A 114,427-nucleotide genomic window follows, 5' to 3' on the forward strand; every position below is an offset into this window, starting at 1 on the left:
TCTTGGGGTTCAAATTACCTCACCGAAACGTTGCTCATGCTAGTTTACGTTTGAGTAATATTGCTGAGAGTTCTAAGCTAACATTCACGGTGACTTGCAAACCAATAAATGAGCATTAATGAACATTTTTCTAACACAAAACAATACCAAAAACTTATGTCTCTCAAGTGTAGGATCGACAACATGGAAGGTAATTTTGCACACCGTCGCGGCTCAATTATGTTGTTCTCCCTTGGCACAATTTCAAAAATCACAACTAAATTGAACTTGTTGAGCCGCGACGGTGTGCAAAATTACCTTCCATGTTGTCGATCCTACACTTGAGAGAGATAAGTTTTTGGTATTGTTCTGCGCCCCCCAGACCCCCCATTGCAGTATCAGCTTCTTTCTGATCGAAGCATGGGGTTTCCAAGTCGTTTCACAAAGTATGTTTCGGAAAGGGCATTTTTGGGTAAGCAAACTGGTAGTCACTTAACAAGAAATAATTCTGGCACTGCAAATGAAAACTCGAGTCTCGAAGCAATCATAAACTACCTTTTCCGTGACGTGAAATAGGGCGAAAAGAAGATGATACAAAGCAAATCAAGTGCTGGATTTTTTATCAGCTGTTTGTTTGTTTGTTTATTTGTTTTTCATATTTTTACCCTGCATTGCAAGAAAGCGGACTTGAGCACTATGCATCGGTGTACGCCTTCTGACGTACACCTGACCCACGCTGCAGCCGACGGCAATGTCTGTTTCCTGGTTGTCTACTCTACTTATGACTTAAATTTGGTACTACCCATTACTGGCAATCGATCACTGGATAGAGGAAATTATACTTATAGTGAAGTTTATTCCCCAGAGAAACAACAGCAAGTGCGGGGGGGTGGAGTCGAACATGCAGGCTCTCGACTGCGAGCCCAACGCGCTAACCACTCGGCCACTGTTGCCGACTAAGTTGGCAGCTGGTTGGCTTTTTAGGGGTTAGGGTTAGAAAGTAGTCATTTCCTTGACGTGGGTTCGCTTTTCACAACTGCTGTTGCTCTTTTTTCTTCTGTAATTACCGAATAAAGTTCAAAACAAAGATTAACTCTTTGGCTAAGTGCGAGAAAGGTCACAATTAGACGGTAGCCTCTTATAACATGTTTTGATTGGTTGGCGGTGTCATTCTAGTCATTTGCAGTGGCAGAATTTTTTCTTGTTAAAGTGGCTACCAAGCAAACTAAGTTAAAACACAGTGTAAACGCCTGGCTCGTAGTTCAGGGTTGCCAAACCAAAAAATCATATTGAAATGAAATATATATTCATATTGATAAAAAATTCAAAATGTGCTAACAGCGAAAATATATTTTTCAAAATTTGATCAATAAAATATCACAAAACCTTTTCAAAGCCAAATGAGTGGGGGATTTTGCATTGATCACCCCCCCCCACTCCAATTAGTGGGGGGGTGATCACCCCCCCTTGGATAGAGCCCATGGTTTCAATGAATTTCATGCCCCATTGCATCAAAACTGACCACTTGTGCGATGTGTGTGACGTCACCACGCAATCACAATTACAAGTAATGATCATAATTAGGCGTGCTCTTTTTAATGCTATTTTTCCGATTATGGAATGGTCACACTTTTCTCCGATGGGGATACCCCTTCAGGCTATGCTGCTGTTGCACCACAAACGGATCACACTGTCCTGAATAAATGATTGCATACTTTGAACAATGATGCTTTACTCCTTTTAATTTGTTACTGATCATTCATAAATAATAATCGAAAGCATTGAAATCGCTTTTCCTTCCAAGTTACAAATATTTTAATCAAGAAACTAGCTCGCAAAAACGCTGTTACAACCCAGTGTTTGATCTCTGCAAATCATCATTCCTCGTGTGGTTGCATAACGCAACAAATGCGCCTTAGCCTTGTTGCGTCAAACTAAACCTACGATCTGTACTTCATCAGTCATCGGAAGACGACGTATAGACTACGAAACTGAATTTCGTTGATTACAATTCTACCGTCTTGTTGGTGAGGGCCAGCCCACGCGATTTTACCTGATTAATCCATTTCTCTGTCTAAATAATGTCATTGTTCTCTCTAGACAAGTCGGTTGTTTAATGACCTGATAATTACAAGAATATCGCAGCCTTTAAGGTACTTCACAATCTGTTTATTAAAGATAAGAAGAACAAGGCAATCATTATTTCCCCCTTTTTTGCTCTCTTGGCTATGACTCACAATAACAGACTCTTGCCGCACTGAAGATGTAGACAAGTGAAAGCAACAAGCAAGTCTAACCACATGCGATAATTATGAATGATTTTGCCTTGAATTTCCTGTCTGTCAAAAGCAGACGGCACTGGCGCAAACTTGGCAGCATTGCTCCGTCTTATCAACCCAGACAGCAAAATCCGTCATTTTTACATTGATTCTGCGTCTGCAGACGTTGAATTGATGTAAAAATGACGGACTTTTGGTCTGTGAAGCAACGACAATGTTAGATCATGTCAAAAAAAACGAGGTGACATTTTCTAATTGGTACTTCTCTGTCTACTGCTGGAGTGCCACAAAAGTAGCGCCTCAAACGTCCACCAAACGATACAATAGCCAGGATTGTATTAAAAACCGAGATAACGTTCCCAAAAGACATCCTAGCTCTGCAATCGTTCCAGCACACTTTCTGCTTGTGACGTGTGATAAGCGTATGCTTCTACTGTGAAATCCCTAATAGAACCGAAGAACCTATCCCAGGTGACTATTCTGAAAAAGCCTTCAAGAAACAAAAGTTGCTTGTGAAGTTATAGTTGCAAACCTGTCTGGTGGTCGACCTAACGACGCGTGAAATTAACGCTTAAAACTTTTACCAACTCCTCAAAGGAAACCAACGATTCATACGTGCACCGATGGTTTCTTTGATTATTGTCTTTCAAGAAAATCTTGCGGGTAGATCTTGTCAGCTGACAAATCTTAAATAAACCAGGCGAGCAACACTTGCAAGATGAAAACTCCGGTTCAAAGTTAATTTTAAAAACAACATCGCTGTCAAAAGTTAAAGCGTGTCTAAGAAACACTTGCGACGTCATCACGTAATTGATGACGACAAAAATAATTCTTCAATTATTAACGTAATTTAAGCTTCGCAATGGTACATGGTGAGAGGCCTACTCGTGAAAGTTGTCAGCACTTTGGAATGATGTGTATAATCGCCATTATGAGGCCATAAATGTGAATGAGGCCAGAAAGTGTAATCGCAGCAATTTCTAATTTAACATTCTATCACACCTCGATGTCAATTCCATTCTGAAGACCGCAACATTTTATTCAAAGAACAAACTTCGTTAGGACTTCACAACTTTTTTTGTGGTAGCACCCAAGCAAGCTAATTATGGTAGCACTCAAACACACTCAAATGATAGCTGTGTTTGAGATAAAGACACTGAGACTCTGAAATAAACTATTCTTTGCGATGGACCGGACACGACAGAGGAGGCAGCGCTCAGCTCCTCATGCGACAAATTGAAAGTGGGGCCGCAATCTTCATGAGTAATTTTGTTTTATCTGTGGATCAGGTAAACGTTTTAACAATAACTTTGCAATAATAACCATTTTTAAATTCCAGTGTCACGATGAGTTACCAACTTTTTTACGGCATAAATGCAATTTTTATAAAACAGCTTTGCATCGGGAGATAGTTTTACTCAAAGAAATTTTTCTGCATACGCATCTGGCATTTGCAGTTAATAGCAAGTGGACTTGAAGAAGTGATTACTTATTAATAAAGTTGTTTACTTGTACAAGCCTTGCATTGCTCATTGACATCTTTTGTCGACCACCACAAAAGCAATGAGTCTGCCTCATCTGGGCATTTTCACTGGCCAAACCAACGAACTGAACACGTACGTTTTTATTTCGAATCATCGAATACACAAAATTGCTATCTTGCATTCTTCTGGTGGTCATAGGCTACTAGGTTACCTCCTGATGTTAAAGATGATACCTTTTAAAGTATACCTGTTAAAGATAAATTTTATTACCGACGTTTCGTCAGTCAGCACGACTGACTTTGTTTCTCGGCATTCGAGTGTAGCAAGAACACAGCGATAGACACGTGTTTCGCCCATGAGGCTGGGCTCATCAGTACCGCACCACTAGTTCTTGCCACATAGTTCTCAACCGCTGCTTTTGCCAGTCAATTGAAATTTTTTGGGAAAAGTCTTGATGGCTAGTGTGGAGGCGACACCGGTATGCAGTGTTTTTTTTAAGGTGTTTTGGGGGACCAAAACGGTCCCCCAAATTTCTCCAGCGGTTTCCCAAAATTTGGACTTGCAACTATAGTAGAAAAGTAATGGTTGTTTCTCGCTATGTCTTAAGCAAATATGGCTATTTTTTGGTATTTAAATGAAACACTTGCGGTCTCTTAAAACTACTTAGCGATCACCCAAACCAAACCTTAAAAAAACCCTGCCGGTATAGTTAGCGAAACACAATGCTCGCTGTTCTATAGTGAGTAGTCAAGTAGTGCTGACGCCAGAAAGATCGTTCCTTCTCAACCACGACTGACTTTATCAAGGGGGCTGAAACAGGTAAACACATCATCATCAACAGTATCATAGCCGATGCGGCCTTTGATGAACTAGATGCTCAGTTCGTAAATTTTTCCAGTGTTCCCTTTGTCGCGCAGTGTCCCAAAGTGTTCTTGGTTGGCTGATTGATGTATTGAAATTGGATATAAATGTTGTTCTTTGTCTGCCACGAGCACGTTTCCCGAGAAGGCGGCCGCTTAGACAGAGATTTTCGAAATCTTCCTTTCTGATAATGTGACCGAGAAATTTGAGTTGCCTTTGAGTTATGTTGTTCAATAGTTCCTTATCTTGATGTACTTGGTTCAAAACTTCTGCATTTGTGATGTGATCAGTATATGAAATCCTGAGCATTCTTCTGTAAAACCACATTTCTGCTGCTTCAATGTTACGCCTAGTTTCTGTGTTGAAAGTCCATGTTTCACAACCATACTGGAGAACAGACCACACTAACACTTTGAGAAGTCGCACCTTCAGAAGAATAGAAAGCTTGCGATCCAATAGAATAGGTCGTAGTCTATTAAAAGCGTCTTTAGCTAGGCCTATTCTTCTTCGTATCTCTTTCTTACATCGTGCGTCCGCTGTTAAGAGAGAACCAAGATAGTTGAAAGAAGACACTTGTTCAATTGTGTTGCCTCCCTGGTGAAGTACAAAGTGGGGTTCAGGACTTTGTTTGGAGATAGTCATGCATTTTGTTTTTTTGTCATTAATTTCAATTCCATATTTTGCACTGATGTCTGAAGTTTTGTTAATTAGTGTTTGTAAACCATCCGGGGATGTCGCTATGAGCACAGTGTCATCAGCATAGCGAATATTGTTTAATGAGATGCCGTTCACTAAAACTCCCTCATCAATACCTTCTATTTCTCTGAGAATCATTTCACTATACAAGTTAAACAGATCTGGTGACATCACACAGCCTTGTCTGACCCCACGTTGAATTTCAAAATATCTAGACAGACCTTCAGGTAGGCGAACTGCAGCTTGTTGTTGGTAATACACATTCTTAATTATGCGCAGGTCCTTGTGATCAACGTTAATGTTGTTCAGCATCTCAAAAAGCTGTTCGTGACGAACTTTATCGAAGGCTTTTTTAAAATCTACAAATGCTAGATATAGGTCTTGCTGGACTTCGATTGCTCTTTCACCAAGCATTCTCATCGTGAAGATTGCGTTGGTTGTTCCCCTGTCTTTCATGAAGCCAAATTGATTGCCCCCTATTTCTGGAAGCAATTGCCTTCTTAAGCGTTGGAGGATGATCTTTAGCAGCAATTTCACAGTGTGTGAGATCAGACTAATAGTGCGATGTTTGTCGCAATCAAGTGTTCCTGGAACTTTGGGTAGTGCAATGAATACTGATTTCAACATGTCCTCAGGAATCACACCACTTTCATATATTCTGTCTAAGAGCTTCCATATGATGTCTATTCCTTCTTCGTCTAGAGCTTTAAGCATTTCCACACAGATTTCATCTGGCCCAGCTGCTTTTCCTGTTTTCATTTGATGCAGAGCCCACATAACTTCGGCTTTCAAGATCGGTGGACCTGTCACATCTCGAGATGCATCTTCAGTAAGCTTGCTTCTGCTTGCATCCCGAAAGAGGTCCTGTATATATTCCTCCCATCTCTGAGTTACATCTTTTGGGTCATGAAGGATGTCTCCATTTGCAGGTAAACACAACCTGTTCATAAACAAATGGTACAGTTTTACTCTGTTTTTGACCACTCGTTTTGAGAGGATGTTCTCTACTCAAAAAAAAGAAAATTCTAAAACTACAAAATCTTCAATATACTTTTTTTAAGCATTGATACCAAAAGATGGATTGACTGACTGATTCTTGTATTTCTTGACGTCAGTATGGAAGGAATTTAAAGTAGATTTACACATCGCTTAAACGTATTGCGACGTTACTCAACGAGCTACCAACTGAAGCCTTTATCTTCGCTTTGCCGCTTCAATTCCTCTGGTGACGGCTTTCAACCACTGGCGAAACAAATCACTAAATTTCCGATTCTTGCATCGTTTCTACGTTTGACGAAGTTAAAATATTGTGAAAAAGACAACTCTGGCGAAATGGCGATCACTGTTCTCTTATTTGATTGATCAAAAATAGCAAAGCAAAAAACACGTCATGAAACGTTGTCGTAACAATGTGCGATTTTTCAACATACTGCAGGTGCAGATGATGCCTTGAGGGGCCGACATGCGAAGTGACAAGACTGGCTAAATTATCCGTGTCGGGTTTGGTCGAATGATGGTGTAAGTCTGACACAGCAAATACAATTCGTATGCTCAAGAATTTGCAATTGATTAAAGAAATCATTTCTGAAAGCACTCAACTGCAGTTTTATTCAATTTACTTTGTAGACAACGCCTTGTGCTTTTGAGTTGGGAGAAGATCGTGGCTTAACAGAACACATTTTAAAAACCTAACTCGACGTAATTTGACAAAAACGTGGTTAAGTCTTGTTCATCCTTCAAAGCATACGGTTATTCCAATGTATAGATTGAACTTGATAGAAACCAATCCTTTTCATTTGTTCAAACCAGGCGGCCACAATGAGACGAAGTTGGTCCACCATCCATTGCATGGTTGGGGTCAAGGAAGGAAAGACTGACTTTGCAGTGAGCTTGCACAGTTTTTCAAAAGTTTGCTTTAATTTTTTCAAATTTTGACAACCTTTCAAATATAAATTTTATTTCAAATCCACAGTGCACACCAGTATCAGCTATTTTACTGTCAGTACAACACTCTGGAAAGCCAAGGTTCTACTTTCTCAACTGGCTTTGTTGGCATCTTGCCAAACTCCTACATTTAATCAATTCAACTAATTTTCCTTTCATACTGTTAGCTAAGTTTTCATTTTGCCTAGGACGTGTCAATCTCACGGAAATCAATTTATTGTTTCAATTAGATTGCAACATAACAAGCGATGGAGAAGCGCCCTTGTTGCTCGTGGATAGTCTAAATCAGGCATGTGCATTGTGCAACCTTCTTTACTCGCGGGCCAAATATGAAACTTTGAATGATAACGCGCTGCATTAATTTTTTTAGAAGAAAATTTGGTATCTTTTTCTAATTAAAGTAGATTATTGCGTAAAAACAAGCCCCAAAATACGCAGGTCAGCAGAAATTGGTAATTTTTCGCAAAGTCAAAGTGATCTCTAAAAACCAGATCTCACTAACGTCATTTTTACAAGTATGAATTGTTGTAACGTAATCTAGACAAATAAAAGAGGTGTAGGGCTTCGCCGTCACCCGTCAGAGAAAGTTTTCTGTACGCCCTGCCTTGTCGTTACAATGTTTGTTCCCAAAGACCTAAAAACGTTCCCAAAACGGTAGTGACATGCTCTCTACAGTCTACACTACAGCAATACTGTGACGAATTTTCACCGGGAATTTACTAAGCTCAGTTACTCACTATGTCCCCAGTTTTCAAGCGACCATTATTTTCAAAGCATGACAATTGGGAAATGGCGGAATATTGACTACACAACAAAACGTTCTCAGTTTCGATTTCAAAATCAAGCCCAAAAACTAAAAAAAGCTAATTGAAAAAAAACAAGCAATTCTCAAATTTAAAAAAATAGAAGGCTAAAGTTACGAGAAAACCGCAAGGTTGGCAACACCGTTCTACACACTTCTAAGTGCTAAACTTGCATTGTAAAATTGCAAGGCAGCGTTATTATATCACAAAGCTTCAGCGTAACATTACACTGTTCACGAAAATGTACACTTGCTTTGATGCGAAGATAAGGATGCTATTCGCAAAGTTTTTAGGATTCATTCTGTGTCTTCCTCAATCTGGTTCTACCGCCAATGCTGGAAACAATGAGATATAACTTGATATGGCTAGTATACAGTATCACTTTTGGTATTATCCTGGGCATCGCGTGTTGGCCGCCGGTTGCACATGTCTGGTCTAAACAAACATCATTGTGATGTACTTTAGTTTTCATCTAACCGTATACGAACATTGTCTATATCCTTCACTGAACACCTGATTACTTCAGTCAAACTATTGCCTACGCTCACTTGTGAAAAAAGAAACATTAGGTCTCGAATTGTAAAATCAACATTACAGGCCTTTTAAGCAAAAAGTATATACTAGTATAGTAGATGCTGTATAATTTTTTTTTTCTTATCTGTGAGTAGCCTAAGCACAATCGTTGAACAAGAACTGAGAAGCGTCCTTCACTGAAGACCACTGAAGACTAGACGCGTTTGTCGCAGCAAGTTGAAACCTTTTTTGCTGCCTTCACGATTTCTCAGTGGTTATTCTTTTTGCCGGGGTTAGACAAACCTTATAAGGTAAATTTGCAGCATCAAAGCGTAATATTTCTCATTCCCTACAAGTAGCAATTAAATTATTGAAAAAATCGTGTCTTGCAAAAAATGCAGTAGAGGTGCTGTTGAGGCGGAACTGGAATAAAATTAGGAATTTTTGAAACGATTTTTGTTCAAACGAAACGAAATAAAATGAAAGCATCTTGTACGAACCACGGTACAAAATAAAGTATAATATTGAACATTTTTGATTCGAATCAAAGCAACTTCAAGACTAAAACGATTAATACAAAATACAATCAAGCCAACTAATGCTTTGAGCAGAAACAAAACTTTATTTCAAGAATATTCTAAGGATTTTTATTTCGAACACTCCTCAGTCTTTTTAATATTTAGTAGCCGCTACTAAACCCTCAATGGACGTGACTCAACGCCAAGCACTTTAAAGCAGGCGCGGGTCTATACAACGTTTTTAGAGGGGCACCAAAGTTTCAGCAAAATTAAGTCTGTAAGACAAATGGACAACGTAACAGTTGCGATCTGAAAAAACAAACAGTGTAGCAAAAGGTCTGAGAGGCTTGCCCCCCAGAAAACTTGGACAGATTAACTTTGTTTTAGTAGCTTGTTGTGAACTTTTAGGCCCAATCGGCCTATGGTTTTTTAATCAAAATTTACACTTTGCATTTGACCAAATTCACCCTATCTGGACATTCGTAAAAGTTTGTGTAACAAACTGTAGCCTACGAATTGTGCAACATTTTAATTTTTTAAATTTTCTTTCACGACCGCAGAAGGAATTCATTAATTTATTTGTAGAAGGTTTGCATAGTGTTGTACTGTTGTGTAGTCTTTCAATTAAAGTTTGCAAATTTGTCGAGGTGGCCGAACTTTATACCAACACATTTCATCTCATAGCCTAACTCACACCATGGTGGCCATGCTCACACTTAAATAAGTCAATTTAATTGTAGCCTATAACTCGTTGAGTGAATAATGTGTTAACTTCGGAATATTACATTCCTTTTTTGATTTTGAAAGGCACGTAAATAATGTCTATCCCTTAAATTTGTCCACCCCGTTAGCTCAGTAGTTACGTGCCCGGCTCAAGATCACGCGGCTCTGGTTTGGTTCTCGTGGTGAGCGCTTGAGCAACGCATTTCAGGACTGCTCTCCATTCAGTGGCAACAAGCAGATAGAACAATTCTCCAGCAGCAACACTTCAACAATCGGAAACTTCTCGGTAACCGACCCTGCGGCAAAAGCCTTTACAAGTACGCGAAACTACCAGGAATAACCTATCAAGGCTTTGTCAATCCGAGGATGAAGATTCAAAACCAACCAACCATCCACTGCTGAAACCCTGCGTGCCAAATGTGGCCGACGATTATCAAAAGTAAATCAAACGAGCGAGAAAATTTTGCAAAAAGGGAGAAAAATTACAAGTTTTTTCCTTTTTGTTTTTAGGGGGGACCAGTGCTGTATTCGAGGGTATACGGCGGTATACGCAGTATACTCTCTGCTTTTTCGAGCAACTATAGTATGCCCTCTGGTTTTCCAAAAATAAATAATTTTGTATCTCTCGCCCAATTTTGATGTTGATAATTCGTGTTATGGTAGAATAAAGATAAGTATTTGCAAGTTGTGTATTATTGATTATTTTGGCAAGTCTGACAGTATACCCTGTGCTTTTTTTTACGAATACAGCACTTGGGGGGACCACGTTACCAAGTTCACTCCCTCCTCCGAATCCGCCACTGCTTTGAGCTTTTGAGCTTTATAGACTACCAACAGCATGTAAAATCTAACCTCTTGTACAGTGAACAAATGTGAAGAAAATGAACTTTTTCATATATCAGTTTGAAATTCATCCACACTGCTTGGAGGTCATTTTCGGGACAACACAATTTCTAAACGTTAGCTCTCAGTAATCCATCATACTTGGAAACCTCTCATGCAATGCTATGCAGCATTTTCTTTAGCAAATTTTTCCTGCGGTTTTGAAGAACAAAATATTGCTTTTTTATGATCTTGTGCAGTTTGAAAGAAAGGACCACCGAAAGACCCATGATTAGATCACAGTTTAGCGCCAACTTTCAAATTATAAAAGCCGGCTTAGCAAACTACTTTAATTGAAAGTTCGGCTATGTCATTGTTGAGTGTCCGCGTTTCAATTGAGACTTTTCTACTTATCAACTTTATTTGTGGTTAGATATGAGACGTATACATCTCAGGGGATAGAGGTATTGATTCATGAATTCAGCTTTTTACCATTGTCTGAGAAAATTGAATTCTATTATACAGATTACTGATGTTATCCAATAACAAATCAAATCTTCAAATGTTTTATCGTTTACGGGACCATACTCCAATGCCCCTTGCGTACCCTACTTCTTGTAGGTAATAAATTTAATCGCTGACACGAGCTGGGCCTCTAATGCTTGCTTGTGTGTTTTTGTAGGCCTGATTGACCGGGGAAGAGAGAAAACGGTTAACAAATGTCATATACTTGCTGAAAATCTATGTCAAAAACCGCGTTTACAGAAAACAAAATTGGCCAGATAAAGTGATATATTATTGCCATAGGGCAGGGTCATAAAACAAACGAACAGCCGATGTAGCCACACGCTTCAATTTGTGGCGTAACACACGAAACTTTTAAAGAAAGTTTTTTGTATGTTCTTCTTTCTAGCAGTAACAGCTGGCAAGTATAGTAATTTGTGCGCGCTCTTGGAATAGCAATATTGATAATGAAAGGGCTGGATTCAATTAAGTACTGTAATTAAGTAATTTAATTATTATTATTAATTATACTATTACTATATCATATTATTAATTTAATAATTAATTAAATTATTAAAAACCTTTACTTGTTACTTACTTAAGTAATTCGCAATTACTTGAAATTTTAATGTGGGCCTAGAGTAATATAAAAAAGCTGGAAACTAAAAGCAAATACTGTATTTATAGGCTGCCTCTTGCACTTTTCAACAGGGATTTAAAGAGTCTGAATGAACAAAGGATCAGAATTTCTTGTGATTTGGCGAAGGCCTTGACATAATTGAAGCAAGAGCATACCATTTGCCAGAGAGATGTTACAATGATGAAAATAGAAGTTGTTTGAATACGTCTTCAACATATTCATGAAAACGAAAGGGCCCATATCAATGGGATTGTTCGCTAAAGTAACAAAAAGGATCAAAGCAAGGAAAAATGTAAGAATTTGTGGGCTTGCCATGTAAGTAACTTGGAGGCTCCAGATCATGATGATCGGATGGTGGATTCTTCTTTCTTGATTTATCTGAAGAAAAATGATCTGGTCAAGATGACATCATACATTTTCCTAAGGGGAACATTGGAGTTGATAAAAGTGACCATGATATCAACAAAAAACACCCGGAGAAAAAATCCAAAGCAGAAATATTGAATGAAGTTCTATCTGCAGGCTAAAAACTCCTTTTGCGTCCAGTCCAAGAAAATGTCTTGGCTCACATAAAAAAGGAAATCGTTTTTTACGAAGCTCCCGAAGAGTGTCTCAAAGATCTAAACATCCTAATACCTGCCTTGCCTCTCTCTCACCATCTTCAGTTGAGACTGAAAGATGCTTGTGTTGCTGGACTATTTGTCTCTGAACTCGGATCTTCGTTTAGTCACATTAAGGTTGATTCTTTGTGCTTTTCTGAAAAGTCATTTCCAGAGCCAGTGAGAGAGGTACATACAAGTGTAATTTAACTTGGTAGCCTAACTGTAATGACTGGGCCATTTATTTTTATTTATTATGGCTTGTTTGATAGATTGCTTTTGTTAAAACTTCATTAATCATTATTACCAGTAACTAATGATATTGCAATTGCCCATCTTGCCGCTACAATATCGACAAAAAGAATCATGATATGAACATTGTAAATTTGCATATAGGCTTATGCCTACCTCTTTTACAGTTACATTGTTTATGCTCGGGTAAATTGCAGATTTTTTTATTACTTGAATTACTTAAGTAACTTAAATAATATGTTACTCTTTACTTATTAATTAAGTAAAAAATCCTTTACTTGAATCCAGTCCTACTAATGAAAGAGAGAGGTGACCACTTTTGCTTTCATTTGAGCACCAAAACACCTCGTTTATTTTGTAATAAGGATGTGGTTAGTAGGGTTTTTTTAGCTTGGTTTTCCCCTGGCATAAACCTAGAGAGCGACACTCCTGGAAGTGCTTTAGAGCTGTAGTAGAGAACCATAATTGAAACAAAACTATCCTGTTACCTAAATTACCACAATCGCTGCTATGGTGTTCATACATGGGTAGTAAAATTACTGGTACGATTCATACATGAGCAGTAAAGTTACTGGTCCGGAACATTCTGGTTCGTCGGTAAAGCGCTTGTGCGAATGTGCACTTTGCCGTTGTAGCTTACATCTTTTGGCCAACAAATATTCAAAATCGTCAGTTAAGTAAATAAACAGAGCGTGAAACACACGTACTTGAGTCCTTTCCTCAGACTAAGCAAATTTAAATCAAGCTCAAGAAGTTTTTCTCAATAGTTGCCAAACTCAGAATTTAGAGTAGCTATACGGTGGCCTAACTACGCAGACGTCGTAAGCAGAAAATTTTCGTGGGGTTGGAGATGAACCAAACCAAAAAGATATTTGTACCAAACCACTTTTTTTAGTAAAATGTAACTCGAACTGGATTTCTGAGAACGTGTTGGGAAGTCTGGGAGTCGAAGCCCTCAGCAACTAGGATAATCATAGTATAAATCGCTCTCCCATAGTAGAAATATGTTTAAAGAAGCCTTGAAACGTGGCAATGAGGTTATTCTTCCAAAAGCTCAAGGTCCACCATCAACACCCAGAAGATCCGGATTCGGACCGCGGTACGCCAGTTGAGTAGCCCTGAAGTAGACCGTGGACGTCACTATAATATGTAGCATTTATTCTAGACTGCAAACCAACCGCTAGGCCTCATCTTGCACGCCAAACAGGATTGCCATATTGACGGTTACGCTAAACGTAAAAGATTTGAACATTGTTTAATGCGTTTGGCAGGTTACTTTGACCTTGGCATTTTGATATATCTCTGGCATTTTTAAAGTTTTTTTCAGGATTGTAAATAGTTTAAAAAACTCTGTTTTGTCAATGCTCAGTATAAAACCTATTCACAAAACATCAGGTTTGAAAAGGCAACTTTTCCCGAATCTTGATGATGTTTTTCATAACATTTTGAACTCTTTTCTGTTAGTTTCAAAGCATCTTCAAAACAGAATTGTCTTAAGCAAATTAGACCCCACAAACCTGACTAATATCGGAACTTCAGTTGACGATTGTCTCATCACATCGAATTGCAAAAATAACAATGAAGGTATTTTTTCGGATAATTTATAATTTTCTGTGAGTTCATTAAAAAGTGAGAAAAATAACAAAAATATATTCATTTTCTGAAAAAGTCTAACCGCTTTCCTCTTGCACGCCCCCTAGTACAAGAACACCTTTTTTGGAGTTTAGAGTATCTTTAATTGAAATTGAGTTGAAAAAGCGACAAACCGCACCCCCGTTTAATCAACGATTACTTTGACATCTCATGATTAACAAGAGTGAATTGTGCTTCCATATCATAAAGTTGAGATAAAAAAGGACAAGTGGAGAGATGGTTAATGCTCGAACGACCGGTCCCAATTCGAATCATCGCGTTCTCCTAACCAAACTTTGACGTCGACTTTCATTGAGAAAAGATGCTACATTGCTACAGTTTAAAATTCCATTTGATTCAAGTTTTCGTTTTTTATAGTTTGATGATGTTGAAGAATCGTCTTTGAATTGATGCCGCCGTCATTTCCTGGTCTTTGCTTGTGGTCAGACTAAACAATAATTAAAACCCAGTCTTGACCTTTGTGTCATGACTAATATGTCTGACGTTCGACGTATTAAGTCCACTGCCTTATAAACATCCCAATAATAAAATTGTTTAGAATACAATGCTAATAATCTTCTCAGTGGCTAAATAGATTGGTCATTGATTAGAAGAACCATTTCCGTTTCTAGCACTAGTTGTCTGATGATACGAAATAGAGTTCATGAACCAGAAATATTAGCTCCACTTGCTTGTGACTCGAAACTTTTTTCAATGAGCAGCATTGATTTCCTTCTGATTTGATGGGAAACAAATCCCTGAGAATCTTTCCGTTTATATTTTGCAAGTTCAGCCGCTTAGGGGCGTGCTTTGAGAAAGAAGAACACGCAACAAAGATAATTTGTTGAAAGTTGTTTTAATTAAACTTTTCTTTATCAAACCTGATGGTTGACTAAAAAATGCTACTTCTCCTAATGTTTATATATTATAATAATTTTCGTTGTTGTTTGCTGAGTAATTTGGATTCTTTCCCAGGCTCTAAGGTTGAGAGTTTAGAATTGCAATCAACTGCTTTTTTTGTCAAAGGATTGAACGCAATTCGCAAAGCTCGTAAAGTAACAGGGTTATCCCTCGACACTGAGAGCAAAGTGCTCAGCGGTTGTTTGAAAAGATCTTTTGGTATGACCAATGTGGAATCAAATCCACATCGACCGACGCAGCGGCAAGCACTCAATTCACCAGCCCATTGTGCTGGTTGTTGTTGTTACTAATTTCTTTAACTTGTGAAGCCTGCTTACTGAAAGCAGTAGCGAGTGAAGTAAATCAGAGTTGAATTCAGATCAATCGATTACAACTTAAGCTATCAACTTAAAAATCGTCTTAGTTGCACGATTTTCTTGAACAAACTCACATTGTTATTCCACAAACATGGAAAGCAAATAGCTGCAAACTAAGTAGTTTTGTTTCACTGTGTAGATTCTAACGATCTTTTTAAACCTGATGCTGTGAGTTAGTTGTGGGAATATCGAATTACACGAGCTTTCGGAACACAGTTTCCTAGTCATGTGCTATGACGAATGCAACCACCCAGACGACGACGACAAAGCAGACAACCCCCACCTCAGACACCATACAACCCAATACATTTTGAATTTCCTTATATGAGCGACGACGCGGATTGTAAAATAAAAAAAATCTTCCAAGACCTGGACTTACCAGTCCGCCTCTTTCGACGCTCACGAACCCTCCGAAACGCACTTAAAAAACCACAAAATCCGAACCTTGCCGGCTGCAAAACTGCCAACTACGGAACGACGACATGTGTAGGCTACCACCAAGAACTGAGTCTACAAGATCACATGCAAAAATGCAGGAAAAGCTATATAGGCAGCACGATCCGCCCACTCCACTCCAGCATCAAAGAACACCTTAGTTCAGATAAAAGTTCGGTCTTTGATCATCAACAACAATGCCACGCCGACTTTGAATTTAAAATTATTGCCAGAGAAAATGACGCGGTACAATTACGTTTCAAAGAGGCCATATTCATCAGCAAGCAAAATCCAAAAATCAATAACCGTGCCGAAAGGGAAGAACTACGTCACCTAATCTACTAACAACTGATTCAACAAAATTTCACAACAATAGCGCCTAAGTAGTAGTAGTCCAGTTTTAATCCGGTGATGTCCCCGTTACCGAGGTGAACTCAACAGCCGGCAGCCTCAAGCCAAACCAAAGAGCCACATGAAAGAACCACTCACTGAATTCAACACCATTCGTCATAGCACCAGCTCAGTGGCCGAGTGGTTTCGCCTTCGGCTCTGGTAGATCTGAGATCGATTCCAGGTCGGGTCAAACCGAAGACTTTAAAAACGGTACCGATTGTGTTCTATCCTGCATAGCGCAGTGAGAATGAGTCGGGTAATAATGTGATAACATCGTAAACCTGATACAAATTAAAAATGAGCCCTGTCGCTACAAGACCTTAGCTGTTGTAGAGCGACAATAAATAAAACCATAACATTATTATTATTCGTCATAGCACATGACCACGGAACTGTGTTCCGAAAGCTCGTGTAATTCGATATTGCCACAACTAACTCGCAGCATCAGGCTTAAAAAGATCGTTAGAATCTACACAGTGAAGTAAGCAACGATTATGCTGCTAAAAGCGAAACTCAATCAATTGTATAAGTAGTTTTGGTTTGTGAGGTCGTGAGGATGAAATTTTCGCGAAATAAAAAAGTGCCTACCGTTGTTTTAAAGGTAGAAAAGTACTGATATAATAGGTTATGTAAAACAAAGACTGTCTGCATATTTGGATACAGGCGAGAGTTTCGAAGCAATCATTTTACTTCATTTTTCGTTGACTTAAAATTTGTTTGCTTCGTTCTCTGAAGCTCAATAAAAAAGTAAAAACTGAATTGGCATGAGAAAATCAGACGCATGGATAATTGCTTATTTGAATTATTGCACAAAACGAAAAGTAAAAATTATGAGCGTTTTTCATCCGCCTCCCGTTTGTCATCCGCATTACAATATCTTTCATCCGCGCAAGTTCGTACCATCTCATGGGTTGAAAGGCACTGGCGTCTGGCAATATAGATATTTATTTTCGTGAATCCTGGGATTGTAGGAAGAAGATACTTACTTTAAACTCCAGTGCTAAAATCTCACCCTAGTTTCAAGTTCAAAAATAAACCGAATGGATTTGTTGCTTTCTTTGTTTATTTAAGAAAATTGATAAAAGCTCACGGAACGAGATTTGTACAAAAATAGCGAAAACAATATGCTTATGTGACGTCACAACACCCATTGCACGACCAGAACCGAGATGGAAAAATTACAATTTTGCACAAATTTCACGTTAAGGAACGTTGATTTGATGCAAATATCGCAACTGCCAAACGCGGTTTGCTAACTAACTAATCTAATTACCACTGCCATGACTAAATCTAACAAATCAAATTCAAGTGGATGTTGATATCTACGGATTGGTCAAAGTTATTCCAAGGTAAAAAGTGAAGCAAAACAACAGGTAAAAACAATCTATGTACAAGACGGTGACGTAGTACGTGACGTAGCCGACAAGGGTTTTACGTCATCAAGACATTGACACATAGAAGCTAAGCTTTTCAATAACTTACTACTTTTGAGATTAGTTCACCCTCAATATCAAATATAAATAGAAAACATAAAAACAAAATGTTTTTTTTTGTGTTGATTCTAAATGAGCAAACGTGAAAGCAACACAAAAACAAGCATTTTCTCTATAATTTGGGTTAGTGCCGTTTTTCAATCAAAAACTACTGTAAAATAATTGAAATTTGTGCTAAAGCTGCCCCGTGTTGCTGTGCCAAGATTCTCAGGAAACGTATACACAGGTGCTGGATGTAAACCTCCACCTCAGCGTACAAATGATGCCACGTGGCCATGATACCTATATGCGTCAGTTGTGCACAGACATAGCCTACACTAACAAAAGACAGAGAATCTGCGAAAACTTGCACGTTAATATCACAAATTTTTATATGAAACAAACCTTTAAAAAAGTTTAAATTTTCAGTAACCAAAACCGGAAACAGAAGTGAACTGAGAAGCCAGCAACACTTCATTAGACGAGGAGCAATTACCAGTTAAAAACGTCACATAATGCTTAAGAACGAGCAAAAACATTCAAAAACAAATATGACGATCACAGGGAATTACATCACTGCCTCACAACGTGATGCAATTCACTGACGTCATGTACGTTACCATGGAAACTTCAGTTCATAGAAACGTTAAAATGGTTAGTAAGCAATCCTACAGGGGTTAGTACGCGCTGTCACCGTACCGGACGATAAAATCATGAGGGAAACAAGCACCTATGAAAAAAGCACCTATGTAATGAAAAAAATCAAAAATATTTCCGGTACATCGCGATTTTGAACAAAGGCAGTCCATAAAAAATAAAGATTTGAGTCTATTTGTTGAGAATCAGTCACACAATCTTTCCTTTTTACATTGATTTGAAGTCTGTCATCATGTAAAACAACCAATCTTGGTTGATGGAAAGTTATATCTTTTATAGAGAAGTGAAACCGCGCAAACTTATTTCTTTTCCATCGAGCAAACTTACAAAATGTTGCGTCGCATTTTCCGAAACAATGCAGGGCTAAAAATCTTTAGCAGTTAGAAGTGTCGAAGAAAATGAATAACTCCTGGGGTGTTGTAAATTTAGAAATTTTCGAAAAAATATCTCACATTGTTCGTGAAAGTGTGTTTAAAAAAAAGGTTCAACGAAAAAATAATCAAAAAAAAGAGAAACTTATTTCGTGACCGAAATACCAGGATAGTTGGTAGGATGGCCCCTCGCGCGATGCAAGCAAAGACATATCTGAAGAAACCAAGCGACCTTCGTCGTGGTTGGATGCTTTCAGACATGCTCAGGTGGTAGTTATGCTAAATTTCTGCACAAGGCGCGGTGAATATGAATGTTGCCACGTTTGCATGCACCGTCAAGGATGACCGCCCTTGACGACAAAAAGCGAACAAACCTTCAGCAATGTACCGCCGGGGTTACCCACTGTAAATTAAAACAGTGAAACTATGTAGAAACAACTTTGATAGAATTTTAAGGTTTACAAATTAAAAAACGCGTTATTCACACACTTTGTGGGTCCGCAATCATGACAATGACAAAACGTTTCAAAACGCTAAAAGCTACAATTTGGAACTTTAGAAACTAAACCCACCCAAGAACTAAGCAAAGTATTCGTGCAGGGCGGTGGACTATAAGGGAAACAACCAGCATTGTTAAACTACCAACTAGCCGCTACTAAGCGATCGTGAAGGTTTGTTATTGCAAATCAACTTCACAGTGGCAAACTCGTAAAGTCTGGACCCGCGTGCAACCAAATCGACGCATTTGCGACAACAACGTCAACCAAACCGACGTGAATCAGCTCTCGTTGACTTGACGCAAATGAAGCTGATTTGACGCGGGTGACGCAGCCGGGTCAGGTGCAACATGACGAAGAAAACAACGTACGCCTTGGAACAGTAAAAGAACGCTCAAAAAAACAACAAACACAATAAAAATCAAAAAAAAACTCTCGACCCATTCACAAGCTGCGAGGGGCGTCTTCCTTTCAGTTTGTAATCAGCAAAGTGCGACGACCTTGAACATAATAGGAAAACAACCAAGCATGACAAGTAAGACTGGGGAGTGGCAAAGACTTTGATGATATTTACAACTGAAGGCAATGGTCTTCAGCCACTTGGCGCCATCTAACGGATGTGATTAAGGATAGGTGAGGCCGGCGATGAGAGGACCCTGCAGTATGACAAAGACTTTATAAATGGTCGGTTGTCCACTATTTTTAGGGTTATTTACACATTCAAATTACACATATGTAATGTTTTACATTCTCTGGCAAAAAGTTTCTGTCAACCAAACACTGGTTAACCAAAGAATCAAACGTAATAATCCGTCTCTCAACCGGCAGTTATTAGCCTGTGGTTTATCGTTCCTCTTGTGTGTGTTCTAATTGTTTGTCAAATGCCTGTAGTTTACACCTCGTGTGATCTGTTTTCCACCGTATAATTTACTTGTAATCATTCCTGTGTCACTCGTTCAGTTTGTGCTTTTCAGACTGGAGTGTCGTTAGTATGCAGTTACAGTTATAGTGCAAAGTCAAACGTACCTTACAATTTTATTTTATGTATATTACAGATATGTAATTCCTGATGAGGACACATGTACGTGTCGAAAACGTTAGAGTTTATTTTTAATTATGTTATATTTGTGTAATACATCATGTTAAACCCGCTGAAGTTACGTTGTTTTATTTCCCTATATTAATAGTAGAAGATAGCCTATATTAAAAGTCTTGGCATTACATAAAATGTAAATTCATCTCTCAAGTAGCAATAAAAGATAAATAAATAGGGAATTAGGCAAAAAGTATGCAAAATAAAGTGACCCAACAAATGAAAATTAACCTAAAAGCACAAAAAGTGACTTTTGGTAACTTTATAACTTCTTAAATATTGACCCTACACCGTGAAATTTTGGTTCTACATTTCTTTTGTTATTTGGTACAACTAAAAAAAAGTAACTTTAGTGACAAAAAACCGCCCTATTTATCAGTAATAAAATATTAAGAGTCGCATCAAAGACGTTTTATAATTTGTCGGTACAAACTTAAGTGATAATTTTTCTCACTTCTACCACAGACAAAACTGGTTAACCATATGATCAGTAAGCCAAGCCTGCTATGCATTTTGACGTAACATGCCAGTTACCGATGCAGTTTCTGCTCAAAAAATAGTTTTTGACCAGAGTTTTGTTCCAGTGAAACGATACCTATGTTTAATCAAGTGCTATTACATAGCTTCGCCGTTCAATTGGTTCATGTCTATTTGAAGTGAGAACTGACTGTGGCACTTACCGATGCAAAGTGCCCAGGCAATCCACCAGGTATAGCTGCAGCCGCCACCCCTGTTTGAGGGGTACCGTTTTGTCCGACAAATTGTTGCGCAAAAGCGGGCTCAGCGGCGATCAGTTCCCCCGAAGTGGCGGTGCCTGTCAATGCTCTAGCTCCAGGTGACGGGGAGGGGTGGTAGCTGGCGATCCCAGGGACACCTCCGACATGCGCATAGCTGTTTAAGACTGTAAAGATGAAAATGTTAATAAAAATTTTATAGTTTAACATCAAGCAACTAAATTTGAAACCGCAGCAAACGCAAGTTGCGAAAAGACGCATTTGGATTTTATTCACAATAGCATTCGGCTGCTTGCAAATTTGTAGCAGCTGTTAATTTAAATAGCCTAACCCTTTCTATTTACAAGAGTATTGATGACAAAATCAAACTACGACAATTGAAACCGGCTAGATGTTGGCATCCCGCTTCTATTGCTTCGCATTTGCGGACTACCAAGCAAAGCTGTTTCTACAAAGTAAATTTGTAGTTACTGAGCTACTAATCGTTCAGTAAGTGCTTGCAATTTAGAATCTACAAATTCATGCTGCACATGAATTTGACTAACTTTGACAAGTGAATATTTAATGTTCCAAGAAACTGTTTTAACTATTTAATTAAAAATTACAAAAATATAAAACTTAGAAAAACAATCAAAACGGACAAACAATTTGTTTTGACATATCATGTGGCTTGATCTTGGTTGCGGCCAGGTAAACTGGTGTGTAATGTTTCACTACGACCACACAGGCATTGAAGAGAATCACTTGAGTTATAGAACACACCGAATAACGAGGCAGCTTCTTAACTGGTTGTAACGATTAATTATCAATGTGGAAATGCCGAAATGGATTGGCGTTAACTGTTTGCCACACTCTTGAGCCTTGCATATAAAATCAACTTAAGCCAAGGTAGTTTCTGAGCAAATTCGCACCTGACGCCACAAAATCCCTCTTTAGGTCCGTTGATGATACAGTGGCAAGCTGGGGAATCCCCGCCTGACTGACCGACGTCAAAGAGTCTAGCCGGGTGCCCGGGGCAACTCCGGTCGTCATTCCTGCCCGGGCCGCTGCTATCGCGGCAGCAGTGGCAGCATCTTGCGTGAAAGCCAAGGAAGGGGTACCAGGGGCCGGAGAGGGGGCGAGCGCAATGTTGGGGTGATAGAAGGTAGTTGCTCCAGCTGCAGCATTTGCTTGAGGGTCAACGAAGCCTAAACGCGATCGATTGTCAGTTGGAACGTTGCAACAAAGTGCTAACAGAAAGTAATCTACAGATTAAAACATGTCGAAGCTTTCCCACGCTTGCTCAGAAATAGTTCAGGTGCGCGCTCTTGCCGAACACAATAATGAGACCCAACTGGCCAGAAGAGCAATACAAGGCACAGAAATTAAAACTGGAAGAGGTTTGTGATTTATGGCAAAGGTAAAAGCTCAGTGATGATACATTGTTTGATTGATGAACGCTGAAAAACGGGTTTAACCGCACATTAGCTAACAGTTCACTATAAAAAATAATCATTGTAATTCCATACCAGCTACAGAACAAATTTAAGACACAGAAAAACTCCATAAGGTAGCTGTGTCTTGTGATAAGTCGAAAATAATCATGCTTTGTTTTTATGCTCATGAGTTTATCGTTGATCACACCTTAATCCTATATTTCTATTCTGACAGACCAATTTTGTTTCGCATATAGCAAATTTGGAAATTAGGATAAATATGAAACGGAGCACGCGACCTGTCACTCACTGCCTGATGCTTTCGTGCAAGATTGATTTATCAGAGTCTCCTTTTGTAGTTTAAATGTTTACTGAGAAAAAGCAGACAAATGGCAAACGTAAGGTATAAGAGGGTCGACAACATCCGGGTATAGACAGTCATTTCGACTTTTATATGTTAAATTTATGAAATTAAAAGGGGTGGCGACATTTGGTAACGTCTTTGTTGCAAAAGTGAACAACTAAAAATGGTTGAAAACCGTCACAAAAAAACAATATATATAAAAAAGTATTAAAACTACTTCGGATGTTATTAAAACCACTCAAACAAGACACTTTTTGCCTTACGGCATTTGCAAGGCTACCGTTACAACAATATTTTTAAACATCGCATGCCTTTTGTAATAACGGACGCCGTTGTTTAGAATAGGCTAATTATGCAGAATCATGGATAAGGGCAACGATTAAAAACGTAAGCCATTAAATGCAAAGCAAAGATTTGTTCCTCTGCATGTAATGTTGTTATTCTTCCTATTCATTATATTTAATCCTTCTTCATCGGCTTAGTCCAATTATAACAAAGGCATGCAATCGGATACACAATTGCATGCTGAGATATAATTTGATTGGTGGACGTTTGCATTAACTACATGTTATTTAAGTCTAATATGGGACCGGCAAAAGTTGCTATTATACCAGCAATGAATTTAAAAAAGCACTTTTCTAAATAGCAATTCCATGCGATGGTAGGAAATTCACATTTTTCATATGACATGGCATGCCATGCAAAACCGTATTATGCTTAAGCTTACTCTATCCCAACCTAAGCAGTGGGGGTCTGCTACTATTCGGTGAGTCCGATTCGGTGAGTTCCTAACCTCTAACCCTAACTCCTAACCCTTAACCCTAAAACGGCAATGATAATTAGGCTACGGTACCCCATAATTTAAAAAAAAAATTGAAAAAATCCCCCCTTAAGGGATCGGACTCACCGAAACGGGCCATTCCGAAGCAGTGGCCCCATAAAATTGTCAAGATAAAGCAATTCATGGGGATGTTTTATAAACGCTACTTCAAGCAACATATACCAACGGCTACGTTCAAGTTCAACTAATCCGGTTAAACTTAAATCTACGTCATCTGTGACATATCATACAATGGGTCAAGCTTGATACAGCGTCGTAAAAACAGAATTTACGATTTAAGCGAATTTCCGCGCATTCGTCAAGCAAGCAATGCAGCGTACTACAACGGGACGATCCTCGGGCGAATATATTCTGCTTCACGTCAACATACTTATTCACGCACCACGTTCTACGTCTACGGCACGCCATGCGTCATTTTACGTGTTGGTATTTTACCATCTCTGATATTACTACTGTCTAGCTGTACAAAAGTTGTGAAATGATGGAAAGATTCGAACAGTGTTGAGTGTGCGGCAATAAGGGAAATAGCGACTGAACAGAGCAAGCGTGGGAAAACGTAAACAATATGAAAACTTACTGTTCTACACAATAGCTCTAATAAATCTAAAAGTTATTGTACAGATCAAATAAAAGGTTTTAATTAACATTTTAAACAATGAAGCATTTTGGTAGTCATTAAATAACTTAAAACGTTAAACAATGTTTATAGGGAGGCATCAAAACTCAACCAGTGAAAGGAAATTGTTGCCAGCTAAGATTGAACCAACGACCTATCGATCTCCAACCCGGCAGCAACTTTCCAAAAGGTATCATAAATTCCCTACTTTGAAATTTGACCAATCAGAGTCGCGCTGATCAGTTGTAGGGTAGGCACTTTAAGATTTATTACTTTGACCTTTGGTAATTACAGAAGAAAAAAGAGCAATAGCAGTGGTGAGAATCAAACCCACGTCAATGCAATAACTACCATCACCCTAACTATCTGCGCCAAGCCAACCGATGGCAAACCGATGACTTAATTTAGCTACGATTTGCGTTTTTCCTTTATTCTTCCAAAGTTTTAACATAGGGAATTTTTATATGGCACCTTTTGGAAAGTTGCAACCCGGCACCATACCACCAGGCTACCAAGGTCAATAAAAGTAAATCTTCTGATTGAGATTGGTTGCGGATGTAAATGGCACAAACGCCACGACAATAATAGTTCACTCACTCAAAGCGCCTGGATAAGCAGCGTAGGCTGATGGGTACGTGGCGTATGTGGTGGCAGTGTTGGGTCTGGCATATGTCAAACCTGGAATACCTGCAGGAAAAGTTAAATGGTGTTCAATCAAAAATTTTAAAATCCAGCCACCAAATAAAATGTTACTCCTCGCACTGCCAGCGTTAACAGAAGTATACAAAATAGAAAACAAGAAAACCAAATCTCGTCTTTCAAAACGTAATGGAAGACATGAAAACAAGAAAAAAAGTGAAAATAAACACCCCCCAAAAAGTATTATTATCTAGCGATAGTCACCAAATGCATCTGTACTTGGAGAGACATCGATCAGCCCCGGAAGGCCGAAACAGCTGGATGCAGTCGGTATTTTCTTAAAAACGTTCAAATGTCACCATACACGACTTACAACGCCATGACAGAGCATAGCCTTTACGTCATACGCCCACGAAGCCTTTTATTATCCTCGAACCGACTTAGTTACCAAATTTTCTATTTGTAATAACGTCCAAACATATTCACTTTGCCAAGCACCGTGACAAAACAACCAACCTAGCACGTATGCTGACGCAGGATCGACGTAAGGGTACGTTCTGCTCCTGGCTGTGCGTGCCAACGTAGGAAGCATCACTTCTTTTGGTTGGGCCTTTTTGCATTCGACCTAAACAGATGCACCAAGAAATTATAAATACAGTAAAACATCAATTCTGCAACGATCAGTATCTAAGTATGGGGCAAACTTGTACATTAACAGTACACAGTTGAAAATTCAGTACTAAAATCAAACTCACCATTTTGTTGTTGATTTCATGGAAGTGAATCTCACATATCTTCTCCACTGGCTCTTCGCTGTCAAAGGTCACGAATCCAAATCCTGCATGATATGAAGAGCATATAATAATGCAGGTGAAATAAATATGACAAAGCATAAAATAATTGTGTGTCCACTGCAATAAAATCGATTGCTATAAATAGAAAAACAATGAAAGCGTGGACTGCTGAGTGCTGAAGCTACTACTGCTGCCATTTTCAAAATCAGTAAATAAAAAGCGAAAGTATGGCAAACTTTACAAAGCCCCTGTTTTAGGGTAAAGTTATAGATCTCGAATTTAAAACTAGATAAGCTTCGTTTTATGGTGGGATAAAGAGCTGTTAAGTCAAACTCCACCTCGGTTTTGAAGTTTAGGAGGCTGAAACGATATCACAAAGCAAGCTGCTACTCTACTATGACGTAATTAACCTGGCACAAGAGCTGCTAGGCACAAACAAAATAAAAAAGAAAGGACCAAAACGCCAAAAACTAAGAAACATCACAACAAACAACAATTGAAGAAGGCACAATGTAAATATTTCGTTTATTTAATGCAAAAGTGTCACTCTTTTGTGTCTCAAATAAGCAATATTGTGTATATCAAACAGCTTGTCTGTGTCTTCAATGTATTCAATGTTCACATGTCGAAATCTATTACTTAGACTTTTTAAGCCGCACCTCGCGGAATAACCTTTGCATGGCGGCATCTTGTGGATTATAAACTTTTCAAACGACTTAAAAATCCTCGCAGAAAGTGCAACTTTTTCAAAATAGTCGAGGGTGTCAATGAACGCAAACAAATACGATTGTGATGCGCAAACTAACACTAGTATCACGTAAACAAGACTGGATTCTTATCCTCAGAACAGAGCTGAAACAAACCAGACTTTATGAATCCAATTGATAGCCTACCAATAGCAATAGGTTGTGACGCTAAATCAAGGTTTGTGTGCATTGTTTGAGAAGAAAGCGCATTGTTGTATCTAATCTAAAACGTGAATCAGGCATTTCTAAGGTCACCGATCGTAAAAGCGAAATCTTTCCTGGTGATTGCTGAAAGGTGACGCTGTTTATAAGATTGAACCCAAACTAAAACCATGCAAAACATTCAAGTATAGCTGAAGGTTCAAGACCCATTGAAAGAATAACCACTCTCTTCAATAATGGTGTCGTGGAACGATTTTAACCATTCGTGAAAGACTCGCCCTTTCTACACGACAAACATATGGCAAACAGTCTCTACGTTTATTGCAGTTGATTTCAGTGTCAAACGACTGATTACGCAACACGTTTTCATTTTCAACTAAACATTTTCGAAACTCTTCAAACTGCGCTTTCATAACAGATAGAGTGACGAGCAGGAGACGCAACTACACATATAGCTTACAAGACGCTCTACAACTTGGACAAAAAGTTTCGCAAGTTCTCCAGAATCTAGCTGTGAAAAAGTAAGAACGCTGAAGTATGGACATCGAAGACAAGATACATGATAGTGTCACCTGGGCAAAAAGCATAGTTTGCACTTGATTCTAACCAGATCAATTGACTAATGACAACAGTACCACGAAAAAGCTATATTTGACTACCTTCGCTTCAAAATACAGATTGATAAAGAAGAATGAAAACTATAGCTCCGAGATGTTGTCTATGGGGCTTAAGAAACACTGTCCAAATGGACCACATTTTGCAATGCAAATTTTGGTAGATGATGTCCAGCTTGAAAAATGTTCTCTTTGTACATCGTTTCAACTTTGTGAGGCGTTGAAGCGATGTAAAATGACAATTTTTGCCGGCTGTTGGGTGTTCCTCATGAACAAATGGAGAGCTGACAATAAATTTCAAGTGTTTTTACCTCAAATTGTTGTTTGGTAATGTTATATCAACATCATCGGTGAACCTCTCTAGACCAATGCGAGCAGAAAAGATGAATTGAGATGTTGTGATAAGAACTCGCAGCTTTCACCCGATCGAAAGCTGGATCAAATTTGTGCAAAACGGACGTAACAGATCAGTGGAAGAAGTAGAGAACGCTGACATGATGAATGGCAATTACATGAATAAGTCCCCCGCCTTGAGCCAACAGCTACTGGGCAAGTTAGGACGAGAGAGCAAATCCATTAATTCTATGATCTTTTCACTGGATTAAATAGCAAATTGAATTTGTGTGTCACAATGGCGAACATTATAAAGGGATAAACCGCTTTGTTAATCAGTAAATAGTGGATCCTTATTCACGGTCACCCCCTTTTCAAATAGAAAACCATGATCTAATTCTAGCATGCTATATGATATACGCATATTCCCATTTCAAAATCAAGCTTATGCTGCCACAGTTTTTCATTCTTTGCTGTAGGTTGGCACCAAGTTTGTTTACGTTTAAGAAGTTTATTGTAATATTTTTGTTAAGAGTTCTAAGCAAAGGAGAAGTATATGTCCGATTGTCGGGCCGAACTGTGTTGTTTCTTCAAAAATATCAGAGCAATTCAATTTCTGTCGGTTACTGTTCTTAATGAAGACGATGAACTTAACTAGACTCATTAAAGAGGGGTGTACAAAATATTTCCTAGGGGCCTTCTTCATATATTAAGTCCAGCAGTGAGTTAGTATTCAGTTGACTATAATTTTAACACTAAGTTTATATCAACGTCCGGAAAAAATGAGAATCATAAATACATACTGTGCTTGGGTTGTTCGAAAGTGAATCGAGAGGGTATTTCTGAATATTTCGTTTCTTTGTAGTAAGAAAGTCAAATGATGATATTTCATTGCAAATTCGAAATAAAATTTAACGATTTGCCGAACTGATCAGGCTTGTGGGGTGAACAAAACAAAAGACGGAAATGTTTCGTATAGCGACGACAGAAAGTTCGATGTCTTGTTTTCGTATAGTTTGAATTAATTGCTTTGTGGAAAGTTTCGATTCATGTCGTTTCGACCGAGGCAAAAATGTTACAGCCCTAATGTATACGCGTGTATAATAAACTCTACAAAACCTGGTATCAAGTCATAGATTGTCAACAACACAACATTACAACAGCTTAGTGTTGAGGAATTCCATGATGGCCTTCATGATCACTTGACAAAACCCCGGTAGTTTATTGTGACTAAATTCCGCACAGAAAGTAGTACTATTCACGAAATGTCTCCATGCAAATTATTATTCCAACATAGCATATACAATTTAACACATCAAACATGAATTATACAAGCTTGCTGGGCGTATGATTTGATATAACAGGTTTCATGTAACATTTCTTAGTTGCAAGACGTCTCGATGGACGAATATCACTTAGGCAGTACACTTACGGGTAAGTTATAGCCTACATACCCTACAAACCCATTGAATAGATGAAAGTTTATTCACAGGGCGAGGTGTCGAAATTGGATCGTTGATTTATTCAATTCTTCACCAGTTCTAAACAAACACAACCTTTGTGCGTTTCAACGGTTGTGCTTTTAAGCATGACTATTGGACGTTTATCTCACAACGTTAAACGTTAAATCAACATAAAACACGCCAACTTTTCCGCAGATATAACATCATTGGCGGGAAGGGAAGTGTTCAAACAGAAAAGTTCGGTGATGTTTGTTACAAACACAAGTATGGAACAGCTACACACATCTGCACACAAGGACCCTTCAAAGCTTTGCTTTTAATCATTTTAGCAATGCTAACTTACCACGTAGGTTTAATTATTATCCGGATTTTTACCAATAAGTTACGTGTTTCGACGGTTGTGCTAATGCAAAGAAAACTTTTTGTTGGGTTAATTGGAACCGTTGCTTTAAACCCGGATCTGTAGGGTTTGAAGGACATGTGAATGGCAACTCTACCGATGTTGAAGAGGTTTTATCTTCGTGTTTATTAAATCCTAACCCCAAAATAAATACATGTTTCCAAACAGGCTTTGTCAAGAGTTTTTAAATAACAATATATCGGCATAAAGAAATATTATGGACTTCATCTTTGAATGGGAACAATGGTTCTCTGATCGCGTGACTACTGTTCGTGGGGGTAAAGCGGCATTGTTGCTTTTAATCGGTTAGACGCGTTACCCTGACAACGCTAAAATTAATAGCCATACAAATTTGTTGAAGAAAAAGTCACAAAGGCTTTGTGAAGCAACATCGTACTTCGGTGAAGTTATTACAGTAGAAATACCTATATCACAAACTGGCCCGGACCTGGCAGGCCTTAAAAAAACATCCACAGATGAACTCTTTTTGTCAAAGTGTCTGCTACATCCTGGTTCTCACAGAAATCAGGGTTGGGGCTGGGACTGTTCTCTGGTAATCAAAGAAACATTGACGTCACTAGATCCATCAAATGGTTCGCAAAACATAAAATTAAATCTTAAAAAAGCAAAAAATAAAACAATACAATGGGTGAAAGATGTTTTTTCACAAAGCATTGAAACTATGCAATTTCAAAGTTTGCAATGGAATTGTGAAGGCTTCTAAAGCTCTCTCTCGCTGAAAGTTAAATTAATTGCAATTTTAAATTACAGTAACAGGCCATGATTTCAAAACTTCTTAAACATCATTATTTTAATTTTAATTTAAGAGCCATGATGTCCAACAAGAGAGCGGTTAGTGGCAAACAAATTAATCGTTTCGCTACGACACCTAAAAAACTCTAGAAAACCTCATCGACGATACGCCACAAAATGCAGTGCTCCAACTAATCCACAACAATTGACGTGTCTCTACGTGACCATGATGTCACATTAACAGGGTGACGTCATACCAATGAACACATGAAAGCATCTACACGCAACACAGCAGCAACGAAGCTATCTTGAAGTTATCAAAGCAACTCAGGAAGTGAAAAAAATTCTGGTGTTCATAATATGTTGATTTTTCTGTTGTTAAAATGCTGATCTACGCATAAAAACCAAACTTAGCGACTGTGAAGTGCAGTGACTGCACAACAGGCTCTTAATTTCTAACAAGGCACGTCAAACTGTGCGCTAACCAATCAAAATTCAGTACCAGTTCATATCAACCAATCACAGAAAATACTCCGATTAGAATAAATGGCTGACGTCATTCATTGAGTTGGAATCAACCATTTAGAAAAAATTTCTTCAAAAATGTCGTTTATGTGCTTTTAATTGGTGAAGTTCTTTGCTTCTTAGAGAGGTGAACATGAGTTGGTACCGTACTAATGTATAGTCCATTCTGGCTTTCAAAATTGTCTATATATCTACAATACGCTACCGTGCCTCCACTTACATGGGTCATCCAAGCATTAAACTGCTGTAATAAAGTCATGATATTTTGAGAATGGCATATAAAATAATTCAGTGTTGTTCATGTCAGTATAGTAATTTTCTTGTTCAGCATAACTGTTGTCAGTTGATAAAATCTAAATCGATTCTATATCAATTAAATGGTGCAAAACTCAGTGTGGCAACTGGTAAGTACATACTGGCTTAACAAAATATACTGTACAGCTCCCTGGCTTAATTGGAAGCTTATAAAGATATTACTTTTGCAAAAAAAATTACTTTTTAATTATTCCACTGATGATGACAAAGCATGATATTGTTTTTGAGTTGCAAATTATGCTGGTTTGGACCAAAGCAAGTTGACTTATGGCTAAGCAACTGAATTTGTGCATCTTCATGTGACCTTTGTGAGAAGATAACATTTGTTTTTGATATTTGTAACGTATTATAAGGTGAGCAATGTAATTTACGCTTCAATTATTATGATTGAAATATTAAAGGTTAAGCTCTTTTTACCTCGATGTCTGTTGGTTTGTTTATCGAACATGAGCATTGCGTCTTCTACCTGAAAAAGAGAATAAATGGGCTTAATTATGTTTCATATCAAACATGATATGATTCTCCAACTGTATTGCGTGATAGTAAGTTCATTCATGCACTTGAAAAGCATGCTTATGCATAGCTTGAAAAGAAACAACTTTTGAAAGTTATTTCAAGATGTTTGTTATTAAATTTTATGAGGAATTAAGCATTCAAGCCATTAAACACTCTAAAAGCGCATGATCAGAGTGTTCAAAACGAAGTTAATATCCCCCACTCCATTTCGTCGAACACTGTAGATTTAGCAAAATTATGGATTCATCAAGATCGACTAAAAATAGTAAAGTGCCTTAGTTCAGTGCTTGTTTTATCATTGTTCCACTAACAACCAAACTTTATGGAAAATTTTAAGCGAGTGCAAATGCATTTTCTTTGACGTATGCACCATGCAGGCTTACGCCTGGTAGTTGAAGAGTTAGTGGGCGGGAAGGCAAAAAAGCCAATCTTCGTGTCCACCTTCATTAAGGAATGTTTTTCAGTGTCTTGCCAAAGACACAGCCAAATTCTCATGAGCGGGTGCGAACCGGTGCCCTTTCGAAGTCAAACCAGGGCTCCCAAAACTTGACTGTGCAACCGACAAACGCATGTACCTCGGGAAACTTTTACAAGTTTTAGGTATCCTCGACTACAAAAAGTTTAGAAACCACTGTTCCAGCCAGAAGAAAACCACTTTTGTTCAGATGACAGGAAATCAAGACCATTGAAGCTTGATCTGACCGCGTGTCATCACTGATGAAGATGCTTGTATCTCGTCATTTGTAAAGCGTTCTTGCAGTGAAAAAACAAACAAAAACGGTTCCCTTCAATATGTACCTTGTGGCAACGACCCTGTGTGCAACTGTGCATATCGGGCAGCACGTCTATGCTTTGAATATAGGCAGGGACGACAGAACAACATCTGATACTGTACTGGCAACAATTAAAGCTAAGTTTATTTAAAATCTTTAAAAAAACTCAGCTTTAATTGTTGCCAGTAAAAATCTGTATTGTTGCCAGTGAAATCTTAAATCGTTTGACGGTTGCTTTGTGACGTCATGAAGTGATAACTAACACGTGTGCTTGTTCATGCGTGCTAAAACTCACGTGACACCAATGTGATGACAACAGACTTGCCTGCAAGCCATGAATGACTTTTCGCTTGACGCCGCAATCAAAAGTCACAATTTAGTCATAAACCCCGAAGTTTCAACTCGGTGAAAAAAATCAACCGTTACATAAATAGATGTAAAATTACTGAGCCTTTAAAAACAATCTTTTAAGTGGATGTTTGAAACCAGACCAGTAAGCTTCCATGACACATGAAATCCTTATCGCACCAAGACAATAAATAATGTCTGAACTACGTTGAAAATTTGAGAAGTTGCACATGGACCATCAGACAATCCGCACTGAGTTAGGAGGTTTCCTTTATACGACCATGTCTCACAGTTGAGGAAAAGGCTCACATGCAAGAAGAAATTGGCGACCACTGATGGACACAGCTTATTCGTCATAAACATGAAACTACGAGTGAACTCCACCGATATAAAAAGACAGTATTGACGCATCATCGCATACGTCATAATAGCCCCAGGTACAAGAATTTATTGATATATCTTTATATATTCTTCATGATCAGCTTGTTGTGATGCTTTGTTATTTGATACTAATTGAGCTATCGGGATCAGTCACTGTACATTGATACTATGTCGTGCGATGCTGTAATAACACATCAAGAACAAAATGGTTTAGCTGAAATAGTTCAAAAAAACAGAGTTTACTTAAATTTTTTTTTCGAAACTCGTTTCAAGTTAGATTTGAAGAAAATACCATGTGAACTACAAATAGTTGCATGAGATTTGTTTACATTAGTTTCAAATTCAACCACACAGCAAATTGTTATGCTAACCAAAATTAAAAAACTTTTTTTTCTTATTTAGATGGCTTGCAGGTACTTAGTATGTAGGTCGATTTTTGATGTTTTCTAAAATTGTAACCCTTTGGTCAAGCGTTCATGTTTCTTCTGCACATAACGGGAACACTACAACGTACAGCATAACCAGTTAAACAACATCACAACACTGGGAACGTGTGTTCATATCAAGAAACCTTCGTTCTTTTTATTATATTCAAGCTTTACTTTACATTAGCCGACATACTAGCAAAAGTATGAAAAAATCGGTGGTAGTAGTAAATATGCGAGAACAAGACAACACACAAAGCTGATATCAATAATTAAATATCTTTCCTTTGATAAGCATAATCGGTCGACTATGGTCAGTGCAATGAGCCTTTGACCAGCGGCAACGAGTCTGCTATCGCAATTTGATAATCACGCGTTGAAAAAAAAAACGTGGTCAAATCGACTAAAGTCAAAAAAACTAATTATCTCAAATTTCAACAAACAATAAATGGATAAGATCGATATCAAAGTGCGGATCATGAATAGTATGATATGACGTCATACAGGTAGGACAGGCCACGTTTGACTTTATTGGCAATCTGTAGTTTCAAGGAAGTGCAGTGATTGAAGTCAAGAGCATGGCGAAGCATTGAAACGACCAAAGTTGGAAGCCTTTGTGTAAGCATTTGTTATGAAAAACGTGTCACTACTTCAGCCATGTCTCCTCCTCATAGCAAAAATTAATAAAAGCAACACCGGTTTCAACTCCAATGCAGCCATGATCACAAAAGACAGTATTTTACTCCTTTTTGTGATCTTGGCAACATTGAAGCTGCTCTTCTATTGATTGCTGACAAATAACATTCGATTCTCCATTTTCATGCAGCGCAGTTGAAATGTCACTTAACCTCACCTTTCCAAAAGGGCTGAAATAATTCTTGAGATCTTCAACAACTGTATTTGCAGATAACCCGCCCACGAAGATTTTCTTAGTCCGAGTTACCATCTAAAAATACAATGGAGATTTTGTTAATATTAGTTTGTAATTGGCTTTCTGTAGATTTGATGACTGCGCAGGTTTGATAGATGTGTTAAAAATGTTCATAACCAACAATAATGTTAAAACATCAACCAACAACCGTTGGCTGACTTTGGATTTTTTCTACTTAGATTGAAATTGATCTTATATACACATTTAGGTTGGGGAAGGGGCACAGGCTACAATGCTGTTAGCACCGGTTCAATAAACCTTTCCAATAGTATATGGAGAACACTAAAAACAAAACCTTCGCGCACATTTGTTAACGTTGACTTGTAAGCATACACCAAAGACCTCGTCCACTTCAACTGGTCAACTATTAATGTTTGCCTACATGCAAGTGATCGATACTTCTTAATCATGCACCAATGAAGTTTCTAAGATTTTTGACAATATTTTAGTACGGTAGGATACTAAAGTGTCAGCAATGTGCTGTCTTTAAAGCTGATTGGTTAAGTAAAATCACGTGATAAGTACGCATGCGAGTTAATTAACAAAGCTACAAGTTCATCTTGTTGGGAAAGCAACAATTGGCTAACTTGCCGGGTAAGGACTGGGTGACGAAGTAAGCCGGCCCCCGTCTAGTTTCGTAGAGGGGATTGAAAGAAGAAACGGAATATTACATCCCAGTTGAGATACATTAATATTCACCAAAGTAATTATTATATTTTATTTCTATTCTGACAATGCACAATGATGAGACACAACAAGTGTCGTTTGTTTCGCAACAAAAGCACATTTAGCTCAGGAGAAAACGAAATGGGTTTGACAAATTATTAATGCTATAATGGACCAGAATCTGGGAAAGTCCATTTTGATCCAACGTTAGAACGTTTCTGCTTGATGAACCATGACGTAAATTTGAATGAAATGCATAATGCTGAAGATACCTGGCGCAACGACATGTAACAGCATCAACTAGTTTACATTTATTTAACGTTTGTAAAATGGAAAAAAACGAACAGTTGTTCTTTACAAGCAAACCCCCGCTAAATGCAATTCTTTCGTCATGGTGGATGAAAACACTTATTTTGTAACGAAATAACAACGTGCAAACGTTTGGCAAAAATATAATTGTTCTTGTGTCGAATCAACGTTACTACAATCGATACAAAACACGCCCTGTTGTTGTGATACATCTATTTCAGGCATAATGACGTACAAATAACATCAAACAACGGACAAGCCATTTTGTTTTGAATCGTGTTTTCCCAAATGATTGAACTGATTTAACGAATCATGGCTCACTATTACGCCCCTTCGGCTAACGCAGAAAATTAAACAGCACATTTCAAGGGCAGCTCTCCATTTAGTAATAGATAGTAAACACAACCACTTACAGGCAACAAATAGTCGACTGCAAACAGAAACGTTAAGTTATTAACCTCACAAATCAAGCATACGACAGTGATTCAATGCCTCGCACCTACAACAACTGCAGACATCAAGTGCCAAGTTTTAACTTTGCTCGGAAAACTTTCTCGTTTCTTGGATAATCTGCTCTCTACCAATCAAGGTCTTGAATGATAAATTGTTATTTCGGGATAATGAACGACGAAGCAACGGAATCACAAATGAAATACGATGTGACATTCTTCCAAGCTGTCAGTACAAAGCTGTTTTTGTCGTATCCAGGCTTAAGCCCGGTGAAGAATTTAGAGTGAACGGGAACAAAAGGAAGCCAATCTTCTCGTCCACTTTCCAGCATATCTCGTCAAAGCAGTGTTTTGCCAAGACGCAGTCGTGTTTTTTCAATATGTGTCGAAGCGGCAATGCTAGCGCACTGAGCAGAGGAGTCAATCTGCTGCAAACAGTGGCAATTGACAAACACGAGGTCGTAACAAGAGTAGAACCGAAGATGAGGGCCAGTGATGAAAATAGTTCCATCTACCGTTTCATTCTTTCCACGGCCAACTTTTGACTGCCCAAATACATAAGTAGTAAGTAGCACCAAAATTGCCACAACAAACTAGAAGATATCATTCCCAAGCAGAGAAGACATTACCTCGCCGAGCCAAAAGCCTTACAAGATCAAGATATTTAACAAGAAAGCGAGTTTGTTGTTTCTACGTTGAAAGACAATCAACTGATGACATAAAACGACTTTTGTTTACATCAGTAACACGAACAAACAACTTCAATTTTATCAATAGAAAGTCTTCAACAAAACTCTATTGTGACGTCACAATGTTAAAGAAGAAATTTGAGTAGTTTTTGTGTTTAGGCAACACCGCCTTGTCCTGATTAACCGACAGACTGGTGTTGGCGACATTTGACCAACTCGGGGTGGCGAAACATGTAATTTATTGTAATTGCTAAAAGAAGTGGGGTTTTAGAAAGCGGGAAATGTCTCACATTCATTGTGTGTACCATTTGTATGGAGTTCAGTTCAGTGATGGACCAGTGAGCCTGGTTCGAAACAATTTTCGTCAAAATGACTCTTCTCAAACAAACTTAACCAGAAACAAAACCAAAGTCAAGAAACTTTGTTCCGAAAGATTTTGTTTCTAAAAACGTCACTGTTGAACACACTTATGACCTAACAATCAATCAGAAAACCTCGGATAAAACAAGGCAAAAGATAACAGCTGTAAACTTGGGACGCTTATGCCTTTCGTGTTTATAACGAAACAAAACCACTTTCGAAACGAATTTCTTCACTAAGAAAATCGAACCAAGACAAATGTAATTCTCCACCATATTCCACCAAATATTATGACTTCTCAATCGTTGGTACTTTAGGCTGGTGTTATTATAGTTTCCACGTGATGGGGGTACGGCTATGGGGCATAAAATCTATAAAATGTAACGTAAAATCTCTAATACCCCCCCCCGATGGTACATCATACTTCAACCCCTCACTTTTAGTCCCATTTACTAGCTTTGTATTGCGATTTTCCAAATTTGGTATTCTCTGTACGCTGTTTCTGTGTAAAGCAGTATTGGCCACCCAATAAAACGTCTATAGAACCATTTGAATGCAACTTTCAAATGTAAAGATATGCTCGCATGTTCAATAAAAAGCATCAGCCAAGATTCTTAGAAAAAGGTTTTGTCAAAACAGGCATAGAAATGTTTTGATTGTTTAAATGCAAACATACGACTTCGCAAGAGTAGCTGTAAGATGTTGGAAGGGGGCAGCTGAAAACACAAACCGATGTAATGACACATTGAATGCCGCAACCCAGACAGTAAATCAACTGTTTTTTACGTTAATTCAACGTTTACAGACTGTCTGGGCAGTGCCTTGCCCCTGCTTAACCAGGAAAACAATCTTTTTTTATATTGATTCAAGGTCTGTAGATGTTGAATCAACGCCCAAAAGGATTAATTTTTTGTCTGGGTAAGACAAGGAATATTCAAGTTTAGCCAAGACAGAAGTTTCAGAATGTACAAATACAATGTTGTCAAACGTTAAAACAATTTAAATAACGAGTTATCAATAAATACCTTTTCGCTTTGAATCGGTTGGTGTGGTTACAATTAAATCTTGAGTGTTTTTACCTAAACCTTAAAGTTAATCTACTTGTAAAACGCAAAAACTCACACCGGACTACTAAACTACTACGTGATTTCTACGGAAAACAAGGCTGCAAAGAAAAAAATATGTTTATTTTGAGTTTGACAAAGATCTCATTCAGTTTGTTTCATTAAATCGCTGATTCAGTGCTGAAAATATCGCTAATTAGCTGACTCAGCAAAACATCAGTAAAGCAAGAAATAAGAAACAAAGTTATATTTTGGTGTGCTACAAATCTACTTGGCAGATCAATTTAACTGTTTTTAAGTAACAGAAATTAACATACAACTGACCCTTTACTATGAGTTTTCCAACCTAGTAGCTAACTCCTTGTAGCCTGCAAAATATTGTTATCTGATCGGCACACATTCTGAACCCACTTTGGTTGTAATTCAACAACATAGCTGCTGCTGAAATCTGACGAAATGACCCTTAGCAACGATTCTTTCGTGCGGGACTACCCTTTGATAGCAATCACAACAAAAAAAGTTACGACTCAGCATGCCAACAAAAACACACGACGTCAACTTGGCAGCGTTTGACTGATGCTACACTATAGTAGTACCTTGCTTTGAAATGATGAAAAAGAAATCAAGTCGCTTCACTGACGTTTGGTTGCTTTGACTCGAAAGATTTTAGTTTTGAGTTATGGAAATCTCAATTGTTTTACTGTATGAGTGGATCTGGATTACCGTCTCGTTTCACTTTTTCTCTGACATACAAGTTAGAACGCTTAGCGATAAAATATAACTTCGTCTGAGTTCACTATCTGAAAATCTGAGTCCCTTTAACACGTTTTAGACTAGCCAGTAGCCTTATGCACAAAGTTTTTTTCCTTGACTGTAACTGATGTGATCTGGGTTTGTGACTGATTTCGACTAAATACTAACACGTGGCCGCTTCACTGAAAAGCCGTTGTTCTTTTGTTCTGTTCTGAATAGCCCAGTCTTAAACCGTCGCATCCAGGACAAACCCAACAAACTTCAAATAATAGAAATTTTATATTCGCAAGCTTATGGCAACCCAATATCATAAAAGCGCCTACGCTATGCTTCGTTGGCCGCAGTCGTAGGCAAAAGCAATTTTGTGCGACGAAAGTCATCACGCATGTACCTCTCTGTGTATCTAACTACTTGTCTTGTCACAATTTCAGAAATAGCGATTCGCGCGATATTGCTCTCGTTTGCGGTGAACCTTTCATTCAGAACGAGCAAACGTTAAAACAAACCAGCGACAACATTGTGACGTGGCTCATGAAGCCTTGATGGGTGAAACTCCAATTAAAGATCAGGGTTATGGGACGTTGAAACAACATAAAATAAATCATTTTCAGCTCAAACCGACACAACATTGGTAAGCTTTTTGTTAATTAGTTTTTCTAGCATCATTCACACAGTATCGAGTGTTTCACTAAAGTTGAAGAGGACTCAGCAAAATTAGCTAAACTTTGACGTTTCTTTATTTTATTTTTCCCTGCACTGACGACAAATAGCTGCTAGAAGTCGATTTGAAATCTCTGACGAGACTTGGCTATCAAGTTATCACTTAATGACAGGGTGGAAAGCTAACACAGCCAGTAACCTCCACCTTTTACAAATATACTGTGTAATTACATATTGCGTAGTAATAAGTGCTTAGAATGAATAACAACGTCGGAATTTCACGTTGATCTAACGTAAGTTTATCAAGCGTATTAACCAATATGCGATTTTCAGATCGTGTGTGTGAAATTTCATACTTAGCTGCAAGTCGGTTGATTTTGTTAATATGTAGTAAAAAAAATGGTTCACATCAAGCCAACATAAAATGATAAGCGATCAATTTGAACAAAGCGGTTTACTAAGTTGACATTTCTTATATTTTACACCCGGTTAGTTTTTCAATACTTGTGTGACATATTCAAATAAAACTGTTGGTTATGGAATCGTTTCATCGATAAACAGACATAACCCAGCAACAACACTACATTTAACATTATACATTAGCAGAATACTGCTGAGTCCTTTTCTGAACAATTAATTAATTTCATCTCTCTAATACTTGACCCGTTGTGTTGCGTAATTTTCAGTTATCGGTATGTGTGAGCTAGTTAAGCAAGTTTCTCAAATGTTTAGATTTGTCCATATTTTGTTGTGATAGTGTATTATTCTTTAGTACTTCTTTTAAAAATGTTTTTCTTATAGGCTTGAAATGGGCTGTATGACTAGCCGAAAACGTTAGCTTATTGTTTTTTGTTTTTATAATGTTAAATGTAGTGTTGTTGCTGGGTTATGTCTGTTTATCTTTTCATTGATATTGTGGACAGTACAAAATTTTAAACTAAACAGCTTGAAAAATTGTCAGCAACACAAAATTCGACGTTTCCGTTTAGAACTATCGCACGGCTTCCGCCAGTGATATTCCAAATTGTTTCAATAACTACAGTACACCTGGCAACGTTGACCAACGCGAGGGAAATATATCATAAATCGCAAAACTATCCGGATATCTTGCTCTATCTGGATAGAAAACTTTATTCTTGACAGGATTTCTCGTCTGCGTTTCTGCTTACATTTGGAAAGCTTCAGTCATCTCTCATTTAAATGTGCGTATTTTCTGCACTACTCAAGAAGAATCCACCTGTTTACTGGTGATAAACTGCAGACTGGGGGTTAATTGGACCCAACTTGTACATATAGTCACGAACGATCTTAACCGACGCTCACCTGATGGTAAAGTTTTAACGAACTACAAAGATGCTGAAAGTTCCTGTGAAGTGAAAGCAATGAACGACTGGCAAGTTCTACGTGATAATAGTTTGACGTTTTTTGACTGACTCCATTGATGGCTGTTATTCAAACAGCACTCCTTGTTTGTCCAAAGGCATTCACGCAGCATAACGCGATAAGGGCTTCACGTCCAGCTTAGCGTTTCGCAGCACAAATAGAATCAACACGAAGGCTCGAAAAAGGCCATTATGTGAGGCTAACACGCCCTATGCTTTGAATCATAACGTATTTCTTAAGACCAACTTTTGAATTAATGACTCTGCGCCGCCTCGATTAACAAATAAAAAATGACAATTCATTTTCCTTGACGTCACCATGGCAGTTTGTGAGGTAAAAATGACGAAAACGTCTGATTTTTCACCTGGATAGTGTCGCCATGATAGATTGCGCAAACCAAAGACCTAAACTATTGGGGAAAGTGCAAGGAATATCCTAGCACAGTTCAGGAGGTCAACCGTTTGTACAATCAAGTTACGTAGATTGATGTTGAATAAAATCATCATTGTGAAGACAGCGAATGATTTGAATGGAAAATGATGAATTAAGTTTTGTGTGCTCGATGTTATTTGCTTTAGCATGCTCAGTTGCTCACGGCCTTATTGAAATCGTCGTAGATTTCAGTCGTTATGCTTTCTATGGTCGGCTACCGTTGTCATTGTTCAACAGTTGATGGCCATAGAAAATTTTGGATCGATGGGTGACTCCAAAATTTCAAAAAAAATAAAATAAATAAACGAAGACAATCAAAATTATCACTTAGCAGGATGGTGCGAAGATAGCGCAGCGAAACCTCTCAACTGCAAAGCGCTCAAACCACTTGCATCTCAGTAAATTCTAACGGCAATCATAAAGTTAAGGTGATTTAAAAAAGGAGTTGTTAAAGATGCTTTTAAACTACAAGTTGCCCAGTGTCAGCTTGATGAGGTTCTGTTAAAGTTGATGTCTATCAAATTAACTTTTATAAAACAATAATGAAAATTCACATGTTAACGTATTTTCATCCAGCATTACCAAGCCTGTAAGCCACTGCCTGCCCACCTAACACTAATGTGCTTGTACAGTCCTTTGCAAGCCTAACCCCTTTCACGCTTACAGGTCACTCACCTCTGTGCTGGGGCCTTATATTCAGCACCAGTCAAGAGAATTAGACTTCTACAGGTTATTTCCGTCTCTTTGTTAAGTTTCCATTATCAACAAAATTTAACCCAAATGCTAATGTGGGATAATAAAGTGTCTAGTTTCACCCCTTGCACAACCACGTGGGTGAAAATATCCTTTGTCCTGTACGAACATCAGTGGGTGTCTCTTTTACCTCGAAAGGAGTTCTTTTACATTACTAATTTTCTAACGTCCTCGCAGTTTGGTTTCTGTTTCTTGTGAACAACGTTGGCTTGTATATTACAATATTATGGCAACATGTAACGTTGTGAGAGAAAATTCGACAAACCTTGTCTATAAAACAACATTTGTTGACGTTTAATTAATGTTAGAACTAAATCTTTCTCATAGTCCATTAAGAAAATTTGACAACCAGTTAGTCATCTTATTGTGTTTCATTGTTTGCGTAAGCAACAGGTCGGCTAAGTTCCTACCACATCTCATTAACGGTAATTAGTGAAAACTGAATAAAAGATTCAGTGTAACGTTTGATGTCGCTGGTGCGCAGCAAATGCGCATAAGTGGATGATGACCAAGTGAAGTCTATTGCTGGTCCGAATTAATCGATAACTCAACCCGACACAGGTTCTGAGTTCGAACACAGGCTATTTCTCTTCTGAGTAAAAACAGATAATGTTGTAATACACCAGTAGCAACTCGTTTTTAAATAATTAATCTCTTGAAGAGAATTCAACATGAAACCAATCATGCCACAATGAAAGCATATGGAACTACAGGTTTGTTATGCTATTTTATTACTTTATTTTTCATTCAACCTGCCAGGGATAAAAAAGAAAGTAGGCTAGTAGCTAAACAAGGCAAAAAACTTACAAGACAATAAACGGGTAAAGGTAAAAAGAAAACATTGAAACGTGCATCAGCGCCCAACTTTGTGCACGAAGAAATCGTAAGATCAGACAGCGCTAGTTCGGCTCTCAGGGTGTGCGATTGAAAAGCACAATTTAGTGATCATTGCCCTTCATTCCCAGGCACCTAGTGAACGAATTAACGTACAGACAATAACATTTCAACAGTTGGAAACTTCACCCTGTCAACCTCGGTAACCGGCTTTCGCATACCCTGAGAGCCGAACTAGCGCTGTCTGATCTTACGATTTCTTCGTGCACAAAGTTGGGCGCTGATGCACGTTTCAACGTTTTCTTTTTACCTTTACCCGTTTATTGTCTTGTAAGTTTTTTGCCTTGTTTAGCTACTAGCCTACTTTCTTTTTTATCCCTGGCAGGTTATAGCGTAGCACAAATATTGACAAACAGAAGTTTCCGCTTGCAAATATAGTGTTAGTGCCAGTGAGGTATCTTCCCATTTCGCTGAGTAGTGTGCTGTCCTCATACTGCATTGAGAAGCTGCACACGCCCAGAGTTGAAGCGTTGCTTGTTCTAAAATGGTTTCTCAACTGCCGTACACGAAATAAACAAGTGTCTCTCTTCACTTGCTTTTATTATAAGTCGACATTCTTCCTTGATTAGCTTATCTTATAAATATTGCTATTATTATTATTATCCTCAGTATTACTGTGAACGAGTTTTGGATAGAATTGTAACTATGATCAAAAAGAGAAAGATTGAATAACCCAGGAGTGTGCAACCTTTACTACAGGAGGGCCAGATATAAATAACTGGGTGAAACCGCGGGCCGCACGTTTATTTAACATACGCTGATATGATTTCTAGTAGTTGCAAGCACAAAAAAATAGTTTTTTTGTTATTCTTATGGCATTATTAGGGTTTATCTCCTTGCAGAAATAATAAGTTAAAACACATAAATTTCTGAAGAAAACTGCTATTCAAATTTATTGTCACACTGTCTTTAAACGAGTTCAGTGAGAAGTTTGCAGCTGGCTTTTTTTCCCGACGGCTTTTTCCAAATTTACTTTAATGGAAGTGCTCGCAATGCGAAGTCCATTTTCCAAGTGTTCGTCTGTCGGAACCGATCGATAGGGAGATTTCATGACGCCCATTTTAGAAAAAAAATTGTTCGCACAAATACGTTGAGCCAAAAAGAGTCATTTTTGAAGCCATGAACTTTTTCAAATGTGGAAAGTCATCTTGGTTGAGATGTTTTCGGTAAAAATCGCCAAGATTCATTTTTAAATGCTTTGCTTTCAAATCCGTTTTCTCTTGAAGATCAATCAGTTCAAGTTGGATATCAGCTGGTGCTTTGTCAATATCTGTATCGAATGGCGAAGAGAATATACCAAACAAATAGGCCTATTTCATGAGATTTGAAGTCCTTGAAACGAGACAAACTTCTTAAAACAATTTTTCAAATTTAGGTTTCTTCTCAGGATGCATTCCATAGTCTCTCAAAGTTGGAAAGTAGAAAAGATTTCCTATCTGTATGTGAGCTTTCCGAAGTCGTAATTTGTTCATAAAGCCTTTTATGTGACCATACATTTTTTCTTCGCGGGCCGCATTTGGCGCGCGGGCCGCACGTTGCACACCCCTGGAATAACCCATCCAAGCAGTTTCTTTCAACTTGAGAGTCTGTCCTTTCACCATCCCGAGCAGTTGGCTTTTTTCAGGATTGCATTGGGAGATTAGTAGAAAGCAGCTAGTCTTTAGTCTCATCATTGAGAACACGCAGACCTTGTGATCCACTTAAGGACGAAAGATGATACAGTCGTGGTGATCTGTTATTCAGAGCTATACTCGCCTACACAAGTCTGACGTCCATGCAATGGGGTCATACACGCAGATACATGTTGAGGAGCGTGTGGAAGTGTCAGATCCAAACGTCAGAGGCAGAGTACGAGTGAAAATACGTTTGTTTTCGCAATATAGAAGTCTAATGGAATATAAGCCATATTTCTCAACTGACAGTCGTTCACGCGTTTGCGGAAGTACCAACGTCAGTTGAATGCCTATAAATGTAACTATGTAACGACAGTAGCATGCTCTTTCTTAGCGCCTTGTATGACTAGGTTAGCAAAATTTCAAAATTTGTATGTTTACAAACGGAAAGATACATGACGCAAACGATTTTATATCCTCATTTATAGCAGAGTGGTATTGACCAAGAAAGACGACACTTTGTACTCGGTGGTGTCATAAAATGTGTCCTTCAGCCAGGCGCGAATCTAAGAGTTTTTTTCGGGGGGGGGGCCAGAAAATTTGAAAATCAATTAAAAAGAAAGAAAAAGCTAAACAGATATGAACAATGATACTACGACATATACGATATGCTAGAAAATAGACATTAAAACAACCATTTTCATCAATTGTGATGCCGAGGGACTAATATCAGCTGTTTAGAAGCATATCAAACCATTTGATGCGGAAACATACAATTTTTCACAAAATTTTGGGGGGGGCCCGGGCCCCCTGGGCCCCCCCCATAAATCCGCGCCTGCCTTCAGCTTTAGAGGCAGCTCATATGCTAAACGTCACGAGCACTATGCAGTATCTATACACTGCCTATACACATGGCTGCCTAAAGATAGGTGGCCATGCTATACCACATGGTGCCATGCTATAACACATGTAAAAACATACAGTATAGATAATTTAGTTTGCAAAAAGCATTTAAGACATGCAATAGCGCAACTCAGAACAATTCCTAATTTGGGCGATCTTTGAAATCTACATAACACGTCATCGATCACATCCAGTAAGGCGAAAAATTTCATCTGGTGAGTTTGGAAAGTTAGACACTAAAAGAAACTACTCTAAAGATGAAATCTGTTCTGATACACGTGTCGTTTTGCACTTACGAACATTGCCAGTTAACATATTCTCACCTTAGTTTGTACTTTGCGGGGAACTGCAATCTTAGGGTCGATCTGAAAAAGATACGACAGTGGTCAGGATTCCCTCAGATAAGTTTCCCAGAACACAGCACGTTCATAATGCGTGATTTAAATGTGGCGTGGTTCCCAGACAGCAAACCTGACGTTTTTTTTACATACAATGTAAGAAGCGACTGGTTTGCTGTTTGGGTTGTGACATGGTAACGTTAGACTAAAGTTTACATTGTGAAGTATGCAACGATCATGCTGCTAAAAGCGAAACTCAATCTATAGCATAATCATGTTTTGTCCGTAATAAACTGATAGCCTACTACCCCAACAGCAAATCAGTCGTTTTTTACATTAATTCAACGACTACAGACGTGGTATCGTTCAACTACAGACGTTGAATGGTATTATAGGTGGTATTGTTACGGGAACGCTACATTCAAGACAAGCGCGGCATGGTAAAGTTAATATCACATTCCATGGAGTAACACATAGGTGCGAAACCAATGTAGTTGCCCGCATTGTAGCCACACGTGGCCTCAATTGGGTTTATTAGGTGGGATTGTTTTATCGGATACGACGTATAAAATCAATCGTTCAGTCTTTCTGAACATAAAATTGTTCATTTGTATTTACAAACTACCTCTTACGGTTCCCCAAAAACGTTGAAATAGTTAAACATACAATACTTGATTATTTGGTCTTTCTTGCAGATACAAAAAAGAGCTATGATATAAACCTTGGCGACCTGTACGACACCGCACAACTTAATATTTGACTGAAGGCCGATCTGTTATAGTAGCCAAAATTGCTTGTTTAATTTGATATTTTGAGTATTAATTTATAAATATAGTCTTTGTGTATATTTTGTGAGGTTTTGAGTTACTTCTGTGCTATTGTTACCATTCAAATAACGGAGTAGATTTTGGCACTTATGCTGGAAATCCAAAAAAAGTCTGGCAACACTGGAAAATTGAACGTAATATTAAGAGTTTTGCAGTGTTTTGAGATTCAGTGATCACACTTTGGCAATATGAATTCTCAAAACTATCATTTCAAAGAGGTATAAAGCAATTAAATCAAAATTACATCGGCCTTCAGTCGAGCCTCCAGTTTGCAAGCAGTCAAAACCTGTGTATAACTGTATATAGATCGCTATGCTATAAATGTTCAGTAACGGCTGTAAAAAATATGACAACATATAAATTTATATGAAAAGAATGCAGTATTTTAAGGTATCCATAGCAGCAATTCTCATGCATCCCTGTGCTTCCTAAACGTTACAACTGAGTCTATCAATTCAAAAGAAGTGTACACCCAGAAATGTTGGCAGCGTTTCATTTTCAATCAAAGAAATAAAACGTGCAATAAGCTAATGTTGAATGATAAGTTTGTGCTGACGGCCGGGAAGAACGCTTCTTCTTCACTAACGTTGAATGGTTGAAAATTGGGTGAAATTATAAAAAAACGTGAGTAAAAAACCCTGCTCTGACAAATATGCAATATTGTCAGCGATAAACTTTAAAACAACTTCTTTGTACTTGAATTTTAATCGGAAACTACTCCACTAGAATATAAAATAAATGACGATAGTCAGAATTGTAAGTTAGGCCAGGTTAGAGTGTAAAACAAATTTGCGCCGTAGCCTATCTGTTACAAGGAGTTAAAAGACAGGGATGCCAATGCACAATCAGTAGACGCCAAATTGTTAGTTAGATTTGGCTTTGGCTTAAAATTTCAGGTATAGCTCAGGTTTGGATATAAAATACATGACCCACTTACAACTCTGACAATAAAGCGAAGTCTACTAACCGGCTTCTGGTCGAGGGTGTGGCGGCTGCTCGTAAGCACCTTCTCTACGTCTTTGGCGTCGTTGTATGTTACGAAGCCGAAGCCCCTATCATAAGGTGAATAAAGAAGACGCCTTCAAGCGATTATGCGGGTCCACACAGCAATATAGGAAAGAAACCAACAGTTAGTTCGTGTTAGTAGTCTGTGGGTTAGTTCACAGCATTGCACACAATCAAACAATCACAAAGCAATTGACAGCTCAAGTCAAGACGGAGGCAGCAACTGGATTATTGTTATTGTTTATATCTTCTTTTAGTTTTAATATTTTTAGTTACTTTTACGTTTGGTTCATTTTGGATAAAATGACAAAATATTATTATTCAAAAAGTTCTTAAAATCTTTCATTAAAAAAATGTTCTCCTTCGTACTAAATGCACGGCAATGTAGCTTATTTTTGTTCTACCAAAGTTAATGAAAATATATTATTGAATGATTATTATGCATCCCGGTTGTTGAGACATCCAATAAGACCAAATATTAAATAAACACGAATCGATCCGACATTTTCTACAACACAACTCCACAGCTCCATCTAGGAGTGGATATTTACAGCAAAAGAAATCACGTTTCACCTTGAAAATTTAATTGAGCAATGTTATGCCAAGTTACTGTGCGATTCAACTTCTGAATGTATCAGCTTGGTGACGGACTTAATTTTCTTTAAAGCGTAAATAATTATAATCAAGGTAGAAAGTATTCTGCCCTGTACAAAGAACCGCTATCGAAGACTCTAGCTATCAGGACAATAAGTTTGAATTAGTCGCTGGCCCCGCTTTGTGTATAATTAGATTAAAATATTTTTTGTAGTTGAATGTGAAATTTAAGACACACAACGCTGTAATATTCTTTGTTATGGAAACCATGGTAACAAAACGTACAAACCAATCATCTACATCCACGCTGTTCCAAGCTTTCCTAACGAAAGGAGATGTTTGCAATACGAATACAGCAGTGTAGGCTATTGAGCAATTTGAAGATAGAAAGCTGTCAAGTGCTGTTGAAACATGACTGTAAAACCAATGCGCCACCACACTCCAAACAAACATAGGATATTGTTTTAAATATAACATTCCATTTTTACGTTATTTCCACATATGATAATGACGCATCATCAACTGCGAGATGACAGTAACTCACCGAGAACGTTTCGTGGTTGGATCTCTCATGACCATCGCATCTGCTACCTCTCCAAAACGACTGAAGTAGTCCTTGAGGCCTTCTGTGAGCAAAACCATACGAGTTTTTAAAAATAACACAGTAAATGGCGACACATTGCAATACTCGAGTTTGATCTCCCAAATTTCAGCTTGCCAAGTCAGCTGTAAGTTGAGTGTGGCGTGATGTCTCTTCACCGTGTGATTAAGCAACTCGGTAAGCACACATCGCTGAAAGAATTACGTGATAGTTTTTCCAGCAAAATTGGAGTCTCAACAACTTGTTTGGTCATCGAATCAAGTAATCCACACGGTTTAACTTCGACAAACATTGCTTACCTGCCGTCGTCTGCCAACTTAGTCCCCCAATAAACATTTTTCTGAAATTCATGAAAAGTTGCGTCACACTCGGATCCCAATACCCCGTTGTTACGGTTGTGGTTGCATTGAAAGGCTCTAATATGAGAGCGACACCATTTACCTGGCGTTACGAATTCGAGTACCATAACAAATTAAAATATACTGAAACTCTCGGGGATAGCATACAAAGTCTGCACACTACTTTGCTGTAACAAACAATAGGAAGTATTTTAAACAACTTTTTTATACATTGCTAAGTTCCAGTGCATTCTATTTCTTCTACAACAGTTCATCATGCGTGATCATCTGTGACGCCAATTATAAACTCTTTCAATTTCGTTTTTATTATCAATTCAGGCATGTTTCTTCCACATTCTGATAATGACACCTAATATTTGAAAGTTTTAATAAAGGAGAAAAATTAAGAGCTTTAAAGCGACCTTGTGTGACAAGAACCCATCAGGAAAATGTTTCTTAATTCGCTTGGGTTGCAGACTGGTCTAATTTAGTAAGCTCAGTACAACTTCAAAAATCCAAGCCAATTAAAAGTATAAAAAAGAGGAGGTTGCACCTACAAACGTCTGTTGGATTGGCCGATGAAGCAAGAGAAGGATCCACAAAGGATACAAACTGAACTATATTCCTTAGGTTCAACAAGTGAAAACAAAAAGATCAGCAAGCTCTCAAGCACATGTAGCTCCACAGGAAATGAAAATTATTTGACTTTAAAACTCGTTTTTTATGATTTAAAAGTAAACGTTTAATAAGGTATTGCTTAAGTGCAGACAAATGCCAACAGTTTTGTTCTTAAGAATCAGTGTAATGAAAGAAAGTTGATTTCGATTGCTTTAGATTTTCATTTTTCGAATTGATTTAGCTTTATATCTTTATTCTTCGGAATGGTTAGTTGTTTGGTGACGTACAGTAAGTGACAGTACAGTTTTCTTTCAAGTCTTAAAAAAAAGATTTTCAAAGTGGACTATGAATATTTTTGTAGAAGAGAATGTGTGAACAGCTTGTCACATGCAACAAGTTGCCACATTAATTTAATATCTTTTCAACTGGCCACAGTTTATAGAATATATCTTTGTCATACTTTGTAGCATATACAACTTCCCATTGCAATTTGAGAGGTCGTTGGACCATTTGGCATGCGACAACTCAGCAAGTACTTGAACTCAGCAAGTACATTTCAGCTACTGTCAAGTCAGCTAGCATGGGACTTGCTTGGTCATCGCTTGATAAATTGAGTTTGTTAACTTGTGATATGTCGTTTCGGATTGCTCAGTTGTTACATGCTCAGTTTCATCATTTGCCAATTTCAACCACTTGCCGAAATGTTGCTCGCTCAGTATTGTCACTTGTTCAACTGCCATTTGCTCAGTTCGCAAATACTGGCTTCTAGGAGACTCATTTGAGACGACTAATGTAAATTACAAAGAGAGAAACAGCAAGTACTATACAGAAAATAAAGAAATTCAGATAAAGAATTCTCAAAGTAAGACGAAAGTTTGCATCACTATCAGACTTACTCTATCCACCCAAAATTTCAAGAATTCAACGTCACAAAACTTACCCAGGATCTAACGGAACGTCGCCATCTTGTGTGGCCGCCTGGGAGGTTCCGCTAGCCATCAGTCAAATGCAGTGGTTTAGCAAATTTATATACAGTACAACAAACTAAAAATTCATCAGGCGATTGAGGTTTTGGTGAAATAAACTGATCAAGAAACACTCGTTATCAAACGTAGTGTGATAAAACCAATGCGTAACATTAATTTTAAATAACTTTTCTTACACACATCAACTATTCTGCCGAAATTGTAGTGTAAAATCATAATGCAACGCGATAAATAAAGTGACTTGCGTTCTTCTGGTGACTGTAGGCTACTAGATTACCTCCTGATGGTCACCAGAAGAATGCAAGTCACTTTATTTATCAAAAGCCTGGTGAACAGTTTCACTATGCGATGCAATGGTAATTACGCGTGTCACTGTGCGCACTCCTGTTGTTGGACGACACCACGAATGCTACGTGAGTGGTGGCCTGAGGTGTTTGTGATCCATTCGAGACTAACACAACATGCTGTCGGAAGTGGGATTCGAACCCACGCCTTCATCCGGGGGTCTGCTACTATTCGGTAAGTACGATTCGGTGAGTTCCTAACCTCTAACCCCTAACCCTAAAACGGCAATGATAATTAGGCTACGGTACTAATTTAAAAAAAAAAATTGAAAAAATCCCCCGTTAAGGGATCGGACTCACCGAATCGGACTCACCGAGACGGGCCATTCCGTCATCCGGAGACCAGCGATGTCCAGTACACCAGAACAACAGCCTGTAGGTCCTCGAAACCACCTGAACGCTTATCATATTCAATGTTTGTGTCTTGTTCTTTTTTAGGGGAGCATAATGTATACATTGTTTAATCTACCATATTATACTGAGGTATCACATATAATACTTCATGTGAAGACACATCCACAAGTTTATGACTTAAATGATTTAGCAGCCTATATCCTTAAATAATACAAAACACTTTTCAAAAACTGTACTTTACGCAACTTATCGATAGCTAACCAGGCTCCCATGAAATGCTAAAACAATAACTTCTTCAATTTCCACACTTTCTTGTTGTGGTTAACGTTATCGTTAATTTACCGATCTTAACATGACATACTCTCAGTTCCTAGCCAAACCAACCTTGATATAACATAGGCTACGTTCCAATAAAGAGACTATGTGTGGATACGTGTTGGAAAGTAAACAAAAGACGTCCATATCGTGATATTAACTGTATAATCTCAGTATAACTGCAATGATTTTAAAACATTCATCGTTTCCAATGAACACATTTGACGAAAAGTAATTTACCTTTTAAATCCTTCCAGTCACCAGATAATCTCAATGCAGAATCATTCTGCCGTCAGGCAGCAAATCAAACGTGTTTTACACTGATTCAATGTAAAAAAACGGTTGATACTTGTCTGGGTTTTGACAACTCTAAAGTGCCATAGTCGCAAACTGAGCTTCCCAGCTAGCAAAAATCCGTGCTCATTACATTAAAAAGAACAGATTATGCCAGCTGGGTACAGACCTCAGACAGCAAAATCCGCTATTTTTACATTAATTCAACGTCTGCAGACGAACCAGCCTTGAGAGAACACCATGTGAAAAACTGGAGCACATTGCCAGGTCACGATACCCTCCATTAATGTAGTGTGCAAAATCTTGTAGACCACATCATTGCCACAGCAATTGCTTGCAATAGTTTAGCAATCAATAACGAGTAGCATCAGAGTCCTGACTTTTGTAACTTTCAACGGTCAATTTATTAACCGTACAAAATTCATAAACTTGACTCCTGTTCTTAACCTACCACCTTTCCTACAAGGGCTTCCCAAAGCCCTCACTATCCGATTTAGCAACGGTTGTAACTTTTTACATTGTTTCAGCATTCATGGACGGTGAAAGAGTGTAAAAGCAGAACTTTACCTGGATGGGATGTTGATAAGCTTCATGCAATTGAGTTGTCGTCTTTGGTAATAAAACTAATAACACTCATTAGCTTAGTCTAAAAAAATTGAACTTGATATTGCACTAGTTATTAGACAATGCAGAGAAACAAACAACGATGAACTTACTTGAATGTAGTCAACCTTTCAATCAAATCGCCAACTCTGATTTCTAAACGCAAAGTTGTGACAAAACAAACAGGCGGCTTTCAAGTGATCCGTTTAAAAAGAATAAGCTAGCGAAATAATTTCAAAGCAATTTAGTTGTTTCAAGGTCAACTTTTATTTAAAAGCTCTAAAGGTCCACCAGGGCTTGTTTAGCGATTTAGGTTCAGCTACGAACGGACACAGCTTGATAGCAAACCAGAACTAAGCAACTGAGTGACTTTGTGACAAATTTAACCTAGTTTGTATTTGTGAAACCTCTGTAGCAGCAATTGAACAGATGTTAGAGTAGAACTGTTTGAAACAAAACTTCTTCGCATTTTTCGAATATTTTATTTTGACATAAACTACCTTCAATTCTTTTTGTTTTAGGTTAACATTTTTACTGTAGACGTTAGCTCAGTAAATTCAAAGACACGAAACCGAAACAAACAAGAATATTCAGAACGCAGAAGCATCAGTCAATTCAAGATTTGTTGTGTTGCAAGAGGTTTTGCGAACAGTTACTAATTGTTTAGTTTTACGAGTGATAAAAAGTTCCAAAAAATTTCCATTGTCTTGATCGCGTGTTGTTTCTTTTGTAATAGAACTTCCGGGGGGAAGAATTTCATTTGGAATCAACTTACATAAAAAAAGTCGTTTCGAACAGCCTCGTTTGGGGTATTGGAAAAAAAAATCCCGACGTCTTTATTAAGAAACATTTTATGTAATAAATCGTTTGAAATTGAGTCAAATATGTCCCTGAGCATCGACAATCTGTCTGGTAACTGTCTGCATTTTCCACTTTTCAGATTTGTTTATGTTAACACTGCAACTGCTCGCTTTTCTTTTACAGTAGGATAATGATTTAGGGAGGTCGAAAACTGACACCACTTTTATTTAGCTTTGTAGCAACCATTGTTACAGCACAATAGTTTTGTTATGACATCACAAAGTGATCTCTAGTCTTCTATCAGAAAACAAAATCATTCATGTCATAATCAAATATTAATGCTTGCAGAACCTATCCAATCTAATCGCTGATATTGCTTTCTTTAACTCATCTGTACGAAATCTTTCATTTGTGCTAGTCTAAACACTCTGCACCCACCTAGCACTTGTCAGCCTATTCAAAACACCTGTGTTTGACACTGGAGCAACAATACTTATCATTGTGACGTAACAATAGGACAGGAGTCGGCTTTCTAGATTCTTTTTGACGAGCTTACCACGTGGTGGTTTGTTGTTCTGAAATGGCATAAATCAACGGTCAAAAAAATATGGCACCTGCACTCCTGCAGTCGATTCTGCAATTTTGATATTTGTCTTTTATATTTCTATTTCAGTCTGAGTCTGATATTTTTATTTCAGTCTGATATTTGAGGTTATTCTTGTACACCTCACTTAATTATGCCGTTCCTACATTTCAAACTGTTTTGTTTTGAAACTTCAAATGCAATCTCGTACAAGAAATTGCAGTGGCATTCCAAGAAGACGTCAATGAAAAAGTTGGTGTTTCTTAAAACAAACAACCAACCAAGTATTTACAAACGCATTTATGACATCATTATCTTCTTTAGGTCACATGAAGATTTTGATTGTTTTTCCTCTTTTAAAGTTTCCTTGTCAGCTGAAGTCAATAAGTTCAAAATCAGTGGAATAAAGGTTTTCTGTTTTGATTGTGCAGACTTTTACTAATTTTAAGGATAATGATATTTATGTGAGTGTCTGCAAACAAAATTTTTATTCTCGGGGGGTCAACCCATATCAACACACCTCGTAGTAGCAAAGAGGCAAAGCTAAAAGGTTTGAAACTATAGAACTGACGTTTTAATTCATCCGACTTTCACAGTGTACGGCATCGTATGTTTTGTTGTGCTAGCTTACCCATAAGCTTTGGTAGATGGGCTGTATTTTCAATTTATCATTTGGCAATGCGGAGTTTAATTAAGTTGTAGGTACGTTGCTGAAATTCCACGCTCATAGCATATCACTGCATACCTGTTTATGAAAGTTGTTGAATTCAGTATATTGCATGCCTTTTCATATAATTTAACTTCCCTTCATCTACATTCGGCTGATAACTCGCAATTTTGCGTGCATTTAATGTTTAACGTTAAAGCCAAGTTTGTCTGTCCATCCAAGCGAACCACTCGTTTGAATAACCGGCTATTTTTAACTGGTGGCGAGTCTAATTTTTAGTAGGCTACTGCTTTCGCCGTGTATTGGGACCATGTTTGCTTTAATTTTAACTTGGCCCTTTTGGCTTTTCAATGAGGTTTGATTTAGGTGAATTTAGTTATTTCGTTTCTGTTGAAAAGTTTATAATACGAAACGTTTTTTTTCAACTAGAACATCTTTTAATCAATGACATAGTCCCCAGATGGTATAACACCTTGAAAGGGACGTGCAACTAGCAGTCAATTATGACATGTTGTGATGTCACAAAGTCGAAATACCCAATGTATTCTCTCAAACAATTACAACTTTTACATTACAATGCTAACACAATTGTTACGTCATAAATACAATGTTGGAGACAATAAGCAATTGAAAACTATAAAATATTTGTAATTTGCTAGAAAAAGAACAAAAAGACAAGTGGATTATCATAAAATCCTGACGTGATGGCGAAATTCTGATTTCAGATTTGAGCTCCGCGCATCGAATTTACGTGGAAATGATTGTAACTTTGTCCTGTAAAAATTCCTACTAGACCAGTGTTATGTAACCTTTTATAAGCCCATTTCTGTTTCTGCCGTGAAGTAAAAGTAGGTTGCCATTGTTCTGTTTAACCTGACTTTTTTTCAACTCCTTTTCGTAAATGTTTTCTGCGTACCCTATTGATTCAAAAAAGTTTTTTTTTCGAAGTTTATGGCGTCGGCTACATAGGTCTATTGGTGAGTTGAATGCTCAGTAGCCTACTTTGTCTTCGTGATATAATAGAAATTGTACGCTAATTTCAATAATTAGTGTTTTCAAAACCCGTAAAGCCTAATGCATGGTTAACCTGACAAAACTGAGGTCCCGTCACAGTTCTAAGACGACAGTTAATGGTGAAGAAACTATGATATTAATCGAAACGTTATTTTGTGCGATTTTTGCAAAAACAACTACATCAAGCTATTTTCTTCTACATGATAGTAGTAGGCGTACTGTATCCAATATTACTGTTTTCTTTCCCACAATCTTCTTCGACGTATTCTCATTTCGATAAAATTTAAAACAATAACAAATCGTTGCCACTACCATCAATAGACAGATAAGACATAGTTAATATCTACAGGCCTACTCGTATCTCTTCATGTACTTTAGAAGTTAGATCGGCAAAGATTTTCCTGCTCCTACTTCAACCCTTTTGTTTCAACTGCTCGCTAACGTTCCAATCATTGCTTTCTGCAGTGTTCAGAATCAACCTCTTTCAATCTGTTTGCTGATGTCATGATACAATGGCTTACCAATACAGAGAACATCAAGATTGATTGCAACGTTGAATTGATTGAAACATATATGGTTTAAGTTGAAACGGTGACATTTGCTGCAACTATGCACTTGCTTAACCCTGCTGCTCATTTTGATGGACCTGAAAAAATTAATCAGAGTGCAAGCTCATTAATGCATAAAATCTAAGCTATTAGCTTTTATATGTTGAACATAGATTAAAATCTGCCTATCCTGAAGCATTGCATTTACTTTACATTTAATAACACATGCATAAGGATTATCATTTTGAACTGTAAGAGGCTTTGCGGGAAAGCAAATTCCGGTTATGGTCGATTAATGAAAAAATGAAATCTTAAATATAATGGTTGGAGTAGGGTGGGAATTTTCTATGCAACTGTGATGATAATGTAGTTCAAGTTTGCAAGCTCAGCAGCAATAGAATTAGATGTATCAGTACAATTAAAAGTTATGATTCGTCTTTTACTGTAAACAGAAATAGATTATATCGGTTTACAATAATTTCAAGCCTAAAATTCGAATTATTTTGTTATTGAATATCTCGAAATTATTAAGGACATAAAAACGCTTAGCCTATGGTACTTTCTGAAAGTCTGCAGCTACAAGTTTTTTTTATGGAATTTTCAAAGACGTTCAATGAGAGCACCATTGGTCACACAATTCCCATTGTCAAATAGACTAATTCTTGCCAAATGAGTTTCAGCATTGCGTTGCCGACGTCCAGGCTTTCATTATTTGGGCGTTCGGTTGATCCACGTTGTTCGGAAAGCGATGCACACTTTTTCATACCCCTCTAAACTGTTCCTGGTGACCGTAGTCAGGGATGTAATGACTCTGCTAGATCCTCTTTTTACGCTCAGTTATTATCTTTTTTTTTGTGGCATCCAGGCGACCAGGCCTACTACACCCGGTGATTGGAGTTTAGATTAGGCTAAGTGGATGGAAGACAAAAAAGTCTATCTTCGTGTTCACCTTCAAGCATGCCTTTATGTGTCCTACCACAAAGCTGTATATTTTTGAGCGGTGTCGAACCGGCGCCTTTTTAACTGTCATACCAGGGCATTCACTACTCAGCTATAACCAGTGATGGGCATTATCGGCGATAAATTTTTATCGCTTATCGTTATCGCTTAATTATTTTTTCAGTTATCGTTTATCGTTATCGCCAAAGGCAATATTTGATTATCGCCGATAATTAATCGCCGATAAATTTTATTTCGGATCAACACACAAGTGGAAAGAACATGAAAAGTAATATTTTTACTAGCCACCTAGTTCATGAAACTAAAATTAAAATCAGTTCTTCTTCAGTGCCTGAAGTGTGTGTGCACAGGTCGTTGTCATGGGAGGGGCACGCCCCCTGCAGCGACGGCCCTGACAACACAATAATTTTTAGAGTTGCAAATTGCAATGCAATGACATGCATGCAACAAGTCTCTTGTTGTTTGGCTGCAATCGGCAATCGCGAGTGAATTTTACAATTAAAATGTAAGCGCACAGGCCATACATATTCCTTTGAAGCGAAGCGAAAGAAATTGGCAAGTGGTTTATGAAAGTGTCGCAATACGAGGCCGCTTTTACATCGGAAACATGGTCTTTCGCGCCACCATCACTGAAACAAGTCATTGCAGAATATGATATTGCTTGAAGCATTTGACATGCAGACCGACATCACACTTTTTGCATCTTGTAGTAGTTTTTGCATGACAATAGGCGCATCGAGTTGCGTGGTAAAATTATGCTAAATACAGTAGACTATAACCTTTCTCATTTACCTATGCTGCATAGCCGAGTGGTGAGAGCGCTGGAACGGCAATCGAAAGGGCGCCGGTTCGACACCGCTCATGAGCATACAGTTGCGCATCGAGTTGCGTGGTAAAATTATGCTAAATACAGTTTATTACAGTATATTACAGTATAATACAGTATATTATGCTAAATACCTTTCTCATTTACCTATGCTGCATAGCCGAGTGGTGAGAGCGCTGGAACGACAATCGAAAGGGCAGGACACTGTCTTTGGCAGGACACTTAAAGGCATGCCTGAAGGTGGACATGAAGATTGGCTTCCTTGCCTTCCCTTCCACTTAATCTAAATCTTCAACCACCGGGCGTAAGCCTGGATACGACGACGATTTACCTATGCGACATAGCCAACGCTCAATCAAATATTTTTATTCACACTAATAATACAGTGCCTATATTGTAATTCTTATCTCAACAACTCAGCGTTCTGCCATTGCTTTAATGATGGTGTTCACAAAGAAAACAGAAAAATTTATCTGAAATTATCAGTAAATTACGATAATTATGTTATTGTTCTTGAACAAACACGACTAATTTGACAAGCTTGATGGATTTTACAGTATGCACATTTTTACTACCAATAACGGTTAAGATTACTGATAAATTTTCAAGCATTTTGCGTTTTTTGGAATTTTTTCAATTATTGCTGACTTTGCTGTAAACAGCCCGTAGAAAGCAAAATACAAAGTTTGGAATTTTTTATGGTATTTTCATTTGATTTAATTATTTTGCCTACTGCACGTAAGCGGCAGTGTAACTCAATTGATAAAAGCATCCAACTGGTATCTGATGGTATAATTATAAGCACGGCGGTTACCTCAGTGGTTTGATTCTGGATCAAGAGGTTGAAGATTCGATACCTACTGCCGCTGTTGCGATTCTATTCATGCATAACTTACAAAAAGTTTTGTCCCTTTACGGTACATTATGTTCGATTTTTCGTCATGTTGATGAAAACAGTTCGTGCTGCATGGGATGGGGCAGCGCTAATCACGAAAAAAAATTATCGTTATCGGACATTATCGGCGATAATTTATCGTTTATCGTTATCGCTTAACTTTTTTTTGATTTATCAATTATCGTTATCGCTTTAGGCATTTTTCGTTTATCGATTATCGTTATCGCTTAACTGAAAAATGAGTTATCGCGCCCAACACTGGCTATAAGCTACATTCTCACTGTCACAATCAATATGCGTTGCTCGGCGGTAATTAGCTACATTGTTTTTTCTAGAATGGGTGAACTATTTTATTGCGTATTTCTGTTGTGGTGTTTCAACGATTACTGACCGATAGTAGGCCTAACTGTAATATTGGAAGCGTATTCTAGAGCTCAAGGATTTCGTGTACGGTATGGTGTCAGAAGTGGGATTCGAACCCACGCCTCCATCCTTTAGTTAGACAATCTGTTATTGTGAAATCTGTTTCTAGAAAGTTTTTGTGTACGTGACATTCTGGAAACTACTTAGACTAGTTGACCAGAAGAATGAATTCTTGTGATGGAATATTACCCTAGTCTCTGGAAGCTTCTGGTCCAAGCACACCTGTTACAAATAGCCGTGTGATTTGATTACAGTTATTATTAGAGTTGTGTATTATGAAGATTAGAAGTTGTAATGAAAAGTATATTGAAGACGATTGTAGAGTTCCAGCCGATTTTGAATAGATTGGAAAAGTGGAAGTTATCGCCAATTGTAAAGCCGCTGTTGCAGATAATAAGGTATATTTATTTTAAAATCGATGAAGACAATTGCTGTTCAGAATTTGATTTCTTTATGCGCTGGAAGTGGTAAACCATTCGTGTATGTAAAAATTTTCATCTATCATCACACAAGTAGAACTATTCGACCATTTATTTGATTGTTCAATGTTTGATATCCCAATAAACTACGTCATCAATCTTTTCAAAGTCTCTTTACGTGTAAGAACTAGAAGAAATCGTGATATTCTGCTGGGGCCTCGTCCGGGATATCAAACTGAAGATACATTTAAATAAATCAGTAACAAGCAATCAAAATGTGGGATATTGTCAAAACTGAGTACATTGAAAAGTTACAGAGCTTGGCTGAACAAATGGGTCTGAATAGCGATGAGAAGTCGCGGTTTCTGATAGAAGAATATTGCAGGACAATGGACCAAAAATCTCAGCGAAAACCTGACGAAAGAGAAGAAAGAAGAGCTGCTCGTGAAATAAGGAAAGCTGAACTAGAGGCTGAAGAGAAAAGACCTTATGTTGAAGTTGAAGAGAAAAGAGCTCAACGTGAACTAGAGGCTGAAGAGAAAAGAGCTTAACGTGAAGCTGAAGAGAAAAGAGCTCAACGTAAACTAGAAGTTGAAGAGAAAGGAACTCAGCTAGAGGCTGAAGAGAAAAGAGCGCATCTTGAGAGGGTAGCAGAAAAGAAAAGAGCATAAACGAAAGCAGAAGCTGAAGAAAAGAGAGCACAGCGTGAATTAGAAAAATTAAGATTAGACTTGGAAAGCGAGAAACTGGATATCGGTGAGCGATCCATGACTGTGTATGTGGTGACAGTGGTGAAAGTGTTCCTATGGCACAAGTTAGACGACCAGATTGGCCACCGCTCGTCAATGGAAAAGATAAATTAGATAGCTATTTACTAAGATTTGAACAACATGCTGCAATAGCAAAGTTCGAGAAGCCGACGTGGGCTATTCAGATAACCATGTTATTAACGGGTCAAGCCCGTTGGAGACAAAGAAGTAAAAGTTTTAAGTGATACTGAGTCTACAGGCACAATGGTGAGGAGAGATTTAGTAAAAAAAACTCAGGTAACTGGAAAAGTCGGTCATATGATGTCGATTGATAACACTTTAATCCAAGGACCGTTAGATCAACACTGATGAAAAAACCCTGTCCTTCAGCCCAAACCTTAAATGTCTAGGCCCTAGAGGTAGTTCTGGACAGGTCGCTCACTTACCACCAACATTTGGAGTCACTACGCAAAAAAGATTTTTAACACGCACAGATTTTCTAAGGCATCTGATCAGCTCATGTTGGGGAGCCGGGGTTGACACCCTGCACAATGCCACCATTGCGCTAGTTCACGCTTCAACAGAATACTGTGCACCTGTTTGGATTCGCAATGCTCACTGGCACCAAATTGACACTGCCATAAACGACGCCTTGCGTATCGTGACAGGATGCCTGCGAGCTACACCATTGGACGATCTCTCTGTCCTTGCAGGCATCCAACCAGCTGAGCTTCGTCGTGAAGAAGCCATGCTGTCTCTTTCTTGCCACGCTATGAACCCTAACTACTTGCTCCACTCAAGTCTCTACGAGTCTGTGAGAGAGCAACCCCGGCGACTGAAGTCAAGACAACCTATTTGTACGTGCCGTACAGCTCCTGATGAAAACCGTTGAAGATTAATCCATCAGTGCGGCTACTACCTGGACGGACCACCAATGGAGCTCGAAGTGAAAGAAGAACTTCTCAAGACTCCAACGTTTCATCTCCAACACCAGCCAACCCACTCAACCGGAATGCTTTTGCCAAGCAAGGCCTGGGTGCGGCTCAACCGCCTGTGTACTGTGGCGTCGGACTATTCCGCTCCAACATGCACAAATGGGGATGGCTCCATGCGCGATCTGTGAGTGCAGCAAGGAAAAACAATTCGCAGACCACACCATCTGTAACTGCGCCATCTACCATGCGCCAAATGGCATGCGTGGTTTGCTTGAACTGGATGACGAATCGAAGTGAAAGAAGGACTTCTCAAGACTCCAACGTTTAATATGCGACACCGGCCCCCACCTTACCGGAATGCTTTTGCCACGCAAGGCCTGGGTGCGGCTCGACCGCCTGCTTACAGGCGTCAGACTATTCCGCTCCAACATGCACAAATGGGGATGGCTTCATCCGCGATCTGTGAGTGTAGCAAGGAGGAACAAACCTCAGACCACACCATCTGTAATTGGACCATTTACCATACAAATCAATTTAGTGGCTGCTCGATACCTGCCCACACATCTAGACCTGGTCGCCGCCACTGCCTTAGGGTGGTAAAAGGCAAAGCCCCTCAACTCCTGGAGTGGCGAAGAAAGTTCAAACGAAGAAGAATGGTGGCTTTGTAATTAACGGTCTTTTGCAAGAATTGCCCATTCAAAGGGCAATCTGATTTCATCCTACAATTGCAAATAGTCTGAGATAGTTCATCTGCTGCCTGCAATATTAATTTATTGTGGGTGGATATGATGCTTGCAACATTCGGAGTACAACTATAGCTTAGCTTAATAGTATTACGGTCAAATATTTTATGCAATCTATGATGGGATGGAAACTGGAAAGTGGATGGAAATGAGTCTGAAAAGTTCGATGCCAATGTTGCTATCAACCCGTAAGCTGAAATGCAGGATTGTAGCAAACAGTTGAAAAAAAGTTTAACTGTTTGCTAGTTGAAAAAAAGTTTTAACTTGGAAAGTTGAAAAAAAGTTTAAACTTGGAAGTCTGCATGCTTGTCCGTTTCAAAAACGTGGCCTCTTTCAAAATAGTTTTGACACAACATGAATTTGGCAGTAACACAAGTGAAAACAAAGAGCACAGTCAAGTTATGCTAAAGTTCATTGTTATGTAACTTTTTCAATGAGTTGTTTTGCTTTTGTTTAAAATTTTTTTCGCATTATATTTGTTTACAAAATCTTCAAAGTCTTTTTCCAGTTCTCCGAATGATGGCTGCTTGAATACTGCTGCTCCATGACGAAGCAATTGTTCATTCGTCTGTTCATTGCTTAAATATTCTGTTTGTTTTGCAATGTAAGGACACTGATGGAAGTCCGCAAATTCTTGTTCACTAACCCCATCTACTGATGAGCTGCACGGAGCGCTGTCGTCTGCAACAAATCAGGAGTTAATTCCAACGTGCAAATATAAACAATTTTGATTTATAATGGAAATAAACATTTGTCGAAATTAAACTGAACTAAACTTAATAGGTATGTTTGTGGTTAATTTAATATGTTGGAGCTTTTGTTGGGTCTACAGGATAAACTACACAGGTTTACTCGTGTTTTATTTGCAAATGGAACAGAGGAGCAGATGGAGAGCACTACTAGATGATCCAATTGGCTCCAAGGAAAGAACTAACGCCAGGAAAGCACAATGTTATCAATGAGCCACTTGTAAGCCTAGAAAAAGTTTTATTACCACCTCTTCATCAAAAATTATCATTGGTAAAGCAATTTGTTAAAGCTTTGGATTTCAAAGAAATATTTCAAGAAATAAAACCAATATTTCTAACTGAATCACAACTTGCCAAAAATAGGATGTCGCATGTCATTAAAACCTAATTTTGTATATTTTTATCTTGATTTTGTTCAGAAACTTTCGGGAACTTCAGTGAGAAACATGGCAAAAGATTTCATCACGATATTCAGCCAACGCAAAGACGATATTAAGGCTACTGGGGCAGTGAAATCATGAGTGGTTACATACATGTGATTTTTGATAAAGAAAGGTATTTTGGTCATGAAAGAAAAGCTCATTCAACAGTAAAATACATTTTGAACTTCATAATTCCTTGAAATAACTGTGTTTTGGGAGCAAAATGGTTGGAACGCCTGGTTAATCTAATCAAAAAATAAAGAGCCCAAAATGTAGATACTAAACTCATGTTCAGCAAACAAACGTTTCGAAAACTATACTGTCTTCGTCTTCAGTGTTATAAATGTAACACTTATATTTTATTTTTTTAATAACACTTATAACATATAATATTATATATTATATTATATATATATATTATATTATATATATTATATTATATATATATATTATTATATTATATATTATATAATATAATATTATAACACTTATAACACTTATTATATAATAATAACACTTATATTTTTAACATTTATAACACTGAAGATGAAAACAGTATAGTTTTCGAAACGTTTGTTTGCTGAACATGAGTTTAGTAACTGTGTTTTGTTTTAAAACTTATCATTAACAAATTGCTGTTTAAATTGTGATTTTCGTGTTCAAATACACCTAACGGAAAATCACAAAGAGTTAAAATCTATTACTTGAGCAGCATAAAAGAGATAAACATAACAAACAATACAGATTGTCAGAAATACCAAAAAGTGTGATTATTTTAAAAAGCATCGATAATACGAAAAAAACTAACATGATTTTCGAAGTCAGTGCCCCAAAAAAACATTAAGAAGCATAAAAAATGACTTAAACAAACATGGTGTCACTTAGACAAAGATAACTACACATAATAAACTGCTTTAGGAATAAATAGAAGAAATGTAGAGAAGTTACAAATACTTTTGGTTTGTTTCTTCTAAATTAAAAGTTTTAACTGATAGATTTCATAAAAGGCGTTTAACTCTAACTTAAATAATAGTGAAAAAACTTTTTTTACTATATTTAGATGCTTTAAGTATCTGCTTTACGTGGATCCCTTGTGGACTTTACGCCCATTCAAGGCTAAAAAGTGTCGCAACCCCCCCTCTTTTTTAATTAAATAAAAGTTACTATATTCAAGTTGAGTTAGGTGTCAGAGTACGCAATAGTTTAATAAAAAACAATGTTTGTTGCGTGTTCTGCTGCTGCGGTTTTCTTAGTGGCTTCACTCTTGCGTTTCGTCATATTATCATACTACTGTATATACTGTAAGTTTTACTTGTTACTAAACAATTGTGGTTATGACCAATAGGCTATACAATTTACGTTTGTTAAAACTAAACATACTAGAAATGCTGTGTTCATTTAAAATAAAATTGGGAATTTGGCTTGCTACATCTTTCAGAGCATTTTATGTTTACAAAACTGCCATTGAGTGGATACAAAATTGCATTTATCATCAAAATCTGTAATAAAAAGTGACCAAACTAAAATTGCACCACCTGACTTCTTTACCAGAAGAGCCAAAAATTTAAACTCAATCATAAATAGTAATAATAAATGCTATTAATACTACAAAAAGTGCTAAATGCCAAGCAAAAAGCCAAGCAGAGCAAATTACTTCAGAATTATTTACTAGTTTACTAAAACCTTAACACCCTGTTTCACCTCAATAGGATCATCAGAAGGACCTTATTTAAATAGAATTAAGTTTCTTCTGATGATCCTATTGAGGTAAAACAGGCTGGTTTTAGTAAACTAGTAACTAGTTTTAATGTAATGACTTTGACTAAAAGGGTTCACAGGATGGAAAAGATTGGGAACCACCGGCTTAATGAGATTATCAGAAAGGAAGTTATTCAAATGGATTCTATTTGAATAAGTTCTTTCTGATGATCCTATTGAGGTAAAACAGACTGTTAAGAGTTTTAGTGAACTAGCAACTAATTTTGATGAAACCCAGTCATATATTTTCTGGGTAATCACTGGCCAGCTGATCCCATTTGCTTTCATACGCCAACTGCAGAGTGATTATAAATCGTGTCATGGTTGTTTCTTAAATTAAAATGTTATAAAATTTCAGATAAACCGAAAGCAACTCTGCGGTAGGCAATTAAGACGATATGTAGGGTCGGTGTTATTTTAAAATTACTATTATTTTTTTTAGTTTATTTACCTGAAACTAATTCGTTATCTTGATACAAACGACGTGGAGTAAGAGAAGATGATGATGTCATCGAGGTGACGTCAGTTATATCACTAGTGCTAGACAACTGGCGTTGAAAAAATGTATCAATTGTGAGATGATGATTTGTGGCTTCACAAGAAGAAACACTGCTCCTTGGACTAGATGATGAATCGCTTAGAAAGTTTAGATTAGTTTCCGATATATTAACTGAATACGTTTCATCTCGGAGCGCTACACGCACCGATGGAATGAGTTGTTGCCGATGACGTGTCAAAGCGCTATTGGTGCACGGTAGAAAAACGTCATCATCATCGTTTTCTGCATCGTAAGAGTTGTTGTCATGGTGTGACGTTATAAGGACGTCTGGTCTTTTTGTGCTAACGACAGTAGCAGTTGACTGATCAGTGACAGACAGTCTTGAACAATGGATCCCTAAAGCAATTTCTTTTGTCGCTCCATCGCTGTTGGACTCACCAGTAATAGTATGTGACTTGTTTTTCTCATCAACTTTTGTGTTAGATTTCTGTATTGGCGAGTGATTTGGTGAGTGTGAGAGTTTTGTGATCTTCCCGCCCCGGGTTACTATGTTTCCGTGTTTACCACGATGAAAAGCTGAAGGGGCGGTTTTGGACAATGAAAAATCACCAAAATATTTTTGGTTTGAACATGATGGAGAATTATCAATGTGTGGGGGAGAAATTTTAGTCTTTCCAAAAACTCGAATATACTTTGGACTACTAAATGCTAAAGGTGAAGAAATTAAATCAGTGTCATGAAAATCTAGAGTATGTTCATGCAAGTCTAAATGACAGTTGTGCCTGACGGGGCATCGAACCGACCATTCATTGTGTTTACTGCCATGCGTAGACTCTTCAGAGGTTGTGACACGATCACTACTGTGCTTCGCCTTCCTTCCTCTTCCAATCCTGCTTAGGCTCCCAAGAGACGTTGCTAATCTTCCTAAAACCTAAAAGTGCAACAAAATTTACCAGAATGTTCTGGTAACAAATAATTAAACAGTAAATCATACATTGAAAAAGCTCTGTTTTCAACCGAGAGGTATTGTAACATAAAGAGTAATACAAACGATATAATTGATGATTGTGACAAGTAAAACCTCGGATCTTGTGAACGCGATCTGCTTAAATTTAACTTAGAATTAGATAACATAGACAAGCAAAACAAAGTAACCTTAGCGGGTTTAACATAATGTATTACATGTTTTATGTGTAATACGTTATGTTAAAAACCCGCTAAGGTTACTTTGTTTTGCTTGTCTATGGTTCAAACATGCAAACTCTTTACCAAAGAATTAGATCACACTGGTCAACAAAATTTCACCTTCTTTTTTAAATGAAAACGCGAGTATATCATTTGAGATGAATTCGTGTTTTCAAAAAAAGCACTAAAATCCTATATAAGCTATTTGATTGGGTGAGCTTTTTATAAATTAAAAAAAGTTGTTCTAAAAAGTTGCCAAATGGACCAATAAATAATTTTCCAAAATTTTGGGGGGATGGCTCCCTCTAACGGTCGTGCAATCTAGCCCAATAGGACAAATAAACAAATGGCTGTCATTCATTACTACATGCGTGCTTTTCTCTGTTTTTGTTTTATTTTTGCTATTTGTTTTTTGGGTTTTGTGGCCGTGCTAACTACTGATATATAGTTGAATGAGTTTCGCTTTTAGCAGCATGATCGTTGCTTACTTCACAGTGTAGATTCAAACGATCTGTTATAGCCTGATGCTGATAGCCTGATAGCCTGATGCTGTTATAGCCTGAAACGTAATCCAAAAACTATCGACAGGAAGAACACAAATCTGCAGCCCGTTCCACCCTGAAGAGATCGGTTCCCTCCTCGAGATTATCCTTCAGAACAATGTCTTAACATTCAAGGAGAAGTTCTATAGCCAAGTTGACGGCCTACCAATGGGAAACGCCGTATCTGGAGTCCTCGCCATCCTCTTCATGGACACCTTTGAAAAGCAAACATTGCGGAACCTGACAAACTTCACCCTCTACAGACGATACGTTGACGACACATTCTTGCTGACAGTCAACAATAAGGAAGCCTTAGCTATCCAAAATGCTCTCAACCAAGCGCACCCAGCCATCAACTTTGAAATAGAATTACAAACAGCAGACAACACCATCTCACTTCTGGACTTCACCATAAAAATCGACAAAGACGGCACAGTCCACCACGAGTTCTACCAGATAAAAGCAAAGGCAAAACTACTCCCACACTTCGACTCGGCCCTATACCCACAAGCACTAAGAAGACCATACTCTTAAACGAAATACAGAGAAGAAGGGATAGATGTTCTTCACCCAATAAAGCAGCACCACACCTGACTGAATTCGAAAAGACAATCAGGGAAAACGGATACCCCAAAGACTTCCTTAAACAACCACCCAGACGACGACGACACTGACAAAGCAAACAACCCTCCCTTCAGACATCATACAACCCAATACATTTCGAATTTCCTTGTATGAGCGACGACGCGGACCGTAAAATAAAGAAAATCTTCAAAGACCTGGACTTACCAGTCCGCCTCTTTCGGCGCTCCCGAACCCTCCGAAACGCACTTAAAAAACCACAAAAACCCGAACCCTGCCGGATGCAAAACTGCCAACTACGGAACGACAACATGTGCAACACCAAGAACTGTGTCTATAAGATTATATGTAAAAAATGCAAGGAAAGCTACATAGGCAGCACGATTCGCCCACTCCATTCCCGCCTCAAAGAACATCTCAGCTTGGATAAAAGTTCGGTATTTGATCACCAACAACGATGCCAAGCAGACTTTGAATTTAAAATTATTGGAAGAGAAAATGACGCGGTACAATTACGTTTCAAAGAGGCCATATTCATTCGCAAACAAAATCCTAAAATCAACAACCGCGCCGAAAGGGAAGAACTACGTCACCTAATCTACTAATCAACTGATCCAACAAAACCTCACAGCAATAACGCCTAACAGCACAGAAACTCCAGCCGGCAGCCTCAAGCTAAAACAAAGAGCCACTTTAAAAACCACTCACTGACTTCAACACCATTCGTCATAGCACATGACTAGGGAACTGTGTTCCGAAAGCTAGTGTAATTTGAAAGCAGCATCAGGCTATAACAGATCGTTTGAATCTACACTGTAAAGTAAGTACTGATATATAGCCTACCGGTACTGCATTATTTTTCATTCAGGCACGTTTTAAACCTTTCAAGGTTTTGCCACCTTTTTCTGTTCATTAACGTGCTGGTAGGCAGGGAATGGGATGGGATGGAATGGAATGGAAGAGAGATTTTGGGATGGAAGATGGAAAATGTCAAGGATGGAAAGGAATGGAAGATCTTGATGATGGGATGGAAGACCATCATTAACTTTCTAACGCTTTATCAAGACATGCAAAATATTACGTTTCTTGCTGAAATAATTCGATTTTCGGTTCGTATTGAACCAACGGGACTCTTGCCTGACGAGTATTTGTCAAACCTACTGTCGTTAGGCAGAATTGACCAATCAGAAAACAATAAACGATTTACACTTCTCCCAAGAGGAAGAAACTTCTTGACGTTTGACAGCATTTCATCATACGACACTTGTGTTCTATGTTCGGAGATTCTCGTGGGCTTTGCTTCGAGAAGGCAGTTCAACCAAATAGAATTTCGTACATTTTGAAACGAAAAACTACAATGGTAAAGTGGATAGCAAACACAAGGAAACAAAAATGTCTCTAAAGAAAACGTTTGAAAGTATTTGCAACCTGAACAAAAGTAATGTTGCTTCTCAAGTATTTTCGTTACTCTTTTATCTTCTCTAACGTAGACTACTACTACAGTTTCTTTAACTTTGCCACGTGTTGTTTCTTTATCTTAAAATCAATCTACGCTTCTAGTTTTAACACCAAACGGTACGTAATCCTTAGGAAAATAGGCTACTGCTGTTAAATTTTTAGCATGAATTTAGCCTATGGTTTTTAGGTTTATTTGTGGCATATTCAACGCGGAGATCACAAAATGTGAAGATGGAATGGAAGATGGATAAGGTTTCTGAGATGGAATGGAAGATTTCTAAGATGGAATGGAAGAAAATCTCAGGATGGAAGATGGAAAAAATGTCTTCCATTCCATTCCATACCCTGCTGGTAGGTCTATATCGATTTTGTAGTTAGTATCTTTTTCGTCCCGGACGCGTTAATAACGAAAAATAAAATGATTGATCAAAGGTCACATTTTCATATCTTGAAAACTATTAAGATGGCTAGGTCAAACAAAACTGAAAAAATGCAGAAATACAAATCGTTATCTGTCCTAAGAAATGTTTTATCTTAATTGCACTAGGCTATAGCCTAAATCAAGTTATTGCAAAAAAACACTTTTACTGCTCAACCGAGGGGTCAAAATCATACAAATTGCAAATTTTTAAGTTATATCCGTTCTGCTGTAAGTATAGTGTTGATGATACTAAATAGTTGATGCCATAAGTACAATGGCAAAACAAGGGGTCCAACATGTGACTAGGTCAAATAGTCTAATAAAAGTACTACTTTTTTCTCCTGTTTAATCTTTTGGGCTGAGCGGCGCTGCCGTTAGAGGGGGGCCACTACCCAGAATTTAGGAAAATGATTTCTAATTCCATTTGGCAGATTTTTTAGAGCACCTTTTTTCAAATTTAAAAAATAATTTTACAGCCCACCCTATTACTTGCGCAAACAACATACATACTCAACCCTGAAGCAGTAAGCCTACCTGCTTCTTAAAGTAACTACTAAATATGCCAGTTATTTTAATTGGCAAAAAATTCCACCAATAGCCTATACTGTCCTTATCAACGTTATCAGTCAAGCACAGATGCAATGCTTCATAAAATACATTACTATTGCAACGCATTGCATTGCACAGTCTGCCTAGAATAAACATTATAGCGTATGAACACTGAAAATTTAAAACGCTAATATCTCGAAAACCTGATGTTCTAGAAAAAATAAGGAAATTTTCAGAATCAGTTTCAAAAACCCTTTAAGAATTATCTATTTGAATTGTTTAAAATTTGCTATTGACCAGTGTAATTATGGATATACAGTGCATGTAAATTGCTATATTTCTAATATTAGTAAATTATACACTAGTTTTAGAGAGTAGTAACTATATTTGATGTAAATTATATGAATACTAAATTACATCAAATTCAATCGATTTTCTAAAAAACAGCTACAGCCTGTTTCACATTTTCAGGAGATCATCAGAATATCATTATTCAAATAGATATAAAACTATTCTATTTGAATAAGGATCCTTTGATGATTTCAGTGAATAACAATCATTTAAAATATCACTGCTTTTCATGAATTCGTTTATTTAGCAATACCTTTGAAAGGTTTGTTTTCTTTTCTTCTTTGCTTTCTTCTTCCGGTATCTTATTTGGGAGGTTCTGGAGAGAGATGGAACGGGATGGAAATCCAGATTCATTTCTCACTACAAAACTTGAAAGCCTTTTATTAAAAGATTCTTTGCTGCCTTCACTTTCATGTCTCTGATATGATTTTGTTTTGCGATTTAAGGTTTCATTCGCAGTGACTTTTTCTGGAAAAACCGTTTCTTCTTCTCTATGTGTAACACTAATCAACACAACAGGAGCCTTTGCAACCTTTTTTGCTGATGAATGCTTGCTTTGGCCAAAACGATCAGCTTCTTGTAGAGTTTGAGATGATCCATCTACAAAAACATTGAGAAAAAAACTGGAAAAATGATGAATTACAGCGCAAATTCTTCTTTTTTTGATCGGCACGCTCACTGCAGTGAAACAGAAAACAGTAAAGAAGTAAATAAGGTGTAGAGCGAAAAATTCGTGTTGGCTGACATGTGTATTTTCAAATAATATTTGCAATTTTATGTTTATGCAGTCAAGTGTAGAAAGAGTTGACAGCGATAGACACCGTGTTTTGACCATGAGGATGGACTTTTTTTTTTTGCGCAACGCTAACAGCTCAAGATGGATATCACTACACCTTGCAGGTTCACATTTTTTGTTCCATATAAATGGAATTTGTTACCTGTCTCATCACTAGTATGTCCGCTCCGGGACCCGTCCACATTCTCAAACACTCAGAAGGCACACCATATACTTACATAGAAGAACCTACCATGGAAGGGAAGGACTTACTCTGCCCGAAGGGATCCACTCTGCATTGTTATGGTTAGCGAATCGCAATTGCTCGCTGTACTATAGTGAGTACTCAACCTTGTACTGATAGCCAAGAAGAACGCTCCTTTCTTCAATAAATGTAATTTAAGAATCCGATAGCTCAGTTGTTTATTGCGTGACTTTGTAAAAGAAGAAACTTTAAGATCAAGCGGCACTGGTTCGACTCTCGGGGTGTGCGCTTGAGCAACTCATACCACGGACTGCTCTCCATTCAGCGGCAACCACTGAATGGAATAATTCTCCGTCAGCAGCAACAGCCAATCTCAAGCTTTACTTTGTCAATCTCGGTGGCCAGCCCCGCGTCAGTGGTTCAAAGCCTTTACAAGTATGCGATATGGCCAGGATTAAGCTCTCAAAGAAGCTTTCTCAGTCCGAGGATAAAGATTCAATCAATCAAACAAGGAGGAGCAAATATTTTGAAGTTGTTGTTGAAGCTAGAGCAAAGTGAGCTCTGTGAATAGATTTAGCAATTGATGAATTTGGCAACTCTAAATAATTCTTGGTAGCCAGCACGAACAGGTCAAGCTGAAGTAACTATAAGCAAAGTATACGCATACCCTAATTTTCTGATATAAAATAAAGGTTTGCCTCGCGATCTTTTTGCTTTTGAGAGGAAGTGTTATACGGTTACAGCATCATCAATGTTAGGAGCGTAGTCAAATATCTGATATGTACAGTTTGTCAACAATCCAAAGTTTTCATTGTACCTTGCAAACAGGCAAATAGTTGCACACATAGGCTATACAGTATAATAGGAGTTCGAGTGTTTAATACAAAATTAAGATCGATTGAAAGCCATCACTAGAGTTTGTTGTGATCTGAAAATAAAGAACTCGAACTTTGACTTTCACACAATTATAACTGATCAAATTTGCTGCTTTACCGTGTGCTCCATAACAGTGTGGTTTGTCGCTACTATACCTATCTGTTAATAATGCGTTGTACGGTTACGTTGCAATGTACGTATCAGGGGCGCCGGAACGATTTTTGACTGGGGGGGCAAGATTACGAAAAAAGGGCACTTTTGTTTATTAAAAGGCCAATTTTTTTCAAGTTTTAACATAAGATATTGCGATAATGCTAATCTATCAGCTCACTATGTATTGAGTAATGATAGCCTACAAGTGTCCGGTATACAAAGAAGGGCATCATGCTATGTTATGTAATGATGTAACCTACTGTCCAGCCTTAAAGCAGCCTGCGGCCATGGCTGCTAAGTAGTGCTTGAATGACCGCCGGTGCTACCTCCTCAATCGGCCAAGTTTGGCCGCCGGTCTCTTCTAGCCAATTATTTAATTTCGCAATAGAATGATCGTGGATTAACTGTCGAAAATATGTAGTATCAAAGAGTGACGCAAAATTAGGTCAGCGCGTCATAATCGCCACTGTTGCATTGTGCAGCAATATTTGTTATTGATGGAATATATCCATCTGCGATCACCAGCGCTGTAAGTCTTGTTTGTAATTCCCGACGTTTATTTTAACAAAGTCTTAATCCGAAGTACTAATTTACGTCGGCTGGCAATATTGTCGTTTTTATGTCGATTCGATGTTGTTGGACATTGAATCGTTGTTAAAAAGGAGAACTAGGTTAGTTGACATCCAAGGAGAAAACACATTTTGCAAAAATTATGCTTCTTTTAGGCTAGTAATGTCCTTCACATCATTGAAATACTTATTTTATTATCTTGCCGTCATCGTTAACACATGTCGAACGTTGTTTTTCGTTCCTAAAAAGAATTCTAGGGGAGTGGTGAACTTTTTTAAAATCAGCCACATTAGAGACACTCGTGCGAGTGTCGTTTACGGTTAGATGATCCCGCAGTACTGGTTTACAATCCCGATAAAGCAGTTATTGCGTGGTGCAACGATTCTATTGTAGGACGTCGTCCAGGCCCAGTCTTCAACAATGCTAAGTGATCATTTTAGCATTGTTGCAAGTTTAATTCTATTTACTTGTGCTGTCGTTATTTTTATTTTGGCCTCCAAGCACGCAGATTTGGCCGCCGAGAAAGAGCTCCCGGTAGGCCACGATGGCTGCGGAAAAAAAAAACGAGTTTTAAGGCCTGAAACTGTGTTGCAAAATTTTGTGCCGTAAATATTATTTTGAAGCAAAAATGAAAGGTTATAATCAGGCTAAAAGAGAATAGCAGAAATTGTTATATTGTAAAATGTGCACTGTGCAGTAGCTTACATGACTTTAAAAGGGCACTATTGCCCCCCCTGCCCCTCCATCTGCAGAACAATTGAGGGCAGGGGGGCATCCGCCTCCCATGCCCCCCCGCTTCCGGCGCCCCTGTGTACGTTGTCACTACGGATGCAGACATGATATTAATGACAGTCGTTTATTGATACTAGGCGCACATACCGGGTGCTCCTGTGTCCTTTTTCTTCCACCACCACTTAAAAAGGTCTCGGATCGTAGATTTCTGTTCGTGGTCTGTCATTTGCTTCTCAACAATCTACCCTGACCAAACATTGAAAACCTGTGGATACAAGGATAAGTTGTCTGTCCTCGAGACTCAAGCAAAGAAGAATGACACTAAGGCATGGCTTACTATATGACAGGCCTCCCAGACGCGCAGTGCCACCTAAAAACTGGAGGCGAGTGTTTTAAAATCACGTTTAACGTGTAATTGGTACCGACCAATCGTTTTACCATTTGCAACCATTTTTACATTTCTGACTGTCGAACCTACTACTTCTACACAGAATAAATGTTGCTAGATATTGAAACAACATAAAACAACTGATTTTGCTATAGGTTGTGTAATGCTTAGAAAGCATGCAAAATTGCAATTTAACCAAATGTCAACAAAAGAAACTTAAAGTTTATCAACATAAAAATGTATGCATTACACTCAATTCAACAATATTCATAAACAAATATGCAGTTATATGCTGTGAGCTTTGAGTTTTCAATTGAGTTTTACATTGCCAATTAATAAATTGTCACTTCTGGCAATATACGAAAGCCACATGCTAGCACAGTGATACTCAACCTGTTTTCTTTTGTGGCCCATTTTTACCAAGCAGAAGTTTCTGTGACCCACTATCCTGTTCACACTGTTGTAGTAGCTTAAAATCAAGGTTCGTATATGGTGCAATACAAGGCATTGATTGCAACATGCCACCGAGTTTATAATTAGAACAAAAATTGCCACTTTGTAGTAAAAAACAGCAGCATCATTCATTGTTACCACTATCAAAACTACTAAACTAACGCACAAGTGCAAAATTAACTACAGTGAAACAAATGAAACTAAAATTTTCAATGAATCTAGCATTTTTTAAATAGTTCTGCGGCCCATCTCAAAATGTTTCCATGGCTGAGAACCGCTGTGCTAGCACAATCAAAACAATAAAACATATGGGGCTCTACATTGTGAAAGTCAGACAAATTAGCATCAGTTCTGTAGTTTCAAAACTTTTAGCTTTGCCTCCTTGTTGCTACGAGGTGTGTACAAGCGCGAATGATTGTTAAACAAAATATTGCACAGGGTTGCAGCATGCTGTTTACTTGCACAAAGCAAAAGAACATATAGAGATTTACGGCAAGTTACATTTGCCACTTCTCGAAAAAGTATGTAGCTGTAAAACACCCACTGGCAGACGTTATCGCCAGGAATTGTCAATCCCCCACGATTTATTTTTTTCATGCATTCACCGTACTTTTTGTAATAAAAAACCGGTGTCATCAACATCAAAATTACTGTTTCGCACAACATAACCAGCAATATACAACAATGTCATCTTACATCTGTAGGCAGTGAGCCCTCTAATTTGTTCAAATGTTCAAAGACTGTGCAAACGTTTTCTGACATAGAAAAATCACATTTCAAGCAAGAGTGACCACCAGCATTAGCACTTTTTAACAGGTTTTTGTTTATGCCAAGAAGAAGTTTGGTTTTGTAAATATCATCTTGTTCAAGCACTTGCTGTGCAGTAATAAAATATGCACCACCTGAGCCCTGGCGCAGTTTGCCAAACTTTTTCTGAAGTGCATCGGTAGAAAACTTTTGCTGAAAATCTCAGATTTTTATGCTTGTGTGCAGGTAAACAGCATGCTGCAACCTTGTGCAATATTTTGTTTAACAATCATTCGCGCTTGTACACACCTCGTAGCAACAAGGAGGCAAAGCTAAAAGTTTTGAAATTACAGAACTGATGCTAATTTGTCTGACTTCCACAATGTAGGGCCTCATATGTTTTATTGTTTTGATTGTGCTAGCACAGCGGTTCTCAGCCATGGAAACATTTTGAGATGGGCCGCAGAACTATTTAAAAAATGCTAGATTCATTGAAAATTTTAGTTTCATTTGTTTCAGTGCAGTTAATTTTACACTTGTGCGTTAGTTTAGTAGTTTTGATATGCAATCAATGCCTTGTATTGCACCATATACGAACCTTGATTTTAAGCTACTACAACAGTGTGAACAGGATAGTGGGTCACAGAAACTTCTGCTTGGTAAAAATGGGCCACAAAAGAAAAAAGGTTGAGTATCACTGTGCTAGCATGTGGCTTTCGTATATTGCCAGAAGTGACAATTTATTAATTGGCAATGTAAAACTCAATTGAAAACTCAAAGCTCACAGCATATAACTGCATATTTGTTTATGAATATTGTTGAATTGAGTGTAATGCATACATTTTCATGTTGATAAACTTTAAGTTTCTTTTGTTGACATTTGGTTAAATTGCAATTTTGCATGCTTTCTAAGCATTACACAACCTATAGCAAAATCAGTTGTTTTATGTTGTTTCAATATCTAGCAACATTTATTCTGTGTAAAAGTAGTAGGTTCGACAGTCAGAAATGTAAAAATGGTTGCAAATGATAAAATGATTGGTCTGTACCAATTACACGTTAAATGTGATTTTAAAACACTCGCCTCCAGTTTTTAGGTGGCACTGCGCGTCTGGGAGGCCTGTAATATAGTAAGCCATGCACTAAGGTCAACGGACGACTTCAAGGGCTTTTAGAGTCTATTTAAAAAGGTAATGCTTAAAAAGGGATATAAAAACAAATAGAAAGTTCGGAATGCTCATCAATTATAATTTTTTTAAACAAAATTTCTCCTTAAAGAGATTGTAACCTAATGATTTCAGTCCACCATTAGCTTGTGTTCAAGCAGTTAGCAATTAAAGAAATACCTTGGCTTGTTAGCGAATGGTTATTTAGGGGATCAAAAGCCTCTAGAGTCTAGAACAGTGGTTCTCAACCTTTTTGACCTTGCGGCACCATGTCAAAGAGATAAATAGTTTGCGGCACCCTGGCAAAACTGGTAAATTTTATGAGATTTCTGTGTTTCAAATAACTGTATAAAATAACACAGAATGAGTTGCACAATGTACAGTATAGCGCGCGTAAATAAATGTATTTATTTAAAAGTTAGTGTGAAATTTGGGCTTGACTTCTTGCACAAAGTCTCTTAATATCTCGAGGCACATTCGACAAAGCCACCCACATTTCTTCCTCGACTATAAGCAGTCGTTCTCGATTTTTAGTTTTAATGTTCGTTTGTACGAAAAATCCACTAATTTGGAGACCCAATTGTAATCGCAAAGCAATTCACAAAATATATTCATAAGTATAAAGAACAAATTAATTATAACTTGGCCTTTTCTCGATTAGCTATGTATCGTGTTTGCATGCGCAGGTATCCCCCATGCAAAAGTTTCTATTTTATAATGGTTCGCAAACAATCGTGCAATTTGATAATCGTTCTGGGTCACACAATCCGATAATCCATCACTGCAATTTGACTTTGTGCGCGTGAAACGCAAAATAAAATCAGGAAACCTGGCAATAATGATGCGTTTCAAACGTTTTTATGGAAAAAACAGCAACAAGTCAAAATCTCTTTCACGCTGTTTTTCCTTGGCGAGAAAACAAAGGCTTACCGTGGATTAGAGTTAAAATAAATAAATAAATTCCATATTTAACGACATAAAGTTAAAATAAAGAATGGGCCGCAGTATTGCAATATCTCGCGGCACCCTTGAGTATTGCAATTGGCACCCCAGGGTGCTGCGGCACCCCGGTTGGGAACCACTGGTCTAGAACCTCTCTTACAGTTTACAGACATCAATGATTTTGGACACTTTCAAGTAAAACTTTTGAAAATCATATTAAAATTGAAACCCTTTTCTTTTGGCACACTTCGTAATGACGCTGAGCCTAAACTACTGTAAGTCTTACACATATTTGTCACCTGCATCACCATTCTTATTGTTTGTTGAGTCATAAAAACTAAGTCTATTGCTTGCTTTGTTTCGAACCAACCTGACGTTTCATGAATACAAACACATAATAAATTGCAAATGTGATTTCGACATTCTATGGAACATTGAGCCTCTTATAACCCTTTAAGTCAAAGTATAAACTTTTATTAAACAATTCATATCGGTCCTTTCAGGCGTGAGTGCAAGGTACAGTAACAATGGATTACAATGAAGATGTAACCAGATATTTTGCAACACTTCCCAATGAGAAAGCAATCTTGTCACAACGGTGTAGAATTCTCGTAGGCCCTATTTATTACATTTGATAAAGAAAAACACGTAGAGTTTTTTTGAAAGGCGCTTTCCGTCCGTCGCTGTTAACACTTGAATGCCACGGTGTGTTACTCTTGTTTCTGCCAGTAGTTTACACCTAAAAAATTTCTGATAATAAATTGTCTTGGAGAGACGTCAGTCAAAGTCCTTCAGTCAATCAAAGACAAGTTATTGTAAATACGCTTTCTGTTGCTTTCTGTCAGTTCTGCACTGGTTCTGCATACAAAGAGTAGGCCTACATTGTAAGTACGTACGAGTAGCTTACATGCTTATGACGATTGAGCACTTTACTAAGACACTTTGCTGTGCATTGCGCAAAGCTCACTGCTTGCAGTTTGAGCACTTCGGAAAGGTTGGCGGAAGTACCATTTTTGGAGCATAAGTTCCACAAACAAGAAAACGTCACACGGAGGTATTATCTCCGTGGCCATACCCAGTGTACCTACTGCACTGAGGAGGCAGAAAGGCCGAAACGGTGTACACTGTCTGCTGTTAAAATATTTAAAGCTTAAATAAAAAACCATTTAGCAATTTTAAGTCAATTTTTTTTCTTTTAGTTTAATAGTATTGCTTGTTGTCGGCTGCATAGCCGCGTGGTGGGAGCCCTGGTACGGTACTCAAAAAGGCGCTGGTTTGACTCCCCTCATGAGCATACAGCTGTGTCTCTGGCAAGACACAGACATGCCTGAAGGTGGACACGAAGATTGGCTTCCTTGCCTTCTCGTCCACTTAATCTAAATCTTCAACCACCGGGCGTAAACCTGGATACGAGATAATAATAACAAGCGTTGCTTGTTGAAAACTATCACGGTTAGTCAAAAAATGACTATGCTGGTTACAAAAACTTATACTTACCATTTTTTGTTTTATTTTGCTATTTTTATCTATCTTTGTAGAACAAATGGGTATGTGTCGTAATTAAACAATTGCCACTTTATACAATAAAAAACACACATGAAAGCTAGAGGCTCTTTAATCAGACGAAACTATATGTTCCTGCATCATCATAAGTTGATCCAAAGAGGCAATATAATTAAAGCTGTTAGAAAATACCTGATGTTGAAACGAAATGTAGTTTTTACATGAAGTATATCCGCCTCGTTAGTTCAGTGGTTACACGCTAGACTCAAGAAAACGCGGCGCTGGTTCGGTTCTCAGGGTGTGCGCTTGAGCAACGCATTCTTCATTCATAGCTTGTCACGCCAGTGTCGGAGCCAGGTAAGAGCATTGTTTGTGATGTTTTTGAGGTCGTTGTCATCACATGAAGGGCTAAGGGGGCAGTTGGTGAGGATGTGCTTCATTGTCTGATTGTCTAGGCCGCAATCACACATTGGGTCAGGAGTCATCTTCCATCGGAAAAGATTGCTTTTATTTCTCCCGACTCCGCAGCGGGCTCTGTTTAGGCAGCACCACTCTCTTCTCTCAAGGGTGGGAGTTTGTTGTAGACTTTCGGAAGGACTTGGGATGGCAGGATGTTGTGTCCTATCGGGCTCAGAGGTCCACATTTCTAGTCGTGCAGCTGTCGCGCTTGTGTGTTCCAATGGGCCGACTTTGATGAAGCTTTTGCGTGACTTGAGTCTTGCTGGGATAAGTTTGTGTTCATAGAGAGGGTGGCGTTGGTCGGATATTTGTTTTACTCTTTCCTTTTTTGTAGTGACTTCTCTTCGGATATGAGGTGGGGCTATAGTTGCTAAGTTATAGAGGTCGGCGATTGGTGTTGGACGGAGTGTGCCAGTTATGATTCTACATGCTTGGTTTAATTCGGAGTCAATTACTTTGGTGTGGCTTGACCTAGCCCATACTGGAGCGCAGTATTCAGCGGTCGAATAACAGAGAGCCAGTGCTGTTTGCTTACTTCTCGGTAACCGACCCTGCGTCAAAAGCCTCTACAAGTATGCTAAACTACCAGGAATAACCTATCAAGGCTTTGGCAGTCCGAGGACGAAGATTTAAAAACCAACCAATGCTTGTTAAATGCAAAATGCTCATCAACACACGTGCAGTCGTGCAGTGTACAATGCCGGAAAAGAACTTTTAACATTTATTTGGCAAAACAAATTTCGCATAAAAAATCCCTTCATATATTTGACTTTCTATTTCCACAAGCATCGCGTCACTAAAATTCTTGCACTGACATCAAATAGTCTATCTGGCTTGACTTCACCTTACGGCTATTGCTCTGAGTGCCTCATGGTCTGTAGCATCTTGGTAAACAAATAGGTGAGTGAAATCGGACTATTATTTTCATTTCTTGAAATTCTGAGGACTAACAAAAGTTATTTCAGAAACAAAAAAATCGGTTCAACAAAAATGCAAATAAAATAAAAAGATCGGGCCTTAACTTTGTTAGAGAAGGGAGATACAGTGCTTAATGTAGCTAGAGATATAAGTGTTTCAAGAAAGACAGTTTGTCTATTGAAAAAAAATTGGTTGAGTCGATGCCACCAGGTGTGGTATTGAAATGGAAGTCGAGCGCTGATGCACCTGAAAGACCTCACAAGAACGGAGAAGATTTTGAAGGGTGAACCATGGCTTCCATGGGTGAACTCACTTCATATTCGTCTATTACCGTAGCAGCGTAGCTGATTTAAAAAAATCATCTTGAGCTTTCCCACAACGTCATAACCAGGACGATTTGTCATCGACTGCAGATATTGGTCTATCACGTCTCGGTGCAGCCAAGAAGTCCATGATCACAGTAGCAATGAAAAAAACCCAACTTTTTCAAAAAATATCGACATTGGAAGGCTGAAGAGTGAAAAACAGTAATGTGTAGTGATGCAAAAATCTTTAGACCAGTGAGGAGTCTCAAAACTGGTGCGTCGTCCGAGTACCGTAGGCTACTACGCTATGACCCAAAATTTACGGTTACTGGCTTTCAAGTTTTTGCAATCCTTAGCTCTAATTTGTAGGATGCTTATTATCATTGTGTGTTTATACAAACTTTTATATCTAAATCTCATTTAACATACGAATAATCGTTGTTCAAACACAGCCCCTCAACGAAGCTTTCGCCACTTTGCCATAATGCACTTCAATGAACCGATCATTTAATTTTGACTTCAAATCAGTGATGATATAACTTCTTTGTGATTTAAATTTATTTGGTTAAAAGCGTTTGAATTTTGTCAAGTTTAGGCAGTCACTAGAGGGAGGTAGTGACATATTGGGACTTGGTATTTACTTAGTTGGTTGGATCTATGCTTGTGCTTTTCAACGATAGCTAATCTGCCGAAATTGAACAAAACTGAACAAATGGGAGATCGTTTAGTGGAGAAACTGTGTATCGTTTCAATTTTTACTAACTTTCAGCCCGTATTTGCTCCATTAAAATAGTCAATTTTAATCATTGTCTCGTTGCCCAAGACGGCAATTTATGAAAAGCCCCCGTTGTATCTCACTGAAACTGCCTGCTTAAAAAAATATTTCCCCCATATCCGACTGCTGCAAAAGTAATGTAATCTAATGGGCAAGATCAATTAAGTGGATGTAATGAATTTTAATTAGTTTTGATCAACACACGTTTAAAATATGCAAGTATATCTCATTTGAAAGAAACAATACGCTTTACTGTAACCTTGACAGGTAAATGTGATAATCAGTGGCGTAGCGTGACTCGTGTGGTAGGAAAGGCACCTCAGAAACAAAAACTTTTGACATAAAAATTTTGGTTTAAGCAGTTTTGAGTCCATAAAAACAGTGTGGGTGCTGCAAGAGCTGAGTGTTGTTGAAAACTTAGAGTAGCTGTCCTCAACGGGGGGCCATGTACGCTTAAGGGGTCCTCAAATCATTTTCAGAGAGTCTGTGAAAGTCTTTAAATTTACAGCATGATTGATTAATTATTGTTGTTCCGGACAAATTTTAAATCAAACGTCACATAGAACCGTTGTCTACTGAACCTGACATCTTACGTCATGAACTGTTGCTAGAAATAAGCAAAGATTGCATCACCTCTGGTCACACCTGTTGAAACATTACATCATCGTTAAATCTTGAATTACGAGATATGGTGTTAGCTAAAGCCAACAGGTGCTGGAATAGCTTCATAATGCTTATTATTATTACGTCACACAAGATGTTTACGTGCGTTTGGAAGATTGCAATCTATTCTCGTCATTTTAAAATTGTTGCTTGAAAAGTTGGTTGCATATTTAACTGTTTTGCTTAGTGCTTACCAGCTGGACAAAATTTCCGTCTTTATCTCAGTAATTTGTATTGTAGTGACAAGTTTTAGTGGCGTACGGTGTTGCGTCGCAAGTTCGACAGCCTTGAGGCTGATTTTTACAGAAATACAATTCTTGAATACAGTAGACGTTTTTCAGAAGAGTGTTTCTTTTCGGTCATTGCATACAGACGAACGGATCCGGGAATCTTATGTTACAATTTTCTCAAGAAGAGATTATGGTTTACCGTTGTGACCAATTGTAACATATTTAAACATTGGTTGTGCTTTATTTGTGTATTACAGTTAATCTCAACCTGTGCGTCGTTTGAAATTTCAACGGCGTCGCACTGGGCTGGCCCTCAAGGCTGTGGAAGGACACTTGCTACATTCAGGGAGCTTGTCCAATAAGCCTCCCCATCTTGTTTTGGCTTCATACCATTACCAACTTCGGTTACTTTAATTTTTGGATTTTGTACAAATCAAGAATTAAAAATAGATTTTTACACCGTACACTAAAATATTAAACAGAAGTCACAGCCGCCTGGACGAAAAAAAATTCAGTTTAGTTGTATTATTACTTAACATCAGAGATGGATCAATGACAATTGAAATTAAATGTAATTAGTTACACACTTTTATGTAACTGTAATTATAATTGTAATTGAGACTTTGTGTTGTTGAGTAATTGTAATTTCAATTAACTTTGGTCCAAATTACGGTTCTAGGACAATTGCTCCCCCAGACAATTGCCCCCGGACAATTCCATCAAAAAGTGCAGTAAAGTTTTTTTCTTAATTAGAGCTAATGGTTTGATTCTTATTTGCGACAGAAAGATATATAAATATCGCCACTAGAAATGTAAATTATGAGCGATTCCTCTTAAAAAGTCAAGTACATTTCGATTTCTATAGTCTTCTACAATGGTTGCAATGTCAGCTGAACAGTCTTGGTAGCGTTTTTTGGGCGATGGTGCAGAAAATCATGCAACCATTTGGTTAATTGTTACCGTTGTTAAAGCCTGCTCGCTCTTTAATGCGTCTATAAACTTCCAAACGTTTGAATGACGTGCAGTATTGTTAGCTTGAAGGTGGATATGCCATCTTTCCAACGAATTGTTTGTGTGGGGAAGATCTTCCACTACACGATCATACATGCTCCATTGCTCCATATGCTGATCGGAAAACGGGATGATCGTCTGTTGATGTGTAGCCTTGTTCTGATGAAGACATCTTCAAAGTAATCTATGGTCTAGTCAGCTTCTGTTGGCATGGTATCCTGAAGTGTTTCAAACGCACTAACTACGTCATTTGGTCGAATGAAAGACTTAGCTAGAAGCACACGAATTTTCAGAGAAAGGCCAGCATCTGCTTGATATTGGCGTTGCAATCCTTCCGCCACCCAGCTCAGTGGCCGAGTGGTTTCGCCTTCGGCTCTGGTGCTGGTAGATCTGAGATCGATTCCAGGTCGGGTCAAACCGAAGACTTTAAAAACGGTACCGATTGTGTTCTATCCTGCCTAGCGCAGTGAGAATGAGTCGGGTAATAATGTGATAACATCGTAAACCTGATATAAATTAAAAATGAGCCTTGTCGCTAAAAGACCTTAGCTGTTGTAGAGCGACAATAAATAAAAACCATAACATTATTATTATCCTTCCGCCTGCCTTTCTTTTGTTCAGTGTAGCGAGTAACGATGTTGCCACCAAACGTCTTCGCCCTATGAATAAACTTCACCAAGTCATGCTTAAATTTTATTATTCTCTTGGTATTCATTATCCGGGGGCAGTTGTCCGGGGGGCAATTGTCTTACGGGGGCAATTGTCCGAGGACAATTTACGGGGGGCGATTGTCCGGGGGGCAATTTTCCGGGGAGCAGTTGTCCGGATACCTAAATTACAACTACATTTGGTACGTTGCACGCATGATATCAATACTTTTGTTGAGCCGCTAGTTAAAGTTCAAAAGGGACTTCTACATTGCAGCCATATCTTTATCAAATGCAATTCTACTTGTCTTTGATAACATCAAACTGCAAAAAGATGTTGATAAATGAAAATATTCATTTTACCCCATCATTTTTGGTTCAACTTTCTGAATATTGGTTCACTGAACTCGCAGAACTGCACACCAAGTTTTGCTTTAAGTTTTGTGTGCTTAGAAATTGGTTTTGGCTTTTGGAGTTTGCATATTTAATAAATTGGCCTGATGATTGATACAAGTAGAGATACCCTGCTGTACACTGCACAGGTGTTGATGGATCACCAGATCACCTTTCGCATTTTATAATTATTGATGCTTGATGACATTTTCTAATAGTTCTAGTTACAATATGTTGGATTGCGATTGCAGATCACGTCACAATGGTTTAAATGCAACACCTAACGATTTGTAGTACAAAGAAAGAAATAAAAAAAAAACGAAATGAAACAAAAAATTGTTCAGTTTGTTTAACCAGCATAAGTTTTGTTTTGAGTTCCTGTGATATTTTTGATCAAGTGACTTTATGTAACTAATAGTAAAAAATTGACTTAACATGAATAAAATGTCTTTCGATTGACTCTTTAAGTCAGTGGTTCTCAACCTTTTTGTTTTGGCGGACCCCTTTTGGTACCTTCGAAGCGGTAGCGGACCCTTAAAAAAAACTTATCTGAAATTTTGGTACATCGATTCTCCTACAATGGAATCAAATGTTTCATAAGTTTCGAAACGACACACCTAGAAGAATTTGGTGAACTCGCGACGCACTTATGATGATTGACGACATTGACGAAATTATGTTATGAGCTATAGGGTGGCACACAGCATCAAAAATCAGTAGCCTAATCTATATGTTAATTTGATGTTTTTCTATAAATTTTATTAATAACCAATAGAATTTTGCGACCGTTACGAACAATTTCTCTCTTTTTAATTTCTAATCCATATTAATTCGTTATAATCTTTATCATTGCAAAACTGTGAGCGGTGATAGACTGCTGACTAACGTTTGCAATTCTAAGTTAAGCATTGATCAATAGACTGCTGTCTCAAGAATTAAGTTGAACATAGCCTTATAAAAAAATTAATTTATATCATAGCCTACTTTTTTAGTTAAGAAACCAAACCTTTGAACTTTCAAAAGACATCGCACCAGTTTGTTAGGAAGTACAGTTTGAAAATCACAGTAATACACAAATAAAGCGCAACCAACCAATTTTTAAATTTCGTAATTTATCAATCATGCTGCAAACTCGGAAACTTTCACGGACCCCCTGAAATCGCTTCACGGACCCCCGGTTGAGAACCACTGCTTTAAGTTTTTGAAATTAAAATCTACTCCTTATACCGAGAACCGCTAAAAAACGTCACGAAAGCTTTTTGAAATAAGTTGACTTTACTGAATTATAATCCCACAATGTACAACACATAAGAAAACTAGTAAATTTAGAAACTTGTGATGGACTGATTTATTCAAGAGACATATAGAAACATGATTTGTGAAGAAAAGAATCTTAGTTTTATTACAGTTTGTTGCCCCCCCCCCCCCCAAGACAATTTGTTGTCAGGAAATTTTCATTTGGGTAAACTTATGCCAGGAACAAGATTAATACAAAGTGACATTCAACGGTAAAAGAAAAATGTGTAGAAAACAAACTAGTGGTGTAACTGAATGACGACGCAAGGAAAATGCTTTTCACAAAACTTAGGGTCCTTTATCAAATGTAAGACATACGGGAATTCTACACCGTTGTGAAAAGATTGCTTTCTTATTGGGGAGTGTTGCAAGATATCTGGTTACATCTTCATTGTAATCCATTGCTACTGTACGTTACACTCACGCCTGAAAGGACCAATATGAATTGTTTAATAAAAGTTTATACTTTGACTTGAAGGGTTATAAGAGGCTCAGTGTTCCATAGAATGTCGAAATCACATTTGCAATTTATTATGTGTTTGTGTTCATGAAACGTCAGATTGGTCAAAACAAAGCAAGCAATAGAATTAGTTTTTATGACTCAACAAACAATAAGAATGGTGATGTAGGTGACAAATATGTGTAAGACTTACAGTAGTTTAGGCTCAGCGTCATTACGAAGTGTGCCAAAAGAAAAGGGTCTCAATTTTAATATGATTTTCAAAAGTTTTACTTGAAAGTGTCCAAAATCATTGATGTCTGTAAACTGTAAGAGAGGTTCGAGGAGCGTGTGATCACCCAAACAACCATTTGCTAACAATCCAAGGTATTTAGTTAGCTACTAATTGCTTGAACAAAAGCTACCCACTTTTTTTCAAAACTTAAATCTAGCATTAATTTGGCTATGGTTTTTGCATATGGATTTTCAAATAAAAAAACCCTAAAAAAACTTCTCGTTATCCAAAACCTCAATCAGGTTTTTGAATGCAAAACTAAAGCTTTGAACTGATGGAAAACATGCATAGGCCTATTACTAATACAGTAGAATTCGCCTATAACGGCTTCGTTTATAACGTCAACTCGCCTATTACGTCACTTTTCGCTCGGTCCGGGCAGAATTCCTATCTTTTACGTACATTGTAGTTCGGCTACAACAGCATCGCCTATAACGTCAATTCGCATGTAACAGCACCCTTTATTGGTCTTTTGTTCGTTTATAACGTCACTTTAAGCCATCACCTTCACCACGAACGGTCAGTCTTTTAATCCAGTTAGCGCTGCTGCTTGCAAAATGTCTTCCCTTTATTTTGCTACGTCGTTCGCAGCAGGGACTTTAATTAATTGAATTAACTTTTTTCCTGCTTGAAAAATTATCACGTGTAAAAAGCAGCTCTACAGGTAACCTTTAAACAGCTCAAAGCAATGAGCTGTGTTGCACAAATTTCCTGTACCTTTCGCTGCAGGTTTTTTTTTAAAAACAATTTTTTTGTTTACTGTATTTTCTGCGTGACTTTTGTCAGTTTGGTGGTACACAGTAAACCTGACTGGATTATACACCTCTTTCTTTAATCAAAAAGACAGTTTTGGAATAGTTTGCGGTAGTTCGTCTATAACGTCAGTTTTGCAATCCCCTAGAGGTGCCGTTATAGGCGAATTCTACTGTATTTTTAAGTTTTCTAGAGAGGTTCAGGGTATTTCACGATGATCCCAACTTGTCAAAGTTTAGACATCTTGTTCCCATTTCTTTTCATGTCTGGTCTGATGAGTTCATGATGAGTTCGATAATGTTGAAAATTAATTTGACTTTGTTTGCTGTGTTTGTTTATTGTTATTCAACCAAGAAACGTTTTGTTCCAATCTTCTGTTTTAGTTACAACAAAATTACAAATCTTTCAAAGTTAATGTTTGTAGACTAGCAAGGTGTAAAGTTGTTTGTAAAGTAAATATTTCAAATTATGTTACAATAGCTTGATTGACATTGAAACCTTAGCAAACAATTCGCAAATGTTCTTTGAAAGTAGTGATGCAGATGTAGGCAGGCAAGGCTTGATGACAGATATTTGTTTTCTCAAGTTTCTAGAAGTACAAATTTCTTGGAAAATTAAATTCTTTAAAAAATGAACCAACAAAGAAATGCAGAGGATTCATCATTTTTAGTGACGAAAGCAATGAATGAACAACTTGGTGATTTTTTTTGCATAAAAAAGCAACATTTAAACGTCGGGAACAAGGTCTGTTTTAAATGTTGGTTAAATGACAAAGTGTGGAAAGAGACAAACAAACAAATCCTTCAAAGAAATCGAAAACGAATTCCATTCGGTGTGGACGAGCTTAAGCCGTCGCTTTTTAATACCGCAGCCACAATTCTACCAACTGCATCGTTTGTTGAATGGCGTTCACATACGTTTCCACACCATTCTATCTTTTGCTGTTCCCATCCAGGTAATGCTAATCTTTTCTTTAATGTCATCTCGCCTACTTCTTCTTGGTCTTCCTTTAGTTTTTTTTGCCTACCTTGGTGTCCATTATACGGAATATTACATCTAAATTATTGCTCAAAATAAAGCTACTTCTAGCTAGACCATGGTTGAAACTTTTGTTTTGTTTGGTAGAATTTAGGGACAATGGTAGCATGCAGCACTCCGTAACGGAGATATTGCAGCCCAAAATACGTTTGCACACCAATTCAGTGGGTGACATTAGTTGAACACCAATGAGCAAGAGTCAAGTTCAAGCTCTCACACACAAACGTGCCTAACTTCCTGGTGAAGTTAAACCAGCTATTGTGTTACCGGTATTACGTGTGGCTATGGTTTATCGGCAAAAGTGCAACTGGTCTTCTGGAAGAGATTGACCGATTCTTGGTTGCTATGAACAAACTCGTTCACACTTTTGATTTGTCAGTTGTAGACTTTTTCTGCTTTGAAGTTCAAAATGGTAGCTTTCCTGTGCTTGTTGACGATGATAATATCTCCTCATTTATGTTACCTCAAATCTATGCCGATGAGTGGAGAGACTGCTGCAAACTTTTTTTTCATCTCTTTTAGTTTGTGGGTGCTACTTGCACATGACACTGTCATTGTCTTATCATCCATCTTGCATCACAATTTCCATTATTGACGAACACATGTAGGTAGTGTAACAACAAAGGTATGATGTATCCTGCAAACAATACTGTATAGTGTATACTGTAGTATTGTGTTGATAAATATCAGAATATAAAACAACGATGTTAAAAATAATATCATAAAAATGCAACTTTTTGGAAATTTTCTTTTTTTAAATGTTATTTTAACCAATTCGTTGCCAAATGAAAAGTTTTAACGTTGGCAGAGTTCAGATTGAATGGTTTTGTGGTTGGGTTATGACCTTTACTGCATGGGATTTCTAGAAGTACGGGATGCAAAACTACCTTCTTAGAGTAGAGTGCCTTGAATAAATAGTGTTAAGTAATCTTTCAGATTAAATGCTATTCTTGACTTACCCAAAAATATATCAATTCTTGTTTGTTAAATCAACTCAAATTAAAAAAAAGCTTAAAACTTTGGTTTATCAACTCACCAGTGCATAGCATTTAAAATATTAAGTTGTTGAAAGCAATTAAGCTATAACCTGAAAAAATATAAATTTACTACAAAACAACTGTTGTGCGACATTAGGCCTACCATACTTTCACCGCCTAAAAAAAAGAACAAGTGTTGCCAGTAACTAAATTGCAAGCAGAATATCACGTTTGAAAAATCATTTAGATATTTTTTGGATAATTGTAGGCCTATGCAGAAAAGAAAAACAAGCTAAAAAAACAAGACAATTTAGTCTACTTGTCAGATTTATCTCATGAACATTTTTTTACAGTTTTCCGACCTAATTTTTTACATTCTGTAAGACTTTTGTAAAGTTTTCCCAATTTTTGGCAACTGTCTAAATAAAACTTTTAAAAATAATTTTCTAAAATATATTTGTTCCCTTCTCCAGGTGACACTATGAGCCTCAACATTCCAAAGATTGGAAAAACGTAAACAAAAGTTAATTTTTTTTTGTATCAATATTAAAATGAGATGGCAATAAATCACTAAATTTGTGTAGTTTTTGAACTTTTAGTTAATGGTTAACTGGAAATTGTTTGGTGTTTAAGCTGCTTGATTAAAAAGAAGCTTTTTGTTTGAAAATGTACAAAAGAGCTGGCAACGATTTTCAAGATGCACCCTACTCTGAGAACTAAAATGACGCAATTAGTAAGCTGCGCCTTTTTGGGGTAAATTTTTAATTTCGATTGGGGAGATATCTAAATATCTGTGTATGCCTGAAAAATAAAGGTTTGCAAAAAAATATTTTTTGGTCAATGTATAGACCAGTGGTTCTCAACCTTTTCTGAGTCATGGCCCCCAGACTGTGGCTCTAAAAGACCGTGGCCCCTTGAGTGAAATAAAAATGTAAACAACGAACGAAACGAAATCAATGAAAACTGTTAACGAGCGATTAAATGATTTATACCTCAGTGCGAAATATGCAACATGCAGTGATATAGAACATACGATGAAAAAACATGCTTTTAGCTAGCTTTACGATACTAACACCTACAGGAGTGCTTTTTGTGTCACAATTCTACGTTTCTGTCAATTAATACATGTTATAATTCATTAATGAAGCCTTTTATCGTGGCCCCCCTGAGAACGCTCTGTGGTCTTCTGGGGGGGCGAGAGCCACGGTTGAGAACCCCTAGTTTAGACCCTGCTGTCGGCCCCGGAACATTTGTAGGTTACCAGAATTTTGAACTCATAAAATCTTAATCTTTTGTGCTAGGTAGGGCATGTTGGTATTCATTTTTATTAAAATTGAAGTTAAAAATTTAACCCAAAAGGTAAGTTGCGTGAAAGGTAAGTTGCGTGATTTAGCATAGCGTGAAGGGATCTAGCAGGCATATTGCATCCTAATGTGGAAAGATTTGTCAAAAAAAGATGTTTTAATTTTTACCTTTTGCTTTTGGGTTTGGCTACATGTCTGAAACTGTCTCTTTTCATATTGGAAAACAATCAGTCGTTATCTCCTTCAGATTTCCAAGTATTTTATTTTTAGTAATAAAAGGTTTCTGCAAACTCTTAACCTCTGTTCTGGCTTCTCGGTGTTATGGGAATTGCTAATCATCAATAATTGTAGGATCCATGTGAGAGGATTCAACCAAACGTATAATAATCAATAAAAAATCAACCAGGTTTGGTAACTACAAAAATTTATTGGTAGAGCTTTCGCCGTCGTAAAGGCGGCTTCATCAGTACTCTTATTCAAATGGAATCTACTGCAGTGACCACAAGTGAATGTACAAACACACACAAACATAAATCCAGCTTTGTTAAGTTGTATTCTATAAGAGTCGATATATCTCACGTAATAATGTCCGTGTAAGTTACGCATTGTGTGGGATTGCAATGCAAACAGCAAAATGCGTGGAGTCTTTTTGTTCCCATCCGCAATGCGTATTCACAAAAGATATCGTACGAAAGGAGAAAGACAGTTTAGTCATTTTTGACCATGCAAAGAACGAACAAATGAAAAGTTTGAATCTATTTGGTTTGGTTTGGTCAAAAAGAATTGAGATGCACACAAAAGGTTAAAACGTAATGTACGTATCCAAACACTGGATTCTAATTTGGGTTTTTAACAGTGTTTTTATTGGGTTATGTGTACACAGGTAGCCTATGTGTAATTTCCGTTTCTAAGTAAGAAATCTTTAGAGATGATGACATGATCAACATAATACAAGAAAATGAATAAAATCAGCCAGGTTAGGCAACTTGAGATAATGCAGAGAGCTTTCTTTTATTGTTATTTGACACATAAACATAGTTTACTATTTTTCCTACTGTTATGTGTTTGTTAGGGCTTTATAGTGTGGTTTATATTCGTCTTTCCAATACTCTTCCACCACATTCAGGAGTAGTCGAAAAAAAAATCGCAAACTTCACACAGACTGTTAAATGCATTGACTCTTATATTTTGAATGTATTCTTTGAATAAAATACTTTTCAGCAACGTTCTTTACTTAAATTATTTTAGTATGAAAAGGAACATTACATGCTAAAAAGTTTAAGTTATTAGGCTACTTGTGAAAGTTTGGTTTATCTTCCAAGACTTAGGTTAAAATATTAATGTAAACGAGTTTTAAACAAACTAAATTTATAGAGGGGGAATTTAGATTTGAATACCGACTAAAGAGTCCACCAGATGAAAAAGGTTGGGAACCACTGGGCTAGGGCCTAGACCATGACCTACATAAGCCATGTGCTGGTAAGCCACGTAAAAAATATTTGCAGATTCGAGAATTTAAAAGATTTAGCATAGCGTGAAGGAATCTAGCAGGCACATTGCGCCCTAATGTTGAAAAATTTGTCAAGAAGGATATTTCAATTTTTACCTTTTACTTTTTGGGTTTGGCTACATGTCTGAAACTGTTTCTTCTCACATTGGAAAACAATCAGTCGTTATTTACTTCAGATTTCGAAGTATTTTATTTCAAATTGATTTTTCTGTTATAACCATCACGCCCGATCGTCCAATGTTGGTAAAGAGCGCCGGCGCTTGACGTAAGCGCAAAGTGAGAATGACGGAAAACAGGCACACAGGCGGCAAAACTTCAAGCAGTTTATTTCTATTCCGTCATAGGCAGGCGAACACATTTTGAAACTTGATTAAAGAACCTCATTCATTACGCGATTCTGTGTTTGCAAAAGTGCAGCGTATTTCAGATAAAAGTAAAACATGGCAGAGATCAGGGTACAAAGATGAGTAGAGCCCTGAAAGAGAAGTTTAAGGTATGTGTGCAAGAGGGACTTAACAAGGAACTGATGCATTTGCTTAAACACTTGGACTCGTCTGAGTAACTATCAAGATCAATTTGGTTGCAGAATCAGAAGGCGAAAAATCGCAGCCTTACAGATATGTCTAATAGAAAGAGTGTTGAGTGTTTCACAACAGAAAGAGAATTCAGAGATCATATCAGGAATTGTAAAAAACAAAATGAGTGTTTTTGAAGCCACAAAAACTAGACCCGAACATCAGCATCAACATCAATAGATCCAGAGAGGGCTTTCTCAACCATGGGGGCGTTTGTGACGACACTCAGAAATAGAATGAACTGACAAATGTCTCGATGCAGTAATTTTCATGGGTCAATATTAACCCTTTGCTTTTCAACGTTTTTTTGGAAGTTAACTGCTCAAGGGGGGGCCGTTTTTGGATCAAATTCAATCAGCTTTTACGTGTTATCCGCTGATGCTATTTCAACAGAAGTTGCACTGGTGTGAAAGCAAATCATTTGTCTATAAGTTTGAAAAGTCATTATTTTAAAATTTTATATGTTAAACTTGATATTTCAATTTTTGCAAAGGTACCCAAAAACGACAATTTTGATTAAACTTGCCGCTATTTAATTACCGTGCTAATCCGATTTAATGCAAACTTCTGAATAACAAAGAGCTCGATCGAACGCACGAAGTGTGTGTGCGGTGTGCCGAATCATTGCATTGATTAGAATTTACGACTTGCGAGCAAATCTTATTGTAAGCTACTCACTGATTCTAAAATAGTTACAATCAGAGTAACATTGTTACACGAATTTGAAAAAAAAAAAAACTGCGTTTGTTGTCTTACATTTTTATCCTAAACTAATGCATTCCGAAACTCATGGCTAGCTTCTAGTTTTATGGAACCAAATTTCTCATAAGTAGCACCTTAGCCTGCTTGAATAGCTGTTTACATCTTCGTTTGTGTATTTTAGGTCTACAATTGAGTTTGTAGTATGAATATTTTTAGTAGAGAGAAGACAATTGAACAAGTTGTTGAAATAATCTGAAATTTCTAAGTTCAAATTAGGTGCTTTTGAAATTGTGGATTTGTGTCAAGTCGCATCACAAATATCATGCAGGCCACATTATAAGTCATTTCGCTTACGGGTGTTTATAAACATGACTCATAAATTACATCCACAAAAAATACAGCATTTACATCAACAAAGCTAAGTTCGAAGCTCACTTTTTATTGAAGATTGTGTCAATCAATTTGAAAATACATTTTTAGTCCGCCAGCGTCGAAATAATGCAACAGCGAATTGAGGAACATGCGTAAACAAAGGAAATGTGAAATAACCCACAGTCAGCAAATCCACATAAATTTAACGTTTACAAATGTTGAATCAATGTAAAAGGACTGGATTGCTGACTGGGTCCTTATTGTTTGAAGCACTAAAAATACGCGTAAAAGCGACAACATCAGCAAGGCAGTGATTATGTTTCTGGCCAAAAAAAACAAACTTTTGACTTCAAAGATAAAAATGATTATAACGAAGCTTCAAAGTTTGTCGTAAAACATTTTACAGAGATACAATAAACATAATCATTTTGTGCCAGATTGTGAGAAGACTTCCTAGATTCTTTCCAACCATTTGCATGATTGCAAATTATTTTCTATAACTTTATATTGCTAAAAAATGGCTTCTTTGTTGAAACAACGTGGCTACAATTCTATAAAAAATTCTTAGGCCTACTACATTGAAGTAATGAAATTTTTTTTTGTGATTTTGCTGATGACGTTTTACAATATCCGAGAAGTAAAAAATAATAATGATGAAGTATTTTACAAAACCGTGGTTTGCAAGTGCTTCACAAAAAATTGTTGGGGGAAAATTTACTATTAGACGTAAAACGTTTGTAAAAGAAATTTGTCGGTTTACGTATTTATAATGTTTATTGCGCTGTTATCGAATTATAAACTGCCTGTAGGCTATTGTCTACCTTTGTGGTTGCCGGCCAGCTTAGAGCAGCATGCAAACTACGCGTTTATGGTATTTGCATCGTGTTATGATTCTCGAAAATTTCCCACAAGGTCTTTATTTTTATCGTGATATTTTGTGCCTCTTCTGTCCTAAACTTGAAGTTATTGTGCAGCACAATCTACATCGGTTTTTAGACGCAGTCTTCATTGAAAATCTTTTGTGTGGTGCATCATTTCAAGTAGTGTCTTCCCCTAAACTGTTACACAAATCGCCCAGAACCAGGTTGATTATTATGTATCTTACAGCAGTTGAAAGCCCGTTATTGTATGGTGGAATTATTACTGTAGATGTCTGACTAAATTCATGCCAAAGTCGAGCAAATTCTGCTTTCGGGATCCTTGCCGTTATTTACGGTATTTTTTGTTGATAAGTTTAGGCAGCATTTTTCCAAGATAAATGAAGACATCGGTATTGTTCGTCACTTAGATTTAGTTTTCTCAGCATTGTTTATTCATTCTTTGGTCCACTAGTTTGTCCCACTTTTGGTATAATCGGATCGTTTATAAATGGCGGGTCTTCACCATAGCCGGCCTCTTATACATTGGCGCAACGCATTCAGATGTTGAATCAATGATGAAGAAAGCTGATTTGTTGTTTGTCTTATGTGACGCCTAACTTTATGCCTCGTCTACAGTACAAAATATTTTGTAATGTACATTGTGTACATTGTACATTTTGTTTGTAGGCCTACATTACAAAATATTTTTAGGTCTATAATATTTTGTAATGTAGATGAGGCATTATCATCTTTATTTTGCGCTCTTTGGAACAAAACACAGTGCACTGTGAAACAAAAATACAGGACATAACAACAAGTAGGCGACATAAAGCTGTGAAGGGACGCCATCGAGTTAGCTGCTACGTGTAAATGGAGCCTACGGTATCTCATAATTTTGAGTGTATCTCACAATTACTGTTTGCAAAAACGCTATTTCTCCGGCTTCTCCCAAAAGCATTTGCAGTGATACATTTCCTCAATTGCAAGTTTTGTCAATGAGAGCATTTCCATAGAACGTTTATTTCGAAACCAGGTTTTCGTGTCTTTATCCAAGAGAAGATTTCTCATTGTAACGTTTTTTATTCGTCAATGAATATTATCTGCTTGAAACAACTGTTTTGAATAGTTAGTGGCCTCCATAGCCTACTATTTTGATCGTGGATTGCTATTCTTCTTTGTAGAGCTGATAACGCAAAAAACGTTTGCTATTATTGTTTCTAATTAACAGCTTTGCGATCACTGGATTTTCTTTGTAGCATAAGAAATAACGCGCTTTGTATTATTGAGATCAAACCAAACAAAAGAAAGCAAGAGGATGCTTCTCTCTGCTCGCGCATATCGATGCACGAAGCAATTATGAGCTTATGGCTTGTCATCGCAATGTAATCCATTTCACGCTTTGCTGGAAGTTAGCTAGAAATAGCAAAAATTCACGAAAATCTTGAATTTACAAGAAAACTACACAACTTTTAGCATCAAATTTAATATCATCAGATCCGCCTGGCAATTTTAGGAAAAGTCAAGAAAAACCAAGTGCATGGCGTTACTGTGCTTCAAATAATTAAAGGAAATATGAGGGGGGGGCCAAATCCGGCCTCCCTTTGAGGAGCAAAGTGTTAAGCGAATCAGTGAAAAACTAAAACTGTGCTTTATCGAAACAAACTGGATAAGCGCTTCATAAATAAAGCATAAAGTTTTTCATAGTAAATATCGAGTCCATTATTGAGAAGAAAAAAATCGCTTTTATTCGAAACTCGAAAAAAAATCAGGTTCACCCGGTTATTTGCTGACACATACCCGAAACCCGGGTTTTAAAATTGGGTCCCGAGTTGCAATCCCAAGTCGACCGGATTTGAGTATAAGCTATTTTAACAACCGTATTTGGATTTGGACTTCTGCTAATTTATCTGGCTTCAGGAGTTCTAAGTAATAAAGTATAAATGCTGCCAGAGAAAGGGTATTAGCACTGCAGACAATAACAATACTGTTTGTAAAAAGAGAAAACATCAGCAACTGTAGAGTGTAGAGTAGATGCCCAGGGGGCCCGGGCCCCCCCGAAATTTTGTGAAAAATTGTATGTTTCCGCATCAAATGGTTTGATATGCTTCTAAACAGCTGATATTAGTCCCTCGGCATCACAATTGATGAAAATGGTTGTTTTAATGTCTATTTTCTAGCATATCGTATATGTCGTAGTATCATTGATCATATCTGTTTAGCTTTTTCTTTCTTTTTAATTGATTTTCAAATTTTCTGGCCCCCCCCGAAAAAAGCTCTTAGATTCGCGCCTGCCAGTAGGCTATTATTGGGATTAGTCAAATTGTGCTTGTTTGATTATAACAGTTCGTTTCTTTCGAAATTACACTGCAAAGTTTGATAAAATTTAATGGCAATAAAGTGTTTTCAAACGAGCTTCTGTGGACAAGGTATCACAAGTTGCTTATATTCAGACTTACAATGTTACCTTGTTGTTAGATTTAACCGGATTTTGATTTTGCAATGATTATGATGTCGATTTGGATTTCGATTTTCAGTTGAAATCTGGAAGTGGGTTTCAATTTTAAAATCTGAACATCCCCAGACAGCAAAATCCGTCATATTTACATTGATCTAACGTCTGCAGACGTTGAATCAATGCAAAAATAACGGATTCTGCTGTCTAGGTCTCTGCTATCTAGTATTGTGGTACCTGTTTATTTCGGTCGCGACATTTTCTGATCAGTTCTGAGTGCTTATTTAAACGGTGGTTCTAATTTGTTGTAATCACACAGCTGAATTGCCAGTGTTACATGGAGCCAAAGATAACAGACGGCTACCACTACCTTATCCATGAACACATCACCCAACGTTTGATTCAATGCTTCTGTAGCATTCCAAAGTGACAACTAAGTGCAGTTTGTTTTAGACTTTTTGGTGAATCGAGATTGATGACTGTTAAGTCGAATATTGAAAGACATGTCATGACACAGATAATAGTTGAGAGCAACTGAAGTGTTGATAGTTGAGGCTTCAAAAGTTATGGATTCTTAGCAGTTTTGTCGTTAGGGCATTGTGGCATTAGGCCTATACATACATTATAATATCATTGCCATTAGAGTAGCCTTAAAAGTTTGTTTCACTCTCAGTGGAAATTCCAAAAAATCTTTTAAACTTTTATGCGCAACACGATTTATTTTGTTTGCTTACCAATGTAAATAGTAGTCGAAACTCACATCTCAAAAAGTTTTTCACAAATTTTAAATAGTTCTGATCATAACAACTTGTGCTTTGTTGTAAAACTGTTCGCTTTCAGAAGCTTATCTCTTAAGCAGAATCCTTCGAAAGAAATGAAATCAATTGTTAGCAGGCAGGTGATAGCTACCATGCACCGATGTGGTATTTACGTCACTTTAACATTCACTTCCGGTTAATAAATAATAAAAATTTATTTCACACCAGTTTGTTGAAAAATGGCGTCAATAAAAAGTCTCTGTGATTGGAAATTTTCAGCCAACTGTCTCAGTTCTTCGGGGATGTGGTTTGCAAGAGATCGAACCCTTCGCATCAATGTTTCTGCATGCTGGTCTTCCTTGATTTCGTTCACCTTTAGACGTTAACGTGTGATGGCTATAGTGACAAAACCAGATTTGATACAAGAAAACAGCCTTAATTTTCAAACTCAGCGCAGATTTATCCTAAAAACCACTTTTTTGTTCATGCACCAGAAAGTTGGTTTCAAATTGTTGACCTGTGTAATTTTTTTTAGTAGATAGAAATTGTTGCATCAATAAACTTCTGTGGTAGTTTGTTTGAAGCAACTCTTTTGCGCAAAAGTTAGTGTATTTTGTTCAAAGTGTTCAAAATTAAAAGCGTTGAGTACCTTTCTTGCTTCTAAAATGTGAAGTTTGAACAATGAAAAGCAAAAACAATGAAAAGCGAAAAGAACAAAAGCTGTGTTTGTGTTCAGGGTGGACATTAAACTTAGGAACAAATATTCACTTCCCTCATCACTAAAAGAATAAAACATTTAACATTTCTACTCACGTCTAAACTTGTGTCATAGAATTCAATGATTTGTTTTTCAATTTCTACTTTGAAGTCCAGCAATGCTATTTTAAAATTTAACTCAGATTTCAACAAAAAAGATCAAGTTCTTCAAGTTCGAGTTTTCCCCTTGATGCTAATAGCATTGAAATGAAATAATTTGCACCCACCGAGTGGTACAGATCCTGACTTTACATCAAAATAAACAGACATGCCCAAATGTTTCTTCCAACAAACGTTTATTTGTTTGTCGTTTATCATAATTTCCTATCGTTTACTTTGAAATTTGATGCTTATCTGCTGCATATCTAGTGACGTAAAGAAATGACGTAATGCCTGAAGTAACGTATGAAATCGTCTAACTTCTTTTCGATTACCGGTGTAGTGGTCAGAAAAGAAAAACAGTCAAATTGAAGCCGGAATCGGAGATGGCGAGCAGTAGCGTTGAGAGGGGGGGCCAGGTGGTGTTTTTGGACCCGGGCCGGGATAATAGTGGGACTCGGAACCTTTCCAGGGAGCCAGGAACCTTGAAGAAACCATCGAGTATTCTTTGGATATAGTTTTCTTAGCAGTGTCTTGATTTATGGGCCCGAGAATCTCATTGATACTGGGCCCAAATTATCCTCTCAACGGCCCTGATGGCCAGTTGTAAACCGAAGAGTCGGAATCGTATATTTTTTGCCCCATTTCACAGCCCTGCTTAACAGCAAAAGGAAATTAGGCCTGCCTTTTCTAATTCCATTATTGACATCCCAAAACTAGTCAGCGATAAAGATATTCAAATGTCTGAAAGCAGATCAACAAATTAGTCTAGAAGTGTGGTAGCAGCGGCAGATCCAGGAGAGCGATAGAAGAAATCACTTTCAAGCTCCCAACTGTTGACAATGAATGCTTTTAAACTTTATCAGCAGTGGCACTTCACCTGGTATCCTTGCTAAAACAGTGTGAAATTCATTCAAACTAAACTTACTAGCCTACTCTACAAAACGCTTTTTTATAGCAAAAAATGTGAATTTGTGAAGCGGAGGGACTTATCGCCGCAGCCAGTGGCGTACACAAGATTGTCTCGGGGGGAGGGGAGAAACATTCGAAATTGTTTTCCAATCAAAACGAAAACGTATGGAAAAAACACCCATTTTCCAATAATAACCAGTAAGCCGTATTGTGTACGATTAGCCTACCATAGTCAGCTGGCATTGGTGATAAATTTGTAGTTTGCAGCAACTAGTTTACTTAATTGGATAGATTCTGTATTGAAAACAAAATAATGTGATATAACACTCTTGACGTTGCATATAATGTTCTACGTAGACAACGTAGTGAGCTTACTCAACGTAGTGAACCACGCGTATTGACGGCACGTTCAGTGGCTACTGGGGAAGAGGAGCGTTCGATATAACTTGACTTTTTTATCAAGAGTAGCCTAATGCTGTACTTTATAGTCTGACCAAGGTTTAAAGTAGCCGAGGCTATTTTCTGGTGAAATATAAACTCTCATGGCCTTTGCGCATGTCACTGTACTTTTGTATTGAATTTTTAGATATGTGAATATGAAAAGCATGATGGTAGGCCTAAACGGATCAGTAAAAACTGTAATAGTTCGATTAACAGGCAATGTCCTAAGATTAAAGCATACAGTAAATCGATCCTCTCTGTAAAAGTTTAAATATCGAAGGCAATTTATTACGGTACTTTAAACAAAATTATTGCACTCTGAATATATATAACGAAAAAGAAGGCCTATTCTGCAGGGCCATATGAGCACCATCTCGCCCCCACCCCCTCCAAAATTTACTAGTGAGCCTCTACTTTTAGTAAAGGTGCCTAAAATGTTTTACAAACCATAGATTGTAAATTCGGATCTAAAACATCAGACCGACTCCATAATTTGTTTGGACTCCATCTTTGACTACATAACAATGCAAATTACTATGAGGTTTAACTCATGTAACTAAAATATTTTTTCCGGTCGTTTTCAGAGGATAACTTGGCAATGAAAAAAAAAACGTCTTCAAAACATGTAATTGTATCACTCTTGAAATCCTAAAACTAAAAAACTAAAAATTAGAGATTAGAATGACGCAGTGTTGGTCTTAAAATAATAAGACGCTGGTTGAATGCAAAACAGCTTACTTACTTTACCCAAGACCACTCTTGAACAAAATGAACAATAACATGTTTGCACTACACAATCACAACAACACTAAAAAAAGTCAATATTTTTTGAAGGAGGTGGGAGCCATCGCCTAATGCCCCTCCCCCTCTTGCGTACACCACGCCGCAGCCTACCATATTAAACTCATTTTTTTAGTTTTTACTCCACTGCAAACCACTAACCTTAAATGCTGGGTCCTGTTGTGTAACCTTTCCTGCTTGGTAGAGCTGTCCATCAAATGATTGTGTGAAATTTATGTTTTTTAAAATTCCTTTTGGCATTGCGGTGTCAAAAGTTCAACCAATTTAAAACCTTGATCTGGGGTCCACTGACTCCAACGAGTGGGAAAACTTTGCTTTAAGCTGCAGAATATTGTCCGGTCGTAAGTTGGTCATGAGGGTTAGCGACAGGCGATACAAACACAAACCATGCTTTCCAATAGCGGCAACTTACATATGCCTGTAGCCTACCACTCTCCTGACAACCGATCTTCCTTTGATGATCCAATACTGGTGGTTCATTGCTGCTAGAACTTGTGAACAGTCCATGTGTCCATCTTTCTCGTGAAAGGACAATTAGATCGGTTACCGGGTGCTGTGGAGGAGATACGACTTCAGCTGACAATGATGAGGCTTCTAACCGGCCTCCAAACTCTAAGCACACCTTTGACCACTGACCAGACAAGGGTTCGGTGTTTGTAACTCTTTTAGAGCTGGTTCCACGCATAGCGGCTGTTTCGATAGCAGTGACACAGGCTCATCGAAATCAAGGTGTCCACTAACGAACTGAATGGCGCAGGATATGACTGGTGCGGGGTAACCTTCACTATGGCGAGTTGAGCTTTTTTTAATTCTTCTGCAAGATGGGGACCAACGCGAGGAACAGAAAATCCTGTCCTAAATTTCCAGTTTTGAAACTGCAGATAGCGAAGTAACCAGGCTACTGACCGCTGCAGGGCGTAGACGTCTGAATGCCGAGAGAAAAGTCGATGCAACACATCACTCGACCGGTGCATTTGGGGAAAACATGTCTTGATTTTCTTTATCTCTGGATCTTTAACTAATTCTTCTACGAAGTCCGGTTTCTTAGGCCATTCGACCTTCTTCTTTCGCAAAAAAAAACAGGGTCACAAAACCGCAAGTTTGCTGAGGCGGCCTGATCCGGCCAGCGAAATTTTTTTTCCCACGAGATTTTTGTCTCATTGATTCTAGTCACTCTAAAAGTAAGATTTTCCGAAAGTGTTTTGAGAGATTGGTTGATTCAGATTGCGAAATAACTATTTGCCAATGAAATTGTGCAATGATAATAAAATATAAGCTTTCCCTAACCCTACTTTTTTGAAAAGCTCTTGTGCACCGCAAAAATTAATTTAAAGAAAAAAAAAGTTCGACTACGACGGGCGTCGAACCCCCGTTCTCCCGAGCAGTAGGCAGAGGATGAAACCACTGAACCAACCGTGCCAACGAGAAAATGTTGCATTCACACGGTTTTAATACAAACTTTTACCAAAATATATAAATGAGACAGAAATCTGGTGGGAAAAAAAATTTCGCATCCGGCCACACCCCCCTGGATGCAAGATCAGCAGGGTTTTCGGCCAATGGCACACAATGCCATTGTTCGACAGAGGAAAGCGTGTGCAGCACCTCCAAAAGATTAGCAACAAACGTGATGAACCGTGTTGACGTATTCACATACTGCAGCACCACGGTGGCAGCAGCCTGAAAACATGAGGCAACATGACCCTAACCCCATTACAAACGAACATGATACAGTGAAATAACTATGCAAAACACGTAAATATGAACACGCTCCATAACCACTGGCGCTCGCATCAGAGATGCGCAGCTCGAAGTTTAGCACCTTCTTTCCCAGTTTAGTAAAACTTCTCTGGAGCTTTACATGTTCTAAACGTCACCGGCAGTTAATTCCGTCATTGTTTACATTATGTTACAATGTAAACAATGACTGAATTTTTCAGTGAACACCGGCTGCGTCACAGTGCAAAAATGACTGATTATATCGGTCTGATATCAATAGTTTTATATCGTGTTCACTATCAAATTGAAGCAAAATTGCATTAGTTTTTATAAGCCAATGCTTTCAAATTCAAAACTTCTAGTTTTTATGGAACCAAGCATCCTTTAGCAATCATACCTAATAATATTTTACTTTTTTGTTTGTGTGGTTTTGGCTTACAATCGTATGTAGACAATTTGACGTAAGAGGAGTTGCTTACAATGAAATTACATGAGACTTCCATTTTGTAAACTTCTTGGTTTTCAAAATATTGAACTTTACGAAAGCGTCTACTAAAGAACATTAAGCCAATTCGTTTACAGTGTAGCACGTTTATAACTGATCACGCATGGAGGAACAAACCGTAGACCACACCATCTGTAACTGCGCCATCTACCATGCGCCAAATGGTGTGCGTGGTCTGCGTGAATTGGATGACGAATCAATTCAATGGCTGCTCGACACCTGCCCAAACATCTAGACCGCGTCGCCGCCACTGCCCAAGGGTGGTAAAAGGCAGAGCCCCTCGACCCCTGGAGTGGCGAAGAACAAGGTTCAAACGAAGAAGAAGAACTGATCACGTAGGATATACACTACAATGCAAATATAAACAACGTTAGGTTTGAGAATCTGTTTTATTGAAGATTTTTATCAAACAGTTCACTCACGCCGTCGTCGTAAGTATCATTGATACAACTATGTAAAAAAAAATATAGGCCTATATATAATAGACAGAAACAGCATGTTTCACCCAAAAGGAGGATCATTAGAAGGAATAGTTTCTGTCTATTAAAACAATGAAAACTATTAATACTACATAAAGTGCTCAATGCTAAGCAAAAGAGCAAAGCAGAGCGAATTAAATCAAATATAATTATTAGTCTCTAAACCCTTGACAGCCTGTTTTACCTAAGGACCTTCTGATGATCCTCCTTTAGGTGAAACAGGCTGTCAAGGGTTTAGAGACAAATAATTATATTTGATTTAATTCGCTCTGCTTTGCTTCTTTGCTTAGCATTGAGCACTTTTTGTAGTATTAATAGTTTTCATTGTCTTAATAGACAGAAACTATTATTTCGTAAAACACAAAGTATTATGTGAATGAGGTAGTAAAACAATGAGCACAAACAACGCAGGACTACTCTGGTCAGCAAACGCCTTCAGACGTTGAATCAGTGCAAAAATGACAAAGTTTTTATTCTAGAAATAGTTTCTAAACAAGAATAAAAAATAAAAAAAACTTATAGTTTCAACAATAGAATTGTTTGCAACGTAGTTTCATAGTTTATGACATCATAAACCTGATATAAAGTTTGAAATGAGACCTGTCGCTAAAAGACCTTAGCTGTTGTAGAGCGATAATAATATATAAAACCATAACATTATTATTAATGAATGCTCCACTGTATCAAGGTACCACTCAAATCATAGCGTACTACACGCAAACGGTTATAGGCGAATTCTTCGTAAACAATTCTTCGTAAAGCAATTCTTCGTAAGCAATTCTTCGTAAAACAATTGTTCGTAAACAGTTGTTGGTGAAATGAAATCCGTAAAAGAATTTTTCGTAAAGCATTTCTTCGTATACATCAAATCTCCATTGCATGCACGAATAAATGCTTTGGGAAGAATTGTTTTACAAAGAATTACCTTTACGAAGAATTGTTTTACGAAAAATTGCTTACGAAGAACTGTTTACGAAGAAAACGTCGGACACCCACGCAAACAATGCTACACTCTTCAAAACAATAATGGTTGATTTCGTTATTATGACGCATTAATGATTTTAACTTTTTTTGGCTTTTCTCTTGTCTGCACTCTGACAGCAATATTCGTGATATTTGCATTGATTCAACGTCTGCAGACCATGAATCAATGTAAAAATGACGGATTTCGCTGTCTGATTACTTTTTTTAAATACAAGTTGAATTGGTGTGGTTTGTATTGGTATGATATGTCTGCTGGGCAAACATCTTTTCTTGTGCAATAACAGTCGCGGACAATACAAGAACGTATCGCCAGCCAGATTTGGCCCGCAGGGCTGACTTGGACACCCCTGGTCTAGTAGCATGATTTTTTACATGAATGCATATCGCATAAATATTATAATACTCAAACTTATTCTTAATTCAATTAGCAAATTCCGCAAAAAATCAGCTATATTTACGTGACATAATCCAATATGTTTGCCCATAAAAACCCGTGCGGACTGGGTTTTATTAAAAACACCCGGGTGTTTTACAACCCTGGTTCAAAGTCTTCTTAAGCCTGGTTTTCTTTTGTGCCTGTTTGGCAAGTCACCAAAAAGTATAAACTAGTAGGTATGCTAGTGCCTTTATGACGCGATGACCGATGCAATGTTTCAACAAGTCACGTCAAGAAGTTTTAAAAAGAATTAAAAAACAACATAAAATGCTAAGAAATAAATCAGATTTCCATTGATAAAACAGTAAATAAAACCAAAACTGAGTTCCATGCGACGACATTGGTTCATCAGCAGGTTAATGAACTAAACCAAGTGATTGTTTTCAATGAGGTTGAAACTTGTAAAATACCTTCAGTGACAAAAAGCGTAACAGAAAGATGACGTCAACCATCGATTGTTTGCTGACGTTTCTGCAGGCATCCGGTTGAAACTGCTATTGCACCGTTGCAGTAGCCAACTGAAGTTGTTCATTTTACGTCACTTTGGCGTATTTATTAGCAGGTTTTCAACTTATTTTGATTAGTGAAATTAGTTTAGGAGATCAGTGTATCAGGCTGTCAGCTTTCGAGAGAATTAGTCGCAGAAACACACAATGCCTTTGCATGTAGCCTGAGCATCAGTTTTATCGATAGAACGTTTCTTCGTATGACTCCGATAAACTTTTTTTGGCCGTTGCTGTCACTAAGTACTGTTTGCAGCGAAAAATATAATTGATATTCACTTTATGCAGCTTTTGGTTTGTTCCAGCAACGTGAACACATTTTAAAAAGTGCGATTACAGCCAGGGCCGTTGAGAGAATACTTTGGGCCTGACACCAATGAGGATTTCGTAGCCAAAAGAAATGTTGTTACTCACCCGCAAAAAGTTGAAACACTTTAAATTGATTATCACGAGTGTTGATTCTAACATAAATTAAAAAAAATCAGTGAAATGTGCCTGGCAATGTGGCAGAGTGCCTGAAATGTGCCTGGCAATGTGGCAGAGTGCCTGAAATGTGCCTGGCAATGTGGCAGAGTGCCTGAAATGTGCCTGGCAATGTGGCAGAGTGCCTGAAATGTGCCTGGCAATGTGGCAGAGTGCCTGAAATGTGCCTGGCAATGTGGCAGAGTGCCTGAAATGTGCCTGGCAATGTGGCAGAGTGATGTTTTACTTTATTGTTATAAAAAAATTAAGGCCTGAACATTCCCAAACAGTAAAAATCGTCATTTTGAGGCTGATTTGACGTGTGCAGATATTTAATCGATGTAAAAATGACCAAATTTTCTGTCTGGGTTCAAACGTGTTACGATGCAGAGGGAGCGTTCTGTTTTGTCATTGGCTAAACCAATGGTCTCCAACTTTTTTAAGAAGCGACCCCAATTTAAATGAAAATGATTTTCAACATTTACATGCGACCCCATGTTGTTTTTCCCAAAATTGTAAGATAAATTTGACTTTACACTGTCTGTAACTGTAACGACACTCTGGACTGAAAAGGTGCTTTTCAGTCCAGAGTGTTATTACAGTTGTAGTGCACAGCCAAATTTATCTTACAATTTTTCATTTATGTATATTGCAGATTGAATCCCTGATGAGGACACACGTACGTGTCGAAAACGTTTGAGTTATTATTATGTTATATATTTTGTTTTGTGTTTAATACATTATGTTAAACCCGCTAAACTTTAAGACAGATTACACACTTTAGTTTGCTATTAAATTCAGTGAAACCAAGTTTTGAAAAAGCCTCATCATATGATCTTTTTCTGGTATTTTTCCTTTTGTGCGATCGATTGGTATTAACTTGATCGATTATATTGTGCTGGGAAATAGAGGATCAGACAGAACAGGGGGAGACAATGAGAATAAAAAGGTTTATGAACTATTGCTCTATGTGGTTTTTGGCTGCCAATTGTAGCAGGAATTGACAGCGATACATACAGGCAGGGGCTCCGGACACTTCCTGAGAGTGGAGGGGTAATTTAAGCAGGGACGGGAACGATGTTTTGACATCGACAGTGCGCTTATTGGATTATCGCATCACATATACTTCTGGGAGGTCGCCACCCAGATCCTCCTTCGCATCACTGAAAGCTTCAGTTTCTTATACAGCGTCTTGGGCGCAAAATTTTTGCCTTTTAGCACGATTTAAAATCGAAAAATTATTTCAACAAATCTAAAATCATGAGGAAAAGCTCTTTAACATTTGCCACGTTTTTTGAGGTTTTTAGACAATTTTGACTGGAAGAGGGGACGTACGCAAAAATTCCTCTCTATATTCGTCCTTGGCTCAAGTCACAAATTTTGCATTTTAGACGCTAAAAGGTTAAATTTAAAAGATCAAAAGCGTTAAGGCCAAAGTTTTCTATAAATTAATTTACAATTGCATGAATACAACACGATAACCTGTGCCATAACATCTGCAGTGATAGAAAAAAGTTTCAGCATCTTGGGTCTACCGTCTAGGCCAGTGGTTCTTAATCTGGGCGCTACCGCCCCCTAGTGGGCGCTGTTAACTTTTAGAGGGGCGGAAATATTCAGGGGGCGTTATAGGGGGCGCTACATTCAGAAGGTGTAACGATATTTTCCTCACTGCAAATTTGCTTTAGTAGTTCTGCTGGGGGTACGAGAATCCACCGAGGATGAGGAGCTATATACAGTATAGAGATTGTGTTTAACAAGGGAAGTAGTGATTCTCTCTCAGAGCATTCTATGTTGGCCTATACAGCACAATGCACAACACCATCCGACAAGCGTGGACGTCGGATGGTGTTGTGCATGGCCTTTGTTGTTGATAATGGGCATTGTTTCCCTTTCCTTGTAGTAAGTAAATGGCATTTTGTGGTCAGCTTTTGGCAGGGACAGCGGGCAGGCAGTGCAAGCAAACCATAAGGACTGGTCATAATAATAGTCAGTCAATAATGGTTATTAGTGTAACTCTTACTAACTACTAAAAAATCAGCAGAGATGTGCCTTAAGACTTTTAAGTTAAGAGCCTTAAGGCACATCTGTGCTGATTTTTTAGTATTAAAACTAACATCGGCTTAAACTAGTTTTTTCTTACTAACTAATTACTACTGGCTGTAGGCTAGCCTTATAGTCTTGGAAGAAAATGTCATTAGTAGGCTACAGCCCTTATATTATGGTGGGCGCCAGACTATGGAAATCTCTGAAAAGGGGCGCTGGGGAAAAAAAGGTTAAGAACCACTGGTCTAGGCCTACATTTAATTCAGAAAAAAGTAAAATAAAAGCTAAAATGCATTAACTTTTACAACAACTGAAAATATAAGACATTGAAACAATGCAAATGTGGTGGGTTTCGTTCGTGAGTGATAAAAGCGAAATTAAACAGTTTGTAGCATTGAGAAACTATGACGTCACACATAGCGCATTGTGCTGCGTACATTTTTGACAGGATACGTAGTGTGGCGTTGTCTTGCGAGTCGGAGTTTCCAAGCAAAAACCTCAAAAGTTGTGCAACAAAATAAAAACATGAAAATAAAACACAAAAGTAAAAAATATAGTAAAAATGAAATTTTTATTTTTACATTTGTGGGGGGGGGGGGTAATTTTGCATTAGTTACCCCCCCACTCCGATTGGTGGGGGGTAATCACCCTCCGAGCCCCCCTTTAACGGAGCCCATGCATACAGGTGTTTCGCTTATGGGGCTGGGCTCATCAATATTTCACCACTAAATCATGCGCATACTATCGAAAGCAGCCTATAGTTATTAATTAACTTCCATTGGATGAATGATACCTGATTCTAGGGAATTTTCACCACTACAAATTTTCTTTGAAAACATTTACATAACGTCATATGGCATAAAAACTATAAAATTGCAAACTTAAGCAAAAGCGGTTTTTCCAGTTACCTCGCTCTTGCTTTTGCTTGCTATGTATATCATGTTTCATTTAGGCTACTGTGCAAAAGACAATTTTTTGTGAAATTGTAAAGAGGCGATTCCAGTCAAGTTGCATTTTGATGAATAAACGTAGAACAAATTAAAGATATTAAAAATACCTAATTTATTTTTGAAGCCTGTCAAAGCGCTTGATTGGTTTAATTAAAACCGCTTTTGATGTGATGTCACATTAAGAACGAGTCTCCTACAAGTCAGCAGTTGTGAACTGAACAAGTAGCAACTGAGCAAGTGACAACTCAGCGAGCAACATTTGAGCAAGTGGCTTAAGTTGGTAAATAATGAAACTGAGCAAGCCGAAACTTGGCATTTCACAAGTCAGTCAGATGAGTTTGACAAGCGATGACCAAGCTCGTCCGACGTGAGAACGTAAATCTCATTTGCTGACTTGGCAGTAGCTGAAATGTACTTGCTAATTTCAAGCACTTGCTGAGTTGTTGCATGCCGAGTGGTCCGACGACCCACCAAGAACAACTTTGAAAATCACAAAAGAGATTTACAGCTGGAGAACTATAGGTTAGTTATCAAGACACTGATGTCATGTCAATGTACATTGCAGCCTGTATTCTCTTACGCAGGAAAGAGGAAATTAAACTTTCTCAAAATTTGTGTTGAATTGTTTTTGTTTCATATGAAATCGCACCATTGTCACTATTATGGAAAACTTTTGCACATCCCACTTGCTCCCCTGCTATTGGAGTTTTTTTACTATTGCCGATCTTTATCGTCCATCCACCTCAAAATAGCAGACCCTGGGTTGTATTTAGAGAGAGCGTTGGCATATTCATGTTGATGTACAAGCAGTTACTGATAGTTTGACATGATATTGTCTGCAAGTGGTCTCATATCTCACTGCGAACACTCGTGTCATTATATAGTTTTGGCGTATATTTGTGCCATATGTTGGTCATTTCTTCTTAAGTTTGGATTACATCACCATCTTTATCGATCAGCCCCATCTTTGCGGTTGGAAGTTGACCTTTCTTCTTATTTTGGTGCACAGTTTCGGTGATCTCATGCCATCTACAGTAGATGCTCCAAATCTTTACATTTTTTTCCTATAATCTTCTTTTGCTTTTCTACACATTTGTCGAATCGTTTTGTTTAGTTTTTTGTACAAAAGTGTGCTTTTTTACAAGCAATGTTCCTTTCAGATTTCGCCTTTCTTTCATTTTGTTCAGTATTTCTTCTGTCATCCACTATTGCTTTTTCCTTAACAATTGCCTTCCCATATGTTTTCAGGGACTTCTTTAATGCAATTTTCACCTTATTCTATTCCGTTTCTAAACATTTTTTGCAAGTTCATTGTGCAGCTCTTCTCTAAACTTCCCGTTGTTGTCTTCCAGCTTGTTAGTGTCGCACAATGAACGTTTCTTTGTCTTCTTCAATCCTTTCAATTCTTTTTTATTTTGCACACCACCAGTCCACCACGTTATATGATCAGAATCGCAGTCTGAGCTTGTTCGTACCTTTGTATTAACCGTCTCATTTCTGTGTCGTTTGCTTTGGAAAATTGTAGTGTTACTGTATAATATAAATGATTTAAATAATTTTCAAGCTATCTATCTAAAACATAAAATAAATGCTTTTCAATAAATTTTAAACTACCGGTATCTATAAAAAAATAAAATAGCTGACATGAAGGATTGTTAACATCGAAAAATCGATTTATATTAAAGTGAATGCCATTTTAAGCGAGAACGGTTTTTCCGAGCTAATTATTTCACTTTGAATAAATGTTCGGTTCGTAAAACAAATTTTGCTGCATTTTGTTTTTTTTCCTTTTCTTATGAAGTAAAGCTCAGTAGAAATATTGGTTCGGCGAATTAATTAAACATCGATTTTGATCAATTGCTGTTAAAATGCGGTAGCTTAAAATTTAATTGAGTTTGGATAATGATTGACTCTATATCTTTTGTCTCAGGGTAGCTACATAAACACCAGTATGCAACTCAGTTACCACTGATGCTAATCACTAGGTTTGTCGGCCCTTATGCACCTTTAGTAGAAATCGAACTTTATTGGCTTTTTAGATGCTGTACAGTGGTTTTCAACCTTTCTGGTGGAACAGAACCCAATGAAACATTCCAAAAGCTCGAGGAACCCCTGTTCAATAATTTAATTGCCTTATGCAAAAAACATCGTTTGATTAATAAAATTAAATTGAAGTACTCATGTTCAGATTTATTTATGTACAATAAAAATATAAACAAGTGGCAAAACAGTGGCAAACCTAATTAATATTTGATTATATTTAAACAATATGCATATAATAATAAAATAGACTCCCGGATTTGAATGTAAACTTGCGGAACCTCAAGACTAACTGGCGGAACCTTAGGGTTCCGCGGAACCCTGGTTGAAAACCACTGCTGTAACAAGAATTGTAGGACCTCGGATCTTACAAGGCAAGCCTTCTGGAAGATTTGAATCTAGCACAACTTTATACTGTACTGTAGTGTAATAATGTAAAGGTTTTATTTATTGTCGCTCTGCAACAGCTGAGGTCTTTTAGCGACATAACTCGTTTTGAATTTTACGTCTGGTGATGATGTCATCACATTATTACCCGACTTATCCTCTGCGTTATGCAGGAAACAACACAATCGGTACAGTTTTATGGTTTTTAAAGTCTTTGGTATGACCCGACCTGGAATTGATCTCAAGTTTGCCAGAGCTGATAGCGAAACTACTCGGCCACTGAGCTGGTTATACTGTAGTGTAGTATGTCTAGTTTTTAAGCCTTTCATTTAAACAAAAGTTGCATCATTTAACAAAAGTCGTTTTTCACTTCATTTGCCTACAGACTTTTTGATTACTTTGGAAGGAAAGCACGAAGAAGCAGCAGAAGATTTCACAAAAGTTCAATTGAAAAAGCGAAAAATGAATCAACAGTCAGAGAACAGAAAGAGTAAATAGCAAGTAGCACCTGTTGAGTGATTGAGGATTGTTACCAGAAAGTGTAAGCTGAGATCCCAACACTGAGTAGACATTTTTGTAGAATTGGCACCTACGCAAATATTCTGAGCAAAGTAAAATATTGCATAAAAAATTAAGTGAGTTAATTCTGAATGGTAGATATAATATCCATCGTTTCAGCTTCAGTAATAAGGATTGTAAATGGCGCATTGGTAAATTGATGCATATAATAACCTACTCCTCTACTGAACTCTGTTTTTTTGTAAGTTGGAATGCTCCAGTCTGTTCACGCCACGAAAGGTAGACTGGCGTCAGACATGAAAAGTGAACAATTAGTTGATCACATGCTTGTACTTTGCGGAAATGTAGACCCTACTATTGCATACTGCATAGGCATCGAACGAAGGTTGTTGACTGCGTAAGCTAGAAGCATATTTTGCCGGAATAAATCAACTTGCAGAGTTGCACTTACGACATGATTGTGGTAACCAAGTTGTTTGCAAGAGACTACCCATGAACACGAGATGCGAGATTATTTTCACGTTCACAAAAAACGAAAAGTTCATTCCACTCTTAATATTAAATAACCAGTAACTGCCTCCCATGAAAGCAACACAAATCAATCAACAATGTTGCTTAACTGTTAAACCATAAGTCCAATTTCTTTACTGTGCTTGCCTTCCAGATGTGTCAGTTGGTTTTAGAAAAGCACGTAAATTAATATCAATAATTATAGGCTACTGTAATGCCACACCGAAGTGGGTGTTTTCGACAGGATATACCAGAAGTATTTAGGAAAGGTAGCAGTAGCACGCGACGCGTGTAAGCAATTGACGACTAGGAGACGGCACATAATAATGATAATCGGTTACAATTCTGATTTGTTGTTGTGCTGCAGTTTTGTGGAAGACTAAAATTCAAATTGGGAAAATAAAGTATCTCAAATATTGCTAGTGCAGGTAGTCGAAGACCCGACAGAAATTTTCTATTTAACTTCTTTTATTGTCGCACTTGATTCCAAGCATTGATTGCCTCTTGCATGAAAAGTTTCCAAGATTCTCCGTTGTTTGCTGTGCGTATTAGGTGTATGTTGGTTTTGTCGATTTGTTGGTTTAAGCAGGTTAATCTTTGTCTGCCTTGGGCACGCTTCCCTTCAATTTTGCTTGTGAGAGAGAGATGTTCTAATTTTCCTTTTCGCAGCACGTGTCCTAAAAATTGAAGTTGATTTTCTTTGATATTTTTTAGTAGATTCTTTGTTTGTTTGACTTGATTTAAAACAGTTTGGTTGCTTTTTCTGTCAGCCCAGGAAATCCTCTGCATTTTTCGGAATGCCCACATTTCAAACCCATTTATTCTTTTGTTAATTGATTTGGTAATTGTCCAGGTTTCTGAATTATATTTAAAAATTGGATAAATGTAACACTTTAATATTCTGAATCTGGTTGCGAAAGATATGTTCTTGTTGCATAATATTGTTTTTATTTGCTGGAAAAATGCTTTTGCTTGAGCAATACGTATATTGAACTCCTTATCATCTTAGGCGTCCCAGTTTATTGTTGTCCCAGATTACCTGAAACTTTTTACTTGTTTTATAGTTGTTCCATTCATTTTAATTTGACAGATTGGAATTTCACTTTCTTTTTCCTTTGTGATTACCATCGTTTCCGTTTTCGTTTCACTCATTTCCATTCCAAATTCTTTACTTCTTTCATTTACTTTGTAGCAGTGGCGGCTCGTGGTCTCAAAACATGGGGGGGGGGCTGCATCAACCAGTAGGCTAACCTAATATAAATAATTATAAACCTGTACCGGACTGAGTTATAAATGCACTGAGTTAAGGTTAGTAACACAGTAACATGTTTTTTTAATTGGCTGTCGTTTAATGTTTTTATCATTTAAAGTAAACTTTTGATAATGGCTTGAATTTGGTCAAGTTTAGGTGGTCACCAGACGGAGCTAGTACTATTTTGGGACTTGGTATTAACTTAGTTGGTTAGATCTATGCGTGTGCTTTCCAACGATAGCAAATTTGTTGAAATTGAACAACAAATGAATAAATGGGAGACAATTTCCTTCAGGTGTTTTTCAGTGCATTTCCACCCCGTACTTCCTCCTTTATAATAGTCCAATACAGCATGTGTGACGTTACAAGACGTCATCATCCCAAAAGGACGAATTGTGAAGAGCACCAATAATTACAGTAATTGGCTTTACTTCACATCAAAACTAGTCTGTCTCAGTGACTTTTCAAAACACAGGTCAAGTAAAGTAACCTACGATCGCTTCACCTAATCACCGATAGCTTCCACACGCTTACCCTAAAGATTTACGAGAACCAAAGTTGGAATCCCTGACCAGGGCCTGAGAAGGTTGAAAACTTTTTTTTTAGTTGTTGCGTTTTTAATCGTTTTTTT

At 37.7% G+C, this 114,427-nt stretch overlaps 2 protein-coding genes across 4 annotated transcripts; both read right to left on the reverse strand.

The window, feature by feature from the left end:
- Positions 1-17,397: 17,397 nt before the first annotated feature.
- LOC145771990 (RNA-binding protein Musashi homolog 1-like) lies at positions 17,398-48,803 on the reverse strand. Of its 3 annotated transcripts, XM_082583784.1 has the most exons (11): positions 48,769-48,803; positions 47,593-47,677; positions 45,784-45,825; positions 34,455-34,547; positions 31,576-31,624; positions 25,809-25,891; positions 25,570-25,678; positions 25,012-25,101; positions 22,090-22,365; positions 21,125-21,345; positions 17,398-20,007 (listed from the first exon to the last, which is right to left on the reverse strand). In XM_082583784.1, the coding sequence occupies exons 1-11, from the start codon at positions 48,801-48,803 to the stop codon at positions 19,975-19,977; spliced, it is 1,116 nt and encodes a 371-aa protein (XP_082439910.1). In that variant the 3' UTR covers positions 17,398-19,974. The 3 variants fall into 3 exon arrangements, with proteins under 3 accessions (XP_082439910.1, XP_082439912.1, XP_082439911.1); XM_082583786.1 differs by lacking the exon at positions 22,090-22,365; XM_082583785.1 differs by lacking the exons at positions 45,784-45,825; positions 47,593-47,677; positions 48,769-48,803 and adding an exon at positions 38,031-38,171.
- A 13,479-nt stretch (positions 48,804-62,282) lies between these two features.
- On the reverse strand, positions 62,283-74,323 carry LOC145772824 (uncharacterized). The gene is made up of 4 exons (XM_082584705.1): positions 74,215-74,323; positions 71,010-71,356; positions 65,621-66,599; positions 62,283-62,921 (listed from the first exon to the last, which is right to left on the reverse strand). Exons 1-4 carry the CDS (start codon positions 74,291-74,293, stop codon positions 62,671-62,673), a joined length of 1,656 nt encoding a protein of 551 aa, XP_082440831.1. The 5' UTR covers positions 74,294-74,323; the 3' UTR covers positions 62,283-62,670.
- Between the last annotated feature and the right edge of the window lie 40,104 nt (positions 74,324-114,427).

The sequence above is a fragment of the Aplidium turbinatum genome, chromosome 6 (assembly GCF_918807975.1).
Source record: "Aplidium turbinatum chromosome 6, kaAplTurb1.1, whole genome shotgun sequence".
In the NCBI taxonomy this organism is placed as follows: Eukaryota; Metazoa; Chordata; class Ascidiacea; order Aplousobranchia; family Polyclinidae; genus Aplidium; species Aplidium turbinatum.

Excerpts from the sequence above, each read along its gene's own strand:
- LOC145771990 (XM_082583784.1), bottom strand. The coding sequence starts at position 48,803 with ATGGTCATGAGAGATCCAACCACGAAACGTTCTCG. Across the intron at positions 47,678-48,768 it reads CCAACCACGAAACGTTCTCG|GGGCTTCGGCTTCGTAACAT; the intron begins GTGAGTTACTGT and ends ACCTTATGATAG. Across the intron at positions 25,102-25,569 it reads TGCGTCAGCATACGTGCTAG|GTATTCCAGGTTTGACATAT; the intron begins GTTGGTTGTTTT and ends CTTTTCCTGCAG.
- LOC145772824 (XM_082584705.1), bottom strand. The coding sequence starts at position 74,293 with ATGACAGACCACGAACAGAAATCTACGATCCGAGACCTTTTTAAGTGG. Across the intron at positions 71,357-74,214 it reads AAAGGACACAGGAGCACCCG|ATGGATCATCTCAAACTCTA; the intron begins GTATGTGCGCCT and ends ATGTTTTTGTAG. Across the intron at positions 62,922-65,620 it reads AGATAACGAATTAGTTTCAG|ACGACAGCGCTCCGTGCAGC; the intron begins GTAAATAAACTA and ends GATTTGTTGCAG.